The sequence below is a fragment of the Prionailurus viverrinus genome, chromosome C1 (assembly GCF_022837055.1).
Source record: "Prionailurus viverrinus isolate Anna chromosome C1, UM_Priviv_1.0, whole genome shotgun sequence".
Lineage (NCBI taxonomy): Eukaryota > Metazoa > Chordata > Mammalia > Carnivora > Felidae > Prionailurus > Prionailurus viverrinus.
The window spans coordinates 37,217,884-37,362,062 of NC_062568.1; positions in this window are offsets into that span (position 1 = coordinate 37,217,884).

A 144,179-nucleotide genomic window follows, 5' to 3' on the forward strand; every position below is an offset into this window, starting at 1 on the left:
TCATAATTGGCTTTTATGATGTTTAAGTATGTTACTTCTATCCCGACTTTCTCAAGAGTTTTTAGTAAGAAAGGATGCTGAATTTTGTCAAATGCTTTTTCAGATTCAATTGACAGGATCATATCGTTCTTATCTTTTCTTTTATTAATGAGATGTATCGCATTGGTTGATTTGCAAATGTTGAATCAACCCTGCATCCCAGGAATGAATCCCACTTGATCATGGTGAATAATTCTTTTTATATGCTGTTGAATTCAATTTGCTAGTATCTTGTCGAGAACTTTTGCATCCATATTCATCAGGGATATTGGCCTGTAGTTCTCTTTTTTTGCTGGGTCTCTGTCTGGTTTGGGAATCAAAGTAATGCTGGCTTCAAAGAATGAGTCTGGAAGTTTTCCTTCCCTTTCTATTTTTTGGAACAGCTTGAGAAGGATAGGTATTATCTCTGTTTTAAATGTCTGGTAGAATTCCCCAGGGAAGCCATCTGCTCCTGGACTCTTATTTGTTGGGAGATATTTGATAACTGATTCAATTTTTAACTGGTTATGTGTCTGTTCAAGTTTTCTATTTCTTCCTGTTTGAGTTTTGGAAGTATGTGGGTGTTTAGGAATTTGTCCATTTCTTCCAGGTTGTCCAGTTTGTTGGCATATGATTTTTCATAGTATTCCCTGATAATTGCTTGTATTTCTGAGGGATTGGTTGTAATAAGTCCATTTTCATTCATGACTTTATCTATTTTTGTCCTCTCCCTTTTTTTTTTTTTGAGAAGCTTGGCTAGAGGTTTATCAATTTTGTTTATTTTTTCAAAAAAACAACTCTTGGTTTCATTGATCTGCTCTACTGTATTTTTTTAGATTCTATATTATTAATTTCTGCTCTGATCTTTATTATTTCTCTTCTTCTGCTGGGTTTGGGGTGTCTTTGCTGTTCTGCTTCTATTTCCTTTAGGTGTACTGTTAGATTTTGTATTTGGGAGTTTTCTTGTTTCTTGAGATAGGCCTGGATTGTAATGTATTTTCCTCTCAGGACTGCCTTTGCTGCATCCCAAAGCATTTGGATTGTTGTATTTTCATTTTCATTTGTTTCTGTACGTTTTTAAATTTCTTCTCTAATTGCCTGGTTGACCCATTCATTCTTCAGTAGGTATTCTTTAACCTCCATACTTTTGGTAGTTTTCCAGACTTTTTTCTGTGGTTGATTTCAAGTTTCATAGCATTGTTGTCTGAAAGTGTGCATGGTATGATCTCAATTCTTTTACACTTATTAAGGGTTCTTTTGTGACCCAGTATGTGGTCTATCTTGGAGAACGTTCCATGTGCACTCGAGAAGAAAGTATATTCTTTTGCTTTGGGATGCAGAGTTCTAAATATATCTGTCAAGTCCATCTGATCCAATGTATCATTCAGGGCCCTTGTTGCTTTGTTGATCCTGTGTCTTGATGATCTATCCATTGTTGTAAGTGGAGTATTAAAGTCCCCTGCTATTACCACATTCTTATCAATAAGATTGCTTATGTTTGTGATTAATTGTTTTATATATTTGGGGGCTCCTGTATTCGGCGCATAGACATTTATAATTGTTAGCTCGTCCTGATGGATAGACCCTGTAATTATTATATAATGCCCTTCTTCATCTCTTGTTACAGCCTTTAATTTAAAGTCTAGTTTGTCTGATATAAGTATGGCTACTCCAGCCTTCTTTTCACTTCCATTAGCATGATAGATAGTTCTCCATCCTCTCACTTTCGATCTGAAGGTGTCCTCAGGTCTAAAATGAGTCTCTTGTAGACAGCAAATAGACGGGTCTTGTTTTTTTATCCATTCTGATACCCTATGTCTTGTGGTTGGAGCATTTAGTCCATTTACATTCAGTGTTATTATTGAAAGATATGGGTTTAGAGTCATTGTGATGTCTGTAGGTTTCATGCTTGTAGTGATGTCTCTGGTACTTTGTGGTCCTTGCAACATTTCACTCACAGAATCTTCCTTAGGATCTTGTAGGGCTGGTTTAGTGGTGATGAATTCTTTCAGTTTTTGTTTGTTTTGGAAAATCTTTATCTCTTCTTCTATTCTGAATGACAGACTTGCTGGATAAAGGATTCTCAGCTGCCTATTTTTTCTGTTCATCACACTGAAGATTTCCTGCCATTCCTTTCTGGCCTGCCAAGTTTCAGTAGATAGGTCTGCCACTAGTCTTATGGGTCTCCCTTTGTAGGTTAGAGCCTGTTTATCCCTAGCTGCTTTCAGAATTTTCTCTTTATCTTTGTATTTTGCCAGTTTCACTATGATATGTCTGAAGGGAGTTCTCTGTGCCTCTTGGATTTCAATGCTTTTTTCCTTCCCCAGATCAGGGAAGTTCTCAGCTATGATTTGTTCAAGTACACCTTCAGCCCCTTTCTCTCTCTCTTCCTCTTCTGGAATTCCTATTATATGGATATTGTTGTGTTTGATTGCATCACTTAGTTCTCTAATTCTCCCCTCATACTCTTGGATTTTTTATCTCTCTTTTTCTCAGCTTCCTCTTTTTCCATAATTTTATCTTCTAACTCACCTATTCTCTCCTCTGCCTCTTCAATCCGAGCTGTGGTCGCCTCCATTTTATTTTGCACCGCATTTATAGCAATTTTTAGTTCCTCGTGACTATTTCTTAGTCCCTCGATCTCTGTAGCAGTACAGATCTCTTCTGTCCTCTATACTCTTTTCAAGCCCAAAGATTAATTTTATGACTATTATTCTAAATTCTTGCTCCATTATATTGCTTAAATCGTTTTTGATCAATTCATTAGCTGCCGCTACTTCCTGGAGTTTCTTTTGAGGAGAATTCTTCCATTATGTCATTTTGGATGGTCCCAGGGGTGTTGTGGAACTAAAGGGCACTTCCCCTGTGCTGTCTGGAGTAACTTGTGTTGGTGGGCGGGGCCGCAGTCAGATCCCATGTCTGTCCCCAGCCCACCGTTGGGGCCACAGTGAGACTGGTTTGTACCTTATCTTCCCCTCCTCCAGGGGCAGGACTCATTGTGGAGTGGTGTGGCCCCTCTGGGCTACTTGCACACTGCCAGGCTTGTGGTGCTGCTTTGATGGGAGCTGGCATATTAGCTGGGGAGGATCTGCAAGTTGCACAGCAGCAGGAGGGGCAGGTTCAGCTCACTTTGCCTTTGGTATACCCTGCAGGAGGAGCCCTGCAGCACCAGGAGGGAGGCAGGCAGACCTGTAGGAGGGATGGATCCACAGAAGCACAGTGTTGGGTGTTTGCATAGTGCAAGTAAGTTCGGTGTTGGGAACTGGTTCCCTTTGGGCTTTCGGCTGGGGGATGGGAGAGGGAGATGGCACTGGCCAGTGCTTTTGTTCCCTGCCAAGCTGAGCTCTGTCTTCCAGGGCTCAACACCTCTTCCTCCCGGTGTCCTCTAGCCCTCCTGCTCTCTGAGCAGAGCTGTTGACTTAGAACATTCCAGATGTTAAGTGCCACTGGCTATCAGAACTCACTCCGCCCGGCCCCTCCACTTTTGCAAGCCAGGCTCGGGGGTTCTGCCTTGCTGGGTGGGCTGCCCCTCCACTGCCCCGGCTACCTCCCGCCAGTTCCTGTAGTGTGCACTGCCTCTCCACTCTTCCTACCCTTTTCCATGGGCCTCTTGTCTACGCTTGGCTGTGGAGAGTCCATTCTGCTAGACTCTGGCAGTTTTCTGGGTTATTTAGGCAGATGTGGGTGGAATCTAAGCAATCAGCAGGACGAGGTGAGCCCAGCATCCTCCTATGCTGCCGTCTCCACCATAATCCAACAATCATCTTAAAAATGAATTTCTCAGAAAGCCTTTGAAGTATTTAAATACAAGATCATGTTATATCACTTTATTTAGGTTAAGAAATATTTTTATGTGTGAATAATTTTTCAAATAATGTTTATAATTTCCACACCTTTATTTTTGGATGATTCTTCATGATTCTTTGTTTTACCTTATATATAATATTTCTCTATTATGTGTTCTATATTTCATATCTCATATATATCTCATATCTAGATATGAGATGAAAGTTTATATTTTTAATTTATTACTACATTTTTTACTAGCTCTGACATCCATTACTGATTTATCTTTTTTATACTAAAGGGATGTCCATTGACAAAACTGGAACTAAATTTATGCATCAAGACAGAAAATAAAACATGATAGTTAGACACTGAATACAACTCAAGCACACTCTTTCTGAGGAAACAAAACAGAACAAAAACATAAATGTTCCATAAATTTTTCAAAACACCCCATTTGACTTTCATTCCGGTACAGCATATTTTCACCAGGAAAAAAAAAAGATAATCCTACATATACCTAGATTTAATATGAATTTTAGCAAATTTAATAGAAATGTACAAAACTATCATGCAGTTAAACTGCTATTATATATAAATTTTAAAATTAATCTTAATGTTTTCAAAACTTTGGTTTATTTTCTTGAAATTAAAATGCAAATTATATGAAAAATTATACAAGATAGGGAAATATATTTGTTCTGTGAGAATTTCCATTTCATAATATTTAATTACTTTAAAACTACTGTATCTTAAAAATAAAGTGATCCCATAGAGGATCACTCTTTTTGTTTCACATTTTCATTGTTTTCTGTGTTCCCCCTACATTTAGTTGTCCTTTCAAACAACACTATCATTTCTCTTTCTGCTTCTTGCCAAGTAATTTAAGATTTTAATATGAACTCATGATTTCACAAAATTAAACAGTTTATCCTCCAGCTCTCCTGTAGAGTTCTTACACCACAGGCCCCACCAGGCAACAACAATATATAATGATCTGATCTGCTTAACTTACAGAACGCTATTCATTTTGAATAATGCAGTCCTTAACACATTTTTTTTACAACTAACATTTTTCATTAATGTCTATACTAGTTCATATTATGAATTAGATTATAAATAGCTTTTGGGAAATTATACCTGATAGTCAATTGTTTTGCTATGTATTTCCTTGCTTTTGATAGACAGAAATATTGTATTAGTTGGTTCATGACATTTTGCAAATATTCATGATCTCCAAAAGATATATATTGATCATTTTATTTTTAGAACTTGGTATAGACTGAATATCTGTATCTACCCTCCCCTTCAAAATTCTTGTATTGAAGCCAAAATTCCCTATGTGATAGTATTTAAAGATGAGACCTTAAGAGGTCATTAGGTCATGAGGTAGAACCCTCATGAATGGGATTAATGTCTTTTTAGAAGAGATGGGAGACAGATGATTTATTTCTGCCATGTGATGACAAAATGAGAAGATTTCAGTCTGTGAACCAGGAAGAGGCATCTCACCAGACACTAAATCTGCTCGCATCTTGATCTTGGAGTTCCCATCCTCCAGAACTGTGAGAAATAAAATGCTTGTTTGAGCCACTAGACTGTGGTACTCTGTTTTAGCAGGCTAAACTAAAACAGAACTACTAGATAATTATGTCCATATGACCTTCTTAACATATTTTTCATTCCAACCAAAATTAAAAAGTTTGAAGAATAAAAGGATCCAAATAAAGTATGACATAATTATATTTTTTAAAATTTTCCATTTTTACTTAGCTAATGCCACATTTCTGTCTTAAGATATAATTTCAAAATCAGTACATATATACTCATACTGAAAGTGGAAATCATTGTTTGGGGTAGTGATTGGGAGTAAAATTTATAAATAAAATATAAGTACCCTCAATTTTCTACTTGTCCTATGTAAGACAACCAGAACAAAGTCTCCAATCCTGAGTTCTATTAGAATGGATGCTAGTTCACCATTATCAACAATAGCCAAACTGTGGACAGATGAATGGATAAAGATGTGTGTGTATATACACAAACACACACACACACACACACACACACACACACACACTGGCATATTACTCAGCCATCAAAAAGAATGAAATCTTGTCATTTGCAATGACATGGATAGAGCTAGAATGTATTATTCTTTTTTTTCAGTATATCAAATTTATTGTCAAATTGGTTTCCATACAACACCCAGTGCTCATCCTAAAAGGTGCCCTCCTCAATACCCATCACCCACCCTCCCCTCCCTCCCACCCCCCCATCAACCCTCAGTTTGTTCTAAGTTTTTAAGAGTCTCTTATGCTTTGGCTCTCTCCCACTCTAACTAGAATGTATTATCTTAAGTGAAATAAGTCAATCAGAGAAAGACAAATACCAAATGATTTCACTCATATATAGAATTTAAGAAACAAAACAGATGAACATATAGGAAGGGAGGGGGAGAAGAGGAGGGAGGGAAATACACAAGAGACTCTTTAACTATAGAGTATGGTGTCATATTTTGGGCTGTTCAGCCAAAATAAAATACAATAGTGTAGAAATAGCTCTTTTGTTCTAGGTGCAATTTTTTCCATTTTAATTTCAGTTAATTTCAGTTAAGGTGATTATATAATATATTGCCCAAAGACTTATCAGATATTGAAAAGGCTGTTATTTATATTGTCCTGGATGCTGTGGCAATGATGATAATTAGGAATGTCCTGGGAAACCTGGAATGAAAAGTTATTCTACTTTTAGCTTGATAACTACCTTCCTGTAGACCAGGGGTTAGTCAGCTTTTTCTGTAAAGGGTCAGAAAATAAATGGCTTATGCTTGGTGCATTACAAGATCTTTGTTTTAACTATTCCATTCAGAAATTTTAGTGTGACATCAGCCCCAGGGAATATGGAAACAAATTGGTACATCTGTGTTTCAGTACAAATTTATTTATAAAAATAGGTGATGAATTTGCTATGGGTGGGTTTCCCATTGCCAGCCCTAGACATTTATACATTCTTGTCTACTCGATTTTATTTATACTGTTTATTTTACTTTCTTATGGCTTTATTTATTCAGTTATAGATTTAAGTCTCTCAAAGTTACACTTTTTGCTCAGATAGCTCCCCAATACCCAAACTTGTATTTTTAACTGTATACTCAGCATTTCTACTTTGGTGTCTGATAGGCATTCTAAAACTAAATATGTCCAAAACCAAAAAATTTGATACATCTTTATTCAAAGTGGCTCATTCCAAATGGAAATAAATAGCAACAATACCCCTCTAATGCTCACACTTAAAAACACTAGAGTTATTTTTTGTCTTCCCTTTCTCTCACTCCATATCTCATTGATCTGCAAATTCCCTAGTCTCTACCTTTACAGTATATGCAAAATCTGACCTTTTCTCTTCATCTTCTTGCTATCTCTTTAGTTTGAACCACTATCTCCACTCTGCTGTATTATAATACCCTACTGATTTTGTTAGATCTAATAATAAGTTTAGATTTGGATATTTTAATTTGAAGAATCTGCCAAAAATCAAATGTGAGATATCCAGAAGGAAGTTGGATTTATGTATGTGATTAAAATCTGTTACATATCCTAGAGTGGTTATCACTAGAGAGTAAGATAATTGGCAATTAAATTGGTATTTTTTCTTTTTCCTTTCCTATATAATTTTCAAAATTGTCTACATGTGATAATTATTGTTGTTGTAATGATTAAAAAATATGATTTTTAATAGAAAGGGAACAATGAAAGGGAAGATGATAAATGAAAAGTAATCTCTAAAACAGTATAGTTATCTAGAGAAGAAGAAATAAAGCTATAGGTGGAAATTTGAGGTAGAGTTAATGTTGAGTGTGACCTTATTTGTTTAAATATTGTCACACCTTTTAAAAATTCATTAGTGTAATCACAATGCATGAATTCAAGATATGCTTGGTTGAATTATGCTATTTGTAAAATGCAGCCTTTACCATTTATTGATTTGAGGTTATATCACACATCCCATTTAGAACTATATATTTTTGTGTTTGCTAAAATAAAAATTAATCTAATTATACATGAAGCATTTATATTTTTAAATTTGGTGATGTCTTTCCTTTTTAGTAGATTCCTATATTGTGCTGATTTAGAAATTTCTTCTTTTAAGATACAATTTCTATATTCCTAGATCATATCATTAAATTCATTACCCACTCAAATGCTCTAAGTTAGTTTCCTATAGATATTTAAATATATGATGTGTAATTCACTTGAAAAGTTCTAAGACTAATTATGGATTGTATATAATAATAGTATGGGAGAGTAAAGATGAATCAAGTTTAGAAACGTATATTAGAATCAAGACATACCCAGAAGAAAGAGGGAAAATGAACATTTAAAAAAATTAAACAGTATAACTATGGTTATTAATAGGAAGAATTTTCCTATGGAAAAAACTGATTTCCATGTTTTATTTTTATTATTTCTATAAATCAATAAATGATTATGTTGTCAAAATGAACAAGGCACAGTAATATTGTTTAGTAATGGAATCTAATAATGCCGTCACCTTTTGGGATAAAAAATATGCTATTTAGTTTTAAAAATAAAATGTAGGAATCACTACTGTAGGCTAGAGATTAATAAGTTAATTTAATACATTTTTACTCACAGTTGAAGGTTAAGAACACTGAATGAAAAATAAAAACCATGTAATATACACAGTATATTATTTATACTAGCAACCAAATCAAATCTGACAGTGTTATTTAACAAGATAGATATTCAAGTAAAAAATCAGGATCGTCAAAAATTATATTTAAAATAAGTAAAATTTCCATAAAAATGAATCAATTACCTGTCTAGACATTCACTCAAGCTTTGTGCTTATACTACATCTCCAGTGATTATGTACCTGACGGATAAGTCACCCAGTGGTATTTTGGACTGAGTGGCTTTTTTATTATGATTCTTTACAACCATCTTCTTCAAATAGTGCTACCTCTCCCCACTTTCGTGACAGTTCTGCTGTGTTATTCCTTGATCATTTATTTATTAATTGCCGCCATCTTACTTCAGGTTACCATAGAATAATATATTGCCAAGATAGCTTTTTAAGTCTGATTTGACAGGTTATGGTACTTCTTTTGATTATGAATGGACCCCCAAGATAGAGTGTTCACAAAACAAGTCATGTTTATGTTGACAAGCTCTTTGGAATAACAAGTCTGGTACTACCACACATACAAGTAGGGGACAAGCAGGGGAGGAAGGCAAATAAATAACCAGGACTGCCTGGGAGATGCTCCAATTATTCTATATTTCAGTCGATATAAGAAAAGCTTTTAGTTGAAGCTTTTGTCTCCTATAAACTTGCTTTAAATTCTAGACTGTACATAATCTGGTCTGGCCTCGTAGGCCATGGAAGAGAGATGCTTATAACATAAAAGACATGATATATTTTTAGAGATGTGTGACTTCTCATAGCTACTCAGATTTCTGATAAAAGCTCCCTACCAAACAGGGCAATAATCTGATATCAAAAGCCCAACCTACAAACAGGTGATCCATGTGATTCTAAAAGAAGTTTACTATGAAATTAAAACCATACACACGGCAGATGATGCCTTGCATACATCTTGGGAACATGAAATCACAAAGTAGTGTTGCTAACAGTCCCAGAAGTCAGATACATGAGTAAGAATCCCACTACTGTAAGTGGGAAATTATGTGATTTGGGCACTTTAAAATTTGCTTTAATCTTGGGACACCTAGGTGGCTCAGTCGGTTACGTGTCCGACTCTTGGTTTTGGCTCAGGTCATGATCTCACGTTTCATGAGATCAAGCCCTGCCTCAGGCTCTGTGCTGACGCATGGAGACTGCTAGGGATTTCTCTGTCTCTCTCTCTCTGTTCTTCCCCCTCTCACTCGTGTGTGCGTGTGTGTGCACTCTCTCAAAATAAACTTAAAAAAAACCCTTATTTTCATCTCATTTTCCTTTCATAGTAGATATAGATAATTATACTTACTTCATGGTTGAAAATAAGTACCTATAAGATGCTGGAGTTTTTGTAGGAGCAAATATTTATGTCCTCCTCTGTCTCTGTCACACAATTCTATTGTCCTATAAATTCATCTTTATGGAACAGATCTAGGTATGATTGCCTTTGACTGCAAATATCTCTGTGAGAATAAAGTCATATAATTTGAAGGCCATCGTCTGGTGTACTATTTATTCAATGTATTGTGTTAATATGTGAGGGAAGGAACTGCCTTTGTTCTGTCACATATCCAATAAAGATAATAGTACCAGTTTACCAATTTGGAAAATGCATGCAACATGCTTTGCACAGTCCCTTGCTCATTATTAAGTGGTAATGTATGTCTGTTTTTATTACTCTCATTCTCAGAATTTTTTTTTCTACAATTCACTCTCTTTTCAAGCTTGGTCGCTTTACTGAAGTAAATTATCCTCATTCTCAGAAAATCTTCTGGAATCTACACAATTAATCTGCTGATTTGCATAAAGGGAATCTAAGGCATAGGGCCTATTTCAAGTGAGGAGAGTTTGTGGGTTTGGTGTCACTTAACCATTCCAGGAATGGAGGTTCAGAAAAGATCCTGTTCAACTTTCCTGAAATGATTTCTTTTAATACCAATGAGTCCAGAGAAGAGCACATGTCAAACAGCTAATCCTTTTCCATTATATGAACCACGTGAATTTAACCTTGAGGAAAGTGAAGCAAGGCTAAAATTTCCTGTTTTACCAGTGAATCTTACTGAATAGACTCTAAGAGCATGGTTTTCAGTAGTGTTTAATCTGAGGTGCCAAAAAGAGCATATGGAGGAAGAGTCTCTGAAGGATGGGCTGCCTGACAGCTGAGACTATTTAAATTTAAATCTATATATTAAGAAATGTGATTTTAAATTTAAAACACTATGCCCAGTGCTACAAGGATTCACCAATATTGACTAAATTCAAAAGTAGGGACCTGCTTATTCACGTCTGTACAATAGCACCTTCCATCTCTAAAGAGTATGGCCGAGTAGGCTTTCCCAACAGGACTACCCTTTCGATGAGGAATTTTCTGGACACCACTGTGGTTTGCCAGGATATTCTTGCTTGCTTTGAAGGAAATTAAAGCAAATTTTAAGGGTATTCATATGTATATATACATACCTATTTATATGCATGCATCCATGGGTACACATATGCATATTTTATATATGTATGTGTTTTTTCTTTCAGGTGATACAAATTTTGCTAAATGCCTTATTATCTCTAACGTAAGGTCTGTCCACTCATTCATTCTAAGTGACACTGAACCTTCATCATAGTCTAGAAGTCCTCCTTTCTCTGTATTTAGACACTTAAAGTAAGATTTTAATTTTTATCTCAACCACCTTGTTCTATGTAAATAGGTATACTTGGCCAAAACAATACTGGATGTATTCTAATTGGCAATGGACTTGGCATCCCACCATGGGTAATCTCTCTCACCTAAAAATGGTCAAACTAAAGCTTTAAACAGCATAAAGCTGTGATAAGCCATGGACCCGTAAATAGACATGAGACAGTTTGGCATACAGCATAAGGGATATGAGCTAAAGTTTATAATATTTTATCATTACTTTTAAGAAATTAGCCACTAGAATTACCCCAATTTTTTTATATACCCTCAACTGTAAAAGGATCCAGTTACTATACATCCAATGACCATAAGAAATTAAAACAAAACAAAACAAAAAAAAACAAACTCCCAATTCTACTGTTCCATGATGGTTTTGCTAGACCTACTAGTGAGTGGATGGATCAGTTGCCTGTCTCAAAATTAATCCATCAGTTTCCTAGCAGAGAAAGGAGACATATGTTCTGCTAATATTATTGGGTTGGGAAAACATTTATGGGCAGCGTTTAAGAAATTCCAGGAAAACGAGTATCAGAGGACAAGAAGAAAAGTGAACAAGTAAGTTGCTGAAGACTACATGTATTTCTCACTATTGTCTACTATATCCCGATGATGTTCATGCAATTTCAGAAGGCTAGGAAAGGCAATGACCCTAATCTCATAAACCATTACATTGCTACTTGTAAAACTTTATACAAGGGGCATAGCAAGGTTTAAGTGGGTTTTCAAACCTTAATGAATCTGCCATGATTCAATATAAACTAGGCTCTTTAATCTTATAAAGACTGTGCTCTAGATTTATGCTTCTGATTCAAACTATGGTACAAAACTATATTCCTTGGGAGTATCCTTCCCTAACTATGCCATTTATGTAGGATTGTGGGGTATCTAGTAAGCCTACATGTGTACAGGAACTGGAGAGGGTTTAATTCTACTGTATTTTCCCTGTTCTCTGTTGATATACTCCTCACTTCTGATTTCCATACGCCAAATCTAACACGTAATATACAAAGTAAAAACTAAGGTATAATTTTAACAACCTATGTAAACAATTTTCAAATACTTATTTGTAGTCTATATAGCCAAGCAAGCATGTCTCTCATTCACTTACAATTCACTTAACACCATAAAAAAGAAGAGAGCAATTCTTGTGGGATTTTATGTACCCTGAAAAAAAGGTACAATATATGGTAGGGATTGATTCTTTTTCTTTCTATTCTAACCAGTGATCATAACAATCACCTGTTATACATAATAATGCTTTACAGTTAAAAAAAACCTCTCATATCTACTTTTTGATTCTTTTGGCCCTTTTAAAAAAGAAAAACTATCATTATACTGTCATTTTAGAGATACAAAGACACAGGAGACTGAAATAGGGTAAGTGACTTACACAGAGCAGCATGGCTATTAAGGTTAGACTAGGACCTGGGCTAGGGACTAGGGACCAGAAATCTTACCCTCTATGAACCCAGTGCTCTTTGAATCAAAAGCACTGTTTTGCTCAGCATCCAGATTTATGAAATGGACATTTCATTTCCTTTTTTAAATGTTTATTTATTTTTGAGACAGACTGAGACAGAACGTGAGTGGGTTAGGGGCAAAGAGACAGGGAGACACAGAATCTAAAGCAGGCTCCAGGCTCCAGGCTCCAAACTGTCAGCACAGAGCCCGACGCGGGGCTCCAGCTCACGAGTTGTGAGATCATGACCTGAGCTGAAGTGTGGCACTCAACCGACTGAGCTACCCAGGCACCCTGGGACATTTCATTTCTATATGAACTCTTATATATCTGTGGCTTGGAAATCCTTAATATTTGCTATAGTTACCATAATTAATTATATATAAAATATTGAGTAGAAAAATATAAATACTTTTTAGACATAAATTAGTAATTATAATCACGGACTAAGTACAGAACAAATACAAGGGGCCAACATTAATTCTTCAAGTTAAGCATCTTCAGATACATAAAAATGATCACGTTATACAATTAATGCTGGATGATTAACCTCATTGCATTAGGGAGCAAGTAACTATAAATTGAAGTTTTTGGTGGTTTGAAAAAACTCACAGAGATGATTCTGTTAGGATGAAGACATTATGTTGAGAAATAATCTATAATTATATATGTAGATAAATTTGTTGAATATGTGACCTTCACTATGTAAAATTTAGGAAACTAGTATTTTTGAGGGATTCTAATTAAATTGATGAGCACACACAAATTAGTTAAATCCACATACCTGAAATTTGAAATTCTAGGAAAGATATATACAAATTATATGCAAATCAATTAGACAACACCCACCTGAATTTTAGAATTATCCAAGGTATAGCTAAGAATTTGTGGCTTGGCTCTCATCTTAAATGAGACTTGGAAATATTCTATGATTGTTTATGCCAAAAAGCAAACAAGATTCTTCAGTGAAACCACACAGAAAATATGAAAACTTAGCCAAAGATTTTGCTTTTGCTTTGCAGGCTTTGTCCATCCACAAGTTAAAGATTGTATTTTCTAGAGTTTATCCATTAAGTGTAAACTTATTATACCCAATGTTTGTAACGAGGGCATTTCAGAATGTTAAGAATGCCTCACCTGACTAGTTGATCTTGAAGAATGTTTCGCCCTTAGTCCTCCAAATGCCTACCCTTAGGAAAGCATACTCACTGCAGAGGTTGTTTCTTTAAATTATATTTGCACACAACATAGACAAATGACCTGATCCCATTTATAGTGGATTCCCCTCAGAAATCTCAGGGCTTGTCAACGCGAAACATAAATATTGGCAAAGGCACCTTTGTTTTCTCCAGATTTTTTTTTTCCCAAGCAGATTGTTGTGCTTAGCCAAAGTGAAAACAAACATAAGGCCTTGAGAGACATATGAAAAGACTGGGCACTCGCGAATGCCTGATGACCTCTTTTTGTTCTGCTTGTCTGCCATCCTGGCTGCTAGAAGGGTAACCCTGTGACTCATGAATATGGAATACTTTTATGGAGAACAAGAAGGTCATCACAAAGACTGATCACAAGAACTGCTATCCTAATTCACACTTGCAGGCCTTTTTGAGAGTGTCAGCTGCCCCTCAGTACTGCCTGCAATTTGACATCAGAGTCCACTCTGGGAGCTATTTTTCTTCCACTTCAGCTGATCTCATAAAATGTCAAATGCAACAAACCTGCTGGGGTGAGAAATAATTTAGTCTCAACAAATTTGTGCTTCATTGGCATTTCCTCCTACTTTACCATTAGGTTTTTATTAATGAGGCTTGGAGAGGCTGCGGGCTTATTGCGCAATACTGGAAATGTAAAGCTTGCTTTCGGTGGGGGGGAGGGGGGAGGGGAGAGGGGGGAGGGAGGGGGGAGTTTGGTATCCTGACATTCAGACAGCTAGCCATCAAGAGAGCAGTAGTAAAATGACTTAAGTGCTATGAAAATGAGGCCAAATAGACACATTTATTCTGCCGTCTTAATAAGTATTATTCCAAACAAGATTTTTCCGAGTCTTAATCCAAATCACTGGAACCCACTAGGAAGATCAGCAAGCCATAAGAGGCAACAGGTCTGTTGAGCAGTCTGGAATCCAGCAGCCTTGGCCACTGTTTGCTCTGGAATAAAGAGTGAAACAAATGGTCCTCTGGGTTTCTTACTGAGTGCAACTTTGCAAGCATTGAACTGTCTTCCCTAAGGGTATTTTGACAGAACTGGCTCCATGTTTATTTCAAGACATGTGGTGGAAAAATAGCCTCCCTGGGACATTTTGTTCATGAAATATGGAAATGGTTGACAAGATGCACCATCTATGTTTAAGAATATTTATTTCGCATGTGAATCATAAGTGAAGATCTATCAACAATTGTCTCTATTTTGCTCTTTGGACACAGCACTTAGAAAACACTTAGGGAAAATCCTTCTTATCTAATTCTTCAATCTAATAGTTCATTCTAAAATGGGAATTGTCTAAAGGGTATAATTGAGTAAATATTCATCAGCCACATTTTAAGTCATAATATGAAGCTATAATTGGAAACAATGACTAAGTTACTATGATTTTCAGGTACTTCCTTAAAGATTTAGATAAGTCAAAGCAACTGAGTTACTACAATGTTCTAGCATTCTTTATCTGTAAAGACAGATCCTTAGTATACTGTATTTTAAAACTGAGGCACAATACACTCAGAGAAAGACAAATCACAGGTATGAACATTGTTTTGACTATCACCCCTCCTAGCACTGAGACATGCAGCATGGTGTATTGGGAGATATTCTGCGAGCCAAAAGACTTGGCTTGGCCTTCTTCTCCATTTGTAAGTCTTGAATAACTCAGCTGAGGCATTTAACTTATCTATAGTTAGCTTTAGGAGCACTTTAATCTGAAGAAAATCTACCTCTTATGACTGCCTAAAGGTATTCTCAATAATTAAATATCTATGAATAAGGGAAAACGGATAATTAAAGTAGAGGACAGATACATGTGTTCTGCCTACTTCCCTGCCTTAAAACTTACTCTACAACCATAATTACAATGGAGCCTTTATGCAAGGCAAACCATGAATTAAAACTTGCCTAGCAATAAGAATAAATAAAGAAATGAACAATTAAGTGATTTTGGTTTCTTTTTTTTTAATGTTTTATTTTTTATTTATTTTTGAGAGAGAGAGAGAGAGAGAGAGAGAGAGCAGGGGAAGGGCAGAAAGAGAGAGGGAGACAGGGAATCCAAAGCAGACTCCGCACTATCAGCACAGAGTCTGATGCAGGGCTTGAACCCACAAACTGTGAGATCATGACCTGAGCAGAAGTCAGATGCTTAACTGACTGAACCATCCGGGCACCACAAATTATTTTGTTTTCTGTTTATTAATCCTTATAATACATGGATTTGCTTCTGGCTGTGCTTCTGGCCAGAAAAAAATATACAAAATATCAAAATGTTATGAAAAATAGCTTTTTCATGACTTCTTTGTTCATGGTTTAGATATACTCAAGTAATGCTATCACTTAATGTCTCCAATTAATTTTCATGGAATAATCTAATCCCTAGATAAGAGTGTACTGTGAAACACCATTGCAATTCACAATCACTCGTTTTGAGATTTTATTACATAATCTTTTATTTTATTATCTACTAAGTATGATAGTAAATATGACTATAAAAGATCAAAGCAGTCAGTGGAGAATCTATAAGAATTGTATACATGGACATCTAAGCATAGAAAGGGGATTTAAACTATTGCAGAGTTTTCAAAACAAAACAAAATAAAACTGAGACCTTGAATTTGAATGTTGAATTGTTCAAACTTTATGATAGCCTATGCTGGTCACCACAAAACTGAAATGAAAAACCATTTAAGCATAGTAATTGGAAGAAAATGAATTAAGAAGCTAGTCTTGTTTTAGGCAACCCTTTGGTGGCAAGGAGAGTAGGGGAACATTTGGCTTTTGATTGAATCAGTCAGTGGTTGCGAGCTATACTCCCTAATGCAGAGTGCATTGTCATTGGCATTAGTAGCAGTGTGAATAAGTCAAATTCTGGGCTGCAAACATGAGTATCTAGCCACTGGTGGAAGCAAGTGAATTTTTGTTGCTGATATAAGACTTCTGCAGTGTTTTTGGCTGTTTGTCAGAACTTTCTTGGAGCCTTGTTTCTTCCATGTTCGTAACAGTTATGATACGTCTACAATACCCTTTTATTTATTTTTTTTTAATTTTTTTTTCAACGTTTATTTATTTTTGGGACAGAGAGAGACAGAGCATGAACGGGGGAGGGGCAGAGAGAGAGGGAGACACAGAATCGGAAACAGGCTCCAGGCTCTGAGCCATCAGCCCAGAGCCCGACGCGGGGCTCGAACTCCCAGACCGCGAGATCGTGACCTGGCTGAAGTCGGACGCTTAACTGACTGCGCCACCCAGGCGCCCCTACAATACCCTTTTAATAAACCTTTCTGTTTAATCAGCCAGAATCATCTACTTATATGCCTTATTGATACAAGTGAGTATATGTACTATGATTATTTTTCCCCAACATATTAAGCTTCACAGAAACAAACGTTCTAGAATTAGAGTGCCCGGGTTCAAATTCCGGTGGTGATAATCAATAGATGTGTGATTTAAGATAGTGTCTTAATCTCTCTATGCTTTAATTTTTTTCATACGAAAAGTGAGATAATGATAAATATCTTGTGGGTTTATGATGGTGATTATGTAAAGTGGTACCAGTTAAGTTTTAAATTTTTTTAATGTTTATTTTTGAGAGAGAGAGAGAGATACAGAGACAGAGCAGGGGAAGGGCAGAGAGAGAAAGGGAGACACAGAATCCAAAGCAGGATCCAGGCTCTGAGCCGTGAGCACAGAGCCTGACATGGGGCTCAAACTCACGTCCGTGAGATCATGACCTGAGTTGAAGTCAGAAGCTTAACTAACTGAGCCACCCAAGTGCACCAATATCAGTTAAGTTTTTAGCAGAGTGATTGGGATATACAAAACAATCAAGATTAGTTAGCTGATAAAATGAGAATAATAGCAATATATTATGCCAGTCAATAATGGAAATCCATACCTATGTATTTTACTATTCTGCTTTTCACAAAAGTACTCATCATTAAAATCAGATATTTACATTACATTGCCTAGGACTATATTACCTAAATCCTTTTAATTCACAGTTAATTTCTGAGGGTATTCCTACTCTTTCCAACCACCTCATCACATATGAATTTCTTTTCCTTAGGAGTAATCCAGGTTCTCTATCAAAATGGAAAATAAAAACCTGGTGCTTAACCTTGGTAATATTTTTGGTCTAGCAATAATAAAAAAAAATAGGAAACTCAAACATGCTTATAGATTGGGAGTCAAACTATTTACATACAAAAATGAAATAGATAATGGAGCATTTGATAACATCCATGAATCTGAAAGTTTAGATTTGTCTATTGATTTTAAATAAAAACAAAACAAAATAAAAAACAACAAAAATGCATATCAGTATACATTCATGCACATAGTACTTATCTTCAGTTGCCTTGTTACTTAAAAAATCACTTATATAGCTTTACTACTGCATTTAAATTTAACTGGACAGAATCAAGAATTTACTGCAAAGCATAATCTAGTAGGATGAGAAATACTATGAAATCTGAATATTTTTCTGTATAGATATAGACTATCAGCAGATATTTTAAGTAGACTGAAAAATGCCTGACTCTATGATTTTTTTTCCTTAAGATCCACTCAATATATCTAAGATAGTGAGACTAGCAATTAGCCTTAGTCCTATAAATACTTGTGTTATTTGTTAAAACCAATGTGTTTTGATGCTTGACCTAGGCTGCTACTGCTATTAAATCTAATTTCAAATAACTCAGTTAACAAATGTTGTCAAAAAAGTTTTTTCTTCGTTTAAGGATTATATGTGGTGCATGATATATTTAAATATATGAATGTGAGTGATTAATGTATGCCCTAAACCACTGTAGGTAAAACATTTTAAGCTATAATTAAAATAATTACGTATCCACTTTAACTCAAGTAATGAAATTGTTAGGCAATGAGAATTATACAATAGAAAAATCAGTCTTAGTTTGATAGAAAAAACAAAAAGTAGAGTCATCAGGTTATTGCTCATGGCAAAAACATAAGAATGAGTATTCAAGGGCATCTACAAATTGATGGAATATTTCTCCTGAGTATTAGTAACTTCCAGGTTATCTGTTTTTTACTTTCTCTGCATTTCATCTTTTAGGTCAGTTAAGTTTGAGATTGAATAGTATGTAAGGTTTCCTTTGTGCTAATGTGATATATTTTGATTCTAAAATGGGTGAATTATTTTGAAATTAAAGTAGGAAAATTCTGAAAAACTCATAGCCTGCCCCTTTCCTCAACAGACAAAAGTCTTGATTTCATGAATATCTATAGTCTAATGAAACCCATTTTACTATTAAACGTTAGGAGATTTTCTTGCTCAGATTTTCTTAATTTTCTTACATCATATTCATTCTCAACTTTGTTGTTTATAATTAAGATGATTTCTGGCATCTACCCAAACTATGGGCCCTTTGCAGGGAAACTCTGTATGATATTGATCTTTCTATCCTAAATGCCATGGTTGCCACATGGAAGGCACAAAATAACGTTTGTAGAAATATATAAATGAATAAATGATTAGATGATCCTATAATTGTAGTACTAACCTGAAAGTTTATTTATAGACAAAAACTCAACATAATCCACTAAACATGAAAATTCATATGATATGTTTATGCTTTTGTGAAATTAATTTTTCAAAATTAAATATTTATTAAAATCCTAAGCATTAACATAATATTAAGATATATTAATATACTATGTATCTATGTTAGTAATTAATATACTAATTATTTATATTAGTACACTATTAATAAATATTAATATATATGAGTATACTCAGTATTTGTGAATTTCTACACATACACACAGAAACTTTTTTTAAAAATTAAACCAATAAAGTACACACTTTTCTCAACAAACACATGGGTAATGAAATTTTTTTTTCATACTATATGTCTTCTTTACCAAACATGGGTGCATAAAGAAAAGTCAACTTTAGCAAGACTAAGTAGCAAATGTTATCTTGGAATAATGTTAGGAATTCAAGAACTGATGACAAACTCAAAGATCAGGTTTTGGCAACAGGTAAACACAAACAAACAACAAGAAAAAAAGTCAGGAAACAATCATGTTTGGTAGGGACAATCTGATTAAGTTTCTGCCCCTGCCACTGTAGAAGGCTTCCACTAGGCCTTAGTGCTGCATTCACTGAGTACCCTCTCATTTGCTATGACTGAACCCTAACCTGTCCTCTTTGTGCCTCCAACTCCAGATACAAAGTTTTGTATGGGAGCAACTGATGGCTGAACCCAAATCACATGCCCAAACCATTGATCATCAGGGGCAGAGAAATGAAAGTTACTCGAACTTACACTACCATGGTAAGAAACAACACAATATATCTCACAAGATGAACTGTCTCCCAAAGCAAGAAAGAAAGCTGACCTAGGAGTCCAAATAGTCAACCTGAAATACCTATGGCATTCTTGCACATTGTCCCATCATTGCCTAAGATTTCAGTTACTCCTGAATGATTACTGAATATGTATCTACATCTAAAATCCCATTCCTTGGGGTGCCTGGGTGGCTCAGTCATTTAAGCAACTGACTTAGGCTCAGGTTATGATCTAGCGGTTTGTGAGTTCAAGCCCCGCGTCAGGCTCTGTGCTGACAGCTCAGAGCCTGGAGCCTGCTTCGGATTCTGTGTCTTCTCTATCTCACACCTGCTCATTCTCATGATTATGCTCTCCCTCTCTCTCTCAAAAATAAATAAAACATTTTTAAATAAAATAAAATCCCACTTCTTTTTTAAAATTTTGTAATGCTTATTTATTTTATTTTGAGAGAGAGAGAGAGAGAGAAAGCATGAGTGAGGGTGGGACAGAAAGAGCAGGAGAGAGAATGCCAAGCAGGCTCCACCCTAATTGTGTGGAGCTTGATCCCACGAATAGTGAGATCATGACCTGAGCCAAAATTAAGAGTCCGACACTTAACAAATTGAGCCACCCAGGTGCCCCTAAAAAGCCACTTCTGGGCTTCAGACTCTCATATCCAAATGCTTATGGATATTTATATTTTATTTATATCACATACATCCCCAAAGCTAAACATGATGCATACATATCATCCTCATTCCCCTCCCAAAAAATCCTGGGCCTCAATTCCTTTCTCAACAAAAAAAGTTCAATCATTAATTACACAAATGAGAGAGTTGTCCTAAAAACTGCCCCCTCTCTTACGTTCCCACTACATACAATACATTATTTACCAAAATTGGCCATGTCTACATCTGACTATCAGTCAATTGCCACCACTTATTCAAGCCTTCAACATTTGACAATTTGATTAAATTGTCAAAAATTTAATCAAAAGCCTGTTTTCTTTACCTATAGTATCACTCCTTTCCATAGAGTCAGTGTGGTCTTCCTAAAACTAAAATCAGACTCTGTCAAGTACCTCCTCAAAGAGATTCAAAAACTTCTTGTGATTTTCAATATAGTTTACTAACTCATTATCATATGTACATCCTGTAATGATTTTGACAGATGCTTTGCTCTGCAGGCTTATCTCCATTTTTTTAGCATTTTATAAACTAAATTTATCAGATCGTATTGTATCTACATTTTTTAAAAATATTTGTTATAATTTCTAATAATAGGATATCAAAAAAAAGAATGACTACATTACATGTGCTCATTCATCATAAGATAGATGCCATTTTTTAGAAATAAAAAAATGTAAGAAAAATGTGTGTTTTGTGCTTTTTTGCTAAAAACTGCCAATATCTAGAATTCCATGAACACTTGAATTTCTTATGGCTTCAATGGCTTGGCATGAGCTACTCTGTCATCGTAGATAATCCATATCATCAGAACTCCACCATTCACTATCTAACTTTTAATCATCTTTTTAAAAATTATATTTTCACAAAGTCATCATTGACCCATCATCTATACCCTCCTCAGTACCTTAGGATACTCTCAACAACATGATATTCTCATTTACTACCCATCGTTGCCTTTACCTACCTAATTATACACTATGGCAGGCTGAGTAATGATGGCCCCACAGATGTCCATTTTCTAACACCCAGAGCCTGCAAATTTTACCTTCTATGGTAAAACGGACATTGCAGCTATGATTAAGAATTATGATATGAGGCTGTTATTTGGGATTATCTGGACCCAGTATAATCACAAAGATCATCATAAGCAGAAGGCAAGAGTGTCAGAGTAAGTAGTCGTTGTGACGGGAGAAGATGGACATTGGAGGACTATGGAGAAGAGGCCACAAATCAAAGATTACAGACAACCACTGGACACTAGAAAAAGCAAGGAAACATATTCTCCCCCTGGAACTCTCAAAAGGACACCATCCCCGCAAAATCCTTAACTATGACCCAGTGCCATGAATTTTGGACTTTTTACCTCCAGAACTGTAAGATAATACTTTTGTTGCCATTTTGTTGTTTTGAGCCACTGTGTTGTAATTTGTTAGGGAAGTTATAAAAAACTATTTACATACTGTTTTAAAATCTGTCTCATTATTAAATGCCTTGATAAAAAAAAAAAGATCATGGGGGTGCCTGGGTGGCTCAGCCAGTTAAGCGTGGGACTCTTGATTTCTGCTCAGGTCATGATCTCCAAAGTTTGTGAGTTCAAGCCCCTTGTCAGGCGCTGAGCTGACAGGGCAGAGCCTGCTTGGGATTTTCTGTCTCCCTCTCTCTCTGCCCCTCTCGCTTGCTCTTTTGCTCTCAACAATAAATAAATAAACATTTTTTAAATTAAAAAATAGAATTTATACAACAAAAAGATAAAAAGGGGGCTGATTGGCTTTTGCACTTCTACAACATAGGTTCAGAATTAACTTTAACATTTGCCAATATACACCAATTGAGTTTCATAGACTTAAATTATAGTTATACCTACGGATCTCACTAATTTAAGCATAGTACCCTCTATAACCTTAGGAGAGTAACTAAATCTAAAAGAGAGTAAAAATAGGTAAGCTCACTATAATTTTGGCCTTGCTTAAATTTCATAATCATTATACCCCTTGCCCTAAAATATCCCATAAACACTCCGACACAGTGAGTAATACATTAAAATTAAATGAAGTCTTTGGCACTTGCAAAGTGGCTTGATAAAATGGGACTTCATGGACTCTCAGTTAAAATAGTTAATATGGCCGAATATAAATTAAAACAGGACCTTTGAGGATTGAAACATTGTATAAGACCTAATTAATGAGCTGATAATTGTCTCCTCTACTTCTCCATTTGACAGCCTGATACGGTGGAGTGGATTATTATAACCTTAACGCTGTGGTCTTATCCATTAAGTCCCCATACCCACCACCCAATATCGTTATTGAAATTATTAGTTCCACTGAATCAGCAACTGGTAAATACTTTGCTATTATAGATTTTGCCTATTTCAGCTGCCTCTGCAGTTTGCCTTTAATTCTGAAATGACAAAATATGCCTTTACAGATTACCCGTGGTGTAGCCCTATAGGCTTGAAATCACACAATATTTGCATATAAGATCTCAACCACACCCTCCTTTCTCCAGAAGCACAAGTATAATGTTACAATGATGACATTCTCCTCCAAGGAGTATCCTATGAATACATACAAGTCTAATATATTTTAATGCATCTTACATTCTGGAGGCAACATATTCCTGATTTACACATTTTACTTCATCTCACTTATATATCAGCCCTCCTTAAATGGAACCCATTCCAAAAAAAGGCTCTAGAATTTGTCCAAATTAAAATCAACAGGCACTCACACTAGGGCTTTCAAGCAACCTTCTCTCATGTTTCCTTGAGTCCCTAGGCTACCTTTCACGGCCATAAATTCCTTGTGGGCTTCCAATGGAAGAAACTACTTTATTCGTCTTTGTGCTACTTATGATTAGAGAGGACATTGCAGACCAAGTGCTGAACTCTCCTGGAAATGGAGGTTTTTATGGACTCTGAGCCTAAAACCCTCCATACCCACCTATGTTGCTGTTTTCCATCCCTAAACCAGGATGTCCTGATAAAGAAAGGAACACGAGGGTTAGTACAGTGTACTTGGCCAAATTTTAGGCAGTCATCTTAACACTGGATATCAGAAAATGTCTCCATCTGCACATTTTTATAAACTTTAGGGCCATTGACTAAGACTCATCTCTTTTAGGGTAAAGAACTCTTGTTTCAAAGGCACCCAAAATACAAAACAAAATGATATGTACCTTTATGTATAATAAGGTCACAATGTAAGGCCTTATTAGGATTCCTTTTGAAATGTTATACATTACTGAGGCATGTATACTAATGCATACCAAGGCATACATTTCACTTCTAAGAATGCATAATAGGCTCTCAAGAAAGTCATTCAGTTGAACCTTTATCACCCAGATTGGTCCGAGGCAGCTGGATTGAGACCTAATGTGTTCCTCAAACAACTCCTATTTAAGTTGGAAAATGACAAATAGACACCTAAATGGTTCTGTGTCTTGTCTCAGGGCTTAATTTTTCTTAATTAAAAAAAAGGCCCCTTGACCAACTCACATGTAAGATCAACTTTAAAAATTTTCCATTTATTTATTTATTTATTTATTTATTTAATGTTTAGTTATTTTTGAGAGACAGAGAGTGAGCGGGGGAGGGACAGAGAGAGAGGGAGACACAGAATCCAAAGCAGGCTCCAGGTTCTAAGCCATCAGTCCGGAGCCTGATGGCGGGGCTCAAATTTAGGAACCACGAGATCATGACCTGAGCCAGAGTTGGACGCTTAACTGACTGGGCCACCCAGGTGCCTAGCTTTCCTCTTTTTAAAGTTGGATAAATCTCATTTCCATCTATACTTCTGGGTCTCCTTGAGGAGAATTTCCCATGTCTTAAGGGAAACCTAGCAAAGTTTACTATCAGCCATGGTATTTTAAAAATTAATGAAGATTATTGCTTTTCCCAGGGAGCAGCGGTCCTGTGCTCGTCTCTGTTCTGACTCTTCATGACTTCTGCTATCCCCCTCCAACTTTCCACCAGAACTACCTGCCATGGATCTCTAACCGTCATTACCGCTGCTTCTTTTTCTTGGTTACCAACACATACCACTAATCTTCATATACACCTATTGAAATAACAGTTGATACCCTGTTAACAACATAATTGCTGGACTCCTACCTTGACCCAAGGAATATACCAAGATATGGTCATAAAAAAATATATAACCCATACTTTCCAACACTTTAAAACTGCTCCAAAAATATCATTAGAGACTTCAGAAAGTCCAGATCGGTTTTCTTGGCTAATGCTGTACAAGAGGATCATGGTTATGAGGTGGCTTTCAAGGACTCCTTATTCTTCTACTTGTTTTCCTCCTTTCACTCTCACAAGAAAATGTTATCTCCCTTGTTGAGGACAACTTATACTCTACCCTGTGAAAGCCTTCTCTGCTCTACAGCTACTTAAACTATCCAAAATAAGCTAAAAACTTATGTCAAGACTTCAAGGGATCAATATGGGTATTTTTGTTTATTTAAAATTTGTCTTGACAGAGTTTTGAGGTCTTGGCTAAGAAGCCAAGTCAGTTCTCCTCCTTTGAGCAGTTGATTAAATTCACAACTCAGCCGTTTCTATCGGGTCCTCACAGGGTCTATTCTATTGGGTCCTCACAGTCCAGACCACAATGCAGCTGCCCTAACTGCACCATGGTCAGGTATTAGATAACTCAGGACAGTTCCTATGCATTGGAGCCTAAGAAATTATTTAAATTAGCCAATCCACAGGAAACCTGGAAAACCTGGCTAAACCCACCCAGTCTGTCATGCATAAACTGCCCTCTATAGCTTTAGCTTGCTGTTACCATTCTTTTGGCACAACTGCCCATGTGGCCCTGCCTGGAGTCTTCTCTCATTTGGAACTGTAAGTAATAGAGCTCTGATTTTTATCCATTCTAGTGTTTTTGTGTTGCGTCCATCCATCAAAAGAGTGTATAAATTTTACAAAAACATATACATACACTTTACTGTTCCTTCCTAACGTTAGATTATATCTTCCTGTTCCTATACTCTGTTGTAATTCAATTTAACTTTCATAAACAGAGGCCTGTTAGCAGAAGTAACAGTGTGCCAGTTTTGAGTCTAAGCTTTAAGAGACATTTGATGCTTTAATCGTGTTCTTCTGTCACCATTATAAGAAAACTACTTTGGGGTAGATGCTATCCCTTTAGGCATAATGAAATTAGGTAGAGCCAAACATCTCTAGTTAAGCTCAACTGGACCCATACCCCGAAGTAGAGTTATCCAGCCCACTTGAGGTTGGATGAGCTGTTCCAGGTAAACACAGATGAATGAGAAATAAATACCTACTTTATAAGCCAATGAAATTTTGTGGTTCTTTGTGATAATAACTAGCTGATAGAAGGTGACTACTCTTGTGACTAAGTCTTTTAACTATGTTGGAACTGAGAAAGACCTACAACTTTAGAAACCTGGTCCAGGGTAGACAACCATAGCTAACCAAAATACTGAATAACTCTATCTTCTCTTTGTTCTTTCTGTAGACTGAAAATATTCTGCAGAAACAAGAGGAGTATAGGATATTTTAGATGATATCAAATGACATTACATCTACTTTCAACAGTGAATCTATAGCACAGATGCTTGAAATAATGTTACAAATTTGTCAAAGATTTTTTATGGGGGCTAACTCTATGGCAGCCATGTATGGTTATTTTATCAAAGTAAGGATGCAATATTTCTCTTTCATGTGAGTTAGGATGTCAATTCGCATACTTGTGGGTGAAAATCAATGGGTCATTATCCATTGAGAATCAATCGTCTCAAGGTGGAACATCTAAAGGAACTAGAATGGACCAGGATTGGAACCTGGACACATCTGTCATCACTGAGTTCTAGAAGAAGCCACTTCAGTGGCAGTGGTATAATCCATAGATTATATAGAAGTTATAGTCATTTCCAAGTTTGTCAATAGTATCTCTTCAGGAGATCTGTCATTAGATGTTACGTCATCTTGCTTGAAAGTGTAATATTTAATTTTCAAGGAGAAAATAGGCCAGGGATTCAAAGCTGGAGAATTACAAGGCAGTCTACTTAATTAACAAGTGAAATAATGTATCTAATGGCCCCTAATTCCCAGCATTCCTATATAGGTAAGTTTATAGAAATAAACCAATGTTTATACCATAAAAATATTTTTAAGACACATAAAATATATTATTGACCCAAAAATCTCAGAGAAGCAAAAGACTTAGGTTTAAATAATCTTATCAATATTCTGGAAAAAAATAAAGAAAATCTAAAAGTTAAGATTGAAATGATTTTTTAACATACAAAAATATGTCAGCGCTATCAAATATAAATAGTAAATGATACTCCAAAATAGTTGTTGATTTTAGATTTTCTGACATCATATTTAATGAAAACACAAATAGAAATTCTGTGAATAGCTAAGTGTTAAGTATTATGGGGAAAAAAAGAACTATAAGATCTATAATTTCATGAGGAATTTACCATGCAAGTCAACAATATAAGAATGATTCTAAGACAAAAGAGAGTTATACAATACTTTTTATAATTAAAATAGGTATTCATTTTATATATGAGAATCCTGCCACACAGACAGTTTCAATATGTTATTGAAGTCAATATAGTTAAATAGAAGTAGGGTCATAACTAGTGCTCAGATCCCTGGACATCGAGTTCAGGGATATTTTCTTTATTTATAGTCCTCACATGAAAGTAAACAGAAAGATAATGATTCTTCAGCAGGCATTGTAGACATTCAGAAATGAGAAGAAAAGAGCATTTAGTGTCAGTTTCCAAAAATTTTCGGGAAATTATGCAACTTGAATGGGACTTAGGGTGGTTGACTATATAAAGGGCATGTGGAGGTAGAATAGGCTAAAAATAGCGAGAATTTAAATTGTTAGTTTGGTGATCAGTGAATAGAAAGTCTAGCATGATTCAAATCCTGATGTAAATAAAGTAAGAATGCCAATTAAAATTTACAGTACTTAAGTTCATATCATGTGCATTAATGCATATAATGAATATATTAACATATGTAATGCATATAATATGCATTATATACAATATGAACTTTAAATAATAAGGAAGATTTTGGGGCGCCTGGGTGGCTCAGTTAGTTAAGCATCTGACTTCAGCTCAGGTCATGATATTGTGGTCTGTGAGTTCGAGGCCCGCGTCCGGATCTGTGCTGACAGCTCGGAGCCTGGAGCCTGCTTTGGATTCTGTGTCTCCCTCTCTCTCTGCCCCTCCCCTGCTCATGCTCTCTCAATCTCAAAAATAAATAAACATTAATTTTTTTTAATTAAGGAAGAAGATCTTGAAATAAAGTATATTAATCTTCTATCATGAAACTACAGTATAAAAAGACATACTTTGACAATGTTATGCAAAAATAATAAAAAAAGCAAATGAAATATGAAAAATTATTGAAATTTTGATATAAGAATTGACAGCTTCAGTGTAGTGGCAGGTGGTAATTGGAGGGACATATATTAAGTTAAAAGCATTACAGAATCCCTGAATTTCATAATTGGAAGGTATCTAAGAATATTTATTATAACCATTAAACATCACTTAAATCTCTTCCATAATAGATCTGGTATTTGGTCATGGCTCGTACTCAAAACACTCCCTTTGTTTTTTCTTCCAAAGAATTGTTGACTCATTCTTTGAACGTCTCTTGCTCTTATACTGGTCTGAAGTCCTAGTTCAATGCTAACTTTTCTGTAGATGCATATTTTCCAAGCTGTATACTAGTATTTCCTTCTTTCAGCCATTCATTTTGTGTTATAGTATTAAGTCACTATACAAATAATCCTATTAAACTACATTTTTTGAAAGAAGAGTGTCCATATTCAAACTTAAGAATTATAGTATGACATATCCAGACTGCTATAAAGGGGGAGTTCTCCTCCTCATTATTTTAAATATTTTATTTCAGTTTGCATAACATATATATCTTTTCTTGGCCACATTACAATGTTGACTCACATTGAACATAATGTTAGGTCATAAGGTCTAATTGTTATCCTTAAGAAAAATTCTCCTTCATGTATTTGTAAAGTTGATCTTTTGTAAACAAGCACAAAAGTTACTCTTACACCTGCTAATTTGTAGCTGTTACATAAATCTCTGCAAACTGCTTGTCATTTTACATTTAAATTGGTTATCAAGTTTAAAAATCACCCTGTTTTGTGGCATACACAAAGTTAATAATGATCTTTTCTAAATTTTTGTCAAAATACTGAAAAATACCAAGTAGGAAAAAATTTAAAAGAATGACATTTAATTGAAAGTAAACCATGACCAATTAAATTTAAGTCTAGATTTTGCTAAGAAACAAAGTAGTGATGAGAATGCAACTTGAAAACTGAAATGGATGGCTATCACAAAGTCCTTGAACAATGGAGAAATAATTAAAATAAATTTCTTTTTTTAATCTCTATGCTTACAATATATACTTAAAATCAGTGCTATAGTCCTTCATCTCTGCCACATGCATTCACAAGTAGTTCCATTCACTACATTTGATTGCTACAAAGTTTTTTCTCTCCTGTTCCTTTTCTCTCCTGGAGAAAAAAAAATTCCTCAAGGGTAGAGAAGTTGCAACCACAGTACCCAGGACAAGACTGGATATATATCTGCAAATAATCATGTGTTGATTGATTCAGCAAAACATCTCATTAAATTTTATAATTGAAATTATGTTCATGTTAATCAATAGTGAAGGCCTTTTTAAAATTTGGGAATTTATTTCTGCATTTATTTTTTAAAATGGAATATAAAAATTAGAATAGCATTAAAAGATTCAAAAAAAAATTTTAGGCTAGTTTCAAATATAGAATTTCACATAGAAGAAGAAACGTAATGAATCTATTAAATGAGCCAGAATATCAAGTCACAGCTTCCTAAGCTATTAGAAGCTGTGTGGATCCTCTCTCAGCTGGAAGTGACTAACTCTAGGTGTCATAGCATCCTGCTGACAGCTTAGCTTTTATATGACAGCGGTGATTAAATATTATCCATAAATTTTTTTCATTTCATCAAATTGAATCATAATTTTCAAGGCAAATAAAAGATTCATTTGTCACAAATATTCATAGAGCTGTCCTCAAATGATACCATGAGATTAGACTCGTTCCAACTGAACTCGCAGAGAATGGATTCAAAATCTCAACATAATATGTCAAAAATGAAAATTAACTCCTTATTCATCTTCCAAGTAACATTAGCGAAAATTGTCTATGGCCAACCTCTTGCCAGATTTTCTCTTTCAGACATGCATATAATAAAGTACAACAGTGGTTTACGATATATCTTCCTTTAAGTACTTAATACTTACCAACTGTGAGATACAGTAAAGCTAACAAAAGGGCCTCCTGTCTTCCCATGTCATTTCATAAGATGTTGATTTTATATGTTTTTCCCCAAAGAAAGAAGATAATAGGAATCATGGAAAACCCAAATCATAAACTGGTAGGATTAGATGCAAAAGCTGTGTATAAATAAAAGGAATGAGCCCTTCCAGTTTTTCAGGTTGAAAAATGATCAGAATTTTTCCTTCACAACTTCCTGAGAAACAACTTTAAAGCCAAAGCCATCATTTTAGGTTCCGTTCAATTCTACCTGCTGGAAAACCAAAATAGTGCTGAAAGAGGCCACACTTCTGGTCTAGATGCTACTTAGAAGTGATGTATTTGTTTTATATTATAAAGTCTTCATTGAACACCTATTACTATTATGTAACATGCACTCTGCCAGGTATTACTTGGTGATACAGTCAGGGATTTAAAAAAGCATGGTCCATTTTTGCTAATTAACTCTAAATATATTTGTTTAACCAGGCATTTTTATAGGTGCTGGAGATAATGCTTTAAATAAAGCAAACAAATCTTTATGTATTTTATGTTTTAATAGAGGCAGAAAAGGCAGAAAAAACCCACATTATATTATAATATATAATGTTATGGAGTGATGCGTACTATGAAGAAAAAGGAAGCAAACAGATGAATCAGAGTTAATATATTCCTTCATTGTTTAACAAACGCTATTGAACACATATTAAAAGCCAGCTACTTTTTATGCAAGTGAGACCTATCAGGTAACAATAATAAAAATTAAAAAAAAACCCTCATTGAATTATAAGGAAAAAAACAACAAATATAAATAAGCAAATAACATGTGATAGAAGGTGAAATGTGCTATGGGTGGTTGCTCATATGTCACATTAAGAGAGGAGAGTAGACCTGGCTGACAAATGAGATGGCCCAAAATGTTCGTACAAGTTCAAAATGGACCTCTGTCACATTTCGGCTCCAATGAGGGTTGGCCCCAGAGTCAGTAGCAGAGGAAATTCTTCCCTAAGGGCTGAGCTGTGAACACTGAACTCAATCCTTTTCTTCCCATGGGAGGTGAAATGGTAAGAGGTACAGATATATATCGATTTCTGGGTTGTGCCAGTGGCTTGGCTCATTGGTTGGAATTCTCAAATAAAAAAGACAGATGAATTAGGGATAAGAACGTCTGAAGAAGAAGTACGTGTATGGACACAAAGCAAGCAGATACGTGTAACTAATGTTAGTTTCCATCAGAGATAACCTTTTGCCAGAAAGGATCTCTACAAACAAGGTAGATAGGATTATTCCAGTACTTGCACAAGGGGGCTAATGACCAAAGTGGTCATAGCAGAAGTGATGAATGCTATTCATGGGTCTAATAAAATGGGTTTCTTCTCACCAAGGCTGATCTAGTTGCTACCACTGATGAATGCCCAACCTGACAAGGGCAGAGATTATTGCAACGTTCCACGTGGAACTATGACTTGGTACATCTAACAAGCCACTTGATGACAGGTCAATTAAGTGTGACCCTTTCTGCGATGGAGGGAACCATAATTTTCCCTTTTCAAAAAACAAAAACAACAAAAACAAACAAACAAAAAAACTTACACTCTAGATATACCTTTTCCTTCCTTGTCCCCAGTGCATACATCCACACCACCATCTGAACGCTTACAAAATGCCTGATAACTCAACGGAATATTTCATGTGACATTGCCTCAGACCAAGATACCCACTTTATCACAAAAGATGCATGATGATGAATTAATGAGTACAAGATTCATGTGTCTTACTAATTACATCCTATTACAGTGATAGAATGAAGGCTCAGTTAAGAAGTCAGCTCAGATATACAATCCCAGGGTATTGTTTTCCAGCATATGGTATGCACATTGAACCAACAGCTGGTATTTAGGTCTAGGAATTGAGGAGGAGAGGAAGGATTGCTTCCTCACCATTAGTCCCAGTTATTCACTTTTAAAATTTGTGTTTCCCACGCAACATTAATTTTTAGAGGTACAATTTTTCCAAGCGGAGAAAAAGGGTACAAAATCTTTGAGCTTCTAATTCTGGTGAAGCTCATATATAATGGTAGGAGTAGTCTATCTTGATAACCATGAGAAGATATAGCTCCTACAGCACAATAAATTCAAAAAGAAATATGTCTGGAACCCATGAATTCCCTGGGATGTCTCTGGTATTTTGGTAACAACTGAAAATGTCAATTAAATAAAACAAAATTCCCCAATTTCAAAGTAATTTGGGAATCACAACCCTTAAGGATCAAGGTCTGGGTCATCTTATCCATCAAGAAACAGATTATGGCTGAAGGTAACCAACTTCATGGCTTCCTTTAACAACATCTTTTAAAGTTTCTTTTTGTGTTGGTTGGTTTGTTTAAGAATAGAGCAACTAGCAATAACATTTAGAGATTGGACTTTCAGACTTATTATCAGGGAAGAACTGAAGGTGAGTATTGAATATTTTAGCAGAGCATGAAAAGATCTGAATTGTGTAAGGAATAGAATATACAAATTCAGTTTATGCACTACCCCATCTCTGCTCCCTGACCTTGCTTTCTGAGTAGAGTGGCACCTAATAGCCGGTGAAGTTGCCATTGCCATTCTCACCTCCACTTCAAAAGACTGAGTGACTGACTACCTAGATATATCCTATCAATGCTTGGGTTCTAACTTACACTAAGAGCCCCTTCCTATTCTCCCTCTGGGTATCTGATTGTCAATGAAGTATAAGATGCAGGTTCCTCACTATAATTTCAAGGGTGTTAACACTCACTAGGGTGAACGTTGAATGCGGGGAGATATGTTACACACACAATTTTTCTTCTTACTTTTCCCAGGATGAGTAGCTAGAGAAGCACAATCTCTGAAGATGGGTGAGAAAAAGAGAGATTGCTTAATCCGAAGTTATTACATGCTCAGAAATGCAACCCCTTATAATTGCTTTCCACCCTTCCCAGCTTCATTTCCCCTCCTCCATTCATCCACAGGACTTCAATAAAATTTTATTTCGTGTATTTGCCTCAGGTTGGCTTTCCAGGGAAGACAGACTAAGACAACATGTAACAAAACATTATTCAACATTTGCCATGGCCTATAGGGGCTATAATAATATTACTGACAACCGACTATAGAACTAATGTTCTAGCGGGAACATTAGAAAACACAAATCTACTGAAGAAAAATTAGCATTTATTTCAAAAATGTTAAGAAGACTGTGCCTGAAGGCAATGATTTAGCAGATGTAGTTCAAGGAAGTTCATTTATATATCATTCTCTGCAGCATAAATTTTCCTATAAAAAAAGCAATTATTCTTTTAAATTAAGTTTCCTTGTTCATGTATGAAAAGTGAGGATACTATTGTTAGTGTGTTGATTCCCTTAGCAAACCACATTTCTCAAATAGTTAAGTAATTCTGGTTCATTATTTACACTCACCATTAATCATGTGTGTCAATAAATGTTAATAAACATGACTCTTGGGAATTTATTCTATAAAAGGCAAAATGTTTTATATCATTGTAATGATATTCAGTTAATTCAGTTAAATTCAGATAGTCAGTTAAATTCAGTTAAAAGTTTGAGCATAAAATTATTTACTTTTTTATACTGATAATATAAATACAAATTTTGGGACTGCACTCATTATAGTAATACATCTTTAATAAATTCCTAAATTAAAAAATCTTAACTTTTGTGTAATGCATATAAATCAAAATTGCATCCCCTAAATGGCTGTAGTTGTGAATAATGTATAAATATTTTATTTTTTGTATTATTCTATATATTTTACTCATAGTCAAAATAATAAAATAATTTTCAGGAAATATATGCTTTTTCTCTTTGCTGTCCATCACTAATTGGATTTTTAATATATATGAAACTTTGAAGAACCAACATTCAATAAACTTAAGTATAGTGCACTGATACTGAATTTGTAATAAAGTATTCTATTTTTTTTTTGCATCTGTCAAAATTAATTGAATCTCTTTAATCAAAACAAGTATATCATGAGTGGAGCATCACAAAATTTAGCTTTGAAAGCTTATAATTTTAGTAAATTAAAAATATTAAAAACACAGCATGCAGACAGGAAGACAAATTTCCACAAAAGCAAAGGGAAATATCCAAAAAATGAGAGTACAAACAGAACAGATTTAAGTTTAAACTTTTATAGTTTGCTTTGGAATATCTCGATCTTCATGAAGAATCCTACAGTACAACTCGGATTATATTAGAGGTAGATAGTACTATGGCATTGAATAAAATATTAAAATATATACTATATTAACTTACTCCTTATGCTATAATCTTCAAATAATAAGTATAAAGAATCATTTTGGCATTAACATCCATGTATATATGTTATTTTTATTTTTATTCATTTTTATTTTTTTTACGTTTATTTATTTTGAGAGAGGGAGAGAGAATGAGTGGGGGAGGAACAGGGACAGAGGGAGAGAGGGAATCTCAAGCAGGCTCCACACTATCAGCACAGAGACCGACATGGGGCTCGATTCCACAAACTGTGAGATCATACTCTGAGCCAAGATCAAGACTCCTACACTTAGCCAACTGAGCCACCCAGGTGCCCCCGTTATTTTTATTTTTAGAAAGAATTGCAGTTTAGAAAATAACTTTTGAATAGGACTATTTTGAAGATTCAACAATATAATAAAACCAACTTTTTGTCAATTGATGAGTATCTCAGAAAGTGTATACTTCTAGTTATTTCAATACACCTCTCATTCTTAAAAGTATTTTTTTTGGACATTGAAGAGTATGATCACCATAATTCTAAGGCATAGAAAAGAAACATATAATATACAAATTATAACTATGAGGTAACGATAAGCCTTTTGAGGGAAAAGGCAGAGGAAGTTGTGGTCTGGTGAATTTGAGATCAGTTGGTAACTGAAGAAATCCTAGACAAAGAGATATTTTAGCAGATAAAGATAAAGTGATGCTGGATCTAAGTGGTTATCAGATAGGAGGGCAATTTGGTAGAGGGAAAATGGACCTGAGTTGAAACTAAGCCTAACTTGTCCTTAAAATATAAAAGGTCATTGAAATTGGAAGAGAGGGAGGCTCTGGTCTTGGAAAGTACACGAAATTTTAAGGAAACTGGACCAGATCATGGAAGGCCTTGTTGGTTCTTACATTGTTATTTTTTTTATTTCAGTAACTGTGAGGACGAGCACTGAAGGGTTTTGAGTGTGGAGTAACATGATCTAGCGTATGTTTAAAAACATTCTTCTGATGGTTATAGGGAAAACAGATTATAAGGACTGAGGCAGAGGTGGGGGGAACAGTTACACAAAAAACTGTGGACATAACAGTAGTAAGAATGAAGTAAGAGAAGGAACATACCATATTTCAATGTCCTTCTACATACTAAGCACTGCACTACCCGTTTACCTAAGTTATCTGTATGATGAATATCTAGGTTTATTAGTTGATTCTCTGTAGAAGCTTACTGGAGTTGCATATACATTATTCAAGCATATGTGAAGATACTATAAAAGTATACAGTTAAGTTAACTGCAACCTAAAACTTTCAGAATTACTCTTGACAAGGATTAAAGTTTAGTACAAAAAATTGATGAAATGATACTATCTCAATATGCATATGCAAATACAAGTAAGTGGTTATGCTCAACAATAGCATAAGTAAAAGATTATTATAATAAGCTCTATCATCTGAATTAATGAATGGCTCACCTCACTTGATAAGGTCACATTGAATCCCAATGCATCTCTTAATACAATTTTATCATTCAGCTCTATGAATCTGCTTAATTAATTCTGTATATTTAACAAGAAATAAAAATCACAAAGAGATCAAGGTAAATTGCCTTTGGGAGTCAGACAGAAATCAAGATGAAAATAAACTCCACCTGGTTTAGTATATTTGCCAAATTTATATTTTTTATATTTTCCAATGTTTCGCCATGTAGATATTTAGTGGTAGATAAGATATTTAAACTTTTTATTTGATATAATCCATCATATTTTATTTCCTCGTTAAAGTTCCTGAAATTTCTAATTATAGGAATAGTGATTAATAAAATTATATATGAAATGACCGCATATATAAGATCTATGAGGCCCTCACTTGCTGAATATCTATATTTGATTATTATATTACTTTCTACCTCTGTGGGATGAATATAGAGTTCCCTAAAAGGAAAATAGTTTGCTTTGAAAATAAATTTATGTGCAATCTCATCAAGTCATCCTTGGAGATAGAACCTGGAAGCAAAAGATATTACAAATGCCAAATGTGTTCCTCAAGAGGCCAAATAAATTAAATCTTCAGCAGGGAAGCTACATAAAGACTGGATTGCAACAGCCATGTTCTGCATCCAGACTTAAAGCATTATTTGTAGTCACACCAGACTCTGTGGCCCTATCAAATCATTTTATTATTCCCTGCTAATTACACTAAAACCACTGCCCTTTTGAAAGTAGTTTCACTTTTCTTCTAAACATAAGTTGTTAAACAACAGCCATGACTGAAGTCACCATTACTATGTTCTTAGCTATTATGCACATTATCAGCTATCTTCTTTGCCCCCACTAGACGAAATTGTAGATGAAAGGTTATGGCATAGGGCAAAGAGGTCGCTGCCTAAAGGGAAAAAACGATTCTCTCAAAAGACCGATAAATAGTGCTAAAAGAACTTCCTCTCGTACTATCATTTCCATTCAGGTTATAACTTTTGAAACTGAGATTCTCAAACTGTGTGCTGAAGTTCTCTGGGGCACCACAATGAACTAACAGGAGCACTGTGGGATATCTTAAAATTTTAAGGAAAACTGAGTGACATCTATTGGGCGTCAATCAAATTAAACTATTAACTTGTTTGGATCAACTCAATAAAAGGAACAGTTAGCTTTTATTTTGTTTTATTTTTATTTGATTTTTATCTGTAAGTGTTGTGGAAAAAAGGCTTGGACACTAAAGTTGCCATGACCTGAAAGATTTTGGAGACCACTCTGTTATACTGATTTGGGGACAATGTGCAGTGAAACCTTCAACTTGACCAGGAACATGCCAGGCATCAATTAAAAAAGAGAGAGCTATAATGTTTTTTTATAACCCTTCCATTGGAGATACCCAAAATTTATTACTAAATTATCAGTATAAAAAATAGTGAGATTAATTAGCAGATTAGGATTCTTAGCAAGAACTAAGAAAGGAATAAGCAGACACAATTTAGGCAGCAGGATTAGAGAATTAAGTTCTTTCTGTTCATTAACCTCTTTAATTTACTGTGTATCTGGAATTATTTAAACTATCTGTTCAGATTATTAGAACACTTGTGCTTCCATCCCCCCCCAAAAAATAGACCACAGAAAAACATGGAAATTAGTAAATATTAACTTGACTACATAAACCTGTCTAGGGAGGCTGAAAACAGCCTCCTCATAGACAAAATTTAAGGTACTATCTTTCTTCACCTGAGATAGTATAAATTATACTTATTTCAAGTATGAGAGTATTTATACAAAAATTTCTTACACACTTTAAAGTGGAAAAGTACATTTTTTTTTCTTTAAAAAGTGGCTTGGGCTCGGAGGCTGGGTGGCTCAGTTGGTTAAGCATCTGACTTCAGCTCAGGTCACGATCCCATGGTTTGTGGATTCAAGCCCTATGTTGACTCTGTGCTGACATCACAGAGCCTGGAGTCTGCTTCAGATTCTGTGTCTCCCTCTCTCTCTCTCTCTGCCCCTCTACCCCCTCCCATGCTTGTAGGCACATGCTCTCTCTATCAAAAATGAATAAACTTAAAAAAATTTTTAAATCGTGGCATAAATGCAAAGTTTATTGACAAACAAACATTGATGCTATTTCAGAACCAAATGAATGTTTCATTACTACTAAGAAATCATAAGAATATAATGACACTTAGGATTTTAGTTTTAACCATTATATTCATTTTAAGATTCAATTTATTGTATTTGTGCACATTACGTAGCTCATACTTGTTACTACTGAAAATTATTTCATGTTATATTACTTTACTTTTATACAAATAAGTAACAACTCCTTAAAAACTAGCACATAATTACTTCTGAGTTTACATAATAATTTATTATTAGAAGTAGTAATACATTTTCTGATCATGGAAACACAATGCTAATAATAAAGACCAAATTGAATGCACCTCAACAAATAATTTGTGAAGTTTGTTTCCTGCATTTTTTCTGTTTTACTCTCATATTTGAGAACTTTAGATTGATTCTCAAATAACATTTATTGACAAAAGAAATAATATTCTTATTTTATACTAATTAAAATGGCATACTATAATTGATATTTTGTAACCTTCTAAACTTTTTTATTACCACTCTAGAATCCTGTTATGTTCAGCATTCAGGACAAGTACTCTGACTGCCATAAAATTAGGCACTTTCAAAAATCATATGAAAATATTAAGATTTTTTTTATTATATAAATGTCACCTTGATTTTGTCACAGTATATGTTGATTAAAAGTACCATACAAATATGTCCTTATGTGATATGCAGAAATCAAAATGTCATGAGGTTATTGTGAATAATTTTATAATAGCAAATTTGAAAATGTATTTAAAAGTGCAAAATCCTAGAAATAAAAACAATGACATTGACACACAAATAGAATTTTTAAATATTTCTACACCATTAAAGAATTTCAATCATTATTTAAATCTACTTGTTCTCATACCCACAAAAAAATTATTTCACGCCCAGATACTTTCACAAATGAATTCTACATTCATTGATTCTTTAATCACATTCAATAATTCTTTAATTATTACTGCCAATATATACAAATTATCCAAGATGAGAAAAAAAATAAGAAATTTTGACTGTTTTATTAGGCCAATATAACCTCAAACATGTAATTTATGACTTCATAAGTGTAATATATGAATGACAGACCATCGCAGATAAAAAATCCAGACGAATATAGATATAAAACTCCTAAAAAAATATTTTCAAATTAAATCCAGTGATTCATTAAAAAGATAATACATTACGAAAAATTTGGATTTATGCCATGCTTAAAAGATTGTTCCCCAATTCAAAAATTGATCAAGGTAAGTCATCACATTAATAGGCCAAGGAACAAATAATTGATCACCTCAATACATGAAGAAAAACTATTTTATATATTCACATATATTTGTGGTTAAAACCATTCTTCAAAAGCAAGGGGCAATCCAAAAAGAAATTTAAGGAAACAATTCTCTTTACAATTGCAATAAAAAATATAGATTACTAAATAATAAATTTAACCAGGAAGGCACAAAACTTATATATTGGAAATTAAAAAACAACACAATAGAAATTAGAGAAGACAAATATAAATGGAAAGACATCCCATGTTCGTGGATTGGAAGGCAGTATTGTTAAGATATCTATACTACACAAAGTAATCTACAGATCCAATGCAATCCTTAATCAAAAATTTCTTTTTTTTTTTAATTTTTTTTTCAACGTTTATTTATTTTTGGGACAGAGAGAGACAGAGCATGAACAGGGGAGGGGCAGAGAGAGAGGGAGACACAGAATCGGAAGCAGGCTCCAGGCTCCGAGCCATCAGCCCAGAGCCCGACGCTGGGCTCGAACTCACGGACCGCGAGATCGTGACCTGGCTGAAGTCGGACGCTTAACCGACTGCGCCACCCAGGCGCCCCGAAAAATTTCATTTTTTTTTGAAGAAAAGGAAAACTCACCTGAAAATTCATATGAAATACCAAGATATCTACCAAGTAGCCAAAATAATATTAAAAAGGACTAACAAAGTTGGAGGTCTAAATTGATTCTAACTTTTAAAACCTACCATATAGCTATAGCAATTAAAGTAGTGGTATACTAGCAAAAAGTAGACAAGATAGAATAGAAGGCCTAAAAATAAACCCACACATCTATGGTGAATTGTTCATCCCCAGAGGTGCCAAAGCCATTCAGTAGAGAAATGGCAGTCTCTTGGAAAACAGAATATGCACATGGGAAAAAAAATAAGTTGGCCTATTACCTTACACTATATACAAAAATGAGACTTAAATAGACCAAAGACATAAAAGGAAAAACTAAAAATATAAACTCTGAAGAAAACCTAAGAGGGGAGTTTTATGACCTCGGATTTGACAACTGTTTCTTAAATATGACACCAAAATCATAAGGAACAACAACAAAAATAGGTAACTGGATTTCCTTTAAATTCAAGCTGTTTTGCCTCAAAGGAAATTATCAGGAGAGGGAAAAATAACTTACAGAATGGGAGAAAGAATTTGCAAATTTTTATCCGATAAGAGGGTAATATTCAAAATTTATAAAGAACTTTTAGAATTGTACAAAAGTAAAAATAACCCAGTTATAAAATGAGCAAAGCATGCAAATAGACATTTTTCAAAAGAAGAGAAACAAATAGTCAATGAGCAAAGATGCTGAGTGTCACTAAGTATTAGGGAAATGAAGATCATAAACACAATAAAATACCACTTCACAACTACTAAAATGGCTATTATTTAAAAAAAAAAGGGGGGGAATAATAAGTACTAGCAAAGATGTGGAGAAATTAGAACCCTTGTGCCTTGCAGGTTGGAATATAGTGTAGCGCTATAGAAAACAATATGGCAGTTCCTAAAAAAATTAAAATATGATTATCAGATCTAGCGATCCTACTTCTAAGTATACAAAAAATAATTGAAAGGATTGACTGGAAGAGATATTTGTGTGCTTATGCTCACAGCAACATTATTTGAAACAGCTAAAATATGAGAACAATATAAGTGTCCACTGATGGATGAATGGATAAACAAAATGTGGTATATGCAAAGAATGCAGTATTATTCAGCCTTAAAAAGGAGGAATTCTGGCACAATGCTACAACATTGATGAAACCTTGAAGACATTACAGAAAGTTACAGAAAATGATATGAGCCAAGCACAAAAGGATAGATATCGTACTATTCCATTTATATGAGGTGCCTAGATGATAGTCAAATCCTTAGGGGCAAAAAGTAGAAAGATGGTTGCTAAGGGCTGAGGGGAAGGAGGAAGGAGGAGGAAATGTTTAATGGGTACAGCCCCTAGTTTGAAAACATAGAGAAAAGTCTGGAGATGGATGGTGGTACTGGTTGTTCAATAATGTGATGGTAGTTAATGCCACAGCATTGTACACATAAAAATGATTAAAATGGTAAACTCTATGCTACGCATATTTTACCATTATTTTTAAGGGCGGTGTCTTCGGGTAGGAAAAGGATGATATCGGATGGGTATTTGTATCTATAGAAAGAAATAAAATCTGCCAAAAAAGTAAAAACTTTAAATTAAATAAGAGACATTTTTCTTCTTTATAGTAGCTTTGTAGGAGAAGTTAACTGTTTAAAAAAAGTATTATAGTTTATAACAGAGGTAAACATAAAATAATGACAACAATTACAGAAGCAGGGATTGAAAACTGGAAATGACTGTTGTAAGTTTGTTACATTAAATGGGAAGTGGCATGATATTATTTAAAAGAAAATTGTGATTATTTTACAGTGTCACTAGGTGACATTTCAAGCATAACAAGAGAAGTGTAACTAATGAGCCAACAAAGATGGCAAAATGAAATAATAGAAAATAATTAATTCAAAGGAAAAATGCCCATAGAGGGGAAAAAAACACACACACATTGATATGATTAAAAAATAGCAAAAGGTTATAGATTTAAAATCAACTATAATATGAATTAAATCATTCACCCAGTAAAATGGATAAAATTGTGAGACTGCATCAAAAATACAATATAAGTACATGTGGTCAGTGTAAAGCCCCTTACAGTGGATTATACACTGCGAGTAGAAATATATAATCCTACAGCCACTTCAGAAAATAGTTTATCAGTTTCTTACACCTTTAAATATCGACCTTAGATATGTCCTGGAAATTCCATTTTTACCTGAAAGAAATGCGACCCTATATCCTATACAAAGATTTGTATATAAATGTTTATAGGATCTTTATTTGTATTTGCCAAAACGTGGAGATAGTCCAAATGCCACTGCAAGGCACAAGGCACTCTGCCCCATGATGGGCCACTTTGGCATAAACATTATTTTGAGTTAAAATTAATCACAACCTAGCAGATAGAGCAAAATCTCCCTTTCCAGTCTTCAACTGCCTAAATTTTCAGTGGAAAGGAGAAACTATACCAGGAACAGAATTATTAACAGAGACTCCCCATTACCTAAGAGACTTATCTCATAACAGGGCAACCTTTGTTTTTCAAAACATCTCCATTCACCTTCCTGCTAATGGTATTCTTCCCTTTTGTATCCTCATACACTACCTCTCTTCTTAGCTCATATAACCTTCATGTTGCCTCCTTGTCTTTGGAATTTCATGTCTGTGTGGGTTCCCTGTATATATTTTTATTTTCTCCTATTAATCTGTCTCATATCAATTTGATTCAAGTCCAGCTAGAAGGGCCTTCAAAGGCAGAGGAAGGTCTTCCTTACCACTTAACTGATAAGTAGATATACAAACTGTGGTAAATATACACACTGGAATACTACTCGGCAAGAACACATAAACTGTATATTCAATATCCTGACTGCATCTCAAAATAATTATATTAACTAAAAGAAGTCAAACCAAAAAAGATTGCATACAATTCTACTGTATTTTTCTGTTTATGCAAAATTCTACAGATCTATTTTAACAGAAAGCAGAACACTGGTTGTCTGAAGGCAGGGAAGGGAATAAATTGCAAAGAAGAAGGAGGAAACTTCTTGAGGGCAGTTTTGTCTTATCTTCACTGTGGTGGCAATTTCATAGATATATATGTATGTCAAAACTTGCCAAATTGTATATCATATATCAGTTATACTTCAATAAAGATTTGCACACACACACACACACACACACACACACACACTAAGGTCAAGTTCAAACATCAAATTTAAACATTATTTAAATAATGTTCAAGTGTTATTCAAACATTTCCAGAAGAAAAGGAATATTTTCCAAGTAATCCTACAGGTCTAGACTAATACTGAAGCTTGAGCAAACAAGGATAGTGCAAGAAATGAAAATACAGGACAATCTAATCTCATAAACACAGTGGGAAAATTCCAAACAACATGATGATAACATGAATTAAGATATGTATTCAAAAAACTGGAAGAAAATTAGGGAAATGTCTTTATAACATCTGTGTAAAGAAGAATTTTATTTAAAAAGTCCACAAGAGATGCACACTGAAAAATGATGGTAAATTCAACACAGTAAAATCATAAACTTCTGTTCATCATAAGATGTAAAACTGAAATATTTAGTATAAAGATATAAAGATAAAGACATAAAGTGGAAAGCCACAAACTAGAGAAGATATTTTCAGTAATATAACAATTAGTATCCAGAGCATATAAAAACTGTTATAATTAATAAGAAAAACAACCCATGAAAAATTGGGCAAAGAATAAGCAAACATTGCAACAAAAGCAGAAATATGAATGGTTAAATATAAAAACAATTCTCAAACATAAAAAATCCAAATTAAAAACAGTGAGATTCTACTTTATAGTTGTTTGGCAAAAATCATTGTCTGATCATAGCAAATGTGTGTGGGATGAGAAGCTACATAGTCAACAAAACATTGATAGTGCTAATCTAAATAGGTACAATCATTTTTTTGTTTCATCTATGTATGTATCTATGTATGTATGTATTTAGAGCAGGGGAGGGGCAGAGAGAGAGAGAGGGTGAGAGAGAATCCCAAGCAGTCTCCGTGCTGTCAGTGCCGAGTATGACATAGGGCTTGAACTCACAAACTGTGAAATCATGACCTGAGCTGAGATCAAGAGTGGGACGCTAAACCGACTGAGCAACTCAAGTGCCCCTAGGTTCAATTACTTTGGAAAATGGGCATTATCTTATAAATTTGAACATGTGATAATCCTGTGACCGAGTAATTTTTCCCTGGTTTATACTTTACAGATATTCATTCACACACGTTTCAAAAAACATGAAAAATAAAATATATATAGCTTTATTTTTGTAGTAGCGAAAACTAGAAAAGCAAAATTGCTACAAACTGGAGAATCCCAATAAAGAAATTGAAATGTTATATAATGGAATGTCATACAGAGTGAAAATAAGCAAATTAAATGCCAAACATGTGACCGGATATCAGGACTATAATGTTAAGTGTATTGGGGAGGAATACCTTCCTTTGACCTTCAAGGTCCTCCTAGGAGGATTTAGAATCAAAGTGACATAAGACAGATTAGCAGGAGAGAATCAAATTTAATAGCTCTAAAGCTAGGAATCCATACAGACATGGAAATTCCAAAGATGATAAGGCAACATGAACCTTATAAGAGCTAAGACAGGTAGGATCTGTGAAGACAGAGGGAGAGAAGGCCATTAGCAGGAAAGTGAAAGAGAATGTTTTGAAAAACAAAGGTTAGGTAAAGGGAAGCCTCTGTTAATAGTTCCCTTCCTGGCATAGGTTCTCCTTTCCAATGCAAATCTAGGCAGTAGAGGACTGAGGAGAGAGCTTTTCCTGCATCTGCTGAGTTTTGATTACTTTTAACTCAAAATAATGTCCATGCCAAAGGGGACCATCTTGGGGCAGCCTGCCCTTGGCCCTGCAAGTAAAAACAAAAAACAAAACAAAACAAAACAAAAAACAAAAAACAAAAACAAAACAAAACAAAAAAAAAACCAAAGCATAGAACACTACAACTAAAATCCATTATTTTAAAAGTTTAAAACAAGTAAGGCTTTATATTCTTATGAAGACACATGATAAAACAAAATTTTTAAAAAGAAAAAAAAATGAAATGCAAAATTCTGGAAAGATGTGGCAATAAGGAACTTCAAATATTAATATTCTAGTTATTTCATGGATAGTAGATGATGGATTCATAGGCAGCATGTTGATATGATAACGGTGAGGATCCTGATGATGACGAAAAAGAAGAAAGTTAAAACTATGCATTAGAATAACTCTTGTATTTTTAAATATTTTATAATACAGAGAAACAAGCTTGTGTACATTTCTCATTCTGCTCTCACTAATATCCTCCGAAGTGGTTAATTTCCATATTGCTGAAGGAGAAATAAATGCACAGAATCACTTGCCCATGTCACACATCTAATTAGAATTAAAATCGAGATTATTAACTTTTCCAGTGCTCCTATCACTTTGCAGTGATCATCTTTTTTTGAGAAATGGTAGTACATAAGAAGGGAATCTGATACCACAGAGACTTTTCTAAACAACTTCAAATTGGTTCGGTGCTATAGTGATCTCATAAAAATTGTCTTTTAATTAATACTGAATATGAATCTTGAAGAGGAACAGAACTGGCCATCCCAAAACATGCCTCTTGGCATAAAGATTATCCTCAGCTTGTTATTCTTAAGAAAGAGTCCACGCAAGAGAAACTTAAAAACTTATGACGAGTTACTCTTTTGTAAGAGATATTTACACTTATGAGGAGTGAAATCTCCATTTGTAAAGGTGTCTCCTGGTCTGTACCAGGAAGAGGAGGGTGACTAAATCTCTAGAAATTCTTATCAATGGAGAAAGAAACTGACTTAAATCTGCACAGCAACTGTACACCAACTTACTGTGTCTTGCTTGATAACCTCCCAAAGTGGCTTCTCTCCCCCTTGGCATCTTCTTTTGTCTTCAGCTCAAGTCGGTATTTAAGGTGGTGACATGGGCCATTTTAGAGAATTGCTCAGTTTTCCTGGTATCCCCCATGTATACAGGAGGTATACATGTCATTAAACTTTGTTCTTCTTCTCTTAATCTGTCTTTTACCACAAGGGGTCTCAGCCAAAAGCCTAGAGGGGTAGAGGAAATATTATGTTCCCTCCCCTATCCTCTGAAATAGAAGTCTTTCATTACGGTTCTGGCATAGCAGGTTGGGGGCAAGAGTGATGCCTAGTTGGTTCCATTTATCTCCACATGTGGACAGGTTCATGAGCCATCCTTCCATGCCATCACCACTTCACGTGGTACACAGGCCACTCTTTTATATTATATACTTACCAACATTCAGAGACTTTAAAAGTGAGAAGAAAAGCTAGTAAAAACAAGATAAAAGGGGCCAGCCAGATATCTGAGGCTGGACACTCCCGTTGCATACTTTTGGCTTCTGTAACCTTGCTTGTCTCCTGTGTCCACCAACTGCTAGGATAGCACTACTGATAAGTGTCCCCTCTCCTTTTTCTTTGGTCCTACCATCCCAGCCATAAAAGGAGGCTGATGCCAAGGCTTAGCCTTAGGAGGTGACTCCACTGGGCCAGCACCGGTGTGCAATAAACAGTCTTTTCCTGATTCCTTGTGTGCATGTGGCTTGTCTCTTCCTGGGCACTGAGTATTTGCTGTAATGAAAGTATTAGTGGCAGTTTGGCCTAAATGAAGGTTGTCCACATAGGATAATTTGAATATGGATGGAGCAAAGCCTCAAGAAATGCCCAAGTACCACCCCTTTTAAATGGGCAGTTTGCTCAGTGCTCATGAAGAAATGGATGCTGAAAGAAAAACCAATAACTCAAGGAACACAGGCAAAAGCATAGCATGATGCTCATCAAAAGGAAAATAGATAGTTTACGTTCACTGACTTGATACCCATGCAATTCACAGGCTGGGGAGATCAATGCTTTTGCAAAAGTGGTGACCGGTAGTATCTAAATGCTCCCTTCATCACGTATGGCAGGAGCCTACTGGGGTTAGTCGCCCCCTTTCACACCTTACAAGCCTTTCCCTTTCATTGTGTTCTCTTATTTCCATCTCAATCCCAATACTCAAGAATTCTTTTTTCAATATCATGTATCTCAGGTTTACTTCTACTCATAATGCACTCTCCCTTTGACTCAAATTTCTGCTGTGTCACTTTTTTTATAGACAACAAGCACAGAGGTTTCTTAATTGAGTCACTGCAAGAAAAAAAATCAAAAACAACTAATAAAAGAAAATACTAAACATAATTGTCTGGATTATCCCTTCACATTATGATCCAAGTTTTCATCAAGTATTTTATTTATAGTTGTACTGTCTCACTAATTGTTCATAGAAGAACAACTGGTAAGGGACTTTTCATGAATAAATTGGACCTCAATTAGGATTTTTCCAGATAATTTATGTTATTGTCAATATACATTTGAAGTATTTTTAAAAATGTAACTGTGTTCCTGGGAGAATAATAATAATTACTCTTAAGTTCACTTTAGGAATTTTAGGAGAGGAATAATTTCCTCTGCCCTTCAGCTTCCTTCTAGCTGGACTGAGAATCAAATTGACATGAGACAGATTAACAGGAGAAAATCAAATTTACTAGTATGTGTATGGGGAATCCTCATAAACATGCAATTCCAAACACAAGGAGGCAACATAATGCTTATGTGAGCTAAGGAGAGGGGTAGCGGTCTGAGGATATAAAGGGTAGAAAAACCATTAACAGGAAGCTAAGGGATGGTCTCGGTGGACAAAAGGTTTCCCTATTATGTAGATACCTTTCTTAGGTAAAGAGGAATCTCTGTTAATAGCCTTCTTCCAGGTAAGAGCAGCCAGTGGAAGGGGAGGTAAAGAGCTTTTCCGGAGTCTGCTGGGTTTTGCTTGCTTTTAACTCAAAATTATGTTCATGCCAAAGTGGCCCATCTTCGGGTGGCCTGCCCTTTGTTCCTACAATATTGATGCTATTTTGTAATAATAACACTCTATTTACTTTACCTATTCCTACAATATTCCTTTGTTCCTACAATATTGATGCTATTTTGTAATAATGGCGCTCTGTTTACTTTATCTACAATAGTGCATCTTCCTAATAAAAATATGGTTTAAACATAAGAAAAAAATAAGTTAATATCTATTGAGTAAATATCATATACCATAAGTCATGGATGCTTTCATATGTAATATATATTGTATTTTATCCTGAAGAATAAGTAAAATGAGCTTTATTTCATATATGAAGACCTCAACACCCAGAGAGAATAAATACTATGTTCAAGGTAACAGAAATAATAAGTGGCAAAATTAAGGACCCGAATGATTCTGAAGATCATATTCTTATACTCTACAATATTACTTACTTATAACATAGGGCTATGAATGAGAAAGAAAATAAATGTCTATTGTTCAGTAATTGTTTTATGCAACCAGCTTGAAACATTCCATTCCTCATACACAAAACAGTACTAATTTCTTTGACTACTTCTGAACCTCTATAAAATAGTATAGCAACATAAGGTTCAATGAACAATACAGTTTCCAAACACAAATAACAGTTTCTCCTTGGTATTTATATTTACAGGTATGTTTAAGTACTATAGCTGTTATTGTTTTAATTTACAGTAATTACATTGCTTTACTGTGCTATTTTTGAAGTACTTTATACAGGTGATTGTTTCTGCGGTTTTGTTTTCTACAAATTACCTTACAACTTACTTTGAAATATAAATGAATGCTATTAATACTACAGCTTTATATAATCCATGGACTATGTGCAGTCTGAGCAAGATTTGTCCAAATATGCCCTGTTCCAAGAAAAAAAAAAAAAAAGAAACAACAGACAAAACAAATAACACATCGAGAGGTCAACAGTTCTCTCCAAACATCACTGACAGATTCCTCTTGCTAATTCCTAAAATATGAGGTCCACAAAGGATCTATATGACTTTCTTACTATTGTTTTCCAAACTTTAGAAGACTTGCTTATCACATAGTAGATGCTCCATAAGATTTTGTTGTGAGTGTGGATTCATGATCTGTTCTCCAGTCACAGAAATCTTGTTGTTGCAAACTTATATCCGTTTCTACTTACTCCTAGTTCTTAAATCCTAAGACTTAGTATATATACTTGAAAGGACACTATTGAAATAAAAATCTAAACATGATCAGTCAATGCCCTTAGATTGTTCAAAGACATAAAATTTCTTTATATAAAGGGTCAATCTCCTAATTGCTTATATAAACGTATTTAAATCATAGATTAAAAATCCTTATATGCATTTACTAGTTCTCAGTGTTATTGGTGGAACATTTAGGGTTTTCTACACATGTTGTCATGTTATCTGCAAATAGTGACAGTTTTACTTATTATTCACCAATTTGAATACCTTTTATTTCTTTTTAGACGAATAAATGGATTTAGGGTATTTGCATGATGTAAATTTAAAATACAGAAATCTGTTGCATTTGTATACACTAATAATGAAATAGTACAAAAAGAAATTAAGAAAACAATCCTAAAAGAAAATACCTAGGAATAAATTTAACCAAGGAGGTGAAAAACCTATACTTTGAAAACTATAAGACATCGACAAAAGAAATTGAGATGACATAAACAAATGGAAACAGATCCATGCTACGGACTGGAGACATTAATATTGTTAAAATGTCTATATTACCCAAAGGAATCTACGGATTCAATGCAATCCCTATCAAAATACCAGTAGCAATTTGCACAGAACTAGAACAAATAATCTTAAAATTTATATGGAACCACAAAAGGCCTGAAATAGCCAAAGCAATCTTGAAAAAGAACAAAGCCGGGGGTATCACAATCCCAGCCGTATTATAGTGGCATAAAAATACACCTAGATCAACAGAACAGATGGAGATCCCAGAAATATACCCACACTTATGATACCAGTTAATCTATAACAAAAGAGGCAAGGATATGCAATGGAGAAAAGTCAGTCTTGTCAATAAATGGTGCTGGGAAAACTGGACAGCTAATGCAAAAGAATCAAACTGGACTACTTTCTTATACCATACACAAAACCAAACTAAAAATGAATTAAAAATTTAAATGTGAGACCTGAAACCACAAACCTCCTAAAGGAAAAACATAGGCAGTAATCTCATGGACCCCAGGTTTAGCAACATTTTTCTAGATATGCCTTCAAAGGTTAGAGAAACAAAAGCAAAAACAAGTTATTTGGATGACATTAAAATGAAAAGCTTTTGCACAATGAAGGAAACCATCAACAAAATGAAAAGATTCTACTGAATGGGAGAAGAAATTTTCAAATGATATATACAATAAGGGGTAATTTTCCAAAATATATACTGAACTCATACACCCTAACACTTAAAAATAACAACACAAATAATCTGATGAAAAAATGGGCAGAGGTCCTGAATAGATATTTTTCCAAGGAAGACATACAGATGGCCAATAGACACATGAAAAGATGCTCAAAAATCACTCATCATCAGAGAAATGCAAATCAAAACCACAATGAGATATCACCTCACACCTGTCAGAATGGTCAGAATCAAAAAGACAAGAAATAACGAGTATTGGCAAGGATGTGGAGAAAAGTAAACCCTGGTGCATTATTGGTAGGAATGTAAATAGGTATAACCACTGTGGAAACCAGTATGGAGGTTCCTCAAAAAGTTGACAATACAGTTACCATATGGTCCAGTAATTCTACTATTAGGTATTTATCCAAAGAAAATAAAGACACTAATGTGAAAAAATATATGTACCCCTAGGTTTATTACAGCATTATTTGCAATACCCAAAATACGGAAGCAACATAAGTGTCCAGAAATAGAGGAAGGAATGAATAAAGTGGTGTATATTTACAAGAAAATAAGACTCAGCCATGAAAAAGGGTGAGACGTGCCATTTGTGACAACAAGCATGGATCTAGAGGGTATTATGCTAAGTGAAATAAGTCAGACAGAGAGAGCCAAATGCCATATGATTCCACTTATATACAGAACCTAAAAGATAAATAAATAAAATAAAAACCACAAAATGGATGAACAAATAAATATCCTTTTAAATAGGACAAAATGGTGGCTGCCAGAAGGAAGATGCGGGGGAGGGATGGGGCATGTGTAAAATATGTAAAGGAAATTAAGAGCTACAAACTTCCAGTTATAAAATAAATAAGCCACAGAAATGAAAAGTACGGCATAGGCAGTATAGTCAATGGTATTATATGGTTACGAGAATACAATAAGGTATGTGTACATAAAGTATGACTACACTTATTGCGGTGAGCACTGAGTAATATACAGAATTTTTTTTTAATTTTTTAAATGTTTATTTATTTTTGAGAGACAGAGAGAGACGGAGCGAGAGCAGGGGAGGGGCAGAGAGAGGGAGACACAGAATCTGAAGCGGGTTCCAGGCTCAGAGCTGCCAGCACAGAGTCCAACACGGGGCTCGAACCCACGAACTGTGAGATCATGACCTGAGCCAAAGTCAGTTGCTCAATTAACTGAGCCACCCAGGCATCCCCAGAATTCTTGAATCATTATGTTGCACATCTGAATCTAATGCAATATTGTACATCAACTCTATTTTAATAATAATTTTTCAGAAGTCTTGCGCTACAAAAGTACGTTGGTCTAATTATACTCAGCTATGTGTGATGATGAAAAGTATATATTAAATCATATTTTGTAATGATATAGATTATATTTTCAGGATATGTTTCTATTGTTTTTTTTTTTACTTTTTAAATAAATTAACACAAGTGCTTTAGCATGTTTTAAATGGCACTCTTTCACAAATATAGCCTCATTTTAGATGTTTCCCAAAATATTTCTGAAAGAAAAATAATCAAGTATCAATTGATGTGTACTTTTATATCCTTAAAAAACGTGTGATTAATATTAATTATAACTCTAAGTTTTAAAATGACTCTGGAGAAAGTGGATATTGATGTAACCACAACTCTAATAGGTGTTGAATTTTTACCTGGTAAAATATCCATACGAATTCAACTTTTCAAAGATAACTTCAGTAGTATTGAACTATGTGCATCTAAGTGACTATTGAAAAATTAAACTTGTTCCAAAGCTTAAAGAAAACTTTTTTGAATTAGGAGTTAAATCCAAATTAGTCATGTCCCCAGTGATTAATTAGAAGAAAATTTGAAAGTGCTAATTGTGCTGCTAGGGATTCTTTAAAGTGGTTTCTGCTATTGCTTTGAAGTTTTGTCAAAGGAAGGGAGGAAGAAAATATTTGTATCCGTGATACCTAGATATATAAGTGTTATCACAGTTTTGAATTAACCTTATAACAGAAGCTGCACTGCTATGATTCCATCTAAACTTCATCCCATGGCTCCTAGAAATCTAATTTGTTAATTTAATTCCATTCTTTTATTGTAAACTGTGTATATAAGTTTTATATACAGTAATAACTATTACTGAGAACAAACTGAAGATTGATGGGGGTGGGAGGGAGGGGAGGGTAGGTGATGGGCACTGAAGAGGGCATCTTTTGGGATGAGCACTGGGTGTTGTATGGAAACCAATTTGACAATATATTTCATATATTAAAAAATACAAAAATTACATAACTATTAAGTTTTGAAAGTTATTTAGGATTCTTTAAGATTCAGAAAAATATCTAAATCAACTTTATTAAAGAAATATTGCTAAAGAGCTATGCTTTGTGAACCGTGTTGTTCTACTATATAAGTTAGCCTTTTGGGAATTATTTGAAGATCAAAAATATAAAAACTGAAGTTGTAAGAGTCTGGATGTTAAAAAATATAGATACAGTTGTAAACGTGACATTAAAAAAAAACAAGATGAACATATGACGGATTTTAAGATGTGATTCAGGAAATGATAGAAGCTATCATTTTCATAATCTTTATTGGTTAAATAAAATCCCAGGTGAGTACTTCTTATGGTTCTGGTTAACATAAAAAATAATTCTAACCTTTTATTTGTAGCATACATTCACTCACTCTGTAAACCAAGTCTTTGGTTCTCCTAACTACACAGCAAAGTTTTTAAAGATGAATGGAAATGTATTGATAAACTAGCTGGTCTCTACTCAGGAGAATTGCATTAATTTCCTACTATTGTTATAACAAATTACCAAATTTAATGACTTAAAACAGCAAAAATTTATTACGATAGAGTTTTGAAAGTCAGAAGTCAACATGTGTTCAACAGGCATATATTCCTTCTGGAGACTTTAGGAGATTTTTTTTTCCCTTGCCTTTTTCAGAATCCAGGGATCACCTACATTCCTCTGCTCGTGCCCCTTTCTCAATCTTCTTTTTTTAAGTTTATTTATTTATTTTGAGAGAGAGAGAGAGAGGGGGGGGGCAGAGAGAGAGAGGGAGAAAGAGAATCCCAAGCAGGCGCCATATCATCAGTGCAGAGCTGGATGCAGGGCTCGAACTCATGAACCCTAAGAGGATGGCCTGATCCAAAACAAAGAGTCGGATGCTTAACTGACTGAGTCACACAGGCACCCACCCTGAATCTTGAAAACCAACAAGATAGCATTTTTTTCTACTCTCTGACCTCCTGCTTCCCTTTGTAAAGGACCCCTGTAATTTCATCAAGCCTACCTGAAATAATTGCCGTATCTCAATTCCTTCACTGAATCTTATCTGCAAGGTCCTTTTGCCACGTAAAATAACATTCTCACAGATTCTGAGGATTCAAATCTAGACATGGACATCTTTGGTGGGTCTGTTCAGCCTGCCTCAAGAATCATTAAAATTATTTTAAAAGAAATGCTTGCTACGAATCTCTATGGCCATTACATGGTATGGCCCATTAGTAACAGCTCTTATACAAATCTGTGCTTATAATATCAAATTGCCATATATTTAACTTTTGATTTTGTACTCGTTCAAAATTTTATTTATTTTTTCTGCAAGGCGCTTCAATACACATGGGATTTTTCTCCACTGTAGCAGTTATAAGCACATATTTAGGGTGCTTCTCCATCAAGTAAACTTCATTTGTGCTCCGAAAGCAATATTTAAAGATCCTCAAAGACCCTATAAGTTTGACTGAAATTTAACCAAATAGGTAAACTTGATTTTTTCCATTTATTGGTATACACAAACACACTTTGTTTGGATAGAATATAGAATATGCCTAAGTGATCATTTTATAAATCTGTATTGCTTGTTATATACATATTTGTATAGGCATGCATATTTAGAAATTGTTTTCTAAAAATATTTGGGTCAGTCTTAGTCAAATAACAGCTCCTTAGAACCAACTTTATACCAGGCACTACATTAGCTGTAAGAAAACAAAAACAAGACATAATACATTATAGAGCTAACAATCTATTCAATAAGGGTGAAAGATAGCAAAAGCTTAAATACATTAGGATAATAATATGGAGGTAATCTAATATGCTAACATAGCATAAAGAGGAGGATCAGCTCAGAGGAAGAAAAGGGACCCTCAGAGGATACTTACAAAGCAAGAAATATTGGTGTGAAGTATCAGGTAACAAGCAAGCATTAGTCAAGCCAAGAGCATCATTTCAGGTAAATGGAGCAGCTTGTGGCAAGGGAAGGAAACATAGGAGGAAATTCAAAGTTAAGCAACTGCAGGGCACTTGGGTGGCTCAGTGGGTTGAGTGTCCGAGTCTTGATTTTGGTTCAGGTCATGATCTCAAGGTTCGTGAGATGGAGCCTCACTTCAGGCTCTGTGCGGACAGTGCAGGGTTGGATTGGGATTCCTTCTCTCTGCCCCTCCCCAGCTCATAATCTGTGTCTCTCTCTCACAAAACTAAATAAATAAATTAACGTTTAAAAAAAGTTAACCAATTGCAAGCCTCTTCATATGGTGCAATAATGGGATAAAAATTAAGTTTATCACACAAAAAAGCACCAGGTAAAGATGATTATATTGGGAAATTCAACAAACTTTCAAGGGCGTATAGCACTAATACTCCACAAATTGTTCTAAAATATTTTTAAATGTAAAAACATCCTTATTTTGTTATAAAAACAAGGACAATGTTTACCCTTATATCTAACAAAGGTAATACAAAAAAAGAAAATTATAAGGGCACCTCGGTGGCTCAGTCGGTTGAGCGTCCAACTTCAGCTCAGGTCATGATCTCATGGTTTGTGAGTTTGAGCCCCATGTCCGGTTCTGTGCTGACAACTCAGAGCCTGGAGCCTGCTTCGGATTCTGTTTCCCTCTCTCTCTGTCCCTCCCCCGCTCATGCTCTGTCTCTCTCTGTCTCTCAAAAAATGAATAAATGTTAAAAAAATTAAAAAGATGAAAATCATAAACCAAGATGGAGAATAAATATTTATGCAAAAATATTAAGTGGAATATCACAAAAATCCATCACATTAAATAATTCAGAATAACCATGAGGTTATAAACCATGAGGTTATAAATCCAAGGACAGTATTTAAGGTTGATTTAACATTGGGAATCTCATTAATTTCATGTAACATATTAATAGATCTAAGAAAAAAAATACTTATTGCCATAGATGCTAAAATTATTCCAATAATATTTTAACAAACATTCATAATTTTTAAAGTTCAAAGATAAAAATATTTGAGGGATGCTTTAGTGCTAGTCCATATTGCACATGCATACAAAACATCAGACATTTTCACTAAAAGCAAGAAAGGCTGACCACTATCTCTGCTACTGTTTAACATTGTACTAGAGAAACTCATGCAACTAGGAAAAAAATAACTTTCATACATCACTGGTAGAAATACAAGGTGGCAAAACCATTTGGAGGAGAATTTGGCAATACTAAACAAACTTCCTATGAGCTTTCCTTTGACCCAGAAATCCCATTTATAGGAATTGGTGGGGAATCAGCTTAGGAATTCCCTGAGTTTGCACCCAGGGGTGAAAAAGGCATATAGGAATAGGAAGCTTCAGGATGAAAGCATACAAGATTAGGTAAACAAGATTAGGTATTCAGGGCAGAACTACCCTCCAATTTAGGACAATAGCAGAAAACTGTTTTCACAGGCTAGCAGAAAACTGTTTTCACAGGCGGGAAGGACCAGTATAGGTAAACAGGTAAACAGGTAAACAGGGCTATAGATCACAGCAGGGCAGGTTATTAGCAAAAGTAAGGTGCCTTGTTGACCTTCAGGTAGCATGCTCTATCTGTCTTATCCCCTAGGCCATCTAAGATAAACAGACATGGTGCCTCATGTCCACTGTAAACATCCATCTGCCCAGTGCCAGGATTTTGTTTTGTGTTGACCCAGATTCCTAACACCGCATGTCTTTGAAACCCCCTTTCCCTCACACACGAGTTAATGTTCACAGTTTCATTGTCTTTTTGTGCAAGTCCATTATGCTTGTAAATCCTAATAAAAACAGAGCAAGAGCCCTTACTCAAGCGCTCTTGTCTCCTCCCGGACATTAGCCTCTCTTGCATTTCAATCTTGCGTCCACTCTGTTACTGGACAAGAGAGAACTCCAGACCCAGAGTCTACAACAGGAATCTACCCTGACCATACACCTCCAACAATAAACAATATTATAAGCAGAAATTAAGCAGTGTTACAGTATTGTTCACACTTGCAAAATGTTGGAAACATAATTGCAAAATATTGGAAACATGCTAAATGTCCCTGGATGGAAAAGTAATTAACTATGAAATATTCACAAAATACTATGCTGTGAAGTGTAAAAGACAATGATATCTCTATTAACTGACATAGAGTTATTAATAGGATATGCTAATGAACAAAAAGAGGGGTGAGATATAAGGGCAATAGAGAATCTATAGTATGTTACCTTTCATGTAAGAAGAAACCTTATTTAAAGGAAAAACAAATTTAGACTTATCTTTGTAAAAGAAATTACATGTACAAAAATAAGAAATGAGATATTAAATAGGATTTTTGAAAATGAGGTGAGAAAAAATGAGATTTGCAGAATGAAAACAGTGCTTTTATAATTTTAAGTTACAAAAGCTTTTAACAATGTGTAGCATTAAATGGTTATATTAAGAATAAAGATCTCAAATTCTAAATTCTAAATTGCAATCTCCTACTTTAAGAAAATAGAAAAAGAAGAGCAAAATGAACACGGAGGAATTTTGCAGTAAGATATTAGTATAGGTATTATTTCCTGATTTTTAAAAAAAAGTTTTAGTGAAATGTTTTCCTTTAAAAATGTCATTATTGTTTATTATCTTTATGACTTCTTTTAAATTTCTCTAAAATTGCTTTGTCTAATTAAAATATAATAATTAGCCTGTACATTTCCTTTAAAATTAGTTACATTGCATTTTTTCATTACTTTCTTAAATTTTGTTTTTCCTCTACTATTTCAATACAAAAAATATAAAGAATCAAGGAATTTTTATAATACTGTTGTCATTAGTATTCATGTGTATTGGATTCTATTTAAAATCATCTTTTAATTGAGTCTATATCAAAAATATGTAGGAGTACCTTTGACATATCATTATTAAAAACCTAATTTGAAATCATTCTTGATTTTTATATATATTTGTAAATATCAGGATATTTTCTCTTATTTAAAATGTAAATTAAATAGGGGCACATGTCTAAACTTTTTGAGGAGAGTCCGTTAAATCATTTTACTTATCTTCCTTTATAAAACCAACTTGTTTTCTGAAACTAAAACAAAATGATACCTTATTCTCAAATGGCAAATACGTGTTTCTTGTACTTAATTTTTCTATATTCTACTACTTCAGCTTTTATTATATAGGGTATGTATGCATGCAATAGATTTATTTAGTTTGTTTTACAAACTGAACTTAAGTCTCATTCATATTTTTGTATCCATTTAGTCACTAATATCTAAAATGTTCTTGAAATATTTCCAATACCACACTTCTTTATAGAATATTTAATTTAATCTAATTTTATTTTGTTTTATCTTATTGGATTTAAAAGTGATATATCATATAAAAATAATCCTTTATCATTGGTCTGATGTTTATAGTAACCATATCTTCCAGTTTCAATATTCTTCTATTCGTTAAGATGAAACTTTTCAAATATTTCACCACTTTTTTTTTATGGACAGCAAATTTTCATTCCCCCTTGTCCCTCTTCTGTCACTGAATTTTTGTTAAATCTCCCATTATTCCAAGTAAACTCAATTACTTTTCAACCTTTAATCCTTGATCTTTACTACCCTTTTCATACCCTTTATTTATATGGGGTGAGCTGTCAGAAAAATAATACTAGATGATGATATCGCCATTTACAAGATTATAATTTGCATTTAAAATATCATGTGTACTTGCAACTTTTTCAAGGAAATAAACTTCTTCTTTGGAAACTGGAATTGTCCTTTTGTGCATTTCCACCTCTTGTAAATATTCTGCTCCCTGATTCATTTTCAAGGACTGGTTACCTTTATAGCAACCTGGAAAATGACAGCGTAATGTTTTCCACCCGACTCTTGAGAGTAAATGTCTTTTGTAGCAGAGTTCATGCTTAAGACATCTGGTGGTATATGCAGTGGGACTTGTTTCTTTGAAGGGATGTTATTATACAAGTGCTTCGTAATTCACTCTTTAAATACTCCTATATTGTTTTTATTAGACATTTTTGCAAAATCAGCACATTGCTATGGTAATGTGCTGGTAAATACAAGGCTTGCAAAAGTTTGCTACCTTATACATATTAATAATATCCTTTTAAAATGTCATAGTTGGAGGTGTTAGAAGTGCTGAGACCCCTCTTTTCTTTCTATCTTATTTACTTAGGCGGTTGATAAATTTTCAAAGGATGGCAGTGTTCAGTTCCACCGCAGCAGCATACTCCCTTTTGCTCTGATGTACTTTGGGAATAATTAACGTGAAAACTATGTAATTTGGGAAAAGTTAATTAACCCCCGTGTACTACAGTATCCACAAATGAATATAGGAAAATGGGAAATAATAGATTATATCCATCGGTTTGGATGAATAGTATTTACTTATTGGCTTGCTATATGGACTAAATTATTCCATATTAGCACAGTACTATACATCTGCTTCTCAAATAAATAACTTTCAGAAGCCATACAATCATGAGTTATACAATTTTACTAAACTACGTCTGCAACATTCTAGCCTCAGAACCCGAGGGGCTGACTTTTCTCACCTTATTCTGTCATTAGCTCAATATTAGCTCCTTAAAAATCTCTTTAGCCATCCTGTGTAAAGCAGCTGGCCTTAACCAACATTGGGTTTTGGTGTGTGTGTGTGTGTGTGTGTGTGTGTGTGTGTGAAATTACTGAGTCATATGGTAACTTGAAGTTACACAATTTTAGGAAGTGCCACTCTGTTTTCCAAAAGAGCTGCACCATTTTACAGTCCCATTAACATTGGCAGTTCTAATTTCACCACTATCTCATCAGCGGTTGTTATTCTCTATTTTTTTTCTTTTTTACTAAAGCAATTCATGTGAAGAAGTATTTCACTGTGACTTTCATGTACACTTCCTTATGAATAATGATGTTGAACATATTTTCTTACTCTTACAGGTCATTGGTTTAGCTACTTCATAGAAGTGTCTATTCAAAAATTTTAGATGGGTTATTTGTCTTTTTATTATTGAATTTCAAGAGTTTTTGCTGTGTTCTGGATATTTTTATCCTATTTATGATCTGCAAATAGTTTTGTTGATTGTCTTTTCACTCTCTTAATGGTATAATTTGCAGCATAGAAGTCTTTCATTTTGATGTGTCCTCTTTCTTCTTTCTTTCTTTCTCTCTCTCCCTTCCTTCCTTCCTTCCTTCCTTCCTTCCTTCCTTCCTTCCTTTGTGTTATTGCCATTGCTGCACTCTCATATCTAAGAACACATTGCCTCACCTAAGGCCACAAAAATTTGCTCCCACAATTTTTCTAAGATTCAGTTTTACCTCTTAAATGTATGCTTATAATCCACTTTGAGAACATGTTTATAGGTGGTATCACAGAGAATCCTACCTTCATTTGTTTTCATGCAGATATCTGGTGGTCCTAGCATCACTTGTTGAAATGTTTGCTGCTGTCCCATCAAATTTCCTTAGCAATCTTATAAAAAATAAATTATGGGGTGCCTGGGTGGCTCAGTCAGTTGAGCATCTGATGCTTGATTTCAGCTCAGGTCACAATCCCAGGATCATGGGATCAAGCCCCATATCGGGCTCTGCACTGAGTGTAGAGCCTGCTTAAGATTCTCTGTCTCTCCCTCTGACCCCTGCCCCTGCTCACATGCTCTCTCTCTCTCTCTCTCTCTGAAATATCAATCAATCAATCAATCATAGATATAGAGCTGTATTTCTGGAATTTGAATGCCACTACTGTACTATATTTATTATTGTAGTTCTGCAGTGAGTTTTGAAACTTACTTCCAGTTTGTTCTTCTTTTTTGAGATATTTAGATACTCTGGGTCCCTTTCATTTCCATATGAATTTTAGAATTTATTTGCCAATTCCTACCAAAAAAAAAAAAACCTGGAATTTTGATAGGAATTAGATTGAACCTGTAGATCAACGAAAATACAAATATTTCTTTCTCTTATTAAACCCAGGCTTTTAAGCAAAACAATCTTATTCATAATATAGAAGTAACTTTAATCTGAACCACAGTAATTTTTATAGCTCTTTTCTGTTTTATTCATGTTTCAGGTATAATAATTATATGAGTATTCTACTAAAGAAATATACTTTCTGTTTATACATATTAAGTCTATTTAAAATGAAAATATGAGATTAACATATAAACATGCAAGCTGAGAATCTTCGAGGATTTACTTTTATTTAAAAATACATAATTCAAGCTTGAAAAACATTATTCCAGGAGGCTAAGTATCACTAAGTGTCACTTCTAATTAAAGGAATTGAGTAAAAAAAGTCAGTGGAAAGAGAACATGTTACATGTTCAGGAAGAAATGGCCTGATATTTATGTGAGACTTTGGAGAGTCTGTAAAATAAGAAAGTAGTTTCCAGATAAATTAGAATGATGGAAAAATATGAAACACAGAGCAAATTGGATCTTGTTTGCTGACCGGAAGAAACAAGAAACATTAGAGAAAACCACCAGAGCCTGTCTGAATCGACTTTGTTGAAGTTTTGGAGAAAAGGAAAGATTATAGCAGTAAGAGAACACCTAATCAAGGAAAAAAATGCATATATATATATATATATATATATTCAAAGTAGTAGAAAATATTTGTGGCATTTTATTTATCTTTGCCCTCCCACCTCACTGCAGTGTCAATGTTGTTTTTGGTCCTGAATGGAGGCAGCCTAGGGTCCCCAGTTTCCTCCCTCCAATAGAAGGCAAGAGAAAAGACTATTTGTGAATTATTGTATATATTCGTTCTAGACTGTCTGAAGAAAACCCGCAGGACAGACTTTCTCACCTCTAGCTCACAAATTCTAATGCAGATGGGAAATCTGATGAGGACTGCTTATAAATACTATAAGAAGATTATAAATCCAGACTCCTGGGCAAGAGATTCCAGGTGGAGGCCTTCAGTAGACCATCTGAGGTATGGAAAAGAATCTTGGATGAGACTCTTGGGGAAAGGTGGAAACAACTCAAATGTCCATCAACAGATGAATGGTTAAATAACAACAACATAGACAGATACACACACACACACACACACACACACACACACAATGGGATATTATCCAGAGTTAAAAGGGGGAAAAAACAAAAACAAAAAAATTCTGACACATGTTAGATCATGATCAACCCTGAAGATACCATGCTAAGTGAAATCAGCCACACTTAAAAGGACAAATCTTATATGATTCTGCTTATATGAGGTACCTAGAGTGGTCAGATTCATAGAGACAGAGAGTAGAATGGTAGTTGCCAGAGGCTGAGTGGGGCGGGGCATATGGGAGTTGTTGTTTAATAAGTAAGGAGTTTCCCCCGGGAACTTGGGTGGCTCACTTGGTTAAAGGTGCAACTTCAGCTCATGTCATGATTGCACAGCTGTGGGTATGAGCCCCACATTGGGCTCTGTGCTGACAGCTCAGAGCCTAGAGTCTGCTTCGGATTCTGTGTCTTCTCTCTCTCTCTCTCTCTCTCAAATAAAACATTAAAGAAAAAAAAAGTGTGTCTTTAGAAACAAAAGAAAAAGTAAGGAGTTTCCATTCGGATGACGAAAATTTCCGGAAATGGATAGTCATGATGATTATACAATATTGTGAATGTACTTAGTGCCACTGAATTGTACACTTAAACATAGTTAAACTGCTTAAGTGTACAATTCAGTGGCACTAAGTACATTTTAAACATAGTTAAAATGGTAAATTTTAAGTTATGTCTATTTTGCCACAATTAAAAAATATATAGGCTTATCTGGAAGTGTGTGCTCTGTTTGACTGAAGCCTGGAGATAGGAATAGTAAATGGAAGAGAATAAGGCTGGAAGGTGTCAATCCATTGTTTCAAAGCTTTGAATGTCAGATGGAGTAGTACACTGTTCATAGCGGGTAGAACACTGATGAACATTTATTTGCACTGACAGGATATGAGTTGGATTGTGCATTGGGAAGATTAATCTGACCATGTTGTAAAGCTTATCTTAAAGGTTGACTTTATTAATAAAGTATGTCACAATAAATAATTTATTAGATGTCCTATGTTCATTGAAGTACAGTTAAAAGAAGAGCATGCTAGTTATCTACATATTTGTTAAGCATCATTTTTTTTATATTTGATCATATATCAAGCCATAAGCATCTATTAACCAACGTCCAAGTTTACAAGTATTTAGCTCTAATTTGTAGGCATATAATATAAATAAAGACAAGTTAGAGGGAGGGATGGAACAAAGTGGAGGGGAGGAAGGAAGGAAGGAAGGAAGGAGAGAAGAAAAGAAGGAAGGAAGGAAGGGAGGGAGGAAGGAAGGAAGGAAGGACAGAAGGAAGGCAGGAAGGAAGGGAAGGAAAGAATACGTAATTACCATGGAAAGAACAGCTGCATATATCCTGACACTACAATCTAAAGTATACAAAGTGCTATATAAAAATATGAAACACACAAAAGTGAAATAAAGGTTACTATGTTTTCTCACAATGCTAGCTTCTATAACCTTCAGGCACTGTTTAAACTCTAACAAAGGCATGGCTGTTTGTCTTTCACATTTGTCTAAAGTTTTCCCTTCGTGAATATGAATTCACAAAATGAATGCTCTATATCTCTTCCCCTTATCACACAAGTATCATTAAATATATACCATTCTCGAGCTACAAGTTGCAATCTTTTAACACTATTGAATACGCAATTCCCAGGTATTTACCAGTTCTGCAGCAGTAACCCAACACTAGAATAGCTACTTCCACAAAATCTTAACAATGCATCTAATAGGGAGAAAAGAACACCAAGGAAAGACTTTGAGAGGCTATTTTCTTCTGTTTCTATGAGTTTTATTATTTTCATAATCACACCAAACTAGTCAAAACAATTTACAAATTAGCAAGGCTTGATCATAATTTTCACAATAAAATAGCAGTTTTATAAAATCAAATTTAATAAAAAGAATTAAGAAACAGCAGCAGTATACATGGTAGTTTATAAATCAGAAAAAAGTATTTATCTAGAAGACAGATTTCTGTGCAAAAGTAATTTAGTCCTGAAATACAAATAAACACTCATTTCTCTCTCTTCAAAAATAAGGTTTGTTCTTTCTCATTAAGATAGAAAAACAGTAGCAATTGGATACAAAGAACTTAGTTTCCCAAACTTTTTATTTATAGTAGCTCATTTCAAAGAGTCATTTCAGAAAATAAACTAGACAAAATGACGAAAGTTCAGAGGAAATATGACTTCGTCATCTCAATTTTGCAGATGTTAATGACCTGCATATACCATATATATTTACTTCTTGGATGAAGTCACTGGTTAATAGGCCCTAGGCACATTTTAAAGCAGATAAAATGGACTGTTGTTTCCATAATGATTTATAGTGTAATAAACAATATGAAAATCAGATGTATTCATGAATATAGGCTTAAACCCCTTTAGTCATGTAGAAGCATGGGGTTTGACTTTGGTTATTCAGTGGTTGGTTACGCTGGTAGACCTGGGAACTTGTAACCTTGCAAGTGTCCTTTGAATCAGTAGCAAGTTTTTTAAGCAAACAATGAACATCCAGAAATTAAGCTCAGCAAAATACATGCTGTCACAAGAAATAGGAATTAATATGACACAAAAAAAAGTGTTTAAAGAAAAAATGCAACTGAACACTTGTTGAGTAATAATCTGTGCAACAGGAACTATACTTACTTCTGAGAATATAGAGATATACATCACATTTTATCTTAATTTCAAGTTCACAACTGGTCAAAATGACAAACATACCCTGGAATGTATTGCAACATGTTGTGACCTTGTGATAAAATAGAAGTATGTATCCAAGGTATAGAGATAGTGTGGAGAGAACACTGACTCTTCTAGGATGAAGGCTATGCCAGGATGAGATAATTTTTTTCCTGGTAAATGTCTGATTTTTTTTTCTAAAAATGTAATTGTCTATGAGAAGGAAATATGAGCTAGCGAAGAGAAAGAGTAAGTATTGTCCGCTAACACAATGGTTTGCCCAGGGAAATATTATACTGTTGTAATTGTTGTAGTATAACTTGAGGGAGAGGAAATGGCAGATTAGGAGGGAGAGACTGGATGGGGCCGGCCTGTGAATTTATCTGTATGACATATGAAAGTCTGGAACTTTGTCTCGTAGATGAAAGGGAAACAATAGAAACATAAAAAGAGAAAACCTACAACTAGACTTGTGGTTTGTAACACTAGTTTGGAGGATAGGCCAGGGACCAAAGTCCTGAGCCTAGAACAGAGGGAGGAAGTAGATAGCTACTGCAATATCCCAGAAGACATATAGGGATATGGGACATATCCCAGGCAGTGCTAGAAATAAACAAATAAATAAATAAATACATAACTATGGAAATACTTTGAAAGAAAAAAGAACATGAGTTAGCTTATTCAGAAGTAGGTAAGGGAAAGAGAGATGTGAAGGATCAACTTCAGTTTTTAGGATTTGAAGGGTGAGAGTTGATGCTTTCAATAAAAATACAAGATGTATCAATGGAATACAAAATAGTCTGGACTGGGTAGGATTTACTAAGTATATATTGGAGTATATTGAGTTTTAAATTCACGAGGGCATAAAAAAATCCAACATCCAGTGGACAGTTATATAAGTCCAGGATATTCAAGGAGATTAACTTAGGTAACATGTTAGTTTTAGGGTATATAAGATATGACTAACGTACTTTAAAGTACTAAATCATTACATGTTTGTAGAGGTAAAATTATAAAGCAGAGTAAAGATAGTAGTCACTTTTAGGATAGAGGGAAGGGTGCAGCATCAAGCAAGGATACCAACAAATGTTTCTGAGTCTCCGACATTGTTCTATTTCTTGCTTAACATTATAGATTACACAGGTATTTTCTTTATAGATGTTTATTGCACTTTATATTTATATTCATACATTGTTTAGTTTATTCATTATATTTGCCATGATGAAAAGTTAAAATGATATTAAAATTATATTATTTGCTGGTGAGTTATGGGCTGGTGGCCTTTAGGAGTTCAGGAGTTTAAAAAGCCTGGTTTCACCTAAGATATGTAAATTTATACATTGATGTTCATTTGTAAGTATATGTCTTTATATATAACTTCTCGTGTTATAAATGTGATTTTGCTTGTTTGAAGTATAAAAACTAATGCAATCCAGAAAATACTATGATAGATATACAAAAAGAAAGATTTGAAGAAAGATATTGTATAATGATGGGTTTACAATGAACAGATTTAGTATAAAAGCAATCCAATGCAAATAGTATTTAATGTCCAGATAGGTAAAGATGATGATTGATAGGTAGATAGATGATAGACAGATAGATAGATAGATGATAGATAGATAAAAAGTGAGCCTATATTTACTGGTGATTCTTCCCAAGGGTAGATTGAATTTAACTAAGTCTCTAAATATTAAGTCCTAGTAATGCCAACAATACAAACTCAGTGATATTTGAAACAGAAAATATTGATGATGAACTAATTACAAGAGTTCTTACTGACATGAAGAAATCTAAATCTAAGGTAGAGTTTCTGAGTCTACAGTAAGGTATAAAATTGTGTATAAGGCATGACAGAAGGAACTGGTAGAAAATGTAGGTATAGGGGCGCCTGGGTGGCTCAGTCGGTTGAGCGTCAGACTTCGGCTCAGGTCATGATCTTGCGGTCCGTGGGTTCGAGCCCCGCGTCCGGCTCTGTGCTGACAGCTCAGAGCCTGGAGCCTGTTTTAGATTCTGTGTCTCTCTTTTTCTCTGACCCTCCCCTGTTCATGCTCTCTCTCTGTCTCAAAAATGATTAAATGTTAAAAAAAAATTATTAAAAAAATGTAGGTATAGGGAAGGGTACTATTTCGTCACGTAGTTTTACCACTTAAAATGTGTGTTTATATGATACAATTTAAAACCTAAGTACATAGATTTTGCTTGATCACTATCATAGGTCTTGTGCCGTGGAAGCAAACTGAAAAGGAGATTTTTATGTAAAATATTAATTGGTGAGTAACCTAAAATCAAAGCCAGTAAGGAAATAAAGATAACAGGATTGGGCACAGGGAGGAGTTACCCTGTGAATTTTAGATATAGTCACAACAAAGGATTCCACAGCAGGTGATTCCACAGGGAGATCTGGAGCCAGAATGGTCCTTCAGAATTGTCCCTTGAGTCAAAGAGGCAAAGAGAACCTATATTTCTCAGCACTGAACAGCACTGGAAGTGCTGCTCTGGGGCAGCAGACAGGACAGAGTAGAGTAAAATGGTTATCTTAGTCTAAGGGATTTAGCTCTGAGCCGTCAACAGCCAAACTTCCCAGCAACTGAGGGACTATGCCTTGGATCTAACAGATTTCCAGCATCCACTACAATCAATGAAACTTGCTTTTCATATTCAAAAATAAACACTTAAATAAACAAAGCAGAACAATGCATGACATGTAGAAAATATTCTGGGGTGAACCTGGTGATATTTCTATTTCTTTATCTCAAGAGTTGCCTTGCTAACGTCTTGAGCTCTGAAGTTCTCTTGAAAGTGTGATGTTTTCTATGGTTTCAGGTATTATCAGTTTGTGACTATTTTCCAATTATATTTGTAAGGCCCAAGCTCTTTCTTTTTCTTATTAAAGTGGCATAAATACCATTAAATTGATGAAATAGCTAAGTACAAAAATGAGGGTGAGTCTTTTGTCCTCTGTAATAACCTCCTTTATGCTAGATTTCTGATTTGTTGGCCTTTATTGACAGAAGAAACCACATTCTGTGATCAAGTCAGCCAAAGATAGCATTTACAGCTTCTAAATAATTAGGTATTGATTAATTTCAGCAGGAATATACAGGCCCTTTTTTCAAGCTTGCCCATTCTTAAAGATCATATAATTTCAACTAAAGAAATCACAAAACAGAGCCTCTATTCCTAATAGCTAGCTCCTACTGCCTATCTTCCCACAATTGTATGTGTGAGCTGCAATTGCCCCAAGGAGTACCTAGCTGATAGTTTTAGTCTTTGTTAAACTTCCTGGATCTTCATTATTACACAGATACGGTTAGAAGAAAGGAGTTGCCAACTTCTTCCTCCAAACTTTAACTTTATATTACAAATGAATATATGCACTGAGAAATGTCCAAATGCAAGGAAGATGTGACAAGCTACACACAACTAGGAAGAAATAAAAGCAGACCCCAGATACTGGCATTCTTAAGTGGGAGAGAGAAATATTTTTAGGAAACAATTCATAAGGCGGAGTTGATATTTGTATCTTTGCTTAAGAAATACCCTTTCTATTAGCATGGTGGATATTAGAGAAAAACAACTTATTCCATTTTCCATTTCTGGCGATTTCTATCTTGACACGTTTTGGGAACCATCAATAATAATGTTTTGGTGATATATTGATACAGACATATATACAGTTATAGATGTTCACATAAAGATACACAAATAATTACTAGTGCAAGATATGGATATAATGTCCTCTTGCTAAAAAAAAACTAAATTTTTATGCATCAAATAATGTTCAGCATGGTAGTGATGAAAAGGTTGAAAGAATGTTCAAAGATTTCTGTCCCCTGAAAAGATTAACATAGAACCACTTTCTCTCCACTAAAAAAGAAAGAAAGAAAGAAAGATGTACCTAAAATTATCTACACAGTAATTAGTTGGAAAGGTGAGTCTAGTGTCCCAACTTAAGAGATTGTATTGTACAGAACCTAGAGTATATGGCTTCGGGAGGCAGAGGCATGCAAACAATTCATGGTAAACCTTAAGTCCATTCTACATTACAAGAGTAATTGCAAAACCAAAAATAGATCTATGGTGTATTTGAACCCATCAAAGTACCAATGTTTTCTTTTTGTCTATGCACAGTAGAATCTCTATGTGTAAGTGACTCATTTGCTCATAAGGTGCATCCTTAATTGATGACTTAACCTAGAAGGAATTACTGAGTTGGATATCCATTCTTTTCTTCATAGTGATCCGAAGACCAATGTCAAAACTGCTGGTCAGACAGACCATGAAAAGGTATACTAGAGCCACTGCTGGCTCATAATGTGACTGGATGTGATTCTAGAAAGACAACCTTTAAAGATTGGCACAGCCCCATATTAAGGTTCGTAATTTGGTGAATGGACCACAGGTTAGATTTCAATCCCCTGCTGTACTTTTATGCACAGCACAGACTGCTCCAATGTGCATATCAGAACCACTGATTAGATTGATTCCTTAGGAGTGATAATCTGGAGGACAGCATATATGGAGTATTATTTGCCTGGGACATCTCCAAATGGATAAATAATTAAGAGGTGCTTATTTGTTCAAGAGCTCACATGGTGAGAAACTATTTAATGTTGTGGTTGCCTTACTTCTTCAGTTTTTTTTTTTTTTTTGGTTTTTTCATTTTGAAAGTGAGTCCTTAATATGCTTTTTGCCTTTATCTCTGATTAAAATGTTGACATTTTTCACATATGAATGTTTTACATATACAAAAGTGATGTGTTTTATCCATATTAATAAGTGGTCATTTCTTTATTATCCACTGTTTTAAGAATTCCAAGTATAGGTGGGTATTTAAATTGGTATATATTCAGGGGCGCCTGGGTGGCGCAGTCGGCTAAGCGTCCGACATCAGCCAGGTCACGATCTCGCGGTCCGTGAGTTCCAGCCCCGCGTCGGGCTCTGGGCTGATGGCTCGGAGCCTGGAGCCTGTTTCCGACTCTGTGTCTCCCTCTCTCTCTGCCCCTCCCCCGTTCATGCTCTGTCTCTCTCTGTCCCAAAAATAAATTAAAAACGTTGAAAAAAAATTTAAAAAAAAATTAAAAAAAATTGGTATATATTCAGTGTATAGGAAAATAATGAAACGCTCAGCTTCAGGTTAGAATTAAAAATGCTTTGATAAATACAGCATGCACTCACTCCATGATGTGTGTTATGTATGCATTACCAGGTATGTGGCACTATAAAGCTAAGGTGCCATTTATGAATCTTATATTTCATGTTACCCGAACATTTTCAAAGTCGACACTTGGAGTATTCTTCATATTTTTCCTGCCTTAAGTTTGCCACTGCCTTTGAAACTTCACCTCATATTTCATAGTTATGAATTAAACAAGGGACTGCTTCAATTTCTTTTGAAAAATTTATTATGAGTTTGGAAATGCCTCTTCCTGATATGCTGTTGCATTCTTTGAGGGTGGTAGATGTCGAATAAGGTAGTAAATAAGTGAAAATAATAAGTTTTATGTACATTATAAGGTATTTGTTGACACATACTGAAGGTGACAATGAACAGAACCGCATGATTGATCCCTGACATTAGAGCATATTCTTTCTAATTTTCAAGGTGCTGTGTATGCAAACCATGTGAAATGATAGTTTCCTGATATATTTCCACTTATGTTTTATCCTATTAAATTATTATAATAGTTTAATTTTTTTTTCATTTATTTATTTTTGAGAGAGAGAGAGCACACGTGGGGAGGGTCAGATAGAGGATACAGAATCTGAACCAGGCTGCAGACTCCGAGCTCTCATAACACAGCCCGCCGTGAGGCTCAAACTCACAAACTGCGAGATCATGACCTGAGCTGAAGTCTGACGTTTAACCAATTGAGCCACCCAGGCACCTCCTACTTAAATTATAAATAAAGGGGTTCTAGGTGCATTTGTAGCAACTGTCAGAAATGGATAATTTCTATAACTAAATTCTGTAAAACACACAGGATAATTTTGGTTTAAGAATGAATTCATTGAACTTACTTATCTCATTATATTGGCTTCTTGAGATTAATTTCAGTGCAGAGATAATTAGGTCAAAATTCCCACCAATTTTTAAATATCCTTTGTTGTCTGTGGTTAACTGCTTTCACTGAAATTTCACAAATAATTACTAATATGTGAATATTCTCTATTAAATTGCCTAACAGACACTATATTTGTATTGTTAAAAGATTATATGTTCTTCATGAATCGCTAGCATTTGGTCCTATTGTGTTAGCATGGGATTGTTTCAAGTAACGTCATTACCAGGAGAGATTGAAAACAAAGAATAAGAATATTGGCCAAGTTCAAGATCCAAACCCAGAAAAAGGCCATCCACACAGAAGGGCTAGGTAGCAATCCATGAAACTGCACTATAAAACATGCACCATGAAAACTGTGAATCCCTGCAACCACTAGACGCCTCCAGAGGTCAAACACACAACCACGTGAGATGGTCATTACCACTACCACGTTATCACTCTCCCTCTGCCTGCATTGCTGCATCACTGGCTTAAGAGCAAAAGTCTCAGGTGTGAACATATGATCGCCTGAGCATAGGCAGAGTGATTTTGCTTTGAAATCTAGCTTGTGGTGAAAGGGGAGATGTTTTCCCTTTTGCTTTCATTTGGTAGGAATAAATAACACCTCCTTTCTCGGCCTGGTTTCAGAGCCAATATAAAGACAGACAAAATGTTTGAGCAGATGTTGTTTAAATCTTGGTAATTATGGTTTAACTGTGGGGCGACAATGGGGTTTGAAATGCTTCATTCTAGAATCAGACATATTTGCTCACCTATGAAAGAGCAGAGCCGCCTGTTACAACACGGTGCGTGAAAAAAACGTGTGCTTTTTGCAAGTAGAAAATTCATAAAGGGAGATTGAGGAAGGGGCTAAAGTACATATTATGTTTAGCAAAATACCCATCATTTATTTTAGACTTCCTAAATCTTTTCTCAGTTATAATTTTTGCATGTCTTTGTAACATTCAATATTCTTTCCTTAATAGAATCACCAAATTATTGGGGCGCCTGGGTGGCTCAGTCGGTTGAGCGTATGACTTCGGCTTAGGTCATGATCTCACGGTCTGTGGGTTTGAGCCCCGCGTCGGGCTCTGTGCTGACAGCTCAGAGCCTGGAGCCTGTTTCAGATTCTGTGTCTCCCTCTTTCTCTGACCCTCCCCTGTTCATTCTCTCTCTCTCTCTCTGTCTCAAAAATAAAGAAATGTTTAAAAAAAATTAAAAAAAAAGAATCACCAAATTATTTAGCCATTTTGTTCATAACTTCTTTTGAACTTTTCCACTTATTTATGTTTTGCATTATATTACTTTGAAAGAGTATCTCTACATACACACATGGTCTTCCTGAATTCAGGACTTAACAAGATTCCTTCAAATCATTTAGCTGAAATTTTCACTTTTTTTAATGATAAATGCAGCTTCATGTATTTATTTAACAAACCTTATACAGTTCTTACAATGTCAGACATAATAGGTAAACACACTCCAACATTAACTCATTTCTCCCTCAAAACAATCCTATAAAGTAGATTCTACTATTATTTTCATTTTCATCTAAGGAACCTGAGGAACAGAGGGTTAAACAATGTGGCACCAGGGAAGAATTCAAAAGAGCGATCTGAGTCTGGAGTCCCAATTCCTAAATACTCTGCTCTGCTGTATAAAATTTGACAAATTTTAATAAAGAAGATAATTGTTTTATTTGTGTTTACCGATTTTCCCATTTATATACAAAGAGATGCTCTGCTTCAGAAGGAACTTTAACTTTGTTAGTTAAAATGCACCTAGAATTCCAAAGCATATATTTTCTTTTCCTTATTGTAGTGAGTTAACCACAAATTTGGATTTACATTTATTTGGCTGCCAGACTAACAATGACTCTTATCTGGCATTTCTCATTCTTATTCTTCTTGCCCCGTGGCCATGGCTAATCGATCCAAGTAGAGAAAACTGACCAAACTTGGATCAATGGGATTATCTACTTTGGGAATTTTAAAATTAAAAAGGAGATGCACAGAGAAAGATGTATTTGTTGGAGGTGAATTATTTCACAAGAGAAATGCAGACAGAATGTTCATTATCTCCCTTGAGTTTCCCTGAATACTGTCTTTCCTTAATCCTATTTCATTCTATATTTAAGGAATTAGGGCTATTAAAATAAGTTAAAAATGCTCTAAATCTCAATTACTACCAATTTAGAAAATAAAATGCATTACCTTCTTGAAGAAACTACAGAGATTAATGCTAGCATTGAACACTTAACATATGCAAATATGATATCTTTCATCATGTTGAATTTTCCATGTTAACAAATAACAAAGACTTCTAGATATTAGAAGTGTTTCCTTGAATTTAATCAAGTGGAGAATCTCATAGGGGCTTTTTGTTCCATTTTTCTCTCCTTGCTGGAGAAAATTTGTAAGTTCTAATATTTGTAATGCACTTTATCTTCCAAAGGCATTTTTCTACCATCTGAAACATAAGGACTACAAGAAGCAGTTGTTTTTTACTGGTGAAAGCACCAATACCCTTGCCATCCCGTTTTGAGGATAGCTCATCCTCTGTCTCCGTGTTACATGAGCCTTGATTGCCTCATTGTTAAAAAGGACATCACAGTAGTCTACTAAATTCATGGCCTTTAGTGCAAAACCCCTGCAAAAGAGATAGTAGCGATTACCTTAAATGTTTTAATAAGACAGATGTGTGACAGAGGATGGACAAAGTAAAATTCATTAAGATAAGTAATACTTCAGATGCCTGAATATGACCTCATAATAGTAGACCCTTTGCTGCAGCCTGTATCCCCTGCCATTAAGGAAAACTATCAGATAGGCCACTTTATATTGGGAAGTCACACTTTCTATACTTGACTATTTTGATCTGTTCTATTTACCAGGTAATCCCAAAGCTGCAATATTTTAGTGAGATATAAAATAGCAAGAGAGTCTAGCTGGTTCAATTCATGGAGCAAGTTCCCCTGACAATGGCCATTATGACCAAGAGAAGCCAACGAAATTTGAAGTTTCTGTGGCACATTTTAATAGGAGAAGACGCCTTTGGATTTTTGGTGCAGAGCTGGCGGACATCTCAGCCCAGCGAATAATTATTCTCCCTTAAAGAAATGGGTATCAATTTACCACTAGGCTCTAGTGAAGACAAAATGACAAACGGTTAGTTAGCAAGTGACCACACAATGTATTTCACCTCCATAAACAGCCCATTTCATCCACTTAATCATATAATTACATTTTCCCAAGAGCTCAACCTCCAGCGTTAAATTTTGCTTTCAGCCTGATCAGGTCTCAAACGCACAGCTATGTCGCATGAATAAGTTGCTCATGCTAGCAATGTGCCTGCTTCTGCCAAATTGCTGATCTTCCTTCAACTCATAGTATGACCTCAAAAAGAATTTTCTATGATCACTTGACAGAAGCTGAAAAACTCAGAAATGGTTTCTGATGCTACTGTGAAGTATGGGGTCATCATGGGTGTAGAGTTTTAGCCTTATAATCTGTGTCAGGTTTGATTGTAAAGGAGAGTAAACGATAGAACCCCCCACCCCCAAGAAGACAGAACTTAGAGCAGGGAACTTCATTCACTTTGTATGGAGAGAGGGCTGACTTGATACCAAGGTTTACATTGATTCTCTGGGAGAGACTCATAGTCTAAGACAGTCAGTCTTGGGAAATAAACAAGAATAAGATTTATGAATTCTTAGAGTAGACATTCTTAGAATGTACAAAGAATTTAAGAGTTTTAAGACATATAGTCAAGAGAACCTGCTGTATGGAGGGAGTCATCCTCCTTCACCAACTGGTCAGTGTTTGCTCAAAGGGCCCTCAACAATGTGGTTATGGGATGTTCCAGTCCATGATGACATGATAGGAAGAGCTTGAACTCACATCATCCACAGATACACTAAATTATACCTATTTTTTAGAGAAATTCCACCTGAAGAAGAAATGAGGGCCAACTAAATAGCTTCTGCCCCCAAAAACATAAAGAGAATAGCAAGAGAGAGATAGACACATAGTAATGAAGGGGGCCGCCACTCCTGATATTGTGATAGTACTGAGGGACAGGGAGCAGATTCATCTGTCCTTGGGCACAGAAATAAAGGAGCAGTTTATTTATTTTTTTTCCTTCCCCTCCCCCATGGGTTTCTGTTAATTTTCTCAGGATCCACATAAGAGTGAAACCATATGGTATCTGTCTTTCTCTGTATGGCTTATTTCACTTAGCATCACACTCTCCAGTTCATCCACGTTGCTACAAAAGGCCATATTTCATTTTTTCTCATTGCCACGTAGTACTCCATTGTGTATATAAACCACAATTTCTTTATCCATTCATCAGTTGATGGACATTTAGGCTCTTTCCATAATTTGGCTATTGTTGAGAGTGCTGCTATGAACATTGGGGTACAAGTGCCCCTATGCATCAGTACTCCTGTATCCCTCGGGTAAATTCCTAGCAGTGCTATTGCTGGGTCATAGGGTAGGTCTATTTTTAATTTTCTGAGGAACCTCCACACTGTTTTCCAGAGTGGCTGCACCAATTTGCATCCCCACCAACAGTGCAAGAGGGTTTAAAGGAGCAGTTTAAAAGAGCCACTAGTGAATAAAAGATCTAGCCCAAGGACCCTACCAAATGGCAGAGGAGCTACTGGAACTCTTTCTGGGTCAGAGAGACTGGAGAGGGATGGTTTATGCTCCCCTTCTACCCTGAGCACAGGCACAGCAGGATCTGCATGCCATAGTCAGCTTGCCATGTATGCAAGCCTAGGTCCCTATCCCACACCAGCCACAGATATCCCACCAAAGTGACCACATAGAGTTACTTACTGGGACACCTCTGGTTAGCATTCACTACAGTTTCAGCCTTTGTGCCAAGGTGACACAGGCATAATGCAGCTCAGAATAGTCCAGACCCATGCCACTTTGCTTTCAGACAGTGTGCTAGGGCGTCTCTCGTGCAGAGAATTCTGGTACCTCCCAGATGGAGTCTGTCTCAGATAAAGCCACCATGACAGAGTGCCCCCAACATGGAATCCCCTAGAACACCTCCACTCATGCCAGCTTCAGCTCTAGTTGCCTGGCCAGGGCACCCTTGTACTGAGCATTGTGGGACACCCTGGCTTACACCCACTTCAGCTTCAGTTGTCCTGCCAGGGTACCTTCTGTGTGAAAACCCCTGTGATATTCTGGCCTGCATACTGTCTCAGCTCCAGCCACTTACCAGGGCATCCCCAGCATGGAGTGTCCCAGGATCCCTTGGCTTATAACCACTTCAGCTTCAGCAATCCTGCTAGGGTACCCTTAGCATGTAGAACTCCAGGACTCCTCAGCCTGTATTTACCTACTTTAGCTTTAACTGTATTGCCAGGGCACCCTCTGTGCAGAAGGCTCTGGAACACTCCAGATAACACTCATTTCAGCCTCAGCTATCCTGCCAACAGACCCTCCTTGTGTAGAGCCCCAGGCTACTGGCTGGGACCCACTTCAGCTTTAGCTGTTAGGCCATGGCACCTGCTGTGTGGAGATCCCAGAGACACATTGACATGTGTCCATCTCAGCTTTAGATGTCCTGCCTGGGCACTCACTGCATGGAGAGTCCTAGGACCCCCAGCCCACACCAGTTGCAGCTTCAGTCAGCCAGAAAAGTCACCAAACACAATCTCCATAGGGATGACCATACACAAGACCATTCCTTCAAATTTAGAAGTAGGTATTCTGCCTAATTTATAGAAACAAACACAGAAATTCAAGTAAAATAAGGAGACAGAGGAATATGTTCACAAAGAAAGAACAAGGCATAACCTCAGGTGAAAAAAAATTAAATGCAATGTAGATACGCAATATATGCGTGAAGATGCTCACTGGTCTGGGAGAGGAGTGAAGAACTCAGTGAGACCTTCAATAGTGATAGAAAAAAAAAATATATATATATATCATATAAATATATATGTGCTGTCTGTGCTGACAGCTCAGAGCCTGGAGCCTGCTTCGGATTCTGTGTCTCCCTCTTTCTCTGCCTCTTCCCTGATCCCACTCTGTATCTCTCTCTCAAAAATAAATAAACATTAAAAAAAAACTTTTTAAGTAATGAATAAAAAAGATGTAAAATATGACAGCATATACATAAAACACGGAGGAGAGTGTATAAAACAAAATAAATTTTTGTTTTGTTTTGTTTTTAGAATGTATTTGAATTTAAATTACCATTAACCTAATAAATACTCCTACTTTTGATGTTATGTATTAACTTCATGGTAACAACAAACCCAAAATCTGTGCAAACAATAAAGAGAAAGGAACCCAAACAACACTACAGAAATTAGTCCATTATAAAAAAGCAGAAAAAAAGAAGAAAAAAAAGGAAAGAACTACAATAAAAAAATGAGAAAACAAGCAATGAAAAGGCAATAAGTACATACTAAAGTAATTACTTTAAATGTAAATTGTGTAAGTGTCCTAATAAAGATAAAGCGTGGCAGAATGGATAAAACAAAAAAAAAAGAAGACCCATCTATATGTTGCCTACAAGAGACTCACCTTAGACCTAAAGACACATACAGGCTGAAAGTGAAGGGATAAAAAAACATTAACCATACAAAAGGAAGTGGGAAAGAAAAGCCAAGATAGCAAACTTATGAGGACCTTAAATAGATTTTTAAAAAAGAGACTGTAACAAGAGACAAAGAAGATATTACAGAATGATAATGAAATCAATCCAAGAGGATATTAACAATTGTAAATATCCATGTACCTAACATTGGAGCAACAAAATACATAAAACAAAGATTAAGGAACATAAACAGAGAATTTGATAGTATTACAATAGTAGGGGATTTTAACACACAACTTACCTTGGTACATAGATCGTCCAGACAAGTAAACAATAAGGAGGTAATATCTTTGAACAACATATTAAACCAGATGGACTTAATAGACCTATACAGAAGATTTCATTCAAAACAAAATACACATTCAAAACAGAATACACATTCTTTCAAGTGGACTTGTAGCATTCTCCAGAGTAGATCACATAGTGGGCCATAAAATAAGTCCCAGTAAACTGAAGTGGATTGAATTCATATCATGCATATTTTCTGACCACAAGAGAATGAACCTAGAAATCAGACATAAGAAAAAAAAATGGTAGAAACTCTAACATGTTGAGGCTAAACAACATGAGACTAAACAACCAAGGGGTTCATGAAGAAATCAGAGAAGAAATTAAGAAAAATATATGGAGACAAATGAAGATAAAATACAATGGTCCAAAATCTTGGGGATGTGACAAAAAACATTCTAAGAGGGAAATATAGAGCAATACAGGTCTACTTCAAGAAAGAGGAAAAAGCTCACATAATCAATCTAACTTTATACGTAAAAGAACTAGAAAAAGAAGAACAAAGCCTAAGGTGAGTAAAGGAAGGGAGTAATAAAATCACAACAGAAATAAGTGACATAAAGACTAAAAAAATAGTAGAAAAAATTAATGAAATCAACAGCTTGTTCATTAAAAAGATAAACAAAATAGATAAATCTTTAGCCAGACTCATCAAAAAGGGAATGTATATACACTTATAAAATCATAAATAAAAGAGGAGACACAAACACTGATACCACAGAGATGCGAGGAATTAAAAGAATACTACAAAAGTTATATGTCAATTATTTGGACAATATAACAGAAACAGATAAATTCTTAGATGCAAACTTCCACAATTGAATCAGGAAGAAACAGAAAAATGGAACAGACCAATAACTAGTAATGAGATTGAAACAATAATTAAAAAAATTACAAAAAATAAAAGTCCAGGTCCAGACAGATTCACAGAAGAATTCTACCAAGCATATAAAGAAGAGTTAATACCTATTTTTCTTAAATTCTTATAAAAATAGAAGGAGGAAGGAAAGCTCCCAAATACATTCTACAAGGCCCAATACTAAAACCAGTCAAAGGCACCACGAAAAATAAAAAATATAAACCAATACCCCTGATGAATACAGATGCAAAAAATCCCCCCAAAATATTAGCAAACCACATTCAGACCATATTTAATGGTAAATTTAAAAGGTTATTCTCCACAAACAAGTGAGATATATTCTGGGAGTGCAAGAATGGTTCAATATTTGCAAATCAATGAGCATGATACACCTTATCAATGAAACAAAGGGTAAAAATCATATGATCACCTCAATAGATTCAGAAAAAAAATTAACAAAATTAAACATCCATTCATGATAAAAGCTTTTAACAAAGTGGGTTTAAGAGAAAACATACCTCAATAATAACAGCTATATATGAAAAACACACAGGCACATTTCTTCTTTACCCATTCATCAGTTAATGGACATTTGGGCTCTTTCCACAATTTGGCTATTGTTGATAAGGCTGCTATAAACATTGGGGCTCCTGTGCCACTTCGAATCAGCATTTTTGTGTCCTTTGGATAAATACCTAGTAGTGCAATTGCTGGGTTATAGAATAGCTCTATTATTAATTTTCTGAGAAATCTCCATACTGTTTTCCAGAGTGGCTGCACCAGTTTGCATTCCCACCAGCAGTGCAAAAGGGTTCCCCTTTTTTCTCATCCTTGCCAACATCTGTTGCTTCCTGAGTTAATTTTAGCCATTTTGACAGGTGTGAGGTGGTATCTCATTGTGGTTACTTTTTATTTCCCTGATGATGAGTGATATTGAGCATCTTTTCATGTTTCTGTTAGCCATCTGGATGTCTTCTTTGGAAAAGTGTCTATTAATGTCTTTTGTCCGCTTCACTGGATTGCTTGTTTTTCGAGTGTTGAGTTTGGTAAGTTCTTTATAGATTTTGAATACTAACCCTTTATCTGTTATGTTATTTGCACATATCCTCTCCCATTCCATCAGTTGCCTTTTGGTTTTCTTGATTGCTTCCTTTGCTGTGCAGAAGCTTTTTATCTTGATGAGGCCCCAAATTCATTCTTGCTTTTGTTTCCCTTGCCTTCAGAGACATGCCTAGTAAGAAGAAGTTGCTGTGGCGAAGGTCAAAGAGGTTATTGCCTGTTTTGTCCTCTAGGATTTTGATGGTTTCCTGTCTTATATTTAGGTCTTTCATCCTTTGAGTTTATTTTTGCATATGTTGTAAGAAAATGGACCAGGTTCATTCTTCTCCATGTTGCTGTCCAATTCTCCCAACATCATTTGCTGAAGAGACTGTCTTTTTTTCATTTGATATTGTTTCCTGCTTTGTTGAAGATTAGTTGGCCATACATTTGCGGGTCCACTTCTGGGTTCTCTACTCTATTCTAATGATCTATGTGTCTGTTTTTTGTGCCAGTACCATACTGTCTTGATGATTACAGTTTTATAGTATGGCTTGAAGTCTGGAATTGTGATGCCTCCAGCTTTAGGGTTTTTGCTGTTGTTGTTGTTCAACATTACTTTGGCTATTCGGTTTTTTTTTTCTGGTTCCATACTAATTATAGAATTGTTTGTTCTAGCTCTGTGAAGAAAGTTGGTGTTTTTTTTTCTTTGAAGGGATTTCATTGAAAGTGTAGATTGCTTGGAGAAGTATTTACATTTAAACAATATCTGTTATTCCAATCTGTGAGCACGGATTTTTTTTCCATTTCTTTGTGTCTTCTTCAATTTCTTTCATAGGCTTTCTATAGTTTTCAGTATACAGATCTTCTACCTATTTGGTTAGGTTTATTTCTAGGTATTTTATGGTTTTCAGTATAACTTTAAATGGGATCTATTCCTTCATTACTGTTTCTGCTGCTTTATTATTGGCCTACAGAAATGTAACCGATTTCTGTTTATTGATTTTATATACTGCAACTTGGCTAAATTCATGGATCAGTTCTCACACTTTTTTGGTGGAGTCTTTCAGGTTTTCCACATAGAGTATTATGTCGTCTGTGAAGAGTGAAAGTTTGACTTCTTCCTTGCCACTTTGGTTGCCTTTTATTTCTTTTTGTTGTATGATTGCTGAGACTAGGATTTCCAACACTATGTTGAACAATATTGGTGAGAGTGGACATCCCCTTCAAGTTCCTGGCCTTAGGAGGGAAGCTCTCAGTTTTTTCCCCATTGAGGATGATATTAGGTGTGGGTCTTTGTATATGGCCTTTATGATCTTGAAGTATATTCCATCTATCCCTACTTTGTTGAAGGTTTTTATCAAGAATGGATGCTATTATTTTGTCATATTCTTTTTCTACATCTGTTGACAAGCTCATATGGTTCTTATCCTTTCTTTTAATAATGTGGTATATCACAATGATTGACATGAGGATATGGAACCACCCATGCATCCCAGGAATAAATCCCACTTGATCACAATGAATAATTCTTTTAATGTATTGTCTGATTCAGTTTGCTAGTATTTTGATGAGAATTTTTGCTTCCATGTACATCAGGGAGATTGGTCTGTAATTCTTTTTAGTGGGATCTTTGGTTTTGAAATCAAGGCAAGGCTGGCCTCATGGAATGAGTTTGGAGGTTTTCCTTTCATTTATATATGTTCTGGAACAGCTTCAAAAATAGGCATTAACTCTTCTTTAAATGTTTGGTAGAATTCACCTGAGAAACTATCCAGCCCTGGACTCTTGTTTGTTGGGAGATTTTTGATTATTGATTCAGTTTCTTTACTGGTTATGGATATGTTCAAATTAACCCACAAGGGAAGACAGATCAGGTTCACAGCAGATGTATCCACAAAAAAAAACTAGCAGGCCAGAAGGAGTGGCAGGATATATTCAATGTGCAGAATTGGAAAAATATGCAGTCAAGAATTATTTTTCCAGTAAGACTATCATTAAGAATAGGAGAGAAAAAGAGCTTCCCAGATTAACAGAAACTAAAGGAGTTTGCAACCACTAATCCAGCCCTGCCAGAAATTTTAAGAAGCCTCTTTGAGAGAGGGGGAAAAAAGAAAAGAAAAGAAAAAAAGACCCAAAGCAACAAAGACTAGAAAGGATGAGAGAACATCACCAGAAACACCAACTCATTCATATCTTTCAATAATCACTCTAAATGTAGATGGAATAAATGTTCCCATCAAAAGACATAGGGCATAAGAATGGATAAAAAAAATAAGACTCATCTATATGTTGCCTACAAGAGACTCATTTTAGACCTAAAGATACCTGCAGATTTAAAGTAAGGGTATTGAAAATCATCTATCAGGATAATAGATGTCAAAATAAAGCCAGGGTAGCCATATTTATATCGGACAAATTAGATTTTAAAATAAAGACTTAAGAAGGGATGAAGAAGGATATTATATCATAATTAAGGGGTTTATCCACCAAGAAGTTCTAATAATTGTAAATATTTATGCCCCCAAATCGGAGCACCCAAATATATAAACCAATTAATTACAAGCATAAAGAAACTCATTGATAATAATATTATAATAATATGGGACTTTAACACCCCAACTACAACAATGGACAGGTCATCTAACAAAGAAACAATGGCTTTGAATGACACACTGGACTGGATGGACTTAAAACATTTTATCCTAAAGTAGCAGAATACACATTCTTCTTGAATGTATATGGAACATTCTCCAGAGTAGATCACATACTGGGTCACAAATCAGCCCTCAATCAGTACGAAAAGATCAAGATCATAACTTGCATATTTTCAGATCACAATATTTTGAAACTTGAAATCAACCACAAGAAAAAATTTGGAAAGGCCATGAATATTTGGAGATTAAGAACATCTTACTAAAGAATGAATAGGTTAACCAAGAATTTAAAGAGGAAATTAAAAAGTACATGGAAGCCAATTAAAATGAAAACATGACAGCCCAAATCCTCTGGAATGAAGCAAAGGCTGTCATAAAAGGGAAGTATATAGCAATCCAGCCTTTCTAAAGAAGGGGAAAATGTCTTAAGTACACAACATAACCTTAAACCTAAAGGAGCTGAAAAAAGAACAACAAATACAGTCCAAACCCAGCAGAAGAAGAGAAATAATACAGATTAGAGCAGAAATTAATGATATCAAAATTTAAAAACAACAGATCAACAAAACCAGGATCTGCTTCTTTGAAAGAATTAACAAAATTGATAAACCCCCAGCCAGACTGATCAAAAAGAAAAAGGACCCAAATAAATAAAATCATGAAGGGAAGAGGAGAGATCACAACCAACACTGCAGGAATACAAACACCAATGAGAGAATATTATGAGCAATTAGATGCCAACAAATTGAGCAATCTAGAAGAAATGGACAAATTCCTAGAAACATATAAACTACCAAAACTGAAACAGGAAGAAGTAGTCAACGACATTTAAATAGCATTTTATACTGACAGAGGGTAGCTACACTTTTGGTAAGCATAGAATAATGTGTAGAAAACTTGATTCACTGTATTGTACACCTGAAATTAGTGTAACATAATATGTCAACCATACCCAAAAAATTAAATAAAAAAAAAAGAATGTGGCCATGATAGCAAAAGCTAAGAGAATATCAGTACAAGTCATCTAATCCTAAACACCATAATTAACAAAGAGATGGTTAAACTAAAATGTTTATGTTATAGGGAAAGTAGTGATTTGTCTTCATTTGAGTTATTTCTTACCCACAATGCCTCCACTTTTTATCCACCGCATCTCCACTTATTCACTGAATGACTTTTACTTTTGGCTTCCCACAGTGTCTTCCTTTTGACAGACAAATTTACAGTTAAGAAGGACATTGAGGCTGATGCTCATGGAATTTTCTAGTTTTGACATATTTCATATCATTCAGGAAAATGATGCTTTAGAGAATGATAGAATTTTAACCTGACTCTTTTGGTAATTAAACCTATAAGTTGTTGGGGAGCTGCACATCACTGATACATGTTCCTAAGCAGCATGTAATGTATGGCATTACTTCTTATATTGTAGTATTTTCTGAGTCTAGGAATTAAGAAGTGGAATTTTCCCAATGTTTACTATTACTAACTAGTTAAATTCCTATCCTCAAAACTAAACTATACAGTTTATTTGTTTAGAACTCATGTTACCCAACAGAAAACTATTGTCACCAACAGAAACAATTGTGGTTCAAGGAATTGGAAGTTTAAACTGCCAACTAGAAATGTGAATCTTCCCTGACATCTGTAGTTGGTAGGGCTAGACTATTCAGGGGAGTCCTGTAAGTCCTTCTTGTATGAGAATTCTCTCCTCTTATTTAAAGAACAAGACTTGTTGGGGAGTAAGGATCTGATATTACCTCTAATAATATTCTTATTAAAATCAATCCTGGACTTCAGTCTGTAATCTTGCATTATTTACAAAGCTGTAATCATTAAGACAGTATGGTAGTGGTACAAGAACAGACACTAACATCAGTGGAACTTAATAGAGAAACCAGAAATGGACCCACAAACATATGGCCAACTAGTCTTTGACAAAGCAGGAAAGAATATTCAGTGGAATAAAGACGGTCTCTTCAGCAAGTGGTGCTGGGAAAACTGGACAGTGACATGCAGAAAAAAGAACCTGGACCACTTTCTTATACCATGCACAAAAATAAGCTCAAAATGGATGAAAGACCTCAATGTAAGACAGGAAGCCATCAAAATCCTCAAGGAAAAAGCAGGTAAAAACCTCTTTGATCTTGGCCACGGCAACTTCTTACTCAACACGTCTGCAGAGGCAAGGGAAACAAAAGCAGAAATGAACTATTGGGACCTCATCAAAACAATAAGTTTCTGCACAGCGAAGGAAACAATCAGCAAAACTAAAAGGCAACTGACAGCATGGGAGAAGATATTTGCAAACGACATATCAGATAAAGGGTTAGTATCCAAAATCTATAAAGAACTTACCAAACTCAACACCCCCCAAAACAAATAATCCAGTGAAGAAATGGGTGAAAGACATGAATAGACACTTCTCCAAAGAAGACATCCAGATGGCCAAACGACACATGAAAAAATGTTCAACATCACTCATCATCAGGGAAATACAAATCAAAATCACAATGAGATACCACCTCACACCTGTCAGAATGGCTAACATTAACAGCTCAGGCAACAACAGATATTGGCGAGGATGCAGAGAAAGAGGATCTCTTTTGCACTGCTGGTGGGAATGCAAACTGGTGCAGCTACTCTGGAAAACAGTATGGAGGTTCCTCAAAAAATTAAAAGTAGAACTACCCTATGACCCAGGAATTGAACTACTAGGTATTTATCCAAGGGAAACAGATATGCTGTTTTGAAGAGGCACAGCCACCCCAATGTTTCTAGCAGCACTATCAACAATAGCCAAAGTATGGAAAGAGCCCAAATGTCCATCGATGGATGAATGTATAAAGAAGATGTGGTACATATATACAATGGAGTATTACTCGCCAATAAAAAAGAATGAAATCTTGCCATTTGCAACTATGTGGATGGAACTAGAGGGTATCATGCTAAGCAAAATTAGTCAGAGAAAGACAAATATCTTATGACTTCACTCATATGAGGACTTTAAGACACAGAACAGATGAACACAAGGGAAGGGAAGCAAAAATAATATGAAAACAGGGAGGGGGAAAAACATAAGAGACTCTTAAATATGGAGAATAAACAGAGGGTTACTGGAGGGGTTGTGGGAGGGGGAAGGGCTAAATGGGTAAGGGGCATCAAGGAATCTACTCCTGAAATCATAGTTCCACTATATGCTAACTAACTTTATGTAAATTTTTAAAAAATCATGTTTTTAAATAGTTTAGATATCCCATATATTCAAAAGGATGTTTTATTATTTTTTTAATGTTTATTTTTAGAGAGACAGAACATGAGCAGGAGAGGGACAGAGAGAGAGAGACACAGAATCCAAAGCAGGCTCCAGGCTCTGAGCCGTCAGCCCAGAAACTGACACTGGGCTCAAACTTGTGAACCACAAGATCATGACCTTATCTGAAGTTGGATGCTTAACTGAATGAGCCACCCAGGTACCCCTCAAAGGTATGTTTCAAATAACTATTGTGGGGTTGCCACAATGTATGATTCCTAATTTTGGCTCAGGTCATGATCTTACGGTTCATGAGAGTGAGCTGCACCTTGGGCTCTGCACTCACAGTGCAGAGCCTGCTTGGTATTCTCTCTTTCCCTCTCTCTCTATGCCCCCCCCACCGCAAAATACATAAAATAAATATTAAAAAGAGAGTATCTTATGTTTAAAAAAATACCTGCTGTGTACTAGTTACTATTCTAGTACAGATGTTTATCAGTGAAAAAATATATAAATATGCCTACATTCACAAAGTTTACATTCTAGCAGGTCATAAATAAACACAAATGAGTTCACATTTTGTTAAAAAAAAGATAAGACAGAAAACAATTATAAATAAAGTATGAGCTTATTTGAAAAGAGTGAATATATCCTCTTAATATTAGAAAATGCATCAATATATCAATGACATTTAATGTCTAGGTGATGGGTTATGATTAGTTTTAATTTTGTTTCATACTTAATTACATTCTCCAAATTACGTTCAAATGGTATTTTTATTTGTAATTAGGAAAATATCTTTCATTTCCAGTCTAAAGCAGTGAATAATAAGACCTATAACAACAACAACAAAAAAGTATGGTAGATAATGGAGCCCGCTAAATAAAGAGAAACAACATTAATTCCAACAGCAGTCTAAATCCTAACACAAAACTCCAATTATTTTAATTTTATGTATTAAGGGGAAGTCTTTAGATGCTTGCTACTCAAAGTTTCTGAGAAAACTTTATTTTGTGACTCTTTGATATGGTGGACACAGAGATGTGCCACTTAGATCCCCTTTCAAGGAAGGAACTGTTGTCCAAGCTATGCGCTCTTGTGGGATTTGTCTATGCTGCTGAGGTGTCAAGAGAAAGCCACGATCTTCTCCATGGGGGAAATAAACATCTACCCATTTTGGCCTACCACAGAAGAATCCTAACAGGTTTAATACACTCCAAAATTCAACGTTGTGTTGACCAAGACACTGTCACATCTGTGTCACAGTCTGAATTCGCCTTCTTTCTAACTCTACTTATTTTCCCACCGCACACCTGATGAGAGTGCCTCTCCCCAAGCCTGGAAATTGTCCTGAGAGTAATTACAGTATGTGTGTGTGATGTGTGTGTGTGTGTGTGTGTGTGTGTGTGTGTGTGTACATGGCATCAAACCTACATTCAATGGTATTTAAACAGAGTTGAGGATATAGCTTCTGACAGGACCACACCCCCCAATGCCTCAATCTACCCTAGGCAGAACTGAAGTGAAGGTTCACATTTTATCATGTTCTTAATCAAAGGCACCCCCCCCCCACATACTGTCAAAGGGACTGGCTCCCATAATATGGTTATATGTAGAACATATTCCCTATCTCTTCCTGAAAGCCCATCATTTCCTTATTGCTGTACCCATTTTATGATTCTATAGAGTCCTTATAATTATCTGAAAAGTATACTAATTATATTTCCGAATTTGTTTGTTGGCTATCTTCCCATACTACATTGTAGGCCCCATCAAGGCAGAGTTTGTTTAACAAACTAAACAGCACCTAAACAGTACCTGACCCAGTAGGTTCTCAATATGTATGTTGAATGGATCCATATGCTAACTCATTTCAATTTAATAATTTAAATAATCCCTTCAAGTAATTCTATCTCCTATGGTAAAGTCTCCAGAGCTTTTGTTCCCACTCCTTGCTACTCTTGATTACAACTTCTAGCCCTCCCCTCTTCAGTCTCAGCCTTCCTACTTCCCACAATCCCCTGGCCCAGACAGAGTAGGCTGGAAGTTTTTTACTTTTTCAATGTAATATTCTTTTTCATTATGATTTCAGGATTATGACTAAATCATGCTAGTGTACAGTAACATAAGAGAGGAAAACCAACTTATGGGTAAGGAAATGAAAATTGAAAGTGCAAGCAGAAGGTATGTAAGGAACTGTCCACAATATCCTTTTATTCTCTGAATATTAGAAGCTACATATAGTGGTTGGGTTGACTTTAATCCTTAGATAGTTATAAGATAGTAAAAACAAATAAAGGAGTTCTGTAGGCTATGGTATATTTATGGAGTGTATCACTGAATCATTTAAAGTATCATGTGAACTTCACTGGTCTTTTTAAATCAGAATTAGGAGTAGTGCCACAATGGATAACATTGAGGACACAGAGTATCATTCGGATAAGTGTTACTGGTATTTTATCAGTCATCCAATCATGAAATCTCTACTCGCTATCTTTAAACTGTTTACAAATGTCATTCGCACTGTCTAGGGAATGGTTTGTTATGAAATATTCACTGTAACTGTCACATTTAACTGCCAATTCCAGTACAATGAAAGTCTGTCTTAATTACTGTCGTGTTTCATTTCTCATTTGCCATCCTCTTTCTAGGAAGGTAAATTACACAGGGTCTCCAACCTCAAAAAAGTATGTGAAACATAAGGTGATTATTGAGAATTCAGAGAAATAGCTAAGTATTTTGAAATCAGTAATATGGTCTAAGTTTAAAAAAGTGAATTTAGTTAGATCTCACTGGTAAGTATTGATTATTAATTTGATACAAATAAAATTAGATAATATCTATTGTTATTTAAAAATAAATTTGGATATAAATTAAAGTATAAATGAAATTCAAACTCCTGAAGAAAAATATTTATCAAATAGTTTATGTCAATAGAAAGGATCAAAAATAGGTCAAAAGTTATTCCTGCATGCCTACAAATATTAAACCCTCTTCATGAAAACAGTATGAAACATAAATATTATTAAACTATATAAGATGGTTCTCATATAATCAAAGAATAGACATATGGAAGAGAAGTAAGTAACATCCAGTCACCTAGAATTATTTCTTCTATTAGGTTACCAGGAATATGAGATAGTTACATGGTCTATCCTCTAGGGGGAGCTCAAGATTAATTTCCTTTGTTCAAATGCATATTTTATAGGATTCCCCAACTGTGGGTCAATGCCAAGTACATAAATGGGTTTCCATGCTAGAAGAAGTAGCTTGTTGTGACCAAGTTAAGGGGATTATAAATAGAACAGCTCAATTATCTTGGCTCACATGGAACATTCTCCCTCATTGTCCAACACTGTTCTTTCTTTTCACACAGATCTACTGTACGATGGGCCTGGAGGCTCTTCCTCAGGTAGAACTCTTCTCCTTACAAGTTTGCATAGACTAATAGGATTAGAAAGATATTTAAATGAAATATGTGCCCATTCCTACTTAATGAAACTTTGCCCATGCCTTGGTGGATAAGAATATATTTTGACCTTTTTAACCTTAATATTAAGGTATTCATTCTAAAAATAAAGGTCAGTGAAGGGGAAGTAGCAAATTATCAGAAAGAAGAAATAAATCTAGCACAAAGAAAAAAAACCCATTTTTAAAAGTAAGTTTTTAACTTATTTCTACAGAGATAGGGAACTAAGAAATGTACTATGTAGATGGAAAGGAGTTTGACTTCCATGTGGTCTCAGGTAAGGGTTAATGTTACACTAGAAAGAATAACATGAGCTTCCTTTTGAATACATGCAAATTGAACTTATAGTAAGACCTTCTAGTGAGATGACTCATAATTCTTTTAATGGCCCGAAGATAGAGACCTGTAACCTATAGTTGAGATGTAGCAGCAGAAAACAAATAGGTGAAATAAGTCAAGATAAAGTCATAAAAGAAATTGGTTTCGAGAGCCTGGGATCTAGTGTATAGTTAGCGGCTGACAGAAGGATGAATATTATGCAGTAGTGAAGTCTTAGGAAAATGCATGTATTGACCAGAAACCATTGTAGGATAATAGTCTCCTTGCATTTAGACTTCATGGTACACATAGGCAATTTTTGGTAATGAAAGCTAGTGATTAAACATATAATAAAAGGAGCTATGGATGCAAGAATGAAAAAAAAAAACAAAATTTACTATTTTATGTTACCCTTTATAGAAGATTTGTTTGCACTCTAACAGGGAATAGTCAATCTTGTTACCTGGTTGTATAAATGAAATATAGCTTTAATCTGTTTCTTTAATATTGATTTGTAGAGAATATATTTCTCCTTGCCCTTTATATATTTTTTTCAAAATAGGATTTGGGATATAAAAACCAATAATGTTGTTACTTGTTATAACAACTGTATGAGAAAATTAATTCAAGATTAATAGTGGTATTCAAAAGAGGATGAGGTTGTATAAAAATAATTGTTTATCGATTTATTTTGATTTAACTACATAAAATAGCCATCTTAAATCTTCAGTTCAAATGAATACATTAGTTTTTGTTTTTCCCCAGAGTATGTGGAATTTTTAATATATTTTGAGTTTAAAAAGAAACTAAAAATGAAAGATAGTTTCTTCCATTTTAAAATATTTTTTAATTTGATAGATTTTTAATGCCATTTGTCATGTTGTTTTCTAATTGCATAAAAATGTAAGTTTTGATTGGTCCAAAATCCTTGTCCTACCTAAAGACTACTGACTCATTTATGAGTCACCTCTCAAACATATATGTTTACCTTAACTGTTTTATTTTTGGCATAGCATTCTTTGGCAATTGCAATTGTGCTTTAGTGAAATATCACAAATATAACATATCACATTTTCTGCCTTCTCAATTTCCACCTGGCCTCAAAATAAGGACATAAAATTTTATTTCCTTTTTCTTGCAAAAGGCACATAGAGCAATAACTTGGAAGTTCATCAAAAAGCATTATTACTTGGAAAACCTTACCCTGAAAAGTTCAGTGGATCATATACAGACACAAATTCTCAGTCTTAAAAGGCTCTTAATAGACTCAATACTTTCTCTCACTAGCTTTGCCTCTTATTAAGAAAATCATCACTTTTATTAATAAGCTTATCTCTAATTTTACATTATATCTGGTCCTCGCAATGTTATTTCAATGAAAACACAAAACCCACAAATAACTCATATTTGAATAATAAGTAACATGTTGGAGTTTATGTTCCAGGCACATTGCTATGTGTATATATATATATATATATATATATATATATATATATATATCTCCATATATACCATATTTGTATCCATAAATACATTGCTATGTATTTTATGTATACATATATGTGTGTATATATATATATCCGTATATATATATGGATATATATATATATCCATATATATATATGGATTACAAATCCATGCAAATCCATGTGTGTATATATATATAATATACATATATATATAATCTGATGGTGGTCAAAAGCCTCCTTGTTGACAATTTATTGCATCCAACCGGAGGTTACAGTACAGTCTCTCTTTTGTCTGAAGACTGCTTTTCCTATCCACAATCTATTGATTAAATTACATCCCATTTGGTAACTAAGGATTGAGAAATGACACAACTCATTACTAATGTGTTACTAAATGAGAATAGATCATAGGAGATAATATTGATGCTTGGTTTGAATATTCTGATGTGTAGTATTTTTTGCTTCATTCTGTTCATTTGGAGAATATTATAAGACACAATTACCTGAGCCTAGATATATAGATAACAGGCAGGTTGTTTCATTTTTCCCTGATATTTTCAACATGGGTATACCACACTCATCACCACCTCTTTCCACCTGTCTGAATTATAATGTGCCCACAGTGGAAAATTTACCATGAGTCCTTCCTTTATGAGAAATGATACAAAGATCTAACATACTAAAGTGTAATAAACACAGTCTAAAATCCTGTAGTAGCCTCAGGATCTGGAGATGCAGTTTTTAACCTTCATGCTTTTGTTGGTAGTGAGGAACTAGATGAATTATAGAAAATAGCAGAGAAACAGATTCCATAGAACTAAAGATAATTGTGGGTTGAATATGTGAAATTATTACGATTTTAGGACTTTAATAAAGATATAAAATACAGCTTTTGCAAACCCATGTGTAAGAATATGTTTATATATTTCAAAATGGCTTATTTTCACATTTTTAAACATCCACATTAATGCTATGGAAACCAAAGGAATTTTTTATTGTTTTCATAACCATGGCATATTGTTTGTCCAAAACAAAATAACAGAAAAAATTGCAGTTAATTATAAATTATGATCCTCGCTTCATTTGATAGCAAACATATAGTGTGAAATATCTATATGTTTTCTTTCTAATATTGTATTTAATAAATTATGTCTACAAGTCCAAAACAACTGAATTATTTTAAGCTTTATTAATGACAGATAAATATATGTGTTCATGATTCCAAAATTCACACTTAAGTAGCTGTAAGACAGATGTGTAACAGAAAACTAGCACATATACTTGACTATTCATTTAAGACTAAATCCATTTGAAGCATTCTAAGGTTGAGAGACCTTCAATGATTTGTATATATAGATTATCAAATATCATAGTAGAAGTAACAGACCATGAACAGTGTCTGATTCTTTTCAAACTAACCAGTGCAGATAATCATAATTATTTCTGGGTCTAGGGTCAAAAGAGCATTTCATCACTTTTCCGGTTTATTGAGGAATCTCTTAAAATAATAAGTAATATATCATTCTTGTCAGTAAGGGTAAAGAAATTAAATGAAGCCAATTCTGGGAGTGATTTTTACCAGCAAGTTATCTCGAGTATCTTGCCTTTCAGTCTTGTCATTTTGTCTTCTAATGTAGATTTCATATTTTAGAACTACAGATCACTAATTCAACTTATTTTTTTCTATTCTATAATGATATAATCCACTGGATTTTTTTCCCATCCAATGTACAAAACCATTACTTTTTTGTACATAATGTTAATGAGAACATTAGAAATATTATAGAAGACAAAACATAATTTTTTCCTTTACGTCAGGAAGGCAATACTTTTTACTATGATACACTGTTATAAAAAGCAAAAACTAGCAGATGAAGAAAAAAGCTTAATTCAAGAAAGTAATAAGGAAAGTCTAATATTAAAAATATAGAGGAAAGATGCAGATTTTCAAGTAGCCCAACCTCAACTTCTGAAAACACATATATTTATTTTATGAAATAATATATAACTATTTTTATAAAAATCCATGATATGAAATAAAAGTCAAAACATTTAAGTCCACACGTTACGTACAAAACCCTTTCATAAAGAGAAAGCACTGACAGGGCACAATCATCACCAGTGGTAGTGTAATTGGTATACCTTTACTGGAAAGCAATTTTCCAGTTTACGCCATAACTCTTTTATATAATAATCTGCTTTGGAGAATCTTAGCTTATGAAATGACTGAAGGTATGGAAGTGATAAAAAATGGAGACATCTAAATGTCCAATACCACATTGGGAGAATGTTTGTTTAGATTAAACTATGATTAATGAGTGCGACCGAACATTTTAAATGACATGGTAAAAGAGAATTAAGGATTGGAGAATACCTTGGCTACAATATTAATTTGAAAAATAGGCATGATCAAAAGGGGATATACAACAGTATCAACTGTGGAAAGTGAATGGAAAAAGTAAGAGGATGATTGAAAATATTAACAGTAGTTGCCTTTGAATGGCAGTTAAGAATAGTGTTTTAAAAATGTGTTTTTTTAAATTTTAAATGTTCTGTTATTTCCAAGTATTTCACACTGATTACATACAATTTGATATTAAAAAGCAAACAACTACATCAAAGCCCAAGTGAGCGACAAGAGACAATATAGATACACCGGACATCATCAAAATTAACGTCTTCTGTGCTTAAAAACACACTGCTAAAAAAAGTGAAAAGACAACCCACTGAGTCGGGGAACATTTTTCCATATCATATATCTGATAAGGGCGTTCCATCTACAATATATGAAGAATGATTACAACTCGCAGTGGTCAAACAACCCAATTATCTGAATAGACATTTCTTCAAAGAAGATATATGATTAAGACCATGGCTTAACATCATTAGCCATCAGGAAAATGTGATTAAAAAAATGAATTACCATTTCACACTCACTAGGACAGTTATAATCAAACAGAGAGACATTAAGTGTTGGTAAGGATGTAAAGAAATTAGAACTCTCATACACTGTTGCTGGTAATGCAAAATGGTACAGCTGCCTTGGAAGATCATCGGGCAGTTCCTTAAACAGATAAACATAACTATCATTGATTCCACTCCTGAATCTATATCCAAGAGGATAAAAATATTCAAAAAAAAGCTTGTACACAAATGTTTATAGAAGCATTAATTCATAACGGTCAAAAGTAGAAACAATGCAAAATCCAGCAAATGATAAATAGATAAAGAAATTCAAAAAATGTAGTATAGGCATACAATGTGATATTATTCACCAATAAAAAGAAAGGAAGCCTGAAACATACTACAACATGAATGAGACTTGAAAATACCGTGCTCAGTTTAAAGAAGCCAGTCACAGAGGAACACATATTGAATGATTCCATTTGTATATGAAATGCCTAAAATAGCGAAATCAGTAGAGATGGAAAAGGATTAGTGGTTTCCTGGAACTAGAGGGACTAGAAAAATTGGGAGGATGATGGCTAAGGGGTGTATGATCCATTTTGGGGATAATAAAAGTGTTCTAAAATTGACTCTGGTACGGAAGCACAGTTCTGTGAACATATAAAAATTCACCAAATGAACACTTTATTATTTTTTTAATATTTTATTTATTTATTTTTGAGAGAGAGAGAGAGTGAGAGAGAGAGAGAGAGAGAGATTGAAAGCATGTGTGAGCAGAGAAGGGGAAGAGAGGGAGAGAGAGAATACCAAGCAGGCTCCTCACTGTCAGCACAGAGCCCATGATGGGGCTCAAACCCATGAACCATGAGATCATGACCTGACCTGATATCAAGAGTTGGACATTTAACCAACTGAGCCAGCCTGGTGCTCCCCAAATGGACACTATAAATGAATATTTTATGGTATGTTCATCTCAATAAAACTCATAACAAAATCAGTAAAAAAATATTAGCTATAAGAAAGAAATACCCACAGACTTAACAGGTTAAACTGAAATATACTAGTTTTATAATAAATTTTAAAACCCATGAATTAATTTGCAGTAGATCCTGATGGACTTTCGGTGTTTGGGACTCAGAAATAACAACCTGAAGGGATAGAGTAGACAGAGGTTTGTAGGCCCCAGACATACAGTTAGGGGAGTTACAGAAAGGAAGGGAGGTCATATAAGGAGGCTGCCATAGTTACTAACTGCATTGTTTCAATTTTATGAATTTTTATCTTATAATGCTGATTATCAATGTAATACATTGTCAAGTACACCTGTTTTTTCCCACTTTATATGGAAAGATATCTTATTAATTCTTCTACACCATTCTGGCACATGGCATACACTCGAACAAACTGTCAAAGAATGGAATGCAAGTGACATGAACAATTTTTCAAAGAACTGATCATGAGTTGAAATTCAGGATAATGCCACCATAGAAGGACTAATATGAGAATTCCCAGTCATCTTGATAGTGAGCCAACGAATCAACCTGGCACAGTTGTAATAACCATGGCCCCTTTCATTTATTAATTGCTTACTAGAGAACACACAGTTTGTTAAGCACTTAACATATGTTTCTCATTTTATATTTAACTAGCCAGTGGCTCAGAAATTCTCCCCAGTTTACTAACTAGCAGAGTGAAACTTAGACACTTACCAAGGTTTCACAGTTAGCAATGACAGCTATTTTTCAAGCCCAAGTCTGTCTCATGGAAAAATTCCTTGTTAAGTTTTAAGTTTTCACAGGGAAAAAAAGACAGGGCTTAACAGAGGACAGAAGAGTAAATAACTACTTGTATTAGATATAGTGAAAACTGTACATATGGGGTCAGAAAGTACCATGAGCTAACTTTTCACTGATCAGTTTCACTAAAGACCCAGTATTTTTCATTCTCTGTAAAGATAAGCCCTTGGCCTAGAGTGGTATTGAGTAAAGTCACTCTCCTGGGATATTTGTATTTCCCATGTAATCCAGAGAAAACAATTTACCTAGAATTCACTTTGCTGGTGTCAATCCAAATCTTATTGAAGGCAAATGCACGTTTCTTCAGTTGTAAGAAAAAAAAATCATTTAGCTACAATTAATTTTAATTATTTCATAATCACTAGTCCCATTTTAATTGATTTGATCATTATAGAGAAGATAAATTATACGTTTTACAATAATTTATATATACTTCAAATGCCAACCTTTTTGAGCACTGTCCTCCTTTTATCTTTGAGAAATAGGCATGTCAAGGTGATTCCTTCATCTTGTACAACATTTCTGTTCACTAGCAGAAGTATCACTGAAAAAAAAAAAAGTATTGGGGCAACATCTACATTGCTAGGTCTTTCATGACCTTTAGAGAAGTTAGCTTCGCCCATAAACAAATTTGAAGAATGAGATAATTACACCAACTTGAAGGCTCACAATGTAAATGAATCTCGATAGTGATTAGTCAGATTCCTTTAGTTAGAAAGAAATGAAATGAGCATATATTTTACAGAGAAATAACATTTTTAAAACCTTATTTTGGTAGTGCTAACATAGGACAAAGCTAAAATTTTAAAATTTAACTCAACTAAAACTTAATTTTATTAGTCAAATAACTTTTGTTAGAATAAAATAATAGCTATTACCCATAATCTCTGAGCAATGAGATGAATGTAAAATAAAGTAAAACAGAGGTGTCTGGAAACAAGTATATATTTTTTTTAGATTGTCAGATCATCTGGATTTCTGTAACAATAAATCCTTTTTTGCTCATTCTCTTATATTTTCCTCTAATTTTCTTTGAAATGTGAGTCAAAAAGCATTGACCACACTGTGCTTCTTTATTCTCCATACACTTTGATTTTCTTCTCATCTTAAAATAAAGAGTTTCTATCAATGAACTTGGGTGCTTCTTCTTAAATATCAACTAAGTTATTCATTATGAATTTAAAATATCACTCAATTTCTTCTGCTGTACATATATAAATACATAAGCATATTCAATATTTGAAGAGTTCATTGATTATGCTAAAATTAGTAGAGAAATATTTTTTCAACAGTGTATTACCTCTAAAAAATTATAATATATATAAAAGGGTCACCAACATTGTGACATGAATTTTGTCTGGTTTGCTATATTGAACCAGTTAGGAGATCAGAATAGATATGCTCAAAACAGAGTCTACTCTTTCCTAAATGAGATCTCAAAACTTCTTTTCACTTTATGTTGTCTTAAATATAGTAGACATAGGCTATATCCCATAATTACATTTCTGTCTGTTTTCATTCACTCAAGTAATATAAATTTAGTTTCTCCAAGTTTGAATATATTATATTAGGCTTTGTGTACTATACGCCTTTTTTTCTCAAAAAAAAAAACAAAACAACGCATAAGCTGTTTTAAAACAGAATGACCCTCACAATTTGCATAGCACTAATCCTCCTTAACAAAAAACAAATACTTCTTTGTATCACTTGAAGATGTTAACCAACTTCACATTGCTGGACAAAGTCCATTGCATTAGTTATCTCTTGCTATCATAACAACTTCATGAACATAGTGGTTTGAAACAAGACAGATTTATCATTACGTTTTAATCTTATTTTGCATTTCTGATGTTGAATTGTCACAGTCCTCCCAGAAAAGTACTGTTTCTGAGAGGTATTAGTGATCCGTAGGTGTATACATTTTATAGCCGTGAGTCATTCATTGTGTGAAAGTTTTCACAGATAGTAGGAGAGTGAGATGATAGGATTAAATAATATTTGAGAAAATCTGTGAGAAAGAGGAGAGCAGCTTTTGATAGTCAAAAGCTAACAAATAGCTATGACTCCATTTTTGCTGCAAGCTGGCCTGGAATTCCCAACTAAGCCAGGATGTTCTTCCATTGAACATAAACAATTTCACAAAACACCGTCAGACAAGGTTATTCTCTAACTATAATGTAGCAAGACAAAAATTAGACCACTTTATAATCCAACTATGAACTCAAACATAAGCAATACATTGTACAAACCACAGGAATGTTCAGACAATTCCTATCTCAGCTAAAGTAAACGACAGTTGCTTTACAAATTGCCACTTTAGACTTGCTCAATTATTACCTCTTTGTAGACAACAATTAAAATACCCAGTAATAGAGGGCACCTGGGTGGCTCAGTTGGTTGAGCATTTGACTCTTGATTTCAGCTCAGGTCATGATCTCATGATTCGTGGGTACAAGCCCCAAAGCGTAGAGCCTGCTTGGGTTTCCCTCTCCCCCTCTCTTTCTGCCCTTCCCTGACTTGTGTTCTCTTCCTCTCTCTCTCAAAATAAATAAATAAACTTAAAAAATTGTTTTAAAAATAGTTTTAAAAAATATATACTCAATAATAGAATTACCTTTACTTCTTGGTGCCATCCAATGAAAGCAAAACTGTTTCCTTGAATCCTGCTCAAAATCTGATAGCATAATCCCAATGTCTATAATGTTTTCTTACTAAGACACCTCATGTGGCATCTTCCCTTTTTGTAAGGAGTCAAGGACCTAATATTGTTCTAGTACAGGTGTTTTCCTGATAGCTGTGGTTGCCAATACCAATTTCTTCCATTTACTATCATTTACTTATACATAATTTGATATTTTATAGGACTATAAAATAGTGAGAATGAATAATAAATTTATGATATGGAGTTTCTTTGATAAAATTTATAGATATATTTCCTACATTATTTTCAGTTTAGTTTGGGATAGAGATGCAGATTTTACATAGATGGATGGAGAGATAGATGATAGATGACAGGGAGAGATAGGTGGGTGGATAGATGATGATAGATGGATAGATAGATAGATAGACAGATAGATATATTACCTGTGTTAGAAAATATACTACCACCAAAATTACTTTGTTAGCAATTTTGACTATTTTAATTAACAAGTTATTCAGTATTAGGCCTTGAACATAACTAGTTTTGCAATAGCTACCATAACAATTTTTATCATTATTTTTATACTAGCTGTATGTTAATTTCTTTTTTATTTTTATATGCTGGGTGACCAATTAAGCTTGCTTAGGCAATATATTTGTTGGCCTTTGATAATGTAATGAATTTACTTGCCTGAAAATTTATTCTAGTTTCACATTGAACTAATCAAAATGACATTGATTTGCTTAGATTAATGGCTGGCATTCAAAATGCTGTTTTACATCAATGAAAGACATTTTGAGTTTTATAAAGGTGCTGTGGATTATTATTATTTTACTTGTGGATTTCCCAAGAGCTAAACTTCTCATTACCTGTTTACCTAGCAACCACTAAAATTTATGTTAGGGACTAGAAATGTTGCTTAATGCTTTTTATTTTTTTATTTAAAAAAATTAATGTTTATTCTTGAGAGAGAGATACAGAGCATGAGTGGGGGAGGTGTAGAGAAAGAGGGAGACAAAGAATCTTAATTAGGCTCCAGGCTCTGCGCTGTCAGCATAAAGCCTGATGTGGGGCCCAAATCCACGTGCCATGAGATCATGACCTGAGCCAAAGTTGGATGCCCAACTGAGTGAGCCACCCAGGCATCCCTGATCCTTTTTAAAAATGATTTCATTTTTGTATGATCCAGAATAACAAATGTAATAGTTTTTCTACGGGAAGAAGTAATAAGAAAGAAACTGTTGGTTGATATTTTATATAATTTATATATGCTTTTAGATGTAAATTTATATATTTTAAATTATAATATTACATGATATAGTTATATAATATTATGTGATATAGACACACACATAGGCAAAATTTTTAACAATTTTTTTTAATCTTGTACTTTTTCTACTAAAAATTTTACAGATTTGGAATACTTCCTCATAACCACAAATTTGTGTTGATGTATTTTTCAATACATCCATGAATGGGTTTTTTAGAATAAAAATAAATCTATATAGGAGAGGCTTGAAAGAAACTGTGCATAACCCATTCTCTTCATTAACAAATATATCTTACTCCAAGGTCAGATGTGAGTCGTTCTGACAGTAGTAAAAAATTAAAGATATTTATATATTTATCATTTTTTAAAAAAAATTACTTAATGTTTATTTATTTTTGAGAGAGAGAGACACACACAGAGTATGAGCAGGGGAGGGCAGAGAGAGAGGGAGACACAAAATCCAAAGCAGACTCTAGGCTCTGTGCTAACAGCTCAGAGCCTAACGTGGGGCTCAAACCCACCGTCCATGAGATCATGACCTGAGCCCAAGTTGGATGCTTAACCGACTGAGCCACCCAGGTGCCCCTATATATTTAGCATTATTAATTTAACAAATCAAATTTGACGTTCTTTCCTCTTGGGGAAAAGAGAAGGAACTAAGTAGACTGAAATTTATACAGGATATAAAAATAGTTTTAGCAATGTGAAATGCAAGATTAATCACTCTTAGAGACCTGAGAATTGAGCAAAGTTAACATCTGAACGAAGAACATGTATCATTTCCTAATGTTCTTTGGAGAAAGAATAATCTAGTCCTATTCAACTTTTATTTGATTGGGCATTTAAAAAGGAATATATGAAATACTACAATGAAAAATATCCCTACTTTGGACTTGCCTTTTTCATAACAGTTTAAGAAAAGAATTGATCCTTTATTCCTGTGGAGTAAATGTGTAGGGTAATTGAGGTTATAAGAAAGAAATGAAGGTTTTCTAGAACTAAATCCTTGGGAAGATATGTTCTCACGTTAACCAGAACTTTGAAAAAATTTAACAAAAATTAAAAAGTGAAATATTTTGGTGACTGCTTCCAGTATCCAGAGTGAAATAAAAAGGTTCTATTTAGTGACAAAAATGCTTTGCAGACAACTCCAAAATTCTTGGTCGACGTATATTTGCAGATACGTTGAGAAAACAGATACATGAATATGAAAAATGCAAGCCTTTTTTTAAACAAGTCCAGCTGCATGAATGTCCAGTATACAAATATTTAAAAATAATTGGATTGACTTAGTAGATTCTTGGAAAGACCCATAACAAAATGCTAATGGTTTCAGTCGGGAACAGAACTAAGAAATTGTGTGGAAGGAGACTTTTCAAGTTTTTTTTTTTTTACTGTTTTAAATTTTAGTTTTTGTGGTGTTGCTTTTTTTTCCCCTTTGGAGTGCTTTAATTCTTTTATGTGCCTCAAATAAACATAATTATAAACTAAAAAAATATCAACTGGACTTTTTATTATTTTATTTTATTTTATATTTTACTTTATGACATTTTTATCTTAGAAAGAGAGAGAGAGAGAGAGAGAGAGAGAGCACATGAGCAGGGTGGGAGGAGCAGAAAGAGAGAGAAGTTTATTTGACATTATGCTATATTCACCACAACTATAGCTACCATCTGTCCCATTATGTCACTATTATAATATCTTTGACTATACTCCTGTGACTTACACATTCTGTAACTAGAGGCCTGTATGTCCCCCTCCCCTTCACCCATTTTGCCTCATTTCCAATGCCTTACCCCCTGCCCTGGCAACCACCAGTTTTTAATCTGTATTTATAGTTCTGATTCTCCCATTTTTTTGTTTATTCATTACTTTTATATTCCATTTATGAGTGGAATCATATGGCACTTGTCTTTCTCAGTCTGATTTATTTCACTTGGCATAATACCCTCTAGATCCATCCATGCTGTCAAAAATGGAATAATCTCAGCCTTTTTTATGGTCATGTAGTATTTTATACATACATACATGCACACACACATATATATCACATAATATATATCAGATATATTTCATACAATATATATGTCACATTTTTATCCATTTGCCTAATGATGTACACTTTGGTTGTTTCTATGTCTTGACTATTTATAAGTGCTGCAATAAACATAGGGGTACATATATCTTTTTGAGTTAGTTTTTTCGCTTTCTCTGGGTGAATACCCAATAGAGGAATTACTGGATCATATGATATTTCTATTTTTAACTTTTTGAGGAATCTCCATACTGTTTTACACAGTTGGTGTACCAATTTACTGTCCCACTAACAGTGCATGAGAGTTCCTTTTTCCCCACGCTTTCATCAACACTTGTTTCCTGTCTTATTGATTTAGTCATTCTAACAGGTGTGAGATGATATCTTACAATGGTTTTGATTTGCATTTTCCTGATGATTGGTGATGTTGAGCATATTTTCATGTGTCTGTTTGCCATCTGTATATCTCTGTTGGAAAAATGTCTATTCAGGTTCTCTTCCCATTTTTTAATTGAATTGTTTGGGGTTTTTTTAGGGTTGAGTTGTATAAGTTCTTTATAAAGTTTTGTTATTAACCTCTTATCAGATATTTCATTTGCAAATATATTTTCCCATTCAGGGCGTTGTCTTTTTGTTTTCTTTATAGTTTTCTTTGCTTACAAAAGCTTTTTATTTTGGTGCAGTCCCAGTAGTTTATTTTTGCTTTTGTTTCCATTGTCTGAGGAGACATATCTAGAAAAATGTTGCTGTGACTGATGTCAGAAAAATTACAGCCTGTGTAGTCTTCTAGGATGGTTATGGTTTTAGGTCTCACATTTAGGTCTCCAATCAATTTTGAGTGTATTATTGTATATGTTGTTAGAAAGTGGTCCAGTTTCATTCTTTTTCATGTAGCTGGACAGTTTTCCAAGCACCATTTATTTGGTATTTATTCATTTCCCCATTGTTTATTCTTGCCTTCTTTGTCATAGATTAATTGACCATACAAATGTGGATTTATTTCTGGAGTCTCCATTCTGTTCCATTCTATTTTTGTGCCGGTAACATACTGTTTTGATTACTACATATTTGTGAGTGATGATTTCCTCCTTTCTATTTTTATTTGTTTTCTCTCTGCAACTCATATTATCTGGACATTGATAGGGAAATAATTATGATACCTTTCATTTCCTATTTTCCATATTCTTCATCCTGGGAGAGTTCCTCAATTTATTCTCTAAACTTTTTTTTCACTTTTTACTTTATATCATTTTAATTGTAATTTTGAGAAGCTTACTTGTATTCTTTTTCAATAGCAACCTGTTCTTGTTCCAGAATGCAGTAAATTATTTTCTCTCTCAAAAATATTAAAGATTTCATACAGCTACACAATCGTTGTTTCTTCCAAGTGCCTTTCTGGTTGTTCCTTAGTTTTTTGTTTGTTTGTTTTATTCTTATTTTATATTAGAAAACTACACAGATATAAGATGACACTTTACTATGTGCTTGTATTTTAAGGAAAGGACACTGAAAAGTTGGTTGAAAATTCTATGACCATGAGTAAGACTTGTAGACAATGGGGTTCAGTATAGGGTGATCTGGCTGAGCTTTGCCATTGAAGACACACCAATTTAAGTATATTAAGGTATCATCTTGAGCTATTCAGTTTTCCTAGAAAAGATGCTTCCACTCTACTTCCTGAAGGGTGTACGTCTGGCTAACAGTATTCTGTAAGGCCAAAGTGGAAGAAGACAGGGGTGTCAACACTTAGAAAGTAAATTCTCATTAAATTCAATGGCACTTGATTTTTTTTTAAATTAGAGATCCTATCTTTTTTTTTTCCTACAAAGATTTATCTTTCCTCAAATGGAAATGAAGAGCCTTAAGCTATAAAATTTACACTTAAAAAGTTAACAAGTAATTATCTCCTACAAGAAGGTGTTACATTTCAGTTCAGAGAAAATTTTGATACATAAACAAACATTACAGGTATCTCTTTTAGAAACATGTATTAATAATGAATGTGGGAGGATTCCCATTGAAGTGAAAAGACAAAGAAGTCCATCATTATTAGTGATCAATATCATGGTGAGGTGTTAGCCATTAGAATAAAACATAAAAAAAGTGGCTGTTAAAAAAGATGTTGCTTGATAATTGAGGCAAAAAAGGGAAGAAAAAAGGCAAATGTAATTAATTTATATGTAAGTACTGACAGAGGATAGAGAATCTTACCTTGTGCTGAAGAATTATCAAGAAACACATGAGAGGTAAGAATTTGGATTTAATGGAAAAAAATGGAGTTGGGAAATAAAATTTTATTACATATAAATAGAGATTTTAAAAATAGAGTTCAGAGGAGTTAGAGTAGTTCTCATAGAATATTGAAGAGTTAAGAGTTGAAGAGATGCATAACAGTAGGTTATGTAACAGGTATAATTGAGGGCACTCCAACTGAGAATATGAGCAAAAGTGAAGCTTCAGAAATAAAAATGAGCACAATGCTGGGGGAAGAAAGGCAGGTGGACTTCTGTACTAAACAGTATACAGTGTTGCTACTAAATATGAATGAAGTTGCATATATTAGGTACAATAAAATTAAGGAGCAAAGTAGATTAGTCTTCATGTTATTTGTCCTTCAGCATGAAAGTGATGTTTAATAAATATTGATTCATCAGCGGTGTGAAGAACACAAAGGGAAGAAATTGATATCAAGGTATTAGGGCAAGGTAAGGAGACTTCTGGTTCAGAATGGCATCTAAGGCGGGGGGCGCCTGGGGGGCTCAGTCGGTTGAGTGTCTGACTTCGTCTCAGGTCATGATCTCATGGTTCATGAGTTCGAGCCCCAGGTCGGGCTCTCTGCTGACAGCTCAGAGCCTGGAGCCTGTTTTGGATTTTGTGTCTCCCTCTCTCTCTGCCCCTCCCCCACTGGGGCTCTGTCTCTTTCCCTTCTCTCTCTCTCAAATAAATAAATACTAAAAAAAAAATTTTTAAATGGCATCTAAGGGGCACCTGGGTGGCTCAGTTGGTCAAGTGTCCAACTTCAACTCAGCTCATGATCTCATGGTGTGTGAGTTCAAGCCCCACGTCAGGCTCTGTGTGGATGGTTCAAAGCCTGGAGCCTACATCGGATTCTTTATCTCCCTCTCTCTGCCCTCCCCTACTCGCATTCTGTCTCTCTCTCTCTCTCTCTCTTTCTCTCAAAAATGAATAAACATTAAAAAAAAATGGCATCTCTAGTTCTGCATGGAGTCTTGGAGCCCATTATCTCAACACTTGTTTGTTACATGTTTGGAATTTAGTTTTAAAACTGAACCATTCGCTTTGGAACATTTTGTTCACCTACTCTTATCTACCTCCTCATTTTCATTTACTGGCCTTATTGTTCATTAGTTCCCTTTTATCTTCATCTCATAATTTAGATTTGATACCCTACTTAAAACTATGAACTTGGTTCTTCGTGATATTCTAGTTCCCTTCCCTAGCAATGCGTTTCCTCTACCACTGTGACTAGAATAAAGATCCTGCTATTCCATTGCTACCCTTTCAAGATAAACTCATCTGATTCAAGCCTACTCTGGATGTATGGAATTGTCCACATTGAAGGATTTGGGAAAACAGAACAATTCCCTGGTGCCAAGTTAATACAGAAATCATCATTAAAAAAGATCCCATCTATTGAGTACTCAAAAATAAATTATGAAACAATCACTATAATTCTTGATGTTTGTGAGGAGCTATAGAACAAAAGACAATCTTAAAAAATAATTATGTCATAAAAAAAAGAAAACATTTAATTTACTCAGGAAAAAATATCTGAAAATGAGGATATATAATTATATTGCAGAAGATAACACCCTAAAATAAATTGACGTTAGTGGAAAAAAAAGTGAAGGTTTAATGCTTTTTTAAAAAGCTCCTAAGGCTCTAAATCATAAATCTGGAATACAGATGCCAGATTCCAGATGGTTTATGTAAATGACTGCATAGAATGTGCATGGTGCCTGGAGTCTAGGTTTCTGAGCTTTCAGGATAAGTGTAGTTTTACAGCATTCTTCATCACCTAAGTGTTTAGTTTCTAAAAGAGCAGCTATTATTTCTCTCTTAAAAACAATGCTCTAAAAACAAAGGCATATGTTTCCATTAGACAGATATATGTTCCCATGACATACAATGTATCAAAGTAATAGGCTCATCTGATTTTATTGTATAGATTGGTAGAATTGTATGTTCTTTCCATTAAAATGTAATGATAGGAATAATGGTTTGCATTTTTATGTATTTGCCACGTGACAAGCACGCTTCTACATTAAAAAAATACATTAACTAATTTAATCCTTGCAACCACCTTAAGGAAGTAGGTGCCACTGTTACTCTTTTCCAGAGGAGGAAACTGAGAAACAAAGAGATTAATAAACTTTAAAATCACACAATACATATATATTAGAATAGAAATAAAACCCATACAAACTGACTTTATTTTTTACTATATAATATTATATTATATTATATTGTATATAATACATAGTCTATCAATATATTCTCATATATGATAGAAATACATATACATGATAGAAATATATAGATAGATGTAAACAGAATTATATAATTATGTTATATATTTCTATAATACATATCATATATTCTATTACATACATTCTATTTACATGTACCTATCTTTAAAAATCTTTTTTTAAAGTTTTTTTTGTTTTGTTTTGGTGGGAGGGAGGGGTCAGTGGGTGATGGGTATTGAGGAGGGCACCTGTTGGGATGAGCACTGGGTGTTGTATGGAAACAACTTTGACAATAAATTTCATATTACAAAAAATAATAAAAAATAAAACAAACTGACTGTAAGGTTTGCATTCTTACCCACATGCTAACATTGTGGAAAAGAGAGATAAATGTATATTGTGTCATGACCTTGCACTTAGCACTGAACCTAGTCTGTGAGGCACTCAGTAAATATGAACTGAGTAAATGTAATAAACCAAAGACATATAGTGTTTAATCTTTTTGAATCTTTATTATGGATACCATCACTACAGATATTCATGAATTTAAAAGAATCGAATATAATGAAATAATGTTAAATGAAACGCTAAATGTATCCTCTAAATGTCTGTATGCCTTTCCAGAAATAACAACTATAAACTATTTATTTAAAAACAATTTAATGTTTATTTTTGATGGAGAGAGAGAGACAGAGACAGAGCATGAGTGGAAGAGGGGCAGAGAGAGAGAGGGAGACACAGAATCCAAAGCAGGCTCCAGGCTCTGAGCTGTTAGCACAGAGACCGACGCGGGACTCCAACTCACAGACCACAGAGATCATGACCTGAGCCCAAGTCGGACTCTCAACCGGATGAGCCACCCAGGCACCCCAGAACTATTTATTTTAAAAAAATGGTTACTTTTATAAATGTAAATAATACACTTAAGCCTTCACTTTGCTCTATCACCTTAAATCATACATATATATTTGTGCATATGTGTATATTTGTATGTGTGTGTGTGTGTGTATTTACACAGAGTGTAGTATTTAACAGAGTGTAGTATTTCATAAAGTGGGACTGAGAGCATTGGTAAATGTCCTGAATATATGAATGTCTATACATTTACTTATTTACTTTCACACTTAATAAAATATTAATACTATGTTCATAAGCACTCGCCATATGGAACTATGAATGCATTGCTTTATAACCTCCAACATTCAGTGTTGCTCATGAAAGGTTGTTTCAAATGCAATCCTTGTCTTTTATGTTAGTTTCTCTGGATGATTTTAAGATATTCTTTATATCATGTCAAAAATTTCATTTTATTTCCATTTTCATTGTTTCTTCTTCCACTCTGAAATTATTATTAACATGTTGGCACTTCAAAATTTATGCTGCATATTGTTACATATATTATATCTTTAGTTTTTACTCAGAATTCCTTTGACTTCATCTTCTAGGCTTCCATTTTGACAATATTTTTATTATAAAACATAGTTATATTTAGCAAATATTCTTGAACTGCCAAAGATAGTTTTCTTTTATTGTTCTTTTTGCTCTGCAACACTTTCTTACTTTCACTTGAAATATCCTCTCAAATAATTATAATAGTAGTATAGTTTTATTTAAGCATTTGTCCTCTTTACTGAATCATTTATAATTATCTTATGGAGACTTCTGCAGGTTCATCTTGTCTTCTTTTGTACTAGCAACCTTGTTTCTCTCTTAAATATTGGTATTTAATGAGGGACTAACTTTACCAGTATAGGGAGACAGTTTATCTTTTTTCTCTACAGTTCAGCAGGTCTGTTTTCCAAACATTTTCTCTTAAATGGAAGATTAATGTCAATTTTTACTCTGAGGAGAGTAAGCAGGAAACCATTCGGCAGTCTGGAAACCCTTTTAATGTCCAAAGTAAAGAAATCTTTAATTTAGAAACAGACATGCTTAGTATATTTCCATATTAAAGAAAGATGCCTTTACCCCTTTCCATATTCCCTTTCTATTGTGAGGATAGAGGATTACCTCAAATCATCTCCCAAATCCCACTCGAAGAGAAAATACCTGGGTAGATTATCTACTTATTTTAGAGAGAAGTTTAAGTGCCTTACATCAGAGAGAGGAAGCTGTTGCTAACAGAACTAAATATAATAAGAAGGTAGGATGTTTTAGTCTGTTTGGGCTGCTATAAAAATATGACAAAGTGGGGAGCTTATAAAATATAGACATTTATCTCTCACACTTCTGAAGCCTGGATGTCCAAGATCAGTGCGCCACATGGTCAGGTAAGGGCTCTATTCCAGGTCACAGACTGCTGGATTTTGTGTCCTCACCTGGTTGAAAAGGTTAGGGATCTCACTGAGATCTCTTTTACAAAGGGACAATCCCATTCATTATGGCTCCGTCCTCACAATTGAATCATCTCCCAAAGGTGCCACTCTGAATACCATCACACTAGGGGTTAGGATTTCAATGTATGAATTTTGGGGGAGGGGACACAGACATTCAGACCATATCATAGGGTATTAACAGTCCAGCTGTTTGCAGTGTGGGATTAATGACCCTGATGACTTTCTAATAATTCATTCCTATACTTTATATTTTTTGGTTCTACAATGGTCTTTTCAGAGCTGTCTAGAAAAAAAAACCAATTCATTCTACAGCTGGTATTTTTTTGCTATGGAAGTCTCAGTCAGCTTAATTTTGTTTACTTTCTAGTGCAAAGAAAATCTTCCAAATATCTGGCATCCGTTCTTGTTTTCCAGGAATCTTTGTTGTAATTTAAATATAATTTACATTATTTCAACAGGATCTGAGAGGCAGGATGGGATAGAAAGACAGAAAAGAAGTATTTTCAAACATATTCAGAGATGTTGACATGAAATCTGAGGCATCATACCTAGAAGCTGTGAAAAATATGGCATTACTTGGATTATAATCTGTCACATGGTTTTTAATCCATGATATGACATGAGGGATAAACGACAAGTTTATTATATATATACAAGAACAATTATTTTCTAAAACTAAAGACACAGGGTGCCTGGGTGGCTCAGCTGGTTAAGGGTCTGACTTTTGATCTTGGCTCAGGTCAGGATCTCACAGTTCATGAGATGGAGCCCCGCGTTGTGCTCTGTGCTGACAGTGTGGAGCCTGCTTGGGATTCTCTCTCCCTCTCTCCCTCCCTCCCTCTCTCAAAATAAATTTAAAAAACTTTTTTAAAATTAAAAAAGATAAAGTTATGTAAACATGCACTAATGGCTTCAAGCCATGCAATTCACTTGTACAAACTTTAGAGGTCATTTGTATTAAGTCTATGATCTATGCATTCAATAAAAAAGAACATTTAATTTAGTTTTACAAATTAAAGGAAATAAAATAATGGATGTTAACAGCAAGCAATTTGCATGCATATAACAATTATAAACCAAATACATAGAGAGGAATTAATCCCCAAACAGATTTTTATGCCCGAAGTCTCAAATAAAAAGAGAAAGAAAAAAATAATAAGTAAAATTCTAGGAATATCACCTTTCGGCTGACGATAAATTCTCAGCCTACACACAGAAACAAACGTTATCAACATTATTGGTATTTAAAATATCATTGCTGGGAGGGTGGTAGAAAGAAGTTTGTCTAATATTACCAAAAATACCCATGAAAAATGAAGAGATTACAAAATTGTGGTACATATCCTGACTTGGCAAGAAATAGATTTTCAGGTTATTTTATTTTTTTAATGAAATTTATTGTCAAATTGGTTTCCATACAACACCCAGTGCTCATCCCAACAGGTGCCCTCCTCAATATCCATCACCCACTTTCCCCTCCCTCCCACCCCCCATCAACCCTCAGTTTATTCTCGGTTCTTAAGAGCCTCTTACAGTTTGGCTCCCTCCCTCTCTAACTTTTTTCCCCCTCCCCCATGGTATTAAGTTTCTCAGGATCCACATAAGCATGAAAACATATGGTATCTGTCTTTCTCTGCATGACTTATTTCACTTAGCATCACACTCTCCAGTTCCATCCATGTTGCTACAAAAGACCATATTTCATTCTTATTGCCACGTAGTACTCCACTGTGTATATAAACCACAATTTCTTTACCCATTTATCAGTCGATGGACATTTAGGCTCTTTCCATAATTTGGCTATTGTTGAAAGTGCTGCTATAAGCATTGGGGTACAAGTTCTCCTATGCATCAGTACTCCTGTATCCCTTGGGTAAATTCTTAGCAGTGCTATTGCTGGGTCATAGGGTAGGTCTATTTTTAATTTTTTGAGGAACCTCCACACCGTTTTCCAGAGCGGCTAAACCAGTTTGCATTCCCACCAACAGTGCAAGAGGGTTCCCGTTTCTCCACATCCTCGCCAGCATCTATAGTCTCCTGATTTGTTCATTTTAGCCACTCTGGCGTGAGGTGATATCTCAGTGTGGTTTTGATTTGTATTTCCCTGATGAGGAGTGACGTTGAGCACCTTTTCATGTGCCTGTTGACCTAGATTTTCAGTTTAAAATAATACTCAGAATTAAAGAATAAATATTTCCTTCATATATGTACTATTTTAAGAACATCTGGAAGAATATTGATTCCTTACCCTTAAAAAAAAAACTGTGTCATTTTTCCAGACTTCTCTAACAATCTCCATATTTCAAAATCTCAACAAGGTTAGCATATTTTATTTATTACTATAAATTATGCCCATAAGTTGAATGGAATATTCACAAGCACTGTAACATCAGATTCTTTAAACACATCTCTCTTTATTCATTCCTAGACAATAAATGCAACTGAGGGAAAAAAAAAATGGAAAAAGAGGAAAAATGCGAAATTTACTATCCCTTTCTTTAATTCTAGGGCCCTCAATATAAAATTCTTCAAGGAATTTCTAAACATTTTTCATTCAATGCCAAATTTTCTTTTACTGTTTAATGTAAGTAGAGATCTACAAATGTTCATTAGAAACAAACAAACAAACAAACAAAAACCTCAATGCGGGTCTGTAATCCAAAATTGGCCTAACATTATATTATTTTACTACTATGATTACTATTGTTTTAATTCTTTACCCTCATTTTTCTCTATTTTCTTTGCACACTTTCATATTTTATATATATGGTTGTTTCTAACATTCATTGTACGGATATGTGTTGAGCACCTGCTATGTACCAAGTTCTTGAACCTGAACACAGTACAGTGTTTTCCCTCAAGCGGATCAAAAGTTTAATGTAAAACTTCACTGTTTTCCTTCCACTACCATAATGTGTGGTAGAATCTGGCCATGAATGTTATTTGTGTTTATTTAATTTCAAGGGATGGAGAAGATCAGAAAACCTATTAAATCAGTGATATACCTTAAGTGCAAGCTCATACTTCATGGAAACCCAGGACGGATAGTGCTTATGGAAGCGGGAAAATAACTTAGGGAAATGGCATTTCAGCTCTGACACCTGGCTTAGTTCCTTGACCCCATTCTTGGCAACCTAATTTTCGATTCCTATTCTAGTAATCTGCTTTTCGCAAAACTCAGATGTCCCCAGTATTTCTCTCTGCCTCATTTTCCATGTCTAACCAGCTCTCCAGTTCTGTGTTGATCTAATCCCAACTCCCGAAAAGAGAACCAGTGAATAAATAGCATCCTTCTTGATGCACACGCTTATGACCGAAGAATCTACTTCCCAGAAATTCCTTAGAATCATATTAAGTTATGAAGAATTCATTACCTTAGCTGGCCCAGGATGCTGTGGGAGGCAATTTCATGCTTGCAGAGCCACAGCTGATCCCATAGTTTCTAAGGGTCAAAACCACCCACCTATTACAGCTTTCCCCACTATCCAAAAGTAGAGCATTCCTATGAAAGCTTTCGTAAGCTGAAATGGAGTCAGCACAGAAGCAATTACCATTCATTTATATGGGAAAATGTTTGAGCATTTCGAGACCCCACAAATAATGTCTCTTAGGCTTTTCTGATACCTTAAGACACATCTTGCTAATGGATGCACAACAAATTTAGAGATAAAGTACAGATGTTCTCAGACTCAGTTCAATACTACGGCAGTTTGATGCCGAGATGCAGAGTGCAGTTCCCAGGGGAGGGAGCTTGTTGGGGCCATTCTTGCTGCTCTGGAGGTGTGCTGCATTCATAAGGGCTCACTACAAAACAAATGCTGCCCTCCATTTTTGCTTTTGGTATTTTCTCATAAAAGTGAATATCCTTTCAGATTTCTTTCAATTATGGACAAAGGGACCAACGTAGGTCTTTCATAAAAATAAAGGGGTATAACACAAGCTTTCAAATAGCAAGGAATACCTGTACTGTTCGTCTAATCACTACTTATGGTTACGACTTAGAATCTTTGCTATTCTCCTTTAATATAAATATAAATTTCTTTGCTTGGTTTGCATGAACTGCTGAAATCTATCACCACTCCGGGGAAGTGCCCATTGTATTAGTCAAATTTTAATCAATAAACCATAAAAGCTTTCTGGTCATTCTCATCTTTTAGCTCCCACCAGCCTTGAGTCATTTTTGCCTGTGATAAATAGGGAAAACAGGAAAATATACCTACAGTCTACTGCTCATACAATATGGTCAACCTTGGATAGCGGCCTTTTATACTGCATTAAAAACTCCACCTTACAGGGGTGCCTGATTGGTTCAGTCGGTTAAGCGTCTGATTTCGGCTCAGGTTATGATCCTAGGGCTCATGAGTTTGAGCCCCGTGCCAGGCTCTGTGCTGACAGCTGGGAGCCTGGAGCCTACTCTGGATTCTGTGTCTCCTCTCTCAGCCCGTTTCCTGCTCGTGCTCTGTCTCTCTTCCTCTCTCAAAAAAAAAATTAACATTAAAAAAAAAATTTTAAATACCATCTTACAGGTGTAGCTACATTCTTTAAAAAAGTGTACTATGAAAAACCATATTTAAACAAACAAACAAAAAAAAACACAACTGCTTAAGTATCTGTTATTTGGATTTGGGTACAATTTACAAGACGATCTGTTTTGAACTGAAGGACAAACTGGTTACTAGAGTTACTTTCATTTTTGTCTTTCAACCTGCATTTTATACTGTAATAAGAATAAAACTGAATTATTTGGTTAACAATGTTTTCCTTGTGGTAAAAATAGATATCATGAAGTTGCAATGAAGAAAGGAAATCTAATGTAAACATACCAATAGATGTCTGCATAATACAAAATCATTGAGTTAATCAACTCATCAGTGACTAAAATGCATCCACAGAAGTCCCATGAATGAAAAAATGTTCAGATGAACAGTCTGCATACTTGTGATGTGTAAATTGTTGTGGCATAAATTATTTAGGTAGAAAATAAGACAGAGTAATAATCATCATGAAACTATATTTTAGGCTTTTACAAAATATTTTAGTGTCAGCTTCAATTTGTCCCTGAAAAGAACACCATCTCTCAAATATCTCAGTTTGATCTCTAATGAGTTGCTATCTCAAAACACACATATGCCTATGTCATAAATCGGTCATTAGTATGTCACTGCAACTACAAGGGATGGGGTTATCTTCATCTAAGGAGGTAATTTATATTCTAATGATCTGAAATCAATTAAGCCTGAATATCCTGTATCCCAAATAAAATTCAACATATTTTTAAAAGTCTCACTTTGATAGTAGATTTGAAATGGGGAAATCATATTTAATCTAACTCCTCAAAATCAAATTAATAATTTTTTGAACATTTCCTTTAGATAATGCTGTAGATATAAATAGGTAACATACGAATGCTGATTTACCCTAATTTGATGCTTTCTGCATTTAGTTTTTCTTCCAAAATTACAGATCATAAACTTCTTTGAAACTATGATGAAGTGTTTGCCCCTCCCCACAAAGAAATGCAAAGAAGCATGCCCTCTCAAATTTTGCATATAATTGATGAGTGGGGGTGGGGAAGATGTTGGAAATCATTAGAAGTATAGGCAGATCCATGGACATCAGGTGAAATAGTCTTGTCCTAGAATTGAATAACTTCAGGGTACAGCTATTGAGCTCCCATGGCAGTGTTTTCTTTTGTTTATTCAATGCTCACTCAGCAAAAATGTGTCGCTTGTCTTTATATCAGTTAGGGTTCTCATGCTAGAAATCCATTTCAGGTTTACTTACATTAAAAAAGGTAATATAACTAAAAAGTCCAAAAATAAGGTACACATTAGGCAAATCAGATGCAAGGCCTCTAACAATATTTTGGGAGGTTTCTTCTCTCTCTATAAAGACTCTTCCCCCGCCTCCAGGTAGAACTCCATTTTTACACAAACTATTTATAATAAAAGGTAGGTTTGGTAGCTCCATACTTTATGTACCTTTAGATCCATTTTAATTCTAGAAGGAAGGAGTGAAATTATTTTTTCCCAGAAGTTACAGCAGCATCTTTATGCATCCCATTGGCTCTGATTTTATATATATATATATATATATATACATATATATATATACATATATATACACATATATATGTATATATATACATATATATGTATATATATATACATATATATACATATGTATATATATATACACACACTTTATATATATACACACGCACATATATATATATATATATACACTTTAATTTTCCAAACTGTACCCATCCTTGCTCCCACATATGCTCAAGATTAGGGACACAGCCAATTCCACTAAAAACACTTGAAAGAAGGACATTAACATCCACTGGTAAGTTGGGCTGTAATTCCCAGAGGAAAAAAAAGTGAATGGATGGGGAAAGTAAAAAAATAAACAAATATATTTACCATGTGGCATATATGCCCTTAGGTGATAAAAACAAATAAAACCCCAGACCTCAAGGAGGTCTCTGGTCTATGGACTAAACTCCCCACCAATTATACGTAGTACAAAAAACACACAGACAAAAACTTAAATACGGCCAGCAAATGCTTATATCAATGTATCATTTCTGAAACTACCCACATGGTACACACTGACTTCCAGTTCCAAATTTCTCCAAGTGCTATTTCTAGTGCCAAATCTTTATTTTAAAGCTAATTCAGATATGTTGTTTCAATATAAATGCCTTCCAATCAATACAAACTAGTTGAATAAATCTTACCTTTTTAAGTAGATAATGGTACTAATGTCTCATAATCACTCTGTATTTTTTAGCCAAGGTTATTCTAGAATTAAGTTCATTTCAAAGCTCTTCTCTTCTATCCCTTGCCTAAATACCAAGGCTCATTGTTTCTTCCTTCACAATTTCTGCTAAAATAATACCAACATTTTTGTAGTTCTGTGACTTTCCCTCTGAGACTTCCATATCACCCTTCAAACACAAACTCAGAATATTCATTAACTTCTTTATTTGCATCTCTCTTCAGACGCCCTTAAATATTCCTCATGTGCTCATCTCTATTGTAAAAAATAATTGCATTGATGCATGCTACTTCTAGATGTTATTGATGGGAGTCTCAAACAATTGTGTGTCCCAAGATACTTCATGTTCTTAAGCCCCTAATTCCATCTTTCTGGAAGAGCTTTGTCTTTCTGGAAGCCTCAGGCATTGAGCTATTTTATTTCCTCATCTACATCAATATCTTTTCCCATTCAGTTGCCATTCTCTGTGTTTTGGTGTCAGAGGGACCTGTGCTTAAATCACAATTCCTGTTTAGTAGTTACTTGGTATGTATAACTTTCCTATTCCCTCATCTCTACAATGGAACAATTATATTTGCTCATCCGCAGAATCATTCTTATCTTTGTATGAAGTACTGTATGTGAAAGCAGCATGTAAATAATGGCTGCCGAGTCAATATTAGTTTTCTTTTCCCCCTCACCTCTATTTGCATCAACTTTACTCTCTCTGTTTGCATCAATGTGTTGCCAGTCACCTTATATGCTTTCCTCAACCTCTTTAACTTATTCAGACATATTCAGCCACCTTCTACTAGCAGTGTAAATCTTGAGTTTTTAGTTTTTATAGACTTCAAGTTTTATTTATGTTATTTTGTTCTCTGAAACAACTGTAATTCACTTTTCCAGACAGACCCTGCGCTACATAATTTGTTTTAACATTTGATGAGCAAAACAGGAAAAAAAATATGGACTAATATTAATGCAAAAAATATGGACTAATATTAATATTAATGCAGATCCAAAACAAGTTGTTGGTGTCACAATAGGATACAGACTTTTACACTGCAGGATTTGATACTTTTTTAAATGGCACATTTTAAGAAATGTGTTGTCAGTCTACAGCATGATTTTCTTCTTGCATCGTGTGGAGTACAGAAACAACCCACCTGCCTGGGCTAGGGGTAGTTGTCCTGGAATATAAGACAAAGGTATGCTCAGGAAAACTGGTCTCCTGAGAGGTAAGCAGGCCCTGGTCATGTGAAAAAAAAGGAGAGTAGTGGGGCAGGTACCCATCCAGGTAAGAAATTGTTGGGAATCCTTGTGCCTATGTAGCAGTTGTAACTTACCTGGTATTTCTCACATCCATTATATACACAAATTCAGTAAACCGTACAACTTAGTTTTTGTTGACTGCTGATGGGTTAATCAGAAAATGGGCAAAGGATGCCAGGGCCCCATTCCTTCTGCTGATGCCCAAGTGGTATTAGCCTAGTGGATCTTACAGTTCACCAATCTTACAGAACTCACAGAAACATCCTGAGAAAATTGGAACAAAGAAGAACAGACAGCATACCAGGAGAAAAATATAGATAGCTAGGGAAGCTTATATGTGTATTAATTTTCAGCTTGTAACATAATAAAGTCCACAAGAGTTTGTAGCTTTTAATTTGGAGTCATATACTCCTTAAGAACTAAGCCCTTTAGGATTAAGGAGTGTACTTGTTGTGATGAGACTGGGTATTGTATGGAAGTGTTGGATCACTACATTGTACAACTGAAACTAATGTTATAGAGTAAATGAACGAACTGGAATTTAAATAAAAACTTAAAAAAAGAATCAAGCCCTTTTCATTAAATTATTCAATATGTGGAGCACCTGGGCGGCTCAGTAGGTTAAGCGTCTGACTTTTGATTTTGGCTTTGGTCATGATCCCACAGTCTGTGGGTTTGAACCCGGTTTGGGGCTCTGTGTTGACAGTGCAGAGACTGCTTGGTTCTCTCTCTCCTTCTCTCTCTGCCCCTCCTCTGCTCACACTCTCTTTCTCAAAATAAATAAATAAACATATTTTAAAAATAAATCATTCAACAAAATCGTATTGAGTATCTAACATATGCCAAACACTGTTCTAAGATAATGATCAGATTCTACCAAGAGTAACTGCCACCCCCACAATTCTAATTTAACTGTGTTCTTGTTTTCTCTCTCTCTCTCTCTCTCTTTTCTGCCCCTTACTAAGAAAGTTTTTACCGAGAGAAGGCAGAATATCATCCAATCCACCATATCCTGAGATTAATTATACTGAACATGAATCAGATATATTAACTCTGACTGTTCCCTCATGTTATAACTTAGTTTTGGTACCAATCTTATTTTCTCATAGCGCTAACCATCCACTCTATCTAAAAATCTATTATGTGTGTCAATTATTTTATTCTTACAGTCTGATGATTCTGGGGTCTTTCTACTAATGATTGGTCTCCTGATTATAAAACCTAGTCCTTTAATAAGGTTAATGAGACAATTCGTATTTATTAGGTACAAAATGACATGTTTGAAAAGTGTGTATATGTGCATGTCCACACTTATTAGTGGTTTTATTCAGGGATTTTCTGGGAATATGTCCATTTCTTCTAGATCGTAAATTTAGATGTTCCAAAAATATCAGCCTCTAGGGCAATACTGGTTGCTGAGCTTTGTTCAGAAGCAATGTTTCTGTCCTTACAAACCTATATAACTCAGAACAAACCAGTTAATTTCTCAAAAGCCACTTTCCCATCTCCAAAACTTCTTTGCTTGGGATTCTAAGTTAGTCATTGTATCAGTTTCCTATAGCTGCTATAACAACAAGGCCTCTTAGAGCCTTTGGTGGTTGTTGGCAATTTTTGCTGTTTCTTGGCTTGTGGCAGCATAAGTCCAATTTCTGCCTCCATGTTCGCATGATATTTTCCTGTGTGCCTGTGTCTCTGTGTTCTAATTTCCTCTTCCTATAAAGACAACAATCATCTTGAATTTAGGGCCCACTCTAATCCATCTTAACTTGATTATACATCTGCAAAGAACTTATTTCTAAATAAGGTTATATTCACATGTTTGGGGTGGACACGAATTTATGGAGAATATAGTTCAATCCATATAAGATAACATGAAAAAGACCTAGTATTGTGACTAAACAGAGAAGATATTAAATTAATATGTATATTTCTGCACCTCGTCACCAACTCCTACCATAGGAAGAAAGGAAAAAAAAAGCATATCTCTGTCTAATATTCTTTTGGTTTAAACCACAGTTTCCTATTAAAATTAGACAATTAACATAGAGTTACTATGCAATTCTTAGCCTTAAGCGTGAATATTTTTATCAGTATCTCTCTTTAGGAATTACTTTACAAAACATGAGTGCACTGGCCATCTGAGGAATTTAGGCTGCAAAGCTGGGTGGAGGGGAAGGTGGTGGATGAGAAGCTGGAATGGAAATACTAAATGCTTGCTTGCGTCCTGATTCTGTATATAGCTGTCATTTGGGAAAATGTATAAAGTACTTGTTCTCTGTTTCTTTAATTTCTAATAGCTGCCCCCAGGAGGTTTATAGAATTGCTGTAATATTTATGGAGATCTTATGGACTCTAATGGATCATTAATTTAAATACTCTAAATCTGCAATGCTTATAAGGAAACTATATACAAATAATACAAAATTTGTTGAATGAACTATAAACTAGAAGCTGCATCACAAAACAATGACATTAATTCACTAAGTTTTTAATTGGTCTACTTACTCCACTTAAGGTACTTTTTGTTAGTGGGTTTGACTTAAGACATTTAATACTTTCTAACAACTTCTAGTTTCAGCTCAGATATGTGGGTTGGCATGAAGTGAAGGAGAAATCAGGCAGAGGTCTGGAATGGTTCAGATTGCATATATGCATACACAATAATGGATAGGGACAAAAATAATTATAGATATGTATGTGTGCAAAATTAGGAGCTAAATTGTGCCTTCCCCCCATTTCATGTGTTGAAGCTCAGTGTCTCTTAGGAGCTTCATGAGGTAACCCTCAATATCTCAGAATGTGACTGCATTTGGAAAGAGGGCCTTTGAAGAGGTGACTAAGTTAAAATAAGGCTGTTGGGATAGATACCAATATAATCTGATTGGTATCGTTATAAAAGGGGGAAATTTAGACATGTAGAGAGGGACATGTCTCCCTACAGGGATACAGGGACATGTCTCTCTAGAGGGACAGGAATGTGTACACACATAGAAAACGTCATATAAGGAGATAGTAAGAAGGAAACCACATGCCATAAGACATAAATTCAGATATGCCCCCTGTGTCATTCTAGAATTACATTCAGGCTGTGTACAGTCGCTTAACAAACCGATTAATTATTTTTACCTCTAATTAATTTTACCTCTAATTTGGGGAGGGATGTACGTGTAGGGATCACAGAACGAGAATTGCATAAGTAGAATTTCAAGAGTAGTGTAGCTGCTCAATGATACTGTCAGGGAGTAAGTTAATAATCCTTCAAACATTCTTGAAGTATCCAAAGATATATATATATATATATATATATATATATATATATATATATATAAATATTTAGAGTGATTCTATAAACTCTTAAATGGCAGCTATAAGAAAACATAAACACAGATCATCCATAACTTTAAATGTTCTTTTCTTATGAGTAGAGGAATAAAATTCTAACATTCTAAGCTTGTGGTGTCAATTCTTACGGTAGGCCATTCTTAGATGGGATCCAATCATCCCTGCTTCCTGGCTTTTATATCCTTGTATTATCTCCTCCCCTTCCTTGAGTGTGGGTTGGGCTTATTGACTTACACCAAATAGAATGCCACTAAGGTGATGAAATATCAATTCTGATATAAGATTGCAAAAAGACTGGCTTCTATGTGGAAATAGTCTCTCACTCTGAGTTAAGACAGTTGCCATGGTGACAGCTTCTCTATAGAGAACTACACGACAAGAAAAACCATTGAGAAACTGAGGGCTTTGATTCAAAAATCAAGGAGCTGAATCCTTTCAAGAATCACCTATTAGTTAAATTCAGAAGTGTACCCTCTCTCTGTTGAGCCTTCAGATGAGAATGAAGTCCAGGCTACATTTCTGACTATAATCCCATGAAAGACATTGAGCATAGGCACCCAGCTAAGCCATGCCCCAAATTCCTGACCCACAGAAACAACTGCAGTCCTCATGGTTGCAAAATAACTATTCCACTTTCAGATATTACAACTAAGATCCAGACAGGAAGGAGAAAGGTCAAATTACAAAGTATGTATATCTGTTAAGACTACCTCTTTTCTAAGATGGGAGAAAGGATGCGTCGATATTGAAAAGCAACTGGTAATAACTCCACACCAAACTTGTAATATTCCTAGAAGGAAATATTTCTTTTAAATATTTGAAGTTATTGACATATTAATTAAAATGAAGAATATGACTAAGTTTGAAAGGATTAGAAACAAATGTGTGATCTCCACAGACCAGTAGAATAGATGGGTTACTAAAATGGCAAGAATTAATACAATTTTGATTCAATAGAAGACTAAAAGTGTATTTAATAATTAAATATATAATTGATATTCTTCATTTAATTAAAACCATTGAATTAAGGGCATTGTAAACAGGGCATCCCACTTATTATAGATTAGAAATATATTAAAAATAAATCATGAGCTTGCACATCAAAATCTAAATATATCATAAATGATCATGCCAACAGTTTCTGCAATGTGATAAGCTATACATTGATAATAAAATATTGAATATAAGGTCCACATGCAAAATTAAAACACCTAGAATGAAGATGAAATTAATTCAGAGCCTCATGAAGCTATGTTAATAATCAAGATAAAATAAATATAAAATGTAACATTTTGTGCTAAGACATGTTTAAGTTCTCAAAAAAGAAAAAAAAGTACAAAAATATTGGTGTAGAATTTGTCACATATCTGAATAAATCAATAATTGTAAAGATAAATGAGAATATCTTCAAGTAATTATCTTAAGAAAATATACCTCCATAATAATACATTATTTGGGGGCTCTGAAGGATGAAAGAAAAACTTTATCTTATTTAAATTTTTCCAAAATTTAAATTAAGGAAATAGTGTGAGAATTTTGTGAAGCTGCAGTAAACTCAGCAGAAATTATAAAATAATTGCACAGGAAAAGGAAACTTCAGAGTATTATTAATTTATGACCTATAAAAGGAATAATCATAAACTAAATATCAGCAAATAATCTGAAGCAAATATTAAAATAATTAAGTTCCATGTCCAAAAGGATTGTTTTTGGAATCAGAAAGTCATCACAGTCTTGGGAAATATCATAAATAAAAGAAGACATACATGAAAAAATAGACTTTTATATACCAAAAAAATATTTGATATCCTATATCCATTCTTGAGTTTTAAGTTATACCATGATAGTATTAATATTTAACAATTATCTTTTTCAAATAAAAAATAAGCATAGGGCACCTGGGTGGCTCAGTCAGTTAAGTGACCAACTTCTGATCAGGTCATAACCTCACAGCTTGTGAGTTGGAACCCCCAACGCCCCACCGCCCTGCAGTCAGGTTTTGTGCTGACAGTTCAGAGCCTGGAGCCTGCGTCAGATTCCGTGTCTCCCTCTCTCTCTGTCCCTCCCCCACTTGTACTCTCTCTCTCAAAAATAAACGTTATAAAAAAATCTCTTAAAAATAAGCATAATGGTTAGTGATCAAACATTGGAAATATTCCTATTATAACCAGTAAAATGATACAACAAAAAATTTTATTTAGTGCATTGATGTTATTAAATGCAATTTAAAAAAATTCAAGATTTGGTGTGCCTGGGTGGCTTTGTCCGTAAAGTGTCCGTCTCTTGGTGGTTTGGGCTTAGGTCATGATCTCGCCATTCATGAGTTCAAACCCCCTGTCAGGCTCCATGGTAACAGTGTGAAGTCTGCTTGGAATTCTCTCTCCCTCTTTCTCTCTGCCCCTCGCCTGTGCACGCTCTCTCTCAAAATGAATAAATAAACTTAAAAAAAGAAAATTTCAAGAATTACTTGATGTACAGTATATAAAATATTATAAAGTTAACTTTTCTGCCTGTTTTGATAAGAATAAAAATGTGCATGCATTATCAATACAATGCTCCTTACCATTGACAACGAATATTGTTTATATATTTTCGAGAAAAGAAAAATACAAAATAGACAGGATAAGCTGTCTATTACAAAATATTTGTCAATACAAAAATATGAGAAAAGTATGCTTTTGGTGCCAGTTTATCCTCTTCTTCAAAAGGAACATTATCATAATTTATCTTTAAAAATTATATGCCATTCTCAGGACCTTAACTAATTGTCCATCTCTCTGCTTTTATGCTTATCAAATCATCAAAACATATTTGTTTTGGGGGAATCTGGGTAACTCAGTTAGTTAAGCATTCCACTCTTCGATTCGGCTCAGGTCATGATCATGAGGTCAAGCCCTGCATTGGGCTCCACATTGGGCTCCACATTGGGCGGAGCCTGTTTGGGATTCTCTCCCTCTCCCTCTGTCTCTGACTCTCCCTGCTCATGCAAGCCCACTCTCTCTCTCTTTCTCTCTCAAAATAAATAAACTTAAAAAAACATATTTGGGGAAACCTAGGTGGCTCAGTTGGTTGAGTGTCTGACTTCACCTTAGGTCATGATCTCATAGTTTGTGAGTTCAAGCCCCACATCAGGCTCTGTGCTGATGTCTCAGAGCCTAGAGCCTGCTTCAGATTCTGTGTCTCCCTCTCTCTCTGTCCCTCGTCCACTCATTCTCTCTCTCTCTCTCTCTCTCTCTCTCTCTCAAAAATAAGTAAACATTTAAAAAATTGAAGAAACCATATTTGTTTTTGATCCGTTTTCTTAGAATCCTAACAAGAATCTGCACACAACTAATTCAGTACATCTAGTAATGCCTTAAATGTCTACCTGCCATATAATGTTTGATTTTTCACAAGTACTCTCAATATATACATCCAAATTTAAGGTAAGGTGACAATGTAAAAAAAAATTAGGACAGAGTAGCTTTTGGGTGACCCAAAATTTATTTTAAATGCAAATTTTATATTCCTAATCGTTCCTGGAGCCTTACAAAATTATAAAGGACAGAACACAGATCCCAGAAACACAGATTTTTTTTTAATCATTTATGTTTAAAAGACAAGCTGGAGAAGATCTTCTGGATCTCAGGCTGGACAAGTTCTCAGACATAACATTGAAAGCATTATCCATAAAAATAAAGAATAAAATAAATTATTTCTCCTCAAAATATTTAAAATTTGTTCAGAGAAATATCTTCCTAATGGATGAAATGACAACTTATAGGCTGAAAGAAAATATCTGCAAATCACATATCTGACAAAGTACTCATATCAAAAAATACATAAAGAATTCTTAACACTCAACGGTAAAATGAAAAAGAAAATCCAACTATAAATGGGCAAGAGACACGGATAAACATTTTATAGTTTAGGGCGCTATACTATATACAGAAGATATACAGATGAGAAATCATCACATGGAAAGATGTTTAGCAGCAATAGCTATTAGAAAAATGCAAACTAAAATCATGATAACATCTCAATGCTGTCAAAATGGCTAAAATAAAAAAAATATAGTAAGATATATGAGTTTCGGCTTCTTGTTTGTGACATTATTGTACTACAGCTTTGCAAGATGTTACCACTGGGGGAACGGAGTAAGGGGTATATATGGTGTCTCTCTTTTTATGGCTGAAACTGTATCCAGAATTTTCTCAATATACTTTCAAATTTTGACGTAAAGCGTTGAATAAAAAATCAGTCTATTTTTGTATACCAAGTAAGGTATTTAACTAGGTTAAGTACATTTAAGTAATTCAATTTAAAATTAGGGTTTCCTGGGGCGCCTGGGTGGCTCAGTAGGTTAAGCTCCGACTTCAGCTCAGGTCATGATCTCGCGGTCCGTGAGTTCGAGCCCCGCGTCGGGCTCTGTGCTGACCGCTCAGAGCCTGGAGCCTGTTTCAGATTCTGTGTCTCCCTCTCTCTCTGCCCCTCCCCCGTTCATGCTGTGTCTCTCTCTGTCTCAAAAATAAATAAACGTTAAAAAAATTTAAAAAAAATAATAAAATAAAATAAAATAAAATAAAATAAAATAAAATAAAATTAGGGTTTCCTTTCAGACAAAGTTAAACCACCCATTTTTCAAAGAGAAATTAGCACATTTTTTACACTTCATTTAAAACTGACACCACTATCTGAGAAAATAATTTCTATTTTAACACATATTGCATTTTATCAAAAAAAAGATTTTAACTTGTCCATCTCCTCTGACAGGCTGTTTCCAGTAAGACTATATTCTGTATCCCAAATACCTAGAACAGTGACTAACATTTAGCAAAATCACAATGAACTTACACTGAATGACTGAACAAACTATAGGTTGTCAATCCAATATTGCAACCAGCATTAAGAGATTGAATTGATGAATTCATCAAAAACAAAAAACAGAAAACAATCATCTAACTTACTATCCTATCCCCTTCCCCTCCATTCGATCCTTATTTGCTTAATATGTTCATTAGTTAATTTCTCCCTTTCTCTATACAGTTGGTATATTTTAGAAGATTTATCTCATGTTATTTGGAAAGCAAATCCATATAGATAACGGGATAGGACTATAGGCTCTACAGCGACCATATTATGTTTAGAAAACAAAACAAGACAAGACCAAAAACACTTCCAACTTAAAAATGATCTAGTCAGTACACAGCAGCTGAGCTACTTGAAGTTAAAGAAACTTTCTATAACTGTTCATGGATGAGGTTAGATGAACATTTCCCATGGCTATAATCACTTTTTAAATAGATAAAATTATAGTCATGTTGATAAAATTTCAACCACCATCTAATTCTGTTAAAGGACTATGTGTGTCTCTCTGTGTATATAACACATAATTTTTTAATAGATAAGCATCTTCCTTAGTCCCAAAAAATCAGAAAAAATAAGGTTCATGGACTACCAAATTTAGTGCCTAACTTTAAAAAGCTTTAGGATGATCTCACATGTGAAAGGACAGTGGGAATGTCTCCTAGAATCACACACACACACACACACACACACACACACACATATAAACAGAATTGGTTATTAAGCATTTTTATTTCTTAGAATTGCAAACATTATTTTATTTTTATTGCTATAAATTTGTATTTCAACTTCAAAAAAAAGGAGGCTTAAGCATTTCCATAACTAATTACTGCAGAATAAGAGCAATATTCTATAAGAAGGAATATATGTTTTTACAGGATTAATTCACTTTAATATATTGTGCTATTTTAAAAATTATGTCAGTGATTATTTTAATACCAAGTATAGGATGTAAGGAAAATTGTGAAAGATTCTGAAATAGAACAAAAAATTACTGAGTGTCTTCAAAGGAAATTATGCATTGTTTAGAGAACATCCTTTAAGGTTATCTGATTCTATGTGGGTTTGCCTTCATATCATTTTTTCAAGCTACTTATAATCCTTCATTTAATTTTTAAAATTTTTTGATGTTTATTTATTTTTGAGAGAGAGAGAGAGAGAAAGAGAAAGAGTACGAGCAGGGGATGGGCAGAGAGAGAGGGAGACATAGAATCTGAAGCAGACTCTAGACTCAGCTGTCAGCACAGAGCCCAATGCAGGGCTTGAACTCATGAACCGCAAGATCATGACCTGAGCTGAAGTCAGATGCTCAACCCACTGACCCACCTAGGCGCTCCTCAACGCTCCAGATAATTTAAAGCAATGAAAGTAGTCCCTGTTTATAGTTATAGAAATGTATTTTGTCCATTTGATTTGTTCTGATTCCCTCTACCCCATCCATGGAACAATCTAGTTTTGCATCTATAAATTTCTGGCCTATATATGTCCCTGGTTTTTAAATTTTCCATTGAACTAGTTGCACCATCTTCCTGGTTCATTAATCAACAAAACATTTGACATATGTTTATTTCATATTTATATATAGGTCATGATGTTTTATCTATTTTTGGAAGTTATATTTTAACAAGTATCAATTAAATTTTATTACATATATAGCTAAAGTATAATTACAAACTACATTATGCTTGATTTCTGATTTGATATTCAGCCATAAGTTTGAGAAGTATAATTAAAACATAATTATCTCTATATACCTACAAGAATACCTAAAAACAAACTAATAAAGCAAACTGACAATAGATATAAAAAGATATGGGTAAGTTAGAGTTCTCATATATTCTTTGCAGGAATGTAAAAATAGCACAACCACTTTAGAAATAGGCAGTTTCTTATAAAAATACACATATATCTAGTGAGCAGGCAATGTTATTTTTAATAATTAGTCAAGGTAAATGAAGACATAAAAAGATAAGATTGTTCACAGCTATTTTATTCATGAGAGCAAAGAACTGGAATATCCTAGATATCCATCAATAGGGGATTGCATAAATTGTGGCAATTCATACATTGGAATTCTACTCAGCAATAAAAAGGAACAATCTGCTTATACAACAAAGGATAAATCTAAAATCATTATGCTGAATCAACGTAACCAGGCACAAAAGAGTAAAAACTGTATGATTGCAGTTACATAAAATTTTAGATTGAAACTTCACCATAACGTATCATTCAAACCTGGCCTGATATTTTTCAGAAGAGGCGCCTCAGTCTCCAGTTTCTGGACTGAGAATATCATTTTGCAATGTGAAAAATATATATATTTCATTCGCTTAGGTCTGACTCATGTGATTCATCTAAAATAAATTTAGATTTGCTTACATTTGAAGTTCATAAATAGTCTTTTCTTTTTCTGGAAAATAAACTTGGAATCTCTAGTACCTGACTAGATTCCTCTCTATATAAATAGAATTTCTAAGGTGATAACTTGCACTGTGACGTTTAAATTGGTGGTGGAAAAAAAAATAAAGCTAGGCACAACTTTTGCATCCCAACTTCTCTTTGATTTAAAATTTTAAATTACTGAATGAGAAAATCAGAAAATGCCTGGCCTTACTTCTGAAGTGAATACTGCTTTGTAGAGGTGGAAATTCTTCAGTTTTTAAGTTTCTGCGGCTGTCAAGATAGTGGCATCCCAAGAACACATTTACAACCTGTCCCTTCCTCATGATACTCTCTGAAATAAGTTTGCAGGGGGCCGCAAAACAAAAGTCCTTTTGCCAAGGTAGGAAAAGCCTCAAACTAATTATGCAAAGTTCAAACAATATTGGCCAGGTGAAAAGACAATTTAGAAAAAAACGGAAAGAATCAACCTGTAGCAAATGCTGCAAATGAGCACAGTGTATTATTGTGGGTAAATGTAGAGTGAAGTCTATTGTAAAATATCCCTCAGCTTGGCAGGGACCAGGTTGAAAACTTTCCACCTCTTTATGTCATTTCTTTCATCACAGCAGGAAAGAAGACGTTGAGAGAAATAATTAAAAAAAAAAAAAAAAACTTGGCTAAGTTGTTCCCTCTTTTCCTCTCCCCGTCTGTGAATCCTAACTTTGTAACCTACAAAGAGATGTGAAAGGAAGTCAATTTTCCACGAATAAAATAATGGTAATAGTGAGATGAAAATACACAGTGAAATACAAAAGTAAAATGTCAATATGCTTCAGGGAGGCACCCTTACCCCACTTTAAAAAATGTAGCTGATCCCCATAAAAGTAGCAGGAAGAAACCTAAGAGGTACCTCTCAAAGGTGATCATGGGGATGAATACTTAACAGAGACTAAAATTACAGAGAAACATTCTCAGACTAAGCCTCCCCAGAATAGCATATTCCTTTCCACCCTAACTTTAAAATGAAGCTCTCTAGCTCGAGTGCTAACATGAAATTATAAATGTTTCTCCAAGTTTCTAGATAGGCAAATCAAAGAAGATATAATCATACTATTGTGAAAATAAAGTCATTTAATTTTTAAAAATCTCACACGAAATTATTTAATTTCAAAGAATCCTTCCATGAAGAGTTTTTTTTTAGTTCTTTTTTGTTGTTGTTTATAATCACAACCAACCAATCACAAGAAAGGGTTGACCTCATACCCATCAAATATAGAAACAGAAGACATGGGCCAAACATCTGTTGAATTAGAGCAAAAGACAAGGCATCTGAGCTCTATACCTGATCACATTTATCCACATACCAAAGCAACGTACAGACATTTTCCGTCTTTCTGTCATACATATTTTTTTGGTCCATACCATTGCAACAGCCTGAAAAAGGATGTTATTTACGTGCACTTTTCCAAAAATTTCATCTGTACTTGCAATCTAGCCAAACAAAATATGACTCATATGATGCAAATAAGATTTTATCAACGTGAATAAGTGATCCACTAAAACAACCTAGAAGTAATGCTATCCCACTAGCACAGAGCTCGCCTAGTGATCGTGTCTTGTCTTCTAGATACTATTTCCCACTAAAAAGTAGCAGGGATTGCTGGGAATATGGCTGATTACAGATCTGGGGCAGGGGAAATACAAGTGTCAGATGTAGTAATTCCAAACAGAAAGTACCTGCCTCCCCACCCTGGAAAACAAGGAGTAATGTCAACAGGAAACAAAAGCTGGCTTGAAGGGGCTCCTGCAGGCCAAATATGTAACAATGTAACAATGAGCATACAAAAAAAAAAAAAGAGTTCATAGTAATATCTACCAAACAAAATAGGAAATTTCTCCTTTCTGGAAAAATGCCATCTACTAATAATAATAATAAAAAAGAAGCTGTCATTTTGCAACTCCAAATTTAGTATCTGATGCAATAAAAGTCATCGATAGTCGCTAAAACCGTTAGATGTCGCCTTTACATATCTGGCCTACAATCAGCTCAGTGTGAGCCAGAAAGCTATCAGGCAACGGTAGCTGCTCAGGGTCTGAGAGCAATAGTAGCACCTCTACCCTAAGCCCTCTCCTGGGCTCAGTGTTGTATCTCAATGCAACCATGTTTCTTCCTCTTGGACAGTAACAGCGGCAGTGGCAAGAAGAGATGAGGCCCCTGTGGGAGACCAGAGCAGAAAATGCAGCAGCATCAGATTTCCTCAGGTTGAATTCCCTTTGATTTCCTAGCCCCATCTACTCCAGCCAAGAATCTTCTCTGAGAATGAGTGCACAGAGGTCAACAGCTATGGGCAATCAGCAAGGGCCATCTAACAGTAGCAACTTCTGCTCCATTATAAGGCCTGTCCTACTGGCCGGTCGATAACTCCCACAAAGACGCTTTCATGCTGCAAACTGCCGAGGTCAGTTTTGCACTGGAAGTGAAATAAACCAACGTTTAGAATACCTAGTAAAGAAAGCACTCACTAAGCTGAAGATAAAATAAATGAAAAGGTTAGAAAAAATATATTCAAGGGATATGAACCTACAAAAAACAGGAAGTACGATTTTAGCTCCTGCAGGAGGAAAGGCAGCTCCTGAAGCCATATGTGTTCTATGAGAAGCAAGGAATATATATATATATATATATATATATATATATTTTTTTTTTTTTTTTAGCCTGACTCATGAAGAGTCCATAGGTAGATTAATGAAGCCACAGAATTCAAATATGGTAGGAGTCCACTGTCCTCACAAGGAATGAGCCTCTGTCCGTGTTGCATAAGAATCAGCTAACACCCATTACCATCCATCTCAGTCATGTCCTTCTTCAAGAAGATCCTACCAACTGGCTTCTATAATGCTGACTGCAGCCCATCACAAGGCAGTCTGGAAGGTATAGGTCTTGTCATGAAAACAATGCTGTAAATTTCTTAAACCCACCCTCTCTGGCAGTAGGAAGGGATCAAGATGTGAAAACCAAAACCAATTCCAAGAAATGTAAAATCTGATTTAGAGAAACAAACTGAAATGGAGTTCATGGGACAGAAACTGAAACCTTGGAGCTCACATACGAGCCAGCTATTAGTGAGATCAGACTTGGGAGTCTTGGATGGAGGCATAATTGGTTTTCAAAATTTGAAACACTTAGAATAAACAGCTCAAGCAGGCCAATGAAATCATGGAGATAGACTTAGCTGATAAAGGCAAAGGAATTCAAAAGCATTTCCTGGACAAAAATATTCAAAACAAGAAGTTAGATCTCTATTGGAGAGATAAAGATGACACGGAATAACCCTTTGAGATAAGATAATTTCTAGATTTCAAGATTCTTCAAAAAAGTAAACTTGAGCTTTCAACACCTACAATGGTAAATGGAAATCAGATTGTCCCTTGGAAAGCAGTCACAAAGTAAGGCAACAGGGCACTGATGCAGACGGACAATGTGGCTAATGGCTTCAACTTGTCTGAAGAGATTTGATGGTTATCACCAATGCATTTGGTCCCCTCCATTCTATAACCTCTCTCTGCACTTCTGGAGCAAAAGGCCAGGTAATCCTCTCCACTTCAATGACCCCACAGGGATGCCAGACCAAGCCACCCAGATCTTTAGGATACTTGGTGGACTTACTCATCCAGAAGGTGTTCAAGTTCCAGTAACACAGGTCCTTCCACAAGTCTGGGATGAATGGCCTGAAACTCCCCAGTGGACTTTAGCAAGGTTGAACTTTTGGGTAGACAGCAGGCAGAGTAACCTTGGCCACCCTTACTTGGGTCCTGCAGAGCTAAGGAGGCACATTCCTGTGCTAACGTCCAGCAAGACAATGCTGGGGTTTGTGGTCTAACAACAACAATTTTAAAAATCATGGATTTTTTGCAGGGCCATGATGATGTTCACTGTCTACTGTCCCTTGTCCAGACCCCCAGTGGCTTTCCCCAAGCTTTGCATTTCCAAATCACATTCAGGCCTGATGCCCACAAGCCACACATTATTTTGCTTGGCTTAGAACCAGCGCAGAAGAACTAGGCCTTCTCTGTGTTCTACTTGCTATTTCATGTACAACCAAACTGAGTCAAATGACAACTGACGGTTTAAACTGTCCTTCGCTACTAGTGGTTTTAAAATCCAAAACCATAGTGCCCTGAGTGAAGGAAGTGCCCAAGTGAGGGGTATGCAATCCGGTTCCTGTCCCTGCTGCATACCTAGGAGCAGCCATTCCCCTGCTTGAGGCCACTGAGAGGGGAAAAAAAATGAGAGCTATACATTTATGACAGTTTCTATAAGGCCATTATGTTAACTCCCTAGTGGTTGTGCCTGCATTTTTTTGCTCTTTTTTATAGGAGGAAGTATAATCAAAATAACACTGTATTTGTTTTTAATAGCCATTTTAAGTTTCACTTCAGAATGATAAAGTTTGGGTATTTGCAAATTTTTTTAGCTGAATGCAGCTCCAAAGCCTTAAATGAATTATTTGTTTTTAAACCTATTAACAGTAAATTTATACAAGTTTACAATGCAGTGGGTTGATTACTATTATTCGTGGTGGTGTTTATACATAGTATTTTAGTATAAATTGAAACAATGAAAATAAAAGTTTTCACATTAAAATATGCACACACACACACACACACACACACACAGGGGAGACTGTTGGGAAACAAAATATATGCATGCTATTAAAGTATCAATCCACAGGTAAAAGGCTAAATGCAAAAGATAAAATAAAAACACCTTACACTGGCAATCATCACCTTAAGCAAGTGATAAAATTAGCATCATTTAAGTAGAGCAACATGATATGTGTCTCTTCATGTGCTGCAATATGAAGTATACAACACTAGCTTAGCTGTCAAATACATGCCAAAATGTTTAAAATAAACCCAATCAAGTTTATACACTTATTTTATAATTTCTAGAAATACTGAAGATAGAAATCTTAGCAAAAAAATGCCTACCAAAGGAAACAGGAATGATGAAGGAAATTGACAATGCAGGATCTTCTAAAACCTTAAACGTGGGTCTCAGATCTACAGCATCCCTTGGAAGCTTATTAGATTTGCACAATTTCAAACCCAACCATGGGCTTACTGAAACAGAACGAACGGCAAATGACATGATTATATCAATAAACACAGAAAAAGAATTTGACAAAATCCAGCACCCGTTCATTATAAAATTCTCAGCAACCTAAGAATAGAGGGAACTTTCTCAACTTGATTAAGCCTATCTACAAGATATCTATAGCTAACATCATACTTAAGTGTGAGAAACTCAAAGCATTCCCACTAAGATCAAGCACAAGACAAAGATATTTCCTCTCACTATTCCTTTTCAGCATCAACTAGAAGCCCTTGCTAATGCAACAAGGCAAGAAAAGAAAATGAAAGGTATAAAGATTGGGAAGGAAGACATAAAACTATAACTGTCCACAGATAACATGATTGTATAGAAAATTCAAAATAATTAACAAAAAAACCTCCCAGAATGAACAGGCAATTATAGCAAGGTTTCAGGATGCAAAGCTAATACACAGAATTCAATTGCTTTTCTATATATTAGGAATAAACAAGTGGAATTTGAAATAAAAATCACAATATAATTTATATTAGCATCCATAAAAAGAATTACTTAGGTATAAATCTAACAAAACATAAGATCTAACAAAACTTTGATGAGAAAAATCAAAAAACTAAATAAATATAGAGACACTCCATTTCCACGGATAGGAAGACTCAATATTTTCAAGGTGCCAGTTCTTCCCAATTTGATATTTAAATTAAATGCAATCACAAACAAAATTGCAGAAAGGTATTCTGTGGAATTGATAAAATTAATCTAAAGTTTATGTGAAAAGGCAAAAGACCCAGAATAGCCAACACAATATTGAAGGAACAAAGTTGGAGGATAAACACTACCTAATATAATAACTACTTATTATAAAGCTGCAGTAATGAAGACAACATAGCACTGGTGAAATAATAGACAAATAGGTCAATGGAACAAAATAGAGAGCCCAGAAATAGACCCTGATAGACATAGTCAATTGATCTTTGACAAAGGAGTGAAGGCAATACATAAAGCAATGATAGTACCTTAAACAAATGGTGCTAGAACAACTGAACATTTGTATATAAAAAAGAATCTCAGAAAGACTTTATGCCCTTTACAAAAGTTAACTGAAAATAGATCATAAACCTAAACGTAAAATGCAAGTCTATAAAACTCTTAGAAGTTAACATAGGAGAACACCTAGATGGCCTTGGGGATTGTGATGCTTGTTTGTATACAACATCAAAAATCTGATTCATGAAAGAAAAAATTGGTAAGCTGGATTTCATTAATATTAAAAACTTCTGCTCTATGAAAGACCATATCAAGAAAATGAAGACAAGCCAGAGCCTGGGATTAAAAAATTACCAAAGACACATATGATAAAGGGCTATTAACCAACATATACAAAGGACACTTAAAAACACTTCAAGTTCAGTAGCTCAGTTGGTTAAGCATCTGACTTCAGCTCAGGTCATGATCTCTCCTCACCATTTGTGAGTTTGAGCCCCGCATGGGGCTCTGAGCTGACAGCTCAGAGCCTGGAGTCTGCTTCAGATTCTGTGTCTCCCTCTCTTTCTGCCCCTCCCCTGTTTCTGCTCTCTCTCTCTTTCTCAAAAATAAATAAACATTAAAAAAAAACACTTAAAATTCAACACTAAGGAAACAAACAACCGTATTTAAAAATGGGCCAAACACCTTAACAGACATTGTACCAAAGGAGATGTACAGATGGCAAATAAACACATAAGAAACATTAGGGAAATGAAAATGAAAACAACAATGAGGTATCACCACACATCTGTTACAATGGTCAAAAATCGGGAACACCGGGAACTGCAAATTCTGACATGGATGTGCAGGAGCATATAGGAATTTTCATCTATTGCTGGTGGAAAGGCAAAATGGTAGAGACACAATAGCCTCTGGAAGACAGTTTTGTGGTTTCTCACAAAACAGAACATAGTCTTACCATATAACACAACTTTTGGTATTTATCCAAAGGAGCTGGGAAATTATGTCCACACACAAAAAAAATTTTTTAAGTTCATATTTTATTTCCAATAGGTTTAGAGCTTTGTTGATTTTTGCATTTTCGTAAAAAAAAAAAAAAAAGTTTTCACTTAATTCATTGAAAGCCCTTTCGTGCTGAGCCCAAGGAGAGCCTGGTCCAGGCCAGACCCTTCACAGCCCTCTTGCTCCCACCCCAGACCCCCAGCGCTGGGAGCAGGGTGGCTTCCCTCCACCCGCTCTGCCCTCCCGCACCCACTGCATCTTTCTGTACAGAACAATTTTTAAAATGGAAGCTAAAACACAATATACATCGGACAGGCACGCACACACATGTACACAGGCGTCTGCTCCAAATGGGCAGGACCTCAGCTGCACTCAGAGAGCACCAAGGAATGCATACGGAGCCCCTCCCGATGAGGAGGGCAGGGCCTGAGCCCTACCTTGGTCCTTAGTCCATAGCTCCTCCCCACCAATTGCCCTGCTAGCTGCCAGAGGGAAGGGAGGAAATGGGGGCGCGGGGAAGCTGACAGCAGCTGGGGGTTATGAAGAGGGCAGTGCCAGTCTGGTAGGTGGCCCTGGGGCCAGGGAGGCTGCCTTTGGGGGCCCAGAGGGAGAGGACTGAGGTGGATCCCTGGCCTCAGGAACCTTAGGGGTAGAACTCCTGGGCCTTGCCTCTCAAAGAGCTTCAAGGGCCCAGGGGTGGGAATGGGGCTGGCCCCTGCAGCTTTGGCCTGCCAGCCCCAGACTAAATACACATTTGGTAAACCTAGGAGCTAGGCTGGATGCTTATTCTGTAGCAGCTTTACTCACGATTGGCAAAACTTCGCAGCATTCAAGATGTTCTTTAGTAGGTGAACAGATCAACTGTGGTACATCCAGACAACGGTATATTATTCAGCACTAAAAAGAAATGAGCTATCAGGCCCATAAAAGATATAGAGAAATCTCAAATGTGTATTACTAAAGTCAAAGAAGCCAATCTGAAAAGGCTACATACTGCAGGATTCCACCTATATGACATTCTGAGAAAGGCAAAACCATGGCGACAATAAAAAGATCAGTGGTTGCCAGGGCCTGGGGATTGCAGAGAGATTAATATACAAACAGCATTGGATTTTTAGGGCAGAAGAACTGCTATGTATATTATAATGATGTATTTATGTCATTATACATTTGTCCAAACCCATAAAATATACATCAAGAGTGAACCCTAAGGTAATCTATGGACTTTGAGTGATTGTGATATATCCATATAGGTTCATCCTTATTAAAAAAAAATACTAGCAGCACCTGGGTGGCTCAGTTGGTTAAGCCTCCAACTCTTGATTTCTGTTCAGGTTATGATCTCATGGTTCATGGGTTTGAGCCCCGCCCTGCGTCAGGTTCTGCACAGACAACGTGAGCCTGCTTCGACTTGTCTCTCTCCCTTTCTTTCTCTCTGCCCCTCCCTTACTCACAACCTCTCTCTCTCTTTCTCTCTCTCTCTCTCTCTCCCTCTCCCTCTCTCTCTCTTAAAATACTATTTGGGTGAATGATGATGATAACAGAGGACACTATGTAGGTAGGGGGTATATGGAAAATCTCTGTAATCCTGGTCAATTTTGTTATAAACCTAAAACCGCCCTAAAAAATAAAGTCTTTAAAAAAAAGTCGGTTTTTTTTTTTTTAAGTATGGGGAACTCTTTAGAATAAAAGAGATTAAGAACCATAAAAAAATCAAATTTAGTGTTGGAAACCATCCAATCCTGGTTCAAAAACGTTATGAAATATAAACTATGTTACTGGAACAAGTGTGGTAATTTCACTACAGACTAGAATTTAGGTGATATTATACAATCTTTCATCTTTTTAGATGTTCTGCTAGTATGGCTATACAGGGGGAGTGTCTGTTGTGAGATTCATGGTGATGTACTTAAGGGTGAATTGTCATAATATCAGTAACTCATTTTCAAATGGCTCAGCAATACCCACGGGTTTTTAAGAGTGAGATAAAACAAAGATGATGAAACAGTAACAGTTGCAGAATATACAAGAAGGTTGTTTGTTACACTACTTTGTTTTTAATTTCTTGGGTTTTTCAAAAGTTTGCTAGAAAGTTGAAGACAAGTAAATGGGAAGTCATGGTAGGAGGGTACTGACTTCATTTACTGAGTACATTTAAAATAAGAGTAAGGCTGGAGTAACAATAATAAATTGTTAAAATTCTCAAAAGGGAAAAGCACCATGTAACAAATTATTTGATGCAAATATACTAGAGCACAAACACCAGAACACTTATAAAATATTTATAAGACAGCGATATTTTGAACAGTTTAGGCATCAATAAATAATACAATTAATCAATTACTCAAATACTTAAAATAGTGACTCTCATTCTAGGACCAGAATGCATGCATTGCTGGGCGTGAGAAAATAGTTTCAAAGCCAAGACTCAAACCTCCACCTCCTATAAGCCAGAGAATCAGTTCCTTAAAGCCACTCCCCAGACCCAATGTCCCCGTCAGTGTAACCACTGTTCCAGAGAATGTAGTTGATCCTTTGGGTGTGCTGGGAATAAGGAAGATTGAGAACCACTCAATGGAGTCCAGAAATCCATACAACTGTATATGGGAATTAAGAAATGGAATATGACTCATTATGCTGTCAGACAAAAGAAAATATATGGAGAAGAGGACTATCTCCTTTTATTTAATATTTCATATAAACAAATGTTTGAAAAATATGAAGAAAATTATTTTAAAGAGCTCCATTTTAACTAACTCTCAAAATGAATGTAGTTGTTACTACCTTTAGTTATGTCAATTACTATTTTATTTTAAAAAGAACAAGGCAAATACAACTTAAGATATCTTCGTGACTGTGTACTAAAAATCATTCTAAAATCACACAACTAAGGAAGTTGTTTTTGTTTTTAGAGAGGGAGAGAGCGCATGTGTGGGAGGCTGCGAGAGAGAGAAAGAGAGAGAGAGAGAGAGAGAGAGAGAATCTTAAGCAGAATCCATACTCAGCCCAGAACCCAACGCAGGACTTGATCCCATGACCCTGGGATCATGACCTGAGTCAAAATCAAGAGTCAGACTTTCAAGGGAATGAACCACCCAGGCGTCCCCTGAGAAAGGATTAACATAGTGGCCTAGTACTATAATTGTACCCTTTACTGCAGACTACGGATAAATCGGTTTTCTTTATCATAGACTGGTATTGAATTCCTGTGATGTTTACTCAGTTAAGTTCACTAGGGCACTACAGGATGCTTTCCACTTTTACTGATCTGAACACCACAGGAACCACAGGCCCCAACTGTGATACCCTATCACTGGCTATCAGAGTGGCATCCTTCACACCACCGTCTGAAGCCCTGTTAGTCTTCCCATCATGAATTATGAATTTAGAGACTGACAAATAAATCCAATTACTAATTCTGATATTATTTTATAAACTATAAACCCCAACATACAGAAACATTATTTCCATATGTATTACTAGAAAAATATTCATGTGTGTGTAATATCTGCATGCATGTTAAAAATAAATATAAAGCTCAATTTTATTTGATAAGGCTTACGTATGGCATAAAAGCAGGTAAAACATATCCACACATCTCATTTTTCATGGTCTCCAAGGCCAGTCATTACTAAATTATAAAAGGAATATAATGTTATACATTTCATCCTCCAATGCAGATGTATAGCCCTCTGGAATTTAGTTATAATTAAGTTGATCCTTTTTCTCAGTTTCTGTGGCCAAGAAAATCTTTCTTCAAGATACATATACGCTTTTTCTTATTTCTAGGGATGTTAGCCTCTCACAGTCACATTTTAAACTTTTTTTTCTTGCTTCTAACTTATTTTTCATCTTTTCCATTCTACTCATTCATTCTCAGATTTTTTTTGGTCTTTGTTTTAGTTTTCCTCTATATTTACCTATACATTTACTTAAACAAGATACTTATTTGTGCACTATGATACGTAGCCAAGTGTAGCCTATGATATGTAGGTTTTACCATCCAGCCTCTGCCTTGATTTAAAATTTGTTTTAACCTTTTATTTATTTTTGAGACAGAGAGAGACAGAGCATGAACAGGGGAGGGGCAGAGAGAGAGGGAGACACAGAATCTGAAACAGGCTCCAGGCTCTGAGCTGTCAGCACAAAGCCCCACGTGGGGCTCGAACTCACCGACTGTGAGATCATGACCTGAGCCGAAGTCGGACGCTTAACCGACCGAGCCACCCAGGCGCCCCAACCTTGATTTTAATATTTATTCGGACTGCTGACCACCAGGAACTACTCACTGGATGTCCCCAAATATCTTAGCTTCCGTTCCTTCTCTACCTTTCCCTCCCTACTGCCCTCACCTTAGTCTTCCTGTTCACACATATCCACTGAATTACTAGGTAATTATTATGTGCAACACTTTGTCTCCCTTTATTTCATTGTCTGTTGTTAAATCCCTCTAAAATAAGTGGCACAAGTTACCAACTTACTTTCCTAAATGAAGACAAACTTTCTTCCATAAAAGGAACTGTGGTGCTAATTGTTCTTTTATTATTAATAAGATTATCGTTATTACTATCATATTGCTTCCAAACTCAGAGAAAACTAGTACATTTCTTCTTCCTTATCTTTTACCTTATCTGCAAAGGTGAAGACAGGGAGTCAAAAGATCAAAAAGCATTTCAAATCAATAGTGTTCAACATTAGCGATTGGAAGCCCGGCTTCAAATAAATGCTCAATGAATCCTTACCACTGCTTCTCCCTTCAGTACGTGTTCTGCTTTTAAATATACAAAAGGAATCTGTGCTCTAATAACCCAGGATTATATAAAAGAGATACACTTTTGACCTAAGAGTGTATGTGCTTTATTATTTATTTCTAAGTTCAGAGAGAGAGAGAGAGAGAAAAAAAAATGCACACGAGATTTGCTTTTTAAAATAAAGTTAAATGACATCAGGTTATTGTATTGTCAGAAATTACCTAATCAGATGTTCTCAATAGGTGTCCTAGACTTCAATACCATGTCCTGGGCCTGGGTTCCCAGAAATTTCTGTGACTAATTAGGGTGATTGGAGTTGACATTTTATCGACTGGGGCCAAGGATACTAAATTTCCTAAAACCTGTTGGTCACTGCCATCCAAAGAAGAGTTATCCTATATCTACTATATTTGAAAATACAACATTTAAAAATGTTCAAACACAGGGGTGCCTGTGTGGCTCAGTTGGCTCAGCATCTGACTCTTGATTTTGGCTCAAGTCATGATCTTGTGGTTTGTGGGCTCAAGCCCCGTGTTGTGCTCATGCTACCAGTGTGGAGCCTGCTTGGGATTCTCTCTCTCCCTCTCTCTCTGCCCATCTCCCACTTGTGCTTGTGCTCTCTCTCAATATAAATAAAGAATCTTGGGGCGCCTGGGTGGCGCAGTCGGTTAAGCGTCCGACTTCAGCCAGGTCACGATCTCGCGGCCCGTGAGTTCGAGCCCCGCGTCCGGCTCTGGGCTGATGGCTCGGAGCATGGAGCCTGTTTCCGATTCTGTGTCTCCCTCTCTCTCTGCCCCTCCCCCGCTCATGCTCTGTCTTTCTCTGTCCCAAAAATAAATAAACGTTGAAAAAAAAAATTTAAAAAATAAATAAAGAATCTTAACATAATCTTATATATAATATAAAATATTTAACCAGGGATTTAGGAAGGGAAAAAAAAGTATATAATTATCCAGATATAGAACCTACCTAAACATGTGATGTAAACAGGAAGGACATTTCTTTACACAGTATATGCTACATTTTTCATCAATGTAATTATTGGGTAAATCACTAGAAGCAAATCAACGTAATTCAGTGTAATTAAAAGTAATTATTGTGTAAGTCATAGTACAAGTCTGTGATACAAAATACTTGACTTATTCATGGTGATTCGACATATAGGCAAAGAACCAGATTTACTTATTTAAATATTTTAGTATGGTCAGGCCCAACCATTTAAAACTTAAAATACAGAATTTTTATTAGAAATTAATTTCTTTATATTCCTTGACTTTACACTAAGGACAATATATCAATTTTATTTAAATCACATATAGATAGTTTATACTATGCACAAATAATATTTCAAAATAGTAAAAGGGGGGGCCACAAAATATTTTCTCTACAAAATAGCAATAAGTCCACTGCACGAAAGTCCATGCTAATTGAGGCCACAGTCAGCCTTTTGGAAATTATATGATCATAGACTTTTAAGAAATGAATTCAGATGTTATTTTTCTCTAACTTTGCTGCCCCTTTACCACGGGAAAGTCTTTTAGGTACTCTGTGATTCAGTTTTCCTTTTTAAAAAATGAGGGTGATGATAGCACTTACTTTATTGTCTTATTGTAAGTATAAATGGGTTAATATGTATAAAGCACTCAGAACTGACAAGCACCAAATAAGAATTACACACTCCAATTATCATTATCATCATCATCACAATCATATTGAAGAAATATATGTGAATATAAGTGTAGATTGCAGTGATGGATTTTTTTTTTCAGGAGGCACTATCGGGATGTATCTAGGCAAGTATACAGTAAACTCACTGGGAAATGATGGGAATGTTAACTTGCTGATAATAATAGTGGAAATATGCCTGAAAAAAGCAATATTCAGTTTACAGAGTATCAGAGTAGAGATAATACAGAGTATAGAAATCATACAGAGTATAGAGATAATACAAAGTAGAGATAATACAGAGTGTAGAGATAGGACAGAGTATAGAGATGCCATATAATTGAACAGAAACTGGAACTCACAGGGAACTGCTCCAGTCGAGAACCTAAGAGAACCTAGAGGTATGAACAAAGAGGAGGTGCACAGTATGTATTTCTTCAACCCACACAACTCTTTCTTTATACATATGAAAAAAGAATAATATAAATTTCAAAGAAATTCTTGAATGAGAAATTATTTTAGAAACCATAAAAAGCTAAAGGGCAATGTTAAAAAAGGATAGGAAAGTCACCACCAACACCAGTGTGTGTATGTTATCAAACACAGGAAATCACATACTTGATAGCTAGTCATCTCTTTTCTTTCCAACCAACAGTTTACCTGAATCATTAATCCAGAGTGTGTGAAATCATTATTCTCATGGAAATACCCTAATTTACCATATAATAACCACAGAAATAATATTAATAGTAATTATAATGATACTAATGTATCTAATATCTAAGAGAACTTATTATTCATTAAGGTTTTTTTTACACTAAGGAAAAATTACATTAACATATAGATTACTGCTTATTAAAAATACATAGGAAAAAGCATTGGACTTCTGGGAGAGGTGGCAGAGTGGGGAGATCCTACGCTTACTTGGTTCCACAGATATACCTAGAACACACCCATATCAGTGTAAATAGCCCAGAAAACAACACAAAGGCTGAAAGATTCTCTACAGCTAAATGTAAAGAGGGCACATCAAAGAGGGTAGGAAGGGAAGAGACAAGGTTTGGAGCCCAAACTGACCCATGGGACTGTACAAAGGAGGGGCGACACCAGGGGTGCAGAGAGGGGAGAGGAAAGGAGAGGAGAGGAGTAGATCCCACAACGGGCACCCCAGGAACCAGGGACCCATACTGAAAGGATGAATCCTTATAACATTGGACTGTGAAAAACAGACGGGCTTAATTTCTCCAGTTCTTACAACCAGTGGGGCTTAACACATGGAACTTTAAAAACCAGCTGTCTAAGCTCTGTGAGAGCCAGAGGATGATAAAAAACTGAGTCTCCAATCTTAAGGAGAGAAAAACAAATAGCCCTGCTGAGACACAGAATAGAAGGAATTGTTCCTGGGGTATATGCCTGGGGTATATGGGAGGAAGATCTGTTTACTAATCTCAGAGCATGTACCAAAAAGACAGGAATCTTTAAGAGACTTCTTCAAGAACAAAAGAGCTGGCAGGTGCCACTTTCCTCCCTAACAACTTAGATACAAGGACACATGCTAGAACTAGGATAGCTCTAACACTCTCTATCTAGTTTGCTAATAGCCTGCCCTACCCCCATACTCTTCTGCAGATTCATTGTATCCAACATGCTCTCTGCAGGACTTTTCCAAAGTCCTATTTCCACAGCAGACCTGTGCAAATCTTCCTAACACTGAATGTCCAACCCTCATATTATCCTGTGGACCTACCTCCTCAAATATGCCTTCAGCAGGAATCCATCAAGAGCGGCAGTATGCAGCAGCCCCAGTAAGGATCAGCACCACCCCAAAGTGACTCCTGTCCCAAAGAAAGGGAAAGAAAATCATACACAACAGGTGAACTACAGCCCCAGCAGTGCAGGCCCATCAACAAACAAAAGCTTCTCGAGGGAAAACACAGGGAAACTACCCTGGCTGTTTAATGCTACCATAACTCTGGCAAATTCTGGTCTGACCTAACTAAAGTTCAAGCAGGTCCCAGACTGGCCCAGTAACAACAGAGGGAACAAACTCTGGCCACAACAGACAAAAAGAACCAGTACAGACAACTGGACTGAAAGATAATATGGCTCAGCCACAAAAGTAGGGAGCACACCACACATAGAAGAGATCCCTGAAGTGCCAGGTTTGGAGAACAGGGGACACTGAACTACAGGACACTACAGGACCTCCTCTTCATAAGGCCACTACTTTCAAAAGCAGTACATATAACTGACTTTCCTAACATACAGAAACAGACACAGAAAATTAGACAAAATGAGGAGACCAAGGAATATGCCCCAAATAAAAGAACAGGACAAAATCACAGCAAGGGAACAAAACTCAGTGGAGATAAGTAATATGCCTGTTCAAGAATTTAAAGGCATTGTCATAAAAATACTCACTGGATTTGAGAAAGGAGTGGAAGGTCTCACTGACACCTTGAACTAAAAGACAGAAAACATAAAAGAGAAACAATCAGAGATGAAGAACTAAATAACCAAAAGTAAAAATACACTACAAGGAATAAATAATAAACTAGAGGAAGCAGTGACTGGGAGGACAGAGTAATGGAAAGTAATCAAGTTGAACATGAGAAAGAAAAAAAGACTAATAAAAACTGAGAATATATCAAGGGAACTCAGTGACACCATCAAGTGTAATAGTATTTGCAGTATTGGAATCCCAGAAAAAGAGAGAAAAGGGCACAGAAAATTTCTTTCAAGAAATAATTGCTGAAAACTTCCGTAATCTGGAGAAGGAAACAGAAATCCAGATCCAGGAGGCCTAGAGAGGCCTTGACAAAATCAACCCAAAGAGGTCCACACCAAGACACATAATAGTTAAAATGGTAAAAAGCAGTGATAAATAGCACATTTTATAAGAAGCAAGAGAAAAGAAAACAGATACAAGGGAAATCCCATAAGTCTATCAGTTGATTTTTTTTAGCAGAAACTTAGCAGGCCAGAAGAGAGTGGCATGATACATTCAAAATGCTGAAAGGAAAAATCCGCAACCAAGGATACTCTATCAAGGCTATCATTCAAACTAGAAGGGCAGATTAAGAGTTATCCAGACAAACAAAACTTAAAGGAATTCATCACCACTAAACCAGCCTTAAAAGGAATGTTAAAGGGGACTTATAGAGTAGAAAGGAAAGTCATAAGCGAAAGTAACAAAAATAGGAAACACAAAGCAGTTAAATTTAGCATATCCATAAAACTCAGTCAAGGGTTGCACAAAATGAAAGGATGTAAAGTATGACATCAAATACCTAAAATGTGGGGGAGAAGGGATGCAGATTTTGTGATTTTAGAATGGGTTCAAACTAAAGTGACAATCAACATAAACTGCTATATGTATAAAATGTGATATATAATATGGTAATCAAAAATCAAAAAATGGTAACAGATATGTAAACAACAAGGAAAAAGGAATCCAAAGATATCACTAAAGAAAGCCAGTAAACCATGAAACAAGAGAGAAAGAAGAAAGGAACAGAAAACTACAAGAACAACCATAAAACATGTAAAACAATGGAAATAAGTACATACCTATCAAAAACTACTTTGAATGTAAATGGAATAAATGCTACAATGAAAAGACATGGAGTGACTAAATGAATAAAAAAGCAGGACCCATATATATGCTGCCTATAAGAGACTCATTTCAGACATAAAGATACATAAAGATTGAAATTGAAGTGATGGAAAAGCATTTATCATGCAATTAGAGGTGAAAAGAAAGCCAGGGTAGCAATACTTACATGGGTAAAATAAAGTTTAAAACAAAGACTGTAACAAGAGACAAGAAAGATACTACATAATCATAAAAGGAAGAATCCAATGAAAAGATGCAAAAATTGCAAATAATTATGCATCTAATATAGAAGCTCCCAAGCACTTAAAGCAGCTAATAACAAACATAAATAAGTAATGGACAGTGATAAAATAATAGTAGGGGACTTTAACACCCCACTAACTCAATGGAGAGATCATCCAAGCAGAAAATCAACAAGGAAACAATGGCTTTGAATGAAACATTGAATTAGATGGATCAAACATATATTTAGAAAATTCCATCCTAGGGGTGTCTGGGTGGCTCAGTGAGTTAAGCATCCAACTCTTGATTTCAGCTCAGGTCATGATCTCACAGTCATGAGATCAAGCACCACATTAGGCTCTGTGCTGGGCATGAAGCCTGCTTGGGATTCTCCCCCATACTCCCCTTTTCCCCCTCCCTCCCAGCTCTTGTGCTCTCTCTGCCCTCCCTCTCCTTCTGCCCCTCCCCTGCTTGCATGCTTTTGCTCTCTCTTTCTCTCTCTCTCAA